Source organism: Brassica napus, chromosome C4 (assembly GCF_020379485.1).
Source record: "Brassica napus cultivar Da-Ae chromosome C4, Da-Ae, whole genome shotgun sequence".
Taxonomy (NCBI): domain Eukaryota; kingdom Viridiplantae; phylum Streptophyta; class Magnoliopsida; order Brassicales; family Brassicaceae; genus Brassica; species Brassica napus.
Window position 1 is genome coordinate 46,965,644 of NC_063447.1, and position 116,632 is coordinate 47,082,275.

Below are 116,632 nucleotides of genomic sequence, written 5' to 3' on the forward strand. Positions count from 1 at the left end.
TTGTTATTTTGGCCTTATGAATTGTTTATTTTTTTCTAGATGTCGATTTCTCTTTGACAATCACTTGTAACTTACGATTCTTATATACCTAAAAATGATATTCAAAGTTTATACGAACAAATGTTATTTTGAAATAATGATTCTATGGGTTTGATCAATGTTATATATTAGAAATGAAACAATATAATAGATCTCCAGCTGCACAAGTCTTCTCGTGATAAATTTGCATTTTCCAGTATTAAATAATTGCATACTGAGATTTGCATATTTTCTTGGAGTATGAAGTTAGACAAATATATTGGCGATAACATTATTTTATTTTTAATAAGATGGTAGTATTGAACACGGCATCGACTCACCGCCTATGGCCGACCAGATACGTACACTCTTCGAGTTTGTTATGCAATTCCTCGACCTTGGGGATGTGATGACTGTAACACCCCTATCAGATTTACGTCAAAAGTTTGATTAGTTTTCCGTTTAATAATCAAATAAGAACATATACGACCAACAAAATTCTTTTCACCCGATCAAAAATGTTACTACCACGTACCGAAACATTTGATCCGAGGATCCTACATCGACTCCAAAATCCCAAATCTAAAAATGGTTTTCCTACCGGTTCCAAGTTAAGGTTTCGTAATCCAAATTTGAAACTATTTGTTGGTTCATCCTAGACTAGACTAATAATACATGGAACCCAAACATTTCACTTTTTTTTGTGCACCAAACATTTTCATTAAGATAGAGAGAAGACCCAAAAATAGTTTGCCCCAATTAAGAATTACATGAAATTCTGAAAAGAAGAGATAGAAGGTAGCTGGGCCAAGGCTCTTTTAGCCAGCCGGTCTGACTTTCGGTTTTGATCACGAGAAATGTGGATGAAGACGATAGATGAGAAAGCAGAGGAGATCTGATGAATATCCGTGATGATACCCAAACATTTTACAAACTTGTATTATCATATAATACTTATTAGGTTCAAACCAAATCAATCATATATAAGGTGCACTACTTTTAAACTTAATACTTATACAATTCAAACTTATTTGTAAGAGGCATAAACACAACACTAGCATTACTGCTCCTTCGTAACCTAAGATACTCTTATAGTTTCCCGCAAAACTAATTAACAACTAATTTGCCGAGTGAGTCGAAATTCTCTAACAATTAAATTATCTCCCAATATGCATCAATCATCATGCAATCAATTTATCCATCATGCACACAGTGGAAAAAAACATTCAAGTAATTTAAGCCTCCAGACTTTCCACTTCCAAAACATCCACCCTTCACAGGTTGTTATCTTTATGATCGCCGAGGCGTTCCTCTTTCCATAAATAATCACAGGTTGTAATAAAGAGGTGTACAAGACAAATTTGTAACATAATCACCATGTTTTAGCAGCAAATATAACATGGAGTTTATTTTCCCAATACTTTAAAATATTATATATATATATACTAGTGGTTGGCCCGTCCGTATGACGGGTGAGTTTACACTAAAACTATAATATGATTGGTTTATGTAATTTAGCCAAAATATCTTAAATGTAGTGTAACCGCTAATAATCTGAAAATTAAAATGAACTAATTGGATACATATGCGTCTTCCCTTCTTCATGTTTCAAGCATGTTGCAGATTTGAGATCCTGGTAGTAGAATCATTGAGTAATATGCGACAAACGACTATTATTCTCAGTGGCGGAGCCAGCCATAAGATTCACCAAGGACAATATAAAGTTCAACCTTAAAATCATGGGGGCATTAAAAGAAATTTAACACTTAATCATAAAATTTTCAAAAAATGAATGCAAATAATCTTTTTCTCAATAATTCATATGGGGCAGCTGCCCCCTTTCCTACCTCATCTGCCACTGATTATCCTTGAGTCTTCTTCCACTGAAGATAAAGAGACTTTGTTGCGTCCGGAGTATTTCACAGAACCGCATAATCTAATTTTCAGTATCACTAATCTCCTGCCAAGGCTGGGTTCTTGGTCTATTGATTATGTCACAGCTCCCTGGAACACTTTAGCTTCGTCGGTGGTAGAAAGTGTCATCCTCTGTCACCACACTTGTTCATGCATCTATTTTTAATAAAGACTTGGAGTGCTCTGACTTGGTTGAGCTTGAAAATAAAATAAAAAACTAATGCAACGGACATGTCCATATGTCTTTGCAAGTTCAGCTCCCCTTGTTCTTCTAAATTACTCATTGTGTTACTTCTTTCCAAAGGATCCAGCTTCCTTCTGTTGTGCATCATCGCTTCTGTTCCTACAAAGAAAACACTTTAATTAGTTGTGTTGTTTTATATGATGTTATCGTGTGTAGCATCTTAATGTTCTCCTTCTTTATTTTATTGTAATGAACATTTTTAGTTTATGACACTGGTATGTAGTAGCAGGAAATGGTTTACTGATTTCTGGTTCTGTGGTGATGAGAGAATATGTGTAAAGTAGGACAATTCAAGGTGTGGCGTGTATATAAAGGAAGTAAATTAGTAATTTGTTTTAAGAAAGCTTGTATTTATGTATTTGTGTCCTATACGTATTATGTTATTTATTTATTTTTATAAAAAATCATTTTTCATTTGTTCAATAGTTTTTGTGATGTTGAATGCGTGAAATCACATTCGCCGGTAGGTAGGTGTGGCCCGAACGTATCTACGGAAAATGATATTTATTGTTCACTAATCTTCTCCAGGTTATTCTCTTATACTTGTTGTTTATTATTCATTTAAGAAATTATATGTTTTCAATATTAAAATGTTTTTCATGATTGTAATTATTTTAGATTTTTTAAATGTTTGTTTTATTTTACTATAATGGAATTTTTTTCACATTTTATTTTCTTTTCAAATATATTTATAAAAATTTATTGGTACTTTTATTTTTTATACATTTTAATAATTACTAATTTAAAGAATGAAAAAATAGATGTAAAGAAGATTATTTTAAATTTGGTAGACATAATGAAAACATAATGTTTATTGTTACTACTTTGGGCAAATATATGAATAAGTGCATTATATATTACTATCTTTGAAAACAATAAACCATACTTAAATAACTTATTAGAATTTTCAAAATAAGTGTTATGATTAATTTTAAAATATATATTATTTTATTTTAACTCCCTTATATAAAATTAATTTATTGTATATTTTATGAAATTATTGCATTTTATTAATTAATACTTTTTATTTATTATATTTTATTATTTATCCAAAATTTATTATTTATATATAGAGATAACTTGTTAAAACAAATTTTTACACTGTCTCCACTTTCTGTATCTTTTTTTTTTCATCCTGCTAGACATTACTAATAAACTCAATATAATCTTCTTGAGCGTCGTAAACCCAAAGAATGAACTATCTTTTAACACCACACAAATATTTTAAAAATATATAGCTATAGAAATATTAGAATTGGCAAGTATGAGAAATCAGTTATGTACATGAAATACAACCTTTTTTAGAATTTGCAAAGAGTGTTCAAACTTGATGTAGCAATCGAACAAACATATATAAAATGGTAGGAAAGGCCACCTGTCTGTTGATTGTACGTGCATGAAATAATTGGTTGACTCAGAAGAGAAATGTAAATAGACTTGCCTTTATTTTATTGTTGTCATACAGTGTCCATTTAATATACAGATTCATTAATTATGTTAATCTATATTCTTGTTATTTTCAGAAGAAGATAAAACTTGGAACTTCCATATTGGTATTAGGATTGGTGGGGGAGATGTTTTGCCACTTGATGTGGCATCGGGTCAGCTGAAATAGAGAGTTGACGACTTGTAATCTCGGTGAGTAGCCCCCTTGTCTTCTTCTTGGCTATTCATTTGTTTAGACTATATCAGTAAAGTAACTGATCTACCTGTAAGCTTGGTGTTCTATTATTCGATTATCAGAAAGAAGCTGTTCTTTTGCGATTCCCCTTTTCATCAAGTGTTAGAAAGATTTCAAAAAGAAGAGCACCGCAGTAGATGTATTAAGCTGTCTGAGAGTAAAAATGTTTTCATATACACCTTTTAATTTCTTTACAAAAACAATATATGACCTTGAGAAATTTGGCTTGATATACATAAACTCACTGTACAGATAAATTGAATAAATTGATGAAGTAAGAAGATGGCATAAATAGTTATTACCGAGGATTATAACTTCTTGCTACATATCGTCATTTCTCTGTGGTAATTTGAACAATAAGACCAAAAAGACCTGTAAAATCATCTAAACACCGTACCTACAAGATATAGAAAATATCATGTAGTTCCACGAAACAAAAGAAGTATAACAGAAGCTTTCTACGACTATAAGAAGCTAATAAACACAGTTTATAAATGCAGATGATCTTTTTATTACTTGACACGATGCCAAGAAGTAGTCAGCTAAATGTGTCTTTGTGGATAGTTGGCATGAAACTGGCAAGCGGTTATATGTTTTAGCAATTCCAAAAGTAGGTGTCTTTTATTTATGGTATGGATCAAATGTTGAAGAGAGATGCAAAAGTTTGCGACTGAAGATTCTTCGCTTAAACAACTGGAGGGCTCATTGCCTATAATAGTTTCTGCATAATTGCAAGGCATATTGAAGCCAGGTTCTGTGATTGCATATGGCCTGCAGGTGAAACTATCATTCCATAAAATGGTGTTACAGTTTTGCAAGAACCTGGTGCTAAACACCTCTAAGAATGACTTCCTTCTCCTCATCACCCAATCAGTTTCCAAGTCCAAGAAGAGAAAAAGTGTGTAGCAACACTTAGCGTACTGAAAGCATACAATAAACATAAATAATCACCATCATTTTCAAGTAAACAAAGCCACAAAAACATTAGAGAGTAGCCATAAAAGGTTTCAAAAAGGTTGAGTCTCTTTCGATTTGGTGTATGTAAAACGTAAGTATCTTGCTATCAAACTCTGTTACAGAGTCAGTTTCGCAATATTAATATTTTAACAATCAAAATGAGAAAAGATATCATGGATATAATGAAACTTAAGGCTCTTCTTTTGATTAGATACTGATGATCATCACAACAAATCAGTCCAATCTGTAACAGAAAAATGATGTTAATATTAAATCGAATCGGATTAAAAAAATTAAGTGAACTAAAATAAGCTTACCAAAAGTTTTTGAGTCAAAGATTCAATGCGAAAGTTATAAGAAGACCAAGGCACGTTCATCGTAATGATTCGTTGTCTCTTCGCTGGCGACAACTCAGTTGTCTGGAACTCAACTGCCGATCTAAACAGAGATCCGCAACTCTGCTTAAAATCGATATCCTTTTAACTCTATAATCCTCTCATGAACCTGACTGATCCTAATTTTACTCTATCTCCTCCTGTCCTCTTCAACGCCATGAGATCACTGTTTCCTCTCGACTCTTTTATGAATGATTTCTCTGTTAAGGCGTTCACATGACTCTTCAACTTCTTCTCTTTATCATGCGGTAATTATCCTGAAATAAAATTTCTATAATTATTGTTCTTTCTCGAGATTTGTAACCGATGACGTTTTGTTTCTTCTAGTCGGCAGCAGGAGAGTTATCTGGCTAGACAGCAGAAGGTAAAAGAAGAGTGTTTCAGAAGCTATATGGGCTTTTCGAAAATAATAATTAAACCCAATAGGCCATCATAGAGAAATTTATAAGCGAACGAAATGTTGCGTTTCGTTCTAAAAAGGAAGAGAACGAAGTCCGCTTTTTTGTTCACGAAAGGCTGACGACAGGTGGCATGATTTGCCCCTTCTTCCTTGATGACGTGGATGCAGGAGGAGAGAGGCAATCCAACTTTATTACTATAGACTAGTGGTTAGTCCGCCCTACGGGCGGGAATAAATATTAAAGATTATTATATATAAAAATATTTTAAATTTTATGAAGCATTATAAAAACTATTCTAAATAAAAATCAATACTATAAACTAACAAACAGTAATAAACAGAGTTCTAAGATCATATTGTTTTTTAAATAAACATTTTTGGTTTGAATTAAAAATAACAGTAACATTTATTATTTTGTATACAGAATACAAAAATAACAAAAGTGATTCAGAAAAATGTAATGGTATAGATTTCTTTCTTTTTATTTTTACTTTGACATATATAATAAAAGAAAATGTGAAGTTTCAATTAATAAAATTTATTGTTTCAAGAATTTTCAAGTTTAAATATTTCTACACAAATTAGGTTTTTTATATAATAAATTAATCCACCTCCAAACGAAATCAATAAAAATATAATAGAGTTTAATAAAATAATTAAACCTAATTTTTAAATACTATATAAATAGTTTCAATAATATCAAAAATATTGATTAGTATTTTCTAATTTAACAGCAAATCATGTTTTATGATATATATTAGCGCATAATTAGTTTTTGAATGAAATTTCAATTAATCTTAGTGTTTTACTGATGATGTTTTGTTAATTATTATAGCTTTTGGTGAACTCTATAATATCAAAATTATTTGTTGAAATTTTTTCTCATGATATTTAAAATATTTTTTAATTAGTATTTTATAAACTAATAAAAATGATACTTCGAAGTATGAGCCAAACTGTTAAATTATTTGAACTCTATTTAATAACACATCTTTTTTTACTTTAGTTACGTACCACTTCGTATCAAATAATTTAATCAAAATTTTATTATGAGCCAAACTGTAACTAAACAGAAAAAAACTTTAATATAATGTAACCATTAATAATCTGGAAATCAATAACCAAACCGCATATAAATGTTCACTGAAATTTGCTTTATTTTTATCAATATTGAATCAATTATGTAACTTGTTTTGGTTGTACTGAATGAAAGCCTATAATTCTCATCTCATCAAACATTCCCTTCTAAGTTTTTACATAGTTAAAATATATAACTGAAATGGATACTGAAAATAAAATAGTAAAATATAGTTGATAATAAATAAAAATTCAAACAGGTAAGAATTATAAACAAATGTCAAATATTAACTAAATAAAAATATATGATCTAATTAGATAACAAATTATATTTATTATATTCAATTTAAAATAAAATTTCAAATGTTTATAAAATTAAAATATATTTTAATTTAAAATAATTTTAATGTAAACTCACTTGCCCGCGCTACGCTCGGGTCGATTGTAAATTTTGATTGGGTCGTGTTTGAAATTTTTTTATTGATGTTTTGTTATTCCGCGTGGTTTTTGTTTCTAGATTGCCTTCTCCGTTGGTGTTTGTGTGTTGGTATACTTTTAGTAATAGTGTGTGCTTCATATTTGATGTAACAGTCTTAAATATTGCTAGTTATAGTGATAGATTTACATATTATGGCAAGATTGATTAGTGGAATGAATATTTGTAAAAGAAGTAGAGTGAGCCACAATGGATTTGGCTGAGGACTATTTTTAAACTCTCAATTAGGTATGGGGAAGAGTTTGAAGTAAAAAAAAAAAGAGTTCAGAGTGAGCCAAACACTTGCTATGATTTATTTGTAGTTATATTTATATTGTCAAGTAACCTCAGATGCCCACCACTTGATGTTTCACTTCTGTTAATTTGATTTAGTTTACTAAAAAGCAGACAGCCTTCTGATGGATATATAATATTTTAGTCACTTAAATATATAAGCGCTGATGGAGTGTGTTACTGAATCCATGGTTGGCTTAAAGGGTAAATACTTCGAAATATTCTTATATTAGTAGTGCAAAGAACAAAACCAACATACGCAATAGTTTGAAAATGAAAAAACGCAAAGCATTATTTGATTGAAAAAAAGACAGCAACATGATAAAATAAAGCTTCCATATTCATCTATTCCGTACGGACCTTCTTAGAAGCATGCTCAATTTGAGCTTTGGATTCTGGGATATGAAGCCATCCACTTCAGGGAGGTTCCCCAGTGCAGAGTCTGTAAGTCTCGGTGTCTCCTTCGCATTGTTGTTACCTAGATTTGCAGAAGCTGAGGAAAGTGAGCTGACTCCATGCATATTGTCTTTGGGCCCATCACCTCCTCCCTGCTAAAGAGATTAGGAAACGCTTAATCAGTCAGCGCATTAGTGTATATTCCAATTACGAAAAATTTGGGGCCTGTTGACGCTAAGGTCTCATGCTTTGATGTAAAATTAAACCCATACAACTTCAGCTGAAAAGTGTAAGCATTCCCGATTATATCAGTGATTAAAGGTGGGAATTCGTTATCGTGCTGCTAAGAAAAACCTCCACCCTGAACATGGGAAATAATGCTTTGCAAAAAATTACCACCAGAATAGATTGAAATTTGTTAACTTATAGGAGGATTAGTTGTAATCAAACCATGACCTGCCCAACTTCAGAAGAGCGGACGTTAGTCAGCTTGATCATCTCGGAATCAAAAGCTACGAAGACAGCCTCTTCGGTTTCATCTGAAATGGTCAACTCAACACGGTACCTGACAAAATTACAATGAGACATGGCATAGTAAGAGTTACGTTCACTATCCAGGCTGGTGTAGAGTATGGTCATTGTTTGTAACTGTAGTGAAAACCAGCCTGTTATAGAAGAACTCAGGGCATTATAGACACTAATTTTGGGTTTATAGACAATAAGACAATACCTTCTCAAAGTCTGCCTGAGTTGTTTTTCAAGCTCTCTAGCTTCCTCAGGGATCTAACCAAACAAAACATCCATTCTTAATTAACTCAAATAGATAGAAAAACACATTTTCTGATAAGAGAAAGAGGAAAATATAGAACATTTAGTCTCCCATGTTGGGTATGTTCTATGGATAAGCGTTGACTGTTTGAGAAGAACAAATAAACAGATTCGAAGTTGTAAGCTTTGTATTAGTCATAAATAAGAAAAGATGATGGTTCCGAAGTTACCTTCTGAAGGCGGACCTCGGCGGTGATGGAGCAGCAATCAACCTTCAAATCGGCATGAAGAGTGTAAGGATTCGGCATTGATAGAATTGTTGCTTAATAATGATTGACCTTGGGATTTCGTTGCATTGCGTCTGTCCATTGCAGAGAAGGAACATTTGTATAGTAATACTTTGAACGGTTAGCTTGGCTGATGATAAGGCTGAGTTAATGTGAAAGAGTAGGAGGAGTGGAAGGGACGATGTTAATGCTTGGATAAATGTATCTTCTAACCAAAATCTGAAGACGTTACAGAGGCGTTGGTCAGGGTTTGAGATCCCAAGAGTCACGGCGATAGAACGCTTGTGTTAAGGAAGAGAAAAAAAACTCTATTATCTATTGGGCCTAGATTGATAAGAGAATATGTCCCAGTTTTGAAAGAAAGTAAAAACGAAACCCTATGATATGTTGGACTTATTAAAATAAGAGAATTATGGTCCAGTAAAATAATTCATCGTTTCATCATCGAAACAAAGAGAAAGAGACAAGCCCCATATGCTCTTTGATGATGTGGTTCTCTAAGGAGAGAGACAAGCCAACTTTATTAATATAGAAGATGTATATATATATATATATATTCAAATAGAAGTAACATAATAGATTAAAATGAATTAAATATTTTTGGAAAATACTTGAGCGGAGAGGCGTAGCCTATGACAATCTCTAATATTAATAAAAAGTTTGAAATTTCTTTCAAGATAATACAATTTTAAGATAATACAAGTGAGCTGACAAAAAAAAAAGATAATAACAGTGAAACCAGGCATAAAATTTATATAGAAATCGTCAATATAACAATTTTCACAATATATGATATAATTGGAAACTAGTGTAAAAAGGTAGTGGCTGTTGGTTTTCTGTGTTCAGTTTATTTTTGTGTTCAGTTTTATACCATACTAGTGGTATTCCGGCGCTATGCGCCGGATTTGTATGTTTTATTCTTTAATGAGTTCAAAATTGTTTTTTAATTCATTTAATAGTGGTTAGTGTATGTAATGTAAGTGATTTTTACCGATCGATTCAATAAAAATAAAATAAATAATTGATAGTTGCACCAAAATAATTATAGTTGAACTTAAAACATAAAGTAAAGTTGATGTTCCGAAAAGAAAAATGTATATGCATGTGTTTGTTTTGTTTTGTGATTATCTTGTTCGAAAGGAGATAATTAAAATAGTAACAATCCTTGCGCGCATGCTATATCAATGTCATGTCATGGATGTGGCAATCTGTTAGTGGATTCATTGTAGACGTATTGGCTACGCTTAGGCGGTTGTCTATGCATGCCAAACTATGTAGTAATATAAATATGTTGTTTGTATTTTTCATTAGCGCCAAAAACACAAAGAAGGTTAGGGTGCACATAAAAATATATACGTCAATATCTTAAAGGTATATAAGTCTGCTTCAAAGAAAGTTATTGTTTTCTTTCGTTACAATGACATTATATATGTTCCTTAAATTTATTATCGACTGTGTTTTTAATATATGAAAATGTCAATTTGTGTAGAAAATAATTAATAAGTCCGGTATAAGCAGGGGTTTTATTATGATTATACGGTGATGGTTGGTATATATTACTGTCTAATGTGTGTTTGGTCGTTGGGTCGTTGTACCAAAGTTGTTGCTTTGTATAGGTGGTATCCTGAACGTTGAGGATGGTCCGCATGTCTGTTCTTCTAGTCCGGCTTCTTGTTTCGAATTCATTTTGTAATTTTATGTTTGTGGGTTATGGGACAATGTAGTGCGGTTGTTTCAGGTCGTTTGTAGGCCTTTAATCAATTTGGTTGTTCGTAGTTTTGGGTGTGTGCGGCCGGAGTTACGGCCTTTATGGCGATGTTTTGGTGATTTTGTTGAGTGATGATGATAAGTCACTGTTAATAGTCGGTTTTGATATGAGCTCGTTATTTTATTAATGACCAGAAACGTTAAGATTTTTGTTTTGATTATATAGTATGTATGAATCATTATTTTTGTGATTCCTATTTTTTATATCTTATTATCTTTTTCGATTAAATTTGTTTGATGCTAGAGTATTCAACTTCAGTCTTGCTTAGCTAATTCTTTAATGGTTTTAATGGAAATATGTACTATTTTTATTTTGGCTGCGTATAACTTTTTATTTTGTTTAGATTATTTAGTTTCATTTATATGTTTATGTTTTTTTATTGTGTATCATTTAAATTGTGCAAATATATACTTTCGTGTCAGGATTTTTTATAGGATTCTTGTCATAACTTTTTTTTTGTTTTACAAATTTATTTGAATACAATGCATTTATATAAAGTTCTTTCTCTTTAATCGAAAGGAAAAGGTTCTTGGTTACCACTGGATTTTATTTGGCAAGTTACTAACCAACTGCTTGGGAGAATCTTTTACCTTGTTCTATGTCCTATTTTTCTTGGGATAATGTTACTGATCATGGTGTCTGTTTGTTACTTATGGAGTCGATAAATTCTTGCGATTTGTGTAAATGTGTCTTGCATCTGGAGTAATTATTTATTTTCCCTTAAAACTTTTCCAAGGAATTAGTTCACGGATGAAGTAGCGTATATGTAGTAGCATTGTCTATTTTCTAGATGGCCCTTCACTAAATCATGTAACTCACGTATTTCATTTTTAAAAAACGATGTATGTCTTCAGGAAAAAAGAAGTAATGATGTTAATTAAGTAGTGGATCTATTTGGCAACTACTAAACCAGTGCTCGTGTATCATTGACATTGTGCTCTGCCTCCATTGTTTTAATGGATCATGTTTGATTTACTACATCTGTAATCATTTGCAGATGGTTACTTGTGATGTGAGTATCTCATGAGAATTTTCAGTCATCTTTCCTTATTGGTTTTATTATACATAGTGAACTCTGTTTGATTGGACATGAACACATCAACCTAAAATGTTAAATGTACAAAAGTGATATTTTCAAGTAGTTTTGTGATATTCCATTACCCAATAACAACAATCTATTGTTACTGATGAAACAAACTTGTATTATTATTATTTTTTGATCAAAAACATACTTGTATTGGTCGTGGAACTGTAGTACTAATAAAACATAAGGCAAGATATTGCCATAAACAGGAAGCTGAGAAGATGTCGTATTAGCGTTGTTATTTGATAAGAACTCTATAGCCATTATTTACTGGTACACTCCAAGTTACTGTAACTGTACAACTAAGAGAGAATAATAAAGTTCCGATCCAGTAGTAGTTAAAAAGACTATCAATTATTCATATATAGAACCGTTATGAGACTCTTCAACCAGTGACAAAAAAAGACACTTCAACTTTCAAATTGCAATAGGAATGGTGAATGAGTGAACTGATCCTCCCACCTCGAACCAGGCTCGTAAGCATATATATATGTAACTTCATGAGTTACTTGCGGGTTTCATGGATTCAGAAATGTTCAACAGTTAAACACATCATTTATCAAGCATAGACACTCAGGAAAAGGTCAAACCTCCCAAAATTTTGGAGAAAAGACCAATGATTAGATTGAGTAGGATGAGCAGTTAAAACCAAGTCAACAGTGAGGTTCTTGAGATCATCGAAGACCTCTTCAAGAAGCTTTTTAAGCAGCAAGAGCCTCTTGCGAGTCTCTTCAATGTCGGATTATGTTGTTGCAGGGCCTCATCTGCGAAAATATCAATCAAACATTAAAGATACGTAGAGAACAGAGGAAGTTAAGATTTTGCAAGTTACTTTACCTGGAAAATCTGGAGACAGTTTTTGACATTGTGGAATGAAATTCTGAGAGATTCTTAAACAGTTGAATAGAAATACGAAATAGAAATCTAACCCATGATGCAGAGCACAAAACCTCATAGTCTAAAGGGAAAAAGGAGAAAGTGCAGATCTGTCAATCTTGTTACTACATAGTCAAGGTAAAAAGAGGAGTATGATAAATGTCTACCACTAAATCGATTGGGGGGACAGTATGCCACTAAAGCACTTCTTATTTCACGGCTCACAATCACAAATTTAGAGTAGCTGGCAGCAGTTGAAGTCTGCATTGATATCACAAACTTCAGATTTAAAAGGCTAAATTGGTATATACAATATCATACTGAAACAAAAATACTTTATGATACCAAATGTTTCATGCTCAAATAACATCAATAACAAAAAAAAAAAAAACAGAGACACCAGCGGAGGCACACATATACATAAATTCGTAAAGATGAGATAGCTACCAGTCTGGCAAGGGAAGGAATTTCTATAAGAATTGTCTTCATGGCTTGCGTATCAAGTAACATTTGAGAGATTCTTAAACAGTTGAATAGAAATACGAAATAGAAATCTATTCAGTTTGGTAGTAATCTGTACCTAACATCAACGTATCCTGCCAAAAGAAAACATAAACACAAAACTCCGTTTGATCAGAACAATAATCTGATTGTTTTGTTAATCAAAATGAAGAGATCTGAAGATCCACCTGAAGCTCAACTCCATAGTCTAAACGTGGCCAATCTCCAAGGATGGAGCGTTGGACGCTGAATTATCGCAGTCGCAGGAAACATCCGTGTGAGATAACTATTGTGGTTCCTCAATTGTGTTATTTAAATATTTGACACAGACTCCAACATCCAAATAATTGCTTTTGGAAATTGTTTGCGTTGTACTCCACATCAAAGAAATGAGAGACATTTACAGGGGAAGCTCGAACCAGTCACGGTGGAAAACGAAGAGGTATTTTGTTTGATTAACATGGGTGGAGTGGATTAATTGAGGAAAACTCAGAGTAAAGAAAGGATTTATGGATCAGGAGGCGTTACAGAACTCAGATCGACGGTTTGGTTTCGTCAATTACATCGGCGAGGTCGCTTCTGGAAGAAGAAGTCGACGACCAACCCTAAGCACGGGTTTCTAGGGCCAAACGTTGGGCCAAACCAATTTAATTAACTAAAATCTCAGCTTTCTATAAAACCTAAAACTCAGACGAAAAGAAGAAAAAAAAACGCGGGGGACTGGTTGAGCGACACGTGTCGACAATTGCCCTTCTCTCCATGCTGACGTGGTGCAAGGAGAAGGGACAAAAGCCTACTTTATTGGTATAGATATGAAGATATCTCAACTTAAACAAAAACAATTTGGTTCGGTTCAGTTTCTTACCAAATCGAAACCAAAATAAAATTTGGGTTCGTTCCACAATTTCAGTTTTCGGGTTTGGGTTTTGCCGTTTATCAAGGTTAAGCTCACATTAATTTGGTTTATGTTATGATTTGGGCACTGATTGTCAACCTGCAGAATGATAAAATTGCATTTAAAACGAGATTTTGTGAGTATTTTTATCTACCAACAAAATTTGGACAAAAAAAGAAACGCAAAAATATTTGGCTGACAAAAATACAAAAGATATTTCATTAAATGGAGAAGTGAGTATCTAGTAAATTATTTGTGGAATCAATATTTTAAAATCTTAAATAAATCCTAATGATTTTTAAATGATAAATTTTTATGCAATAAACAAGATTACACTATAATCTGATTTTTTAATATTAAAATATTATAAATGTCTTGGTAAATAAGCTAAATAATTATAATAAGAAGTAGAGTGGTTTTAATAACTTTATTTTATTTCCATTTTTTATAATAATTAGTTTAATTTTAAGATTTGTTATTTATGATAAGTTAAATAGTATATACAATATTTTGATCTATATGCTTTGTATTCCGCCTTAGAATAATCTATCCGATCTTCCAAGAAAATCCAATGTTTTGAAAACGAGAGCGTACATTGACTCGACATTGTAGATGGGTCAATGGTAGGATCGGTTCAACCGGGTTTTAAATCCTAATCTAATTTTAAATTAAGTAACTATATATGTATATGTATAACTACAAAATTATTTTTATAGAACTTTTATCATTGTTAAAATCTAAAAATGGTATGAAAATAAAATGAAAACTTCAAAAATAATATAAAATATAATGAAAATTAATTAATTTAGATAGATATTAAAGAAAAAAAATGATTTTTATGATTCTTTAAAAATTGGAATTTTTTTGTTTCTCAACTTCAATTTGAGAAAATCATATTTTAACCGGTTCACCGGTTTATCGAGTTTGATCGGTTTTTAACCGGATTTGCCGATTTAACTCAAATATGTTTTTTTATTACAACCCAGAATTGGTTAGAAAAGTGAGTCACAGTCCGACTGGCTGATTCGGTCTGGTTTTTAAAACACTGAGAAAATCGTATAATCATTATGCAGATTTTAATATTTTGCACAGATTAATTATTTTTAGGAAGTATCTTTGGTTGGGCTTAGTTGAATTGGATATCAGTTTTATTAGAAAATCACCTTTAAACGTCCTTGCATGTACCATGTAAATTAGACAGTAGCAGTTAACATCTCATGTTTTCATCTATTAATAACACTAGGTTCTCTCTCCGTGCGATGCGCAGAAAAGTGTATTGATAATCGAATTTTGATTATAAGTTTCAATATTTTTTTTGAAATTGAAGCATTGTATGTTCCAAAATGTCTGTAAAATTGGTGAGTATCAAGTTTACCCAATTGTTTAAAAGCTAAAAGAGTAGCTAAGTAGGGTGGAAAAGCAATGGTCTACACCATGTGAACTCGTCTGAGAGAGGAAAAGTAGTAAATAATCAGGTTTATTAAAAATGGTATCTTATTTTTAATAGATATATGCCACCAAGTAATCAGTAACATTAGGCTAGGACGATGAAACACAATTATCTAATAAAATATGAAGAACCAAGTTTGAAATTTTAGAGTTTTGTAAAAAATATAATTATGTATATAACATATATTCTTTTATTTTAAAAGATCGGAATCTCATCTTGAATAAATTCACGAAAATAAAAAAGTACTTGAATAACCTATTTAAAATATAAAACCTAAAATAGTTTAAAATGTAAATAAATCTAGGTATCAAGTTCCGTGAGAAAGAGAATAATAATCCGAATGATGCATGAATTATAATCACTCCGTGTTGCATGCTTTTGCATGATCTCTTATTCGCCTTTTGAAATGCTTTATGTAATCAATTGATTTGTTGAAGTAGAAATTTGTTGCTGGTGATGAACGGAGTAGTAGTTTGCCTGGAAAATATTGGAAATTATTGTTATGTTGATAAAACAAAATTTAAATTTGTATTATTTTTTGATGTTTTCATAAAATTATTTACCTTGGAAAACATTCGGCTGAATGTTTCCGGTGAGCCGACCTTCTAATAGTTGTCCCTGAGGGTGAACAAATTTTGTTGTGCCGAACCAATTAAGTAAATAGTGAGTAGGTTAAATAAAATATGGTGGATTGGAAAATACACATATATATATATATATATATATATATATATTAAAGTTTAAAAAAGGCTTACGTGGTGGTCGTAGCAGGAAACCGATGGAAGTCTGAGTATTATCTGTTTGGTGTTTTCTGATGTCCCAAACATTTCTTATACATACCGTGATAGGACGCACTGAAATCTCTTCCTGAAGTTGGTAGATTCTTTGAGGAATGTGTTGCATGGAAGGTGTCACTGTAAACATGCGATTTTAATTAAGGGCATATGTTATTTAGAACTTTACAAATAAAACTATAAATTGTAGTAAGATACATGAATTTCCAACTATAATTATTACACCCATGGATGTATTTTCAAAATTAACAGTTTGGTTCATATGGAATATATAATAGCCGGACAGTTAAAATATGTTTTTCTTCACAGATTAATGCTACCAAAACAAACGTATAATTAATATTACTGAAATGTTTTTTATTTTTTCATATATATGTAATTGTCTATGATATTTTATAATTACAGAAAATATATAAATAATATTGTACAGATATGATCTAGATATCAGAAAGAAATTAATTCTTTTTTTTAATAAAAAATTTAGATTAGTATATTGATTTTTTTTTTGTTTAAAAAAATATTAAGTGTGTATAATAACATGTGATTTCAAATATAATAACTTTTATACGAAATGGAATGATAATATATTGTCATATCTTTATACTACTTTATTTAAGGGACAAATATTATACGTAGACAATAACAAATATTCTTGATATCTTTGAAATCTTCTTTTTTGAAAACAGATTTTCCAGCATAAGCCATTTTAGGTAACAAAAATATACTTTGTAATTCGATTTTAATTTTACTTTTATTTTAAAGTATAAAATATATTACAATTAATGATACTATAATCCTACGCTATTCTAAATTGTGGCTCACCAAATTGTATAAAAAAAAAACCATTTATAATTTTTATGTTTGAATAATATCTCAAAATAAAATTACAATAAACGAATGAAAGCATGTCAAATCGAGTAGATAATTTACTAAAGATTTTTAACAATTATATTAGATTCCAAAATATCATAAGCTTCCGGTCGATAACTTTTCGATCTTGAATATAATTGTTGGAATATCAGAAAATATTATGGTTTTATGGCATATACCAACCTTCCATCCAATTTCGTAATCTTAGCATCCCTTTAAATATAGTATTAATCCAATTTCATAATGAAAACACAATACACTGCTTAGTGTATAGTATTAATCTAATTTTGATATTTTTATGTGATACACGTTTTTATTTATACCTATTAATATATGTACTTCTATATACAGGCAATCTAAATTAATGTTAATGAGATACGGGATTTCAAATATGGTAACGCTTAGTTTTAATTTAAAAACGTAAGTATAAAAGATGGTACAGATATATATAAAGGTAGTATGTGCTTGAAGCAAGACTACACCATGTGAACTTCCGACCGACAAAAACGTGACCACGTGGGGGTTTGACTGAACTTCGATTTGTTACCAAAGAAAAACGTTAAAGTAGAAGATTATTACGAAATATGTTATATAATGCTTGTGCAATTGCTTAAAATGGGAGGGAAAAAATTGTTTAAGAAAGTAGGGACCGCAAACAAATAATTGTATAGTTATATTTCCTCTCTTTGGATCTCTCCCCGTCTTCGTATATTAGGAGAGATCTCTCCCAGTCTTCGTATATTATCTGAGTCATTTTACAATGTAAATATGATCTAAATAAACTAATAACGACAATAATGTGTAGAATAATTAGCTAGGAAATGGTAATATGTTTGCCGAAATTGATACACTAAGTTTATCTATATAACCCGTAACCATATATTTTATTTAATAATGATTATAATAAAGCAAAGGTTCTTTTCCTGCAAAACCAACACGTATCTAAAATATTTCCACAAATTTTTTTTGTGTGTTTCTATAAATCTTATAATTAGATAATAATTAAGGTCATTGATTTTTTATAATTAAATAAATATTGATAATAACATAAAAATGTTGAATACATGATATTAGATTAATGTTTAGTTTTGAAAGTATATTTTAACAATAGGAAAAAGTAAAAAAGCATCATCTTTATTAAAAATGGTATTTTAGTTTAAATAGATAAACGCCACCAAGTTTGGCATCAATAAACTTTTTTTATTTTTCAGAGAAGTTTGGCATCATAGATTACTTTCTCTACATATCGGCAACTTATGTTTCTGCGAAGCCACTGGTCAATGCATGCGAAATGGAAACTATGGCCACAAGTAAGGGTGCAAAGATTGTTGTGTTAGTTATAATTTCCGAAGCATACAATACATATGTCGTTTTCCTCTTCCGTAGTTGGAGGTCTATTAGTATCCTCTAAATCAGCAATGATCAGATCAACGTCTAGTTTTGATGTTGCATTTGGGTTGTAATCTTTGATAGTTAGAGTAACTTGAAGATCATTAGCCAAGGTATTGATGTTGGCTCTAGCTTCATTTGTCACGTATTGTTTGGTTTCTTCAATAAGGTATGTTGAACTGGGAAGGTGAATGACGTGATACGTTAACATATCTTCCATGATTTCAGATATGGTGTCACTAAAATTACCTTGGTTGTCGATCATTGATAGAAATTGAAAATCAATCACGGATTGTGTTGTATTGGGTCTGAGGATGTAGATCTGGAGGGTTTGCTTTGAAATCCGATGAGATATAAGTGGTATATTACTCATTGTTGAGGTATTTGTTGGGGCTGAAGACCTCTGTGTAAATGTGGTAAATATAGTGAGTTTTAATAGATGTTTTTATTGTCTTTTAACGTTGGTTTAAATGATCATTTATTCATGAATGTTAATTTTTGAGAGTTATCTGTTTCTGTTGAATTGACTTTTTTCCTAACGTGTTACAGTTTCGTTGAGGGTTCAGCATCATTGGACGTTTTCTAAGTATTAGTTATATAGTGGGTTTAGGTGTAATGGGCTTTATAGTGATGGTGATGTTAGTATACTTTAAGCTTTAACATTGTCGGAAATTTCAAAGCAGACTAAAAATAATTAACCTATGTTTAAATTAACTAATAATATATATACATCAAAATATATGTAGCATTAGTTGTGGTATCATTACCCACGTGAGGTGACTTGTCAAGGGAAGCTACTATAAAACACTATGAATTGTCATAAGGTACATATATTTCCCAATATATTAATTACGTACAGTGCCATATCTCAATATTAACATATGGACAACATATATAATAGTATGACAATTAGATTTTGTTTAGTTTAGTTCTTTTATTATCAAAACCTACATTTGAAAGCTTTAAAAATCTTAGGACCTTACGAACCAGCGACAACCGAATATTGGAAAAGTGTGTGAAAATAAGATGTTGTCATGTAATTAACTGCTAAATTCAAGATATTAATATCTTTTATGAATTCTCTTATTGATGTTATATAGATTTTCTCACAGATTAATGGAGCGGGCACAATATATTTTACTATCACTTAAGAGGTGACTATATTGTCTGCCAAGTTATTCTAATAGTGTAAATAAAACCGAGTAATTAAAAAATGCTATATATAAATTATTGAATCAAATACTAAGATAACAATATTCAAAGAAATCTTAGGTGAATAAATAAGCAAATTCCATATATAAATATTATTTTCTGATGAGAGTAAAATTTTGAGATTGTTTTTCTTAGGTGGATAACCAACTATAAAACAAAAAATATGGTGTCAACTACCAAAGCATAAAACATTGTTGGTGTTAAAGTAATGTTTGAATTATCAAATTTCTAAAGAATCACTCAAAACAACAACATATTAAATATTCCTATAGGATAATACGTAAGTAGGGATTTGTTTTACCTGCAGTTTGCGAAAAGGGTAGAGGAGGTGGGTTCTCCATTTCTTTTGTAGTTTAGCGTTAAAGTTTGGTAGACACTTTCGATGGAGATTTCATGATCGGTTCTGAAATTGTGAAATAGAAACGTTTTAGAAATTTGACGGAATAAAACTGTACACAAACAACAGAGAAGACGAACCTGAGAGGTGAAGCACACAAACAACGGAGAAGGCGAACCTGAGACGTGAAGCAGAGGAAACCTTTACTCTGCGTTTGAGGCGGCTAGGAAGAATGTATAGGTTTACGGAATGACAGTGTAAATTTTCTAAGAATGATTTAAATGTGTAAGAGTGTATGCGGAAGGAAATCAGGGTTTAAGATATGCGATTATTTTCTTACGTTGAAATATCATTTACTTGATTGATTTTCACTTGATATATTGGTCCTACATTTTGGCGTTGAACATGTTCATGAAAGCTGGAGTAATTATATTGCTTAATGAAAGTTGGTTGCTGAAATATTCTATCATCAATTTTTTTTTGTGTGTTTTTGGAAGTGGTGGTGACTAACTTCCCTCCTACTCATGCATTAAGGATCACGTCCACATATGAAAATGATAACATGTTGACACACAGAAATGATTGACCTGTTTCTTATAAGTGTAGATTTCAAAACAACTAAAGAAACAGAGTAATCCTTAAGAAGCAGAATAAGCGTTCAGAGTAGATTAAAAACTTTAAAAAAACCGAAAGAAATTATGAGTCAATAATAAACTGGAAAGAAACACTTCAAAATCAATCCCTTGCAAGCTATGAGACGCCACACGGAATCTCTAATTCCCACCCTTAAGGCGTTTAGCGTTCCCCATCTCATCAATGCCACAAGTTCTCTTCATCCCCTCTGCCGAATCCACACTGACTTTGGAAGCTTCACACACGTTGGCTCCAGTCTCAAATGTTTCCTCCGAAGATTCTGTTGCTGCTGGAGTCTCCATAGGGAGAATCTTGCTCACAGTTAAAGATCGAGACTTCCCTTCTAAGTTGTGCTTTGTAACTTTCACACAAAAGTTATGTTTTTGACCGATGGTGCTGATTAAAGCTTCCGGCACATGCACCTCTTGGGTAACTCCTTGGTTTCCATTAGCCTGACAGTCAAGTTCAACAACGTCAGTTCGCAACATTTGATGGTACCGAATGATGAAAGTTACCTCAAAATAGTTGCTGACCAATTCTGATGCATGCTTCCCAGTCAACTCATAACCAGCATCACCAAGCAGTACAAAAACAGCTTGTTCACTGTTGTCATAGACAGATATCTGTGCACGGTACCTGTAATGAAAAAAATCAGAAGCTAATACCATTCAAAGCGTTACTGAGTACAGAGTGTAGAGTAAATACTGTGCTACTCCAGCTATGTTGACTTTCCCACATTTCGAACACATCAACGAAGTTGGGCCTTTCGTAGCCTTAGTATGGCAGCCACTGCATGAAATGTAATACCAGGTTGAGCCATGGACTACATCATCAATCGTAGCCGTGCACTCAAAAAAAGCCTCATGCACCACAAAGCTACATGAGCCTCAAATCTTTGGATCAATGACTAAGAATTATTTAGACCAAGTTGTACCTTAGAAGCCCCCTGCTTGATGTAGGAGAATATTTCTCCCAGTGTCTCACGTTTAGTAACCACTTCTGCATCAACCCGCTCAACACTCTGTGGATTAGAGCTCAACCTGAGACAGAGCAGTAAGCATTGATCAAGTCAGTCATTGATATTGCGTTATGTAGCGGAAGAGTACATGTAAAATCATTAAATATTTACCAGTCGAAGTAGTTGATCGTAGGTTGGACGTCGTAGTCCATAAAAACACGTGAGGAGGACATTGAAGTCAGTGCAAGAGTACCTGTTGTATTTAGAAAACCCATTTAAACAACGCAAAGAGTAGATATGTAACTGTAAGAAAGCTTTACTAAAGATAGAAAGCGCACCTCCGAGACTCTTTGTGTTAACGGTCGTGACCAATAACACGGTGGGGGTGTTCTCGTATGATTTGAATTTTTTCAGAAGTCTCTTGCAGCCTGGTCCCAAAGGTAGAGCTTCATCACAGGTCCACTTCAAAATATCGTCACTGAATGATTAATAGAAGTAGAGAGAAGGTGTGTATAAGAAATAAGAAAAACTTACTCGTGTGACTGCACATGAACCAGGACATGCCTCGCCCTTGCTATCTCCACTTCGTCCAGGACCGGGGTCTCGATGATACTCTGTCCATTAACCAGCTTCATGTGTCCAACAACATCTACCCATTGTACATCAAGTGTGTAAGTAAGAAGAGTAAGAAATAAGTAATCTACTATTTCATGACCACACAAAACCGAAACACACAGTACTGAAGCAGCTAACAGATCCTAATCATACTATGCTACGATAGAATTCTTAAAAAAAAAAAAAACAATCCAAGACCCGAGTGTAATAAAATATGCTTCCTAATGTTACAAACAGAATTAGAGAATTTAATTTGTCACGTTCTATTTAATTTTTCAAAGACTGACAAAGACAACGGTTTCAGAGAATGCTTCTCACAAATCTAACACACATTTTAAGCAAAATTCGAGATTTATATGTCTGAGCAGCAAGAAATACAAATACCACATCAAGCACTGCAACAAAGAGATGGTGTGGGGGATAACAGAGATTACCGTAGAGGTCTCCTTTGCGATCGCAGTTAGCTTGAAAATCCTCAAAGGAATGAAATCGGAATCTGTCTTCATCAAAAGGGGTGGGACTGTCTTCAAGAACGGACAGTTCAGAGTTCCATGAGAGCGACACCGTCACGGCATGATCAGAAACCCGATACACCGATTTGTTGCTTGATCCATAGAAATTGTTTAGTCTGTAAACCGATCCAGGCTTCATTTTAGGCAAGTATTTCTCAATACGCCCTGGCGAAATGAAGCATTGGATTACAGTGCCATGCGAGAAAAACACTAACAATCAAATCGTTGTTTTTAATTTAGTAGATACATAAACAAAATTGGAGATTTCACATATCAACGATCAGTTTTCTTCCTATTTTACTAAATATAAGCGAGATCTAAATAACGATCTAAATAACAACGAATCTAAATAAATATGTTTGGTGAAATCAAGTACCTGTTCGTCGATTAGAAGCATCTTAAGGCCAATAAGCGTTTTCTTTACAGGGTTCCAAGCCTCCCAGAAATGAATCAAGCGGAAACGCAGCTGGGTTTCGTGAGGACCAAGTGAGACATCGCCGAAGAACATCACCTTTTCATCATAATCGGAGGTGATAGGGGATTTTCCATGCGGTTTCATCGCGAATTGAGGTTAGAGAATTTTAGGGTTTGGTTTGCGATCTGGAGAGTAAATCAGTATATAAAGTAGCAGGGGAAGAGTAAACGGAATCGAAATCAAAATCATAAATAAGAGATTGATGGATCGAGAAGTAATGGAGTATTGATTGTGAAGATGAGAATGGAGAGAACTGAAACGATAGAGAAGAACCCGTAAGACGAAGAGATAGAGGAGAGAGGCGTAGTTCGTCGCGTTATCCGTCTCGGGATATTTTTTTTTAATTGAACCGGATAGCTCAGCCCATTGCTAACCGATGAAGCCCATGAGAACAGATCAGAGCCCATACGAAATCATCAGTTCACAGAGCAGATCCTACGTGTATTAATGAAATGTTTTCATTGGCCAAATATAATTGTCGACGTGGACATCCTATAATCCCTTTATATTTGGCTTTTAGTATAGGATAGATGTACAATATATTTTAACATTTAACTAAGTAGATATTGCTGCCTGAAATGAACTACTCTCCATATAATTCCAGTTAGGCCTGGGCAAAATAACCGGAACCGAAGAACCGAACCGGAACCGAACCGAAATACCCGAAACCGGAACCGGACCAAGACCCTCAAATACCCGAACGGTTCCTATATTTTTATATCTGAAATAACCGAACCGAACCGGAACCGAGAACCGAACGGGTACCCGAATATATAAAAATATTAATTATATATACATATAACATCATTAAATATATATTTTAAATTTTAAATTCTATTAAAAGTATCTGAAAATAGTTGAGGATAACTAAATTATTATAAAGTATCCAAACTACCCGAAAGTATCCGGATAGTTTTATCCGAAATATCCAAAGTAATCCAAAATATTCAAATTTTTTATGTAAATCATCTTAATTATTTGATATTTTACCCTAAATAACCGATATTTTATCCAAATTATCCAAACTACCCGAACTATCCGAACCCGAACCGGATCCAAATGAGAACCGAACTTTTTCCGGATATTTTCCGGTTCCTACATTTACTATCCGAACCGAACCGAACCAAAAATAGGTCAAGTACTAAATGGATCCTCTAGCCCCTATCCGAACTACCCAAAACCCGAAATACCCGAACCGAACCGAACCGATACCCGAAATGCCCATGCCTAATTCCAGTCACTAAGAAAACAGATAAATGGAAACTTACGATGTGCATGGCATTTTTTTTTTGTTGCTAAAACGTTAATATCATATAATATGAAAAAAGAATCTTACAAAGTTGTAATCCTAAAGACAACACTTCCTATGCAAAAAAAGGAAAAACAAAGAAGTATTACAGGGAGTTTTACAGATTTCTAAAACAGAACTTACTCAAACTTAAGCCAAGAAGACAAGACAGTGTTGTATTTTCTCCTTCCTCTCCTTCCTAAGAAAATATTTCGCACCTCTCGATCAATAATCTTGAAGACCGTGTTCGGAGAGATAAGAAATTAGTTATGGAGGATATTATTTCTCTGACGCCAGATATGGTAGAGAGTTGACTGGGTAACAATTTTCTGCATGGCATTTTTCATCTAAATTTCTAACGTGCGATATGTGTTCATGCAATATTTTCTGGTGACACTCGCGAAGTCTTGAACTCTCGAGACCAGAGACACTCGCCAACTCTAGAAGATATACTCGGACCGGTTTCCCAGCGAACATGAACCAAATGTCATTTTTTCTTCACTCTTAACATCCGAACAATAAAATAGCGTATGAAACTTCTAGAAAATTAAATGTTTTGGTAAAAGATATGATTTTGAAAATGATGAGTTCCAAACGATAAACATCCAATTGTGGTGATATACATTTTTAAGGGGTGCGTCTTCTACTTCGCATCGGTTATTGATTTTTAATTGAGAAATTTATACTGAGTGGTATATTTTGTTTTTCCAATTATGTTATAAGTCATATTAAATGGTAGTATTTTTGTGGTCTGCTTTAGGCGCCACACGAGTTCGGATAGACATTGCACGTACACATGAGTACTTTTAGTTTTCTTCAAATTGTCTTTATAAAACGGAAATGTGAGTAATAATTAAGTGTGCGTTAATATCTACAAAAGATTTGATAATTTATGTTACAAAATAAAATTTAGATAGTTGTTCAAAGAAAAAAAGGAAGATAAAGTAGAAATATAAGTTAGTAGGATAATATTGAGTTATTGAAAAATCTAACAATTAATTTGATGAATAAAGAAAAAAAGTCAATTGGCTGAAAAGCTATAAAGAAATGAAAAATTAACTATATACCTAACACAGTAGAAAATATGGCATGATTATAACTTATAAGTAGAGGGTATGCAAAATTACCTTTGAAGCCATTTGTTAGATTGCTCAGAGATTGAGTTTTTTTACGATTTAAGCTGTCACATTAGTTTTAGAAAATATTGTGAGATTTGATAAAGATATTTTTCTGGACGATGACAAAAAACATAAAAAAAATTTTCATTTTTTCTCTCTCGTCCTCATTGTCTTTCTTTCTTCATATGTTTCCTCTCTTTCTCTTCTATTTTTCTAATGAATCTTAACAGAAATGAAGAAGATTCTTGATGAAACTTGATGAACTCTTTCAAAATCATGCATTTGATTCGTTTTTTGTATATTTAAAGCATAGTCCCATGGTTTAACCATCATTGTGAAGAAAAGAGCCTCAGTTGCTCGGTTAAGCATATTTTTGTCACATTGGTAATCACCAACAAGTGTCTTCGCAAAAATATTCTGTCTTTTTTTTTCCTTTTACATGCTGAGGAAGTTCTAGATCTAATGGACCGTTGACATCTGCCATCTCCAACCCCGATTGGATTTGGACCACCTTTGACATGAATCCACAATATTTTATTAAGATAAGAATCTGGAAAAAACATCATCATCGCATTTGATTTGCTTCTAGAAAAAAATACGAACAGATCTAAACTAAATTAATGTTTACCGGTTTAAAGAATGGAATTCCGATAACCAAAAGGATAATCTTCTGCTTCTGCACAATTAGGATGCCTTTGGTTCGATCTTTGTTGTCGTTGTTTATTAAACATGTGTTTCAAAATAAAACCTTCTATGCAAATATAGAAATAGAAAAATTATCATCAATATGCGTGAGAAAAAAAAATGAACATATATTTATATATATATACACACGTTAAATATCTATGACAGCGGCTAAATGTGGGTTGAGTGTAAATAGTATTTTGTAAAAATTTATAACTTGAATTTTGTAAAAATTAGTTGAAGATCTTTTTTATAACTTGAATTTTGTAAAAATTAAAAAAACTCATCCTATATGGCACTTGCTTATGTATGTCTTCTAAATTCTATTTCAAAGAATTATATTCTCTAACAAAATAATATTTCGCAGGCTATAGTTAGTCGCATATATCAAATCTTTATTGTTTTGCATGATTTTCTTAAATAAAACCTACAAAATTACCTAATGTGATTAAAATATATATAGCAATTAATGATTTTAAACAATAAAGATTTGATAACAATATGTATACTTTTTATCATTTTTTTTATATTTCTTTCTAATTAAAATAAATTACATAATTACATTAATCATATAATAAAAATCTAGATTTTTTTGGATATGTTGTATTTTGAAATTTTCAAAACGAGTATAAATTAATAAAACTGTTAAAAGTCTCACATAAACTTTTATGATCAATGTTTAATTTTTTTTCTTTATTAAGATACAATAATTATAAGACCATATGAAGAAATAATTATATTTAAATAGATTTTTATGTTAATATATATATATATATATATATTTCATATGGTTTAAATTAAACTATACATCGTATGAAAATGTATACTTATATTTTGATATTTGCATTGAACATATATTGAAAAGTTAATATTTTAATTTTGAAATATTCATTGTTTTTTAAATGATTATAAATTATTGAAATTATCCCACATTAAAAATAAAATCTGTTGGTGTAAACTTTTGTTACACAAATATGTAAATCATAAAATCATATGAGTAGAAATTTCATTTAATAAATATTCATATTAAAAGTGTACTCTATATATATATATATATATGTTAATATCATTAATTTAATTATATATCATATACGATTGATAAGATTGATTGTTTTGATTTTTTTCACCTACTCGAGGGCTGATACAGGGAGACCCTCTCTCCCCATATCTCTTCATTCTGTGTACGTACGGAGGTGCTGTCCGGGCTTTGTAACCAAGCGCAAGAGAGGGGGGCTTTAGCTGGTGTTAAAGTCGCACGGTCCTGTCCACCGATAAACCACCTCCTATTCGCGGATGACACCATGTTTTTCTGCCGTTCTGACCGTGCCAGCTGCGAAGCCCTAGTGTCGATTTTGCAGAGATACGAGCTGGCCTCCGGCCAATGTATCAACCGCAATAAATCGGCAATTACCTTCTCTTCCAAGATGCTGTCGGGCAGAAAGCATAATGTTAAATCAGCCCTTGGTATAGGACAAGAAGGAGGCATAGGAAAGTACATCGGTCTACCTGAGCACTTCGGGAGAAGAAAGCGCGACATTTTTGCCTCCTTGGTGGATCGTATCAAACAAAAATCTCATGGCTGGACGACTAGGTTTCTGTTGGGAGCTGGGAAGCTAGTTCTGCTGAAATCAGTGCTGGCAGCAATGCCTTCTTACGTCATGTCCTGCTTCAAATTGCCTCAGTCTCTTTGTAAACAAATTCAAGCGGTTTTAACCCGGTTCTGGTGGGATCAGAAACCGGAACAAATACGGCTCTGCTGGATCGCGCGGGACAGACTCACGCTTCCGAAATCTGTTGGTGGCCTCGGGTTTAGAGACATCAAACTGTTCAGGCCTTACTAGCCAAACTAACCTGGAGATTGCTAAAGAACCCAGACTCCTTGCTTGGGCAGACATTACTCGGGAAGTATTGCCGTAACGAGAGTCTTTTGGAATGTTCTTCTGGTGGAGCTATGTTGCATGGCTGGCGAGGAATTTTAGCGGGACAGGAAGTCTTAAAGCTAGGTGTTGGATGGGCCATAGGTGATGGCAGGAACGTCAACCTCTGGACAGAGAACTGGCTTTCAACCAGTGGTGCTCTACGCCCTATAGGCCCGCCGACCTTTGAGGAAAAAGACATGACTGTAAGAGATCTCCTCCAGGCTATTACTGCAGAATGGAATGTCCCAGAGATCCGGTCTCATTTACCGCAGTATGAAACATCTATCAGACTCATCCAACCCAGTTCGCTCAATATGGAAGACACGATGGTGTGGTTACCAGAGAAGACTGGTTGTTACTCCACTAAGTCTGGCTATGCTATGGCAAAGCTTGCGAAAGGGAACAAAACATAACAAGCGGGGAATGGTTCTTTTAACTGGAAGGCGTGTGTCTGGAATGTTGAGACCTCCCCGAAGCTTAAAGTTTTCTTGTGGAAACTGGCCAACAGAGCCATACCAGTGGGAGAAGCCCTGGCCAGAAGGGGTATTGCGGCTACAACAACTTGCAAGAAGTGTGGCGCTAATGAGAGAAAGATCCACACCTTTTTTCAATGTCCTTTTGCAAAAAAGGTTTGGGATCTCCTCCCCGCTATGCACAAACCTAGTGAAGCAACCCCGACGATCCTGAGCTTGATCGAGAATAGCAAGAGGATGATCACTCTCCCGCCAGCAGGGGTTAGTAAACCTTTATTCCCTTGGCTGCTATGGAACCTTTGGGCCTGCAGGAATCAGCTCATTTTCGAAGACAAAAAGTATACCGAAACATAGGTCCTCAATAAGGCAATCAGAGATGCCAAAGAATGGGGCCTCGCTCAAGTTATATCACCACCAAAGCCTCCTGCTCCCCCGCTGGCTACTGCTCAAAACTATAGCTCCTCTGCTACTCTTTGTTATACAGATGGAGCGTGGGATGCGACCTCAAAAACCGGTGGTATGGGGTGGTGGTTCAAAGATCACATGGGGCTGATGATGGTACAAGGCGCTAATGCAAAGCGATATGTCGGTTCTGCCTTGATGGTAGAGGCTCTATCTCTTAAAATGACGTTGGAATTTGCAACTGGCTTAGGTATCCAAGACCTAAGATGTTTTTCAGACTCTCGCAGTCTTGTGTCACTGCTTACGACGAACTCTTCTGTCGTTGAGCTTCAAGGGATCCTCCACGACATATGCGTGTTGAGTAGTTCTCTTACTTTACTTCTATCTCTTTTCATCACATTCCTCGTTTGGAGAATGGTGTAGCTGATGGGCTAGCTAAGTCTGCTCTTGTTTTATGTATGAACTCCCCCCCTTAGTGGAGTATGAACCATTTGCTTTAATTTAATGAATGAATGTTTGACCAAAAAAAAATGATTGATTATTTTGATTTATTTACTCTAAAATGATTGCGAATAAACAAGAGTGATAGTTTGATTTATCTGCACACGCCAATTATTTAGTTATTTATTACATAATAATAGTTGATTTCTTAGTTATTTAATATATATTCTTATTATTTTATTATTTCATAATATGCAGAAACAAATAAAATAAATAATAAATATAAAATATTTATTCTGCAAAAAGTGCAGATCTTAACCTAAGTATGTATCTTTTTAATTATTTTAAGTCATAAGCATTTTCTAAATCTCAGGCCCAAACAAACAAACAAAATGAGAATAAACTTCAAAATCAATATTTATATCGAACAATAACCAAAATGAAAAAGAGAAAAATATTGAAGGTATATAGGATTGGCACGTGAACGTAAACTCCTCATAACCATAATTAATTTTTAAATTACTAATTTAATGATATAAAACCGAGCTGACATAGTTTCGTGGTAATCAAATAGACCCGAGATTTTTCGACCTAAACGTTGGGTTCTTATGCGGTAAGTGATTTTTTGACCTAAAATTTTATTAAAATAGGATCAGCTCATCAGTAAACAAATTATGCAATTAACAAAAAGTTGAAAAAAATTGTTTAAAAACCAAAATATTAATTCAATCAAGAATATAAATTTATTTTTCCGTATAATAATTTTTAGATAAATTTAGCTTGCGCAAGGCGCATGTCTTATCCTAGTCTATCTTATTAAAGTAGAAATACTTTTAAGAATTGTTTGGAAACAAGGATAACAATAAAAAAAGAATATAATGTTGTTAGAAAACATGTATTTATATTAAGAAAAAAATTGTAATAGACTTATGTTATTAAGAAAAACTGGAAGTCCATTATATTATATTACAAAGTAATGGGCTTATGTTACTTGACATACATATTTTAAATCAAAATAATAATTTAAAATTGATTTATATCAAAAATTCATTCAAAAATATACATATATTCAAAAATTGAATTTTACTAAAATATTTTCCAATAAAAATTATAAAAAAAATGTTTTCAATACATATAAGAAAAATACAATATAAAGCCTAATTTCAAACACCAACTTAAATTATTGGTTTATATTTCACAATAAAATTTTAAAATATAATATAATTATTTATATGATGGTACATATAAAATACTATTAATTATATTATTATTTATATGATGGTACATATAAAATAAGACTAATTATATGATGACACATATACTTCCTCCGTTTCAAAATGTTACATATTTTAGATTTTTCACACATTTTAAGAAAATATATTACATTTGTATAATTTTTTTGTGATTATCTTTTTCCCATAATTTTAAGCCAATAAAATTTCAATAAGTACAATTAAGTTTTTTGAAGTTTGCAATTAGTTAATAAAATATGCATTGAAAATGAAAAAAATAGATTTTTTTGAAACAATTTTTTTCTCTAGAATATGTAACTTTATGAAACGGAGGGAGTCTGAAATATAATTGTGACTAGGAGTGGGCGTTCGGATACCAATTCATGTTCAGTTCGGGTCTCTTTGGGTTTCGGATTTTCGGGATCAAAGATTTCAACATTCGGATATTTCTAAATTTTGGTTCGTGGTTCGGATCTTTGCGGGTTCGGTTTGGATTGAAATAACATATTTAAATTATTTTTATAATTTTAAAATTCACTATATAGTTTAAATTTCTCAAAATCTATAAACAAAATAATATATTTCATATAAATTTGAATAACATATGTCACAATACCTAAACTTAACATATAAATTGGTTTGGTTTAAATAGTTGGATAGAGAATCAATAATTCTTTTAAATATTTTTGGTGTTTTGAATATACTTTAATTATTTTAGATATTTACTTTTGACTATTTGTATATATTTTCAAGTATTTAAACCAATTTAAAAGTATCATATATATTATGATGTTTTTATATACATTAAATCTAAAAAAAAAAAAAATTATATAAGTATATAAATCTATTTCATATACATTTGGATACCCGAAATATTTTGGTTTGGATCGGATTAGGTTTCAGTTCTCTAAATAGTAAAATTTTGAATAATTCAGATATTTGATCAATTCCGGTTTGGGTTTGGTACTATTTTTTCGGATCGGGATTGGTTAGATTCTTCAGATTTGAGTTTTTTTCAATCCTAAATAGTGAAATGAAAAATAAATGGCAACATATTTTGAAAAATACATACGTCCGCCTGCGCGAATCAAAATCTAGTATTTATTATCGTTATATATTGTTATATACAAAACTAGTGAATGGGACAGTGGTATAGACTTAGAGTACGATAGGGATTGAATAATATTAGAATGTGCACAAACGTATAAATAATAGTTATAGGTAGTTATCTAAATACACAACAATCTTTGTATATGAGATGCAAATACTGTAAAGAAAAGGCATTCAACTAATTTTGGTTTTCTGTCGGACCGAAATTGTCATTAATTATTTCAGCATAAAAAAAAAAACCTAAAGAAAACCACCGTCTAGCAATTTTGTAACCTTGGTCGTTCTGGGGAAGCTTGAGAGAGGAAACAATGGATATGCAGGGAGATATCGAGAGATTGATGTTCTTCGAACATGCTCGGAAAGCAGCAGAAGCTACTTACATCAAAAACCCTTTAGATGGCGATGTTCGTATTCTCTCTAATCTTTTAGATTCGTTTTCTGATTGGCTCTAAAGAAAATCGATAAAGTTTCCACCTTTTTTTATGAATTTCTGCAGAACTTGTTGAGATGGGGAGGAGCTTTATTAGAACTTTCCCAGTTTCAGAACCCCACAGCCTCAAAGCAAATGCTTCTAGGTGGAGATTCAGATTAAATTATTAGCTTTCTTTTTTTTTAGAATGAATGATAAATTAATTTTGGTTTGTGTAGATGCCATATCGAAGCTGGAAGAGGCCTTGTTAATCGATCCGAAGAAGCACGCTGCGCTTTGGTGCATTGGGAATGTTCACACTTCATATGGCTTTATGATTCCTGATGAAATCGTCGCTGCGGATCACTTTCAGAAAGCTTCTCACTACTTTGAACAAGCTCTTGACGAGGTAATAATACTATCATCATCTTTGTTGTGTGTTCTGTAATGTGAGAATTTTTTTTTAATTGTTTCCAGCAACCCGAGAACGAGCTCTACCGCAAATCTTTGGAGCTGACTTCTAAGGTACAATAATAAGTAGATGGTGTTGATGTTCCTCTAGTAATAGGAGTTTTTGCTAGTGATTTGGACTCTCGATAGGTTTTTTTTTTTGCTAAATGTATTCTCAATAGTTGCTATGAAACTTTGGTTTTTCTTCGTTTGACCAACACACTTGCAGGCTCCAGAGCTGCATAAAGCGGCTCATAGCCATGGTTCAGGCCCACAAGCGTTAGGCGGTGTAGCTGGACCATCATCCACTGCCTCAACTTCAAAGGTCCTTTCTTTTTACTCAAAAATGCAAATTGGTGGTTTTGATGAAATTTAACTAACGTTTGTGTTTTTTCTTTCTCGCAGAATGTGAAGAAAAAGAAGAGCAGTGATCTCAAGTATGATGTAATGGGATGGGTCATCTTAGCCGCTGGAATTGCTACATGGATCAGTTTTGCTAAATCTCAGATGCCTCCACCGAGGCAGTAAATTCCACACACACGCGAGAGTCTAAAGATCAGAAACGGTTTTTTACTTCTAATAATCATTTTCGAACGAGAGAGAGAGTTTTGCATTGTATAACAACTCTGAAAACAGTCGCATGCTTTAGAATGAATCAGTGAAGACCATAGTTAAGTCACCTATGATTTTCCACCGTTTAGCCTGAATTGCTTGTGGTGCGATCATTAGGTTAACTCCATTTGCCTTAGGTTTTGATTTTAAGCCGTTGCTCTGCTCTTTAAAGCTATGTTCTGTTTTGCCTTCATGTTCTCAGACCTTTATTTCCTGTCATTAAAAATAGATGACAAAACTATTCCCAGGGTTACTAAAACTTAATTAAAGAAAAAAGATCAATTCACCATTTTATTGGTAACTAAAAAGTACATCAGTCTTCGTAAATTGACTACCATATAGGCCATGTTCGTTTGTTTAGCAGTTGTGTCGTGCTTGTGTAATCATTATCCTATCCTCGTTGACAGCTCGCTCACTTTATTGTGAATATGATCATGGACTAATCTTGGTCTCACACGACCTTTAACTAATGTAATATCAGCAATTCGACGTCAAGCACCACCATTCGACGAATCTGTCTGAGCATTTGCAGAAATCTGAAGACATGGAGACGGAGATTCTAAGGTCAACGGAGATCTCAGAGACATTGTTGTTCCCTCCAACTAATCATGACGAAGATGTTATACCTCATTGGAAGGATCAGATCACGACTCGAGGCTTGATCGCTAGCGCCTTGTTAGGGATCTTGTTCAGCATCATTACCCATAAGCTTCACCTCACTGTCGGAATCATTCCTTCGCTAAATGTAGCTGCTGGTCTTCTCGGTTTCTTCTTCGTCAAGTCATGGACTGGTTTCTTGTCGAAACTAGGGTTTTCAGTTAAACCCTTTACCAAGCAAGAGAACACCGTTATTCAGACTTGCGTTGTCGCTTGCTACGGCCTCGCTTATAGCGGTAAATTGAGACTGATATCTCCTTTCACACCTAAGCTGTTCTAAGATATGTCCTTGTTCCAGTCTTGTTGTCTAGTGTTTTTTAGCTTCTTCTGATTTTTACATGTTAATTATGTCTAGATTGCTCTGTGCTGATGAAAAGGTCTTTTATATTCTTTTTCACCTCTTTGCCGGGAACAAAATTAATAAAAATAGTCCCTCCCAACGAGAGAACTGAACCGAGTGACAAAGTGCCTACTAGACACTCCTTTACCACTAGACCAACAACCCGTTGGTTTCTATATTCATTATAATCTATTCAAATGTTGATCTTGTGGATAACTGTTGATTATTTGTGTGTGATTTTAATAATGAGCTTTAAAATTTGATGTCTATGCGACTGTTTACTGATTGCTACTATATAAGGATTATATGGATTGGTCCTCTGATAGAGTTTCTAACTCTTTAACTGTGTTTCAGGAGGATTTGGTTCGTATTTGATAGCTATGGATGAGAGGACATACAAGCTCATTGGTGCTGATCGTCCGGGAAACAATCCTGATGATGTTATAAATCCCTGATTATGGTGAATGATTGTATTCTTATTTGCTGTCAGCTTCCTCGGTCTCTTCAGTCTCGTTCCACTTCGCAAGGTATCGTCTCACAGTCACTACTCATTAATTAAGAAAAAACGCTTTCGTAGATGTTTGTGGTTTCTTGATCCTTATTCATAAGTGTTATCTCAGGTGATGATTTTGGACTACAAGCTTACATATCCCAGTGGAACCGCTACAGCAATGCTGATTAACAGTTTTCACGACAACTCTGGAGCCGAGCTTGCAGGGTAATTTTCAGAAATATCTTCTTCAATCTCACCAATACCAGTCCTGGCAAAGCCAAATGACTTAGCCTCAATCCCCCAAATTTTTTGAAAAAAATTACATCACCTACCCTACCAAATTTGTATTAAAAAAACTTCATTGAAATTTTTACTACATCACCTACCCTACCAAAATCTCGGGAGCAACCCTGAATCTCACTTCCTGTTTTTTTTGCTCTAATGTTTATCTCTAATATTATTGTTTAATTACTTCAGAAACCAAGTTAAATGTCTTGGGAAGTATCTCAGCATTAGCTTTGTTTGGAGTTGCTTCAAGTGGTTCTTTAGTGGTATTGGAGATGCATGTGGGTTTGATAACCTTCCCACACTTGGTTTGACCCTATTCAAGAACACGTAAGTTTGTCTGTTAACACAACACAAGATTAGCAAGTGTTGTAACAAGTTACATGACTTTGCAGGTTTTACTTTGATTTTAGTCCTACTTTTATTGGATGTGGTCTGATATGTCCCCATTTAGTGAACTGCTCTGTTCTTCTGGGCGCTATCATTTCTTGGGGTTTCCTCTGGCCGTTCATATCACGCCATGCTGGAGACTGGTATCCATCTGACCTTGAGACCAACGATTTCAAAGGTCTCTACGGATATAAGGTGACAATAATTAGTTTTTCATACGTAATTTCTTTACCCATGCTTTTTTTTTCATGTCATTACCACATTTATAGGTCTTTATCCCCATTGCTATCATCCTTGGTGACGGTCTCTACAACATCATCAAGATCACTATTGTCACTATGAAGGAACTCTGCAACAAACAACAACATCTACCTGTCTTTACCGACATTTTAGGTGTGAATTGAAGGACATGATTCTGACTCATCTATCGCATTTTTTAAGTAATAGTCTTTCTCAAACGTATTCTTAAGAGTTTCTTGATTCAGATGAGAGTGGTGAGCGCTCGGAATCACTGCTGGAGAAGAAGAAAAGAGATGAAGTGTTTCTCAAGGACCAGATACCCCTAGGTTTTGCGGTTTCTGGTTATGCGTGTCTAGCAGCCATTTCGACCGCAACCATCCCATTGATATTCCCACCATTGAAATGGTACTTTGTCCTCTGTTCATACTTGGTTGCACCGGGTCTAGCCTTTTGCAATTCTTATGGAGCAGGGCTCACGGATATGAGCCTGCCTTCGACCTACGGAAAGATTGGTCTTTTTACCATAGCTTCGATTGTAGGAAACAATAGTGGTGGTGGTGGTGGAGTCATTGCCGGTTTATCAGCATGTGGTGTTATGATGGCAATCGTCTCAACCGCAGCGGATCTCATGCAAGACTTTAAAACAGGTTACCTCACGTCATCATCTGCGAAATCCATGTTTGTAACTCAGCTTTTGGGTACAGCAATGGGTTGCGTGATCGCTCCTCTCACGTTTTGGATGTTTTGGACTGCTTTTGAGGTCGGAGATCCTGATGGTCTTTACAAAGCGCCTTACGTTGTTATCTACCGGGAAATGGCTATTCTTGGGATAGAAGGGTTTGCGAAACTGCCTAAACACTGTTTGGCTCTTTGTTGCGGTTTCTTCGTCGCTGCTCTCGTTGTGAATCTTGTCAGAGACATCACACCGCCTAAGATCTCTAAGTTTACACCACTTCCCATGGCTATGGCTGCTCCATTCTACATAGGAGCTTACTTTGCCATCGACATGTTCGTTGGGACCGTGGTTTTGTTCATATGGGAACGAGTAGATAAGAAAGACGCAGATGATTACTCTGGTGCAGTAGCTTCCGGACTGATATGTGCTGATGGAATATGGACAATACCGTCTGCGGTTCTTTCCATCTTAAGAATCAATCCACCCATATGTATGTACTTTAGACCATCCTAGACATTACTGTCTTTGTGCATTAGGGGAAAGAATGTGTCAAGGCAAAACTTTTGAAGTTAATCTCCAGGAGATGTTTATAATGGATCTCATTCTTTTTTACTTGGAATTTTCATGATCGAAGGCTTTGCAAAACTGCCTACAGTAGATTATGGCAACAGTCCAAATACAAAATTTTATACTCCCCTGTTCCACAAAGAATATCGTTTTGATTTTTTTACAGTGAAGTAAAAGATTGAAATCCATTTATGCCTTTAATAATTATATTTTCTTAGCCAATATTTTGCAGATAAATAAAATTATTTATAAGTTTAAGCAATTTGCAATTAATATCTATATTATTAAAACTGAAGTACACTTTAGTACTGTTTGGAAACATCAATAGTAGTATAACTGAGAATTGTTTAAGAACGTGGATAGCAGTATTACATTAATTGTATTTCCATATTTCACTCGTATTAACAAATTTATTAATTATATTACCTTAACAATATTTTACATCGTTAATTATATTAACATAATAATAATAGTGTAGATTTTTATTTATTAGTTAATCAATATTAATTTTGTGTCAATTATAAAATCAAAAAAGTAAAATAACTGAGTTTTGCATTAGGTTAAACATTTGGTTAAGTTTGTTTTACTAAAACATTTTTTCTAATTTCAATCGGTGGAAAATTACGTAGCCAAAAACATGTTTCAAAAACATGTTTTGTGAATAAAATCATAACTTAAATCAAAATAATAAAACTGAATTACATTTATTGTCACTTAATTTTTCACTCAATATAATTGTCTTACTAAATAAAAAACTCTTTCTATTTCACTTAATTTAGCCAAACACATAGAAGGGGTCTTTTTTATTAGTTTATAAAATCAGTTAGACATGAACACTAGATATCCACTTAGGTACGAGTTGTTCCTTTCGGGTATCATTTTTTTTTGTTTTAAAATTACTCCCTCCTTGAATATTATAAAATTATGTGTGGGTTTTGAGTTGAGTCATTTTGAGTCTAGATGAGTTCGGTTCTGATGTATGACCCTAAAAATATCTAAATAACCAATGTATTTGAAACGTTTTGGATATTTGTACCAAAAATAACCATATTATTTGATTCGATCCAGGTCTTTTGAATACAATTAGTTATATTACGACATATCTAAAATATAAAACACTAATTATGAAAACAAATATTAATGTATAAAAATATAAGTATAGTTTTATTTTAGTAATTTCATTAATTATATTACTTTAACAATACATCACATCATTAATTATATTTACCGTAACAATACATCAAATCATTAATTATAATATACCACAAAAGTAATAGTGCATTTTTTTTAATTTATTAGTTAATCAGTATTAACTTTGTGCAATTATAAAAAACAAAAATGTAAGATAACCGAGTTTTGCATATGGTTAATAGTTTAGTTTAATCTACTAAAACTTTCTTTTGTCTTAGTTCCAATTGGTGAAAAATTACATAGCCAAACACATAATTCAAAGGCATAGTTTATGTGAACAAAATAATAATTTAAATCAAAATAATTAAAACATATTATATTTATTGTCACATAATGTTTCACTTCATATAAATATTTTACTAAATAAAAAATTCTTTCTATTTTTCTTATTTTTCCAAATATATAGAAAGAGTTTTCTTTTTAATTTATTTACAGAATCAGTCAGATATGGACATTCAGATACTCATTCAGGGACAAGTTGTTTCTTTCGGGATTATTTTTTTTTGGATTTTGAAATTAGGCGCCACTTGGATATTATAAATTTATGTATGAGGTTTGAGTTGGGTCCTCCCAGGTCTGAATGATTTTGATTCTGATGTGCAGAAACATAAAAATATCTAAATAACCAATGTATCTGAAACGGGTTCAGATATTTGTACCAACAATAATCTTATTACCCGATTCAGTCCGAATCTTTTCAATACAATTAGTTATACAACGACACATCTTAAATATATAACACTAAATATAAAATAACGAATAAAAATTTATAAAATCGTGAAAATTAACCTCCGCACAGGCGTGCGGGTCAATCTCTAGTTAATTTTAAAACAGATATAAATTGCATTGGAAGTTCAATGTAACACTCTTTGTGAACAAGAAAAAGTGTTAAAATCACACTGTTTGTAGAATTATTTTGGTTGGATTATTGATGATTTGATATCATCTCCACAACATGCAGCAACTTCAACTTTAGCTTCGTTGCCTTTTATGGCGGAAGACTTTGTTGTTCGTTCGGCCATAACTTTCATCCTCACTCGTGGGATCTATCCTCTCCGGGTGCTCTCAGAATCTCGACCTTTGATAAGAATGATCAACAGTAACAAGTGAATATGGAAATCTTTGGAGTTTTTCATGATTTCTACTTTCTATCTCTATCATTTAATCAAGTTTAAGTTATTTTTAGAGCTGAAAATGTTTTAGCTGACTCTGTTGCCAAATAAGCTTTATTTTCCATGACTACCGTTTAATTTTATTGAATGGTTTGCACAAAAAATAAGGAAGAAGAATGACAAACAAAAGTACATAAAATTCGGGCTAGTTGCAAAGGGCAGAGCCGATTACTAAGTGATTTGAATATACTTTGGGTTTAAAGGTGTAAAACTGCACCACAGTTAATACTAATAAAATCTCTACATATATCTATATATATGTTACGTTATTTTTAGGATCGCACTGCAGTTTAGTTGTTGCGCATATTGCCATTCGGACCCTTTATATATCCAATGTATACTTTTGGGTTTCAATCTATTTGAGTCTTTATATATGTTTGAATTTTGATTCAATGCGTACTTTCAGATTTTGCGATACTGAAAATATATTATCTATTTGACTTTTTTAGCCTGAGTTCAGTTTGATTTTATCTTGATTGGTTTAGGTAATTTGTTTGAAATTCAAATTTTTCCCTTATTATGTAACTACAAATTTTATTTTAGTGTTTTAGTAGTAAAGCCGATGACAAAGCAGTAGCATTAGGATATTAGAATTAGTATGATGTAGAAGTAGTGTACTCTCATAAATATATTTAATAAAATAATTGGTAGAGCCACAAATGATTCATATATAAATTATCATATAAATTAGTATATGATATTATATATGTTTATTTCTAAATAATATAGATATATATATATATATATATAATATTAATTTGTATATTTTTGTTATTGAAAATATACATTTAATTATAATTTAAGTGTGAAGTATTTTCGGCAAAAATTAACAATATTTTATTGGTAAATTTTAATTTTCAAAATATAATTTGTTTTTGGATATAAATGTAATATTTGATATTTTAAATAAAATAAATTAATAATATAAATTATTTTAAATTTTTTATATATTCTAAATGCAAATGTTCTACCGAAATTTTTTTATTAAAACATTGATCATAGAGCATATAGAAAGCATTTACGCATTCTAAATACTTTTATAATAATTCTTGATTGAAAAATAAGAAGCATAATGCTTTTGTAAATGTTTTGCTAATTTTAAGTTAACTCCGATGTAAAAGTTAACGAGTTAAATGGGTTTTCGATTATGTTCACCAAATATGAACTGAATAATCTAGTCATATGTATGTACTTTAGACCATCCTAGACATTAATGTCTTTGTGCACTAGGTGAAAGAATGTGTCAAGGCAAACCTTTTGAAGTTAACCTCCATGAGATGTTTATAAGTTGAATCTTTCTTTTTTATTTGGAGTTGCTTTTCATGATCGAAGGCTTTGCAAAACTGCCTAACAGTAAATTATGGCAACAGTCCAAATGCAAAATCTTATACTCCCTTTGTTTCACAAAGAATATATTTTTGAAATTTTCACATAAATGAAGAAAATGATCGAAGTCTATTTATGTTTCTAATAATTATATTAGTTTAACTATTTCTTTTAGATAAATGAAATTATTTATAATTTTAAGCATTTTGCAATTAATACCAATCTTAAAAATATACAAATTGCATTAGAAGTTTAAAATGATATTGTGAATAAAAAAAAATGTCAAAATGGCACTGTTTGTAAAATAGTTTGGGTTAGATTATTGATGATCTGATATCATGTTCACAACATGCAGCAACTTCAACTTTCGCATCGTCGCCCCTTATGGCGGAAGCATTGGCTTTTCGTTCTGCCATAACCTCCCCCCTTGTGGGATGGACTCTCTCTAGGTGCTAGCAGATATATATACCTTTTATCTATATCATTTAAGTCTACCAAGTTTAAGTTATTCTTAGAATGTTAATGTTTTAACTGACAGTGTTGCCAAATCAGCTTTGTTTTTTATGACTCCGGTTTAATTATAGTGAATATGGTTTGCACAAAAAAAATAGGGAAGAAGAAGCATAATGTTTTGTAAATGTTTTGTCAATCAAGATTTAAGTTAACTCCGATGTAAAAGTAAGCGAGTTAGATGTGTTCTCGATTATGTTCACCAAATATGAACTCTTTGTCTCAATGCAGATCGAATAAATATTTATATCTTGAATACTTCTTGAAGAAATCCGAATATGATTTAATATATAAAATTTATTTTCTAAAAATATATTACAAAAAAGTTTATACATACCTTTAAGAAAAAAAATATTTTATTTTGATAGAAATGAAAATACAGAAAATATTTGTATGAGAAAAAGACAAAAATAGCACTAAATCAAGTTTTTGTTCCCAAACTAGTACTCAAGGTCAAAAGTCACAAAAATAGCACTAATGTTTTATCAAAAGTCACAAACTTAGGGTTTAGAGTTAAAGGGTGGGGTTTAGGATTTAGAGTTTAGGGTTTAGAGTTCAGAGTTTAGGGTTTAGGGTTTAAAATTTAGGATTTAGGGTTTAGGGTTTAGGGTTTAGGGTTTAGAATTTAGGGTTTAGGGTTTAGAGTTTAGGGTTTAGGGTTTATGGTTTAGGGTTTAGGGTTTAAGGTTTAGGGTTTAGAGTTGAGAAATGAGGTTTTGGGGATAAGATTTCAAATTTTGAAAAATAAAAAAATTAAAATTTTCAAAGGATAAACTTAAAAAGATGCTATTTTGGTCATTTTAGTTTTGGAGTGTTATTTTTGTGATATTTTGGAGATTTGTCATATTTGTATCGGTAAAATTGATTAGATATTGAATTACTAATAATTGTTTGTTTGTTATATATTGCAATTTTTTTCTTGGTTTCCCTCCCATATTATTCTCCAGTCACTACACAAATTACATTTTTTATTTTCTTTTAAAAAATTGGGAGGGAAGGGAAAGAGGGGAGAGAGGCGGAGAAGAAGCGTCTGGGACACACTGAAATGGCGAACGACAATAATCTCTCGAGCTTGGTTCACAAACTCCGTGAACGCGTCGCAGCATCGTCGGCTAATAACCTTGGCCACGCCTACGGAGAAGAGGATGCTCTAGAGATTCGATTTCGGGCCGTCATCCCTAATCTTCTGAACGCATACGTCGTCCCTTCTCTGGGTACCAAATCACCACAATCTCTTTCTCTATTTTCCCCTCTGGATGAATTTAATTACGTTAAACCTCAGATGTGGATGATTGATTTTGCCAGGGAGCAGGAGGGAAGTGACAGCTGTGCTGAAGCTTGTTGGTCACACAGCGAGGAATCTTCCAGGAGTTTTCTATCACGGTGACCCTGCTGCTGTTTTCCCTGTGATTGCTCATATTTTGCCCTTTTTCGCTGAACCAGAATTTGTGTAAGTTTGATTCCCCACTGGTTCCTAAACCGAGTTCCGGTTTAATGTTTTTCTCTTGTTAACCAATTGCAGTCCTGGGCATGTAGTGATACTCGACACTGTTGGATCTCTCTTAATGCTGCTGCGTTCCAACTCAAGGAAGGCCTACCGTATGTTCTTCCAGGACGCTTTGCAGACCATTCAAGGTGCAAAGACCAACTGATTCTGTGAATGTTAATATAATACGAGTTCTTCTACTTAACATGCCTTTTTTCTATGTGTCCACCAGATATGCAACCTATTGCATCACTTCATTCGGATGCATCTCACATTCCGTTTAGGTGTTTCTCTATGTCCTTTTCCGGAGTTTGGGGTGATTCCTGTCATCTCTGTGATCTGCCTGTTGCTAATAAGCCAGCAGAGGGGGATGGTCTTGTGTTGAGCTTATTGGGACCCAAACGGTGGGAGCCTTTTGCTACTTGTGTTATTAAACTCATCTGTAAATGCCTCACTGAGGGGACACTCTACGTTGAGGGTCTCATCCATACATCATTTTTAAAGGCTGCTTGTTCTTTGGTATGCTCTGGTGGTGCTGATCTGCAGATGGTGAGTTGATATTTGCTCATTAGCTTGGTGATTTTTTTTTCTGATTTGTTAGTGTTACTGTGATGATTTTTGGGTATACTAATCTGATATCTGTTTTGATATGGAAGGCATGCTTTGAACTTGCTTCTCTCGTTGGATCTATCCTTAGTTTCAACATGCTCCCTCATTTGGGTTTGATACAGTCAATCATACTCCTTTTAAGTGCAGATGAAGAAGGACTTCCTGTGTACAGGTGTGTTCCCGAACTTGTCAAGATTCTGACATGATTGTGAATTATTTTTAAATTTTTTTGGATCTTTTCTGTTTACCTTCCTCACATATTCCTATGAAACTTCGGATAAATGACCTTCATTTTAAGACTTCAAATTCTGGGTTTGTGTTACAGGAATGCGGTTTATGATTCTACCCTTGGACGTTGCCTTGCGACAGTATATTCCAGTTGTTCTGATGTTACTGTCAAACTAACTGCAGAAAGTATAGTATTGGTCTTTCCTCATGTATTACAGAGAACAAAGAGTGAGGAGCTTAAGGTATATTTGGATCTTATACACATGTCTCAATCTTCTATGAATTTCTGATGAGTTATTTTTATTTTATTTTTGGTGCTGCACTTTCAACAACTTTTTGGTAAATCATGCCTGGGTATTTATGTATGCAGGCTTCCCTGTGCAGTGCATATGTGCGGATTGTGAAATCTTGTCCTCCTTATGTTTGGAAGCTACATTGCCTTCTAGAGTTGCTTCATCTTTCAGAACCTTGTTTTCAATTGATAGAATGTTTTCAAGCAGTTCTTGTAGTTCTTGGGCCTGATTTTTATACAGCCAAATGTGGTAGTCATACAACAGCAGCAAGTGATAGACCTGTTCAGGGTATTAACGCTGGGCAAAAAAGGCATATGGAGGATGGAAGTACCCACAAAAGGAAGCGCCAGAAAGTTGGTGTTGATACTCAACAAGGGGTTTACTTTGCTCCTGAAATTACTGATGAGACTGATGGAAAGGATGCTGCCAATCTGCATAGGATGCTTATTTCAGCTGTAGAATCTTTAAAGCCTCCACCTGCTGGACCTAGTCTATTACGGCCTGAAATTTCGATAGTGGCACTTAGCATTCTCACCAATGCATTTTGTTTATGTCCCTGGACCAGAATGACTTATAGCTTGTTTCGCCAGATGTATGCCTGGATACCCTGGATAGCTGAGCAGGTAACGAGAAACTCCCCAATCCCTTTTCTTATATTAAAGTTTTCAAATGATTTTTTTTTTAAAAATGATTCGTATGTAGGTTGAGAACAAAAACCCTATCATCTTCGACATCTCTCTTTACTTGGAAGGAATATACAATATGCTACTCGTTCTTGGTAACGTTCCTTGTCCACGAAGTCTGACATTCCCTTTTGCTTTATACAAGTTTTGGATCCAGCATTTCTTGATGTTTTCTCCGTTCAGCAGATTTGGATTTACAACATGAATATACAAGTAAAGAGAATGATTTGGATGCGATACAAGTCTTGCTGAAGCTTCCTTGGAAGCACTCTCTACTTTTTAAGAGGCCTAGTTCTCTAGGAAAGGCTAAGTGCTTATCTGTGGGGATATGGACGAAGCTTGGAATACAATCCGGGAGTGGTTTTGATATATTCAGTATGGCTCTTTCAGATGATTCTGAACAAGTGCGAGCTGTTGCTGTTATCTCCATGCCACTTAAAGTTCTTTTCACTGGTCTTGATGCCCTTCCTCATATATTCCGAAGGCTGGAGTAAGTTGATAATTTTACTAATCAAAACCTTTTTTATTGACGAGACACAGTAATTGCACCTATCAAAGCAACTAAAAGAATCATTGAAATGAGTTTGAAAAATGACATTATAATGAATCTAAAGTTCATATTGCTCTTTTTGCTCAGGGTTCTTTTAAAACGTAACTTAACTGTTCTTTTGTCTTACATTCGTAGGCATTTGTTGAAAGAAGAGGATTTGATGGTTAAGAAAACCATTCCTCAGTCTCTTGGCTTCTTATCGTGCCTATATGGATCAAGTACTACTGGCCCAGAGAAAACTGCATGCCATTTATTCCTACATGAAGATCTAAAGAAAGATGAGACTCTGAACTGTCTACTTCAAGGGTTCCAGTGTTCGAAGTGTGATAAACTTATCGAAAGCAAAGATGAGAAGCATTTCAGAATCATAGAGACTCCGGAGATGGGAAATTTAGAAATGGGTCATCATTGTGATTACTCTGATCTTCAATCCTTATATTTTAACCTTCTATATGATGACTCTTCTGAAGAGACTCAACTAGCCTGTGTAGAAGTAATACAAAGAGTTCTTGGTCACACAACCCCAGATATTCTGGTCAGAACAAGGTCTCAATGGATAAGATGCCTTCAATATCTGCTACTTCATGTAAATACAGATGTAAGGGAAGCATTCTGTGCGCAGATTGGTATCTTTGTACAGCAACCTATTGTGAGCTGTTTGTTTCTTGATGAGGATGCTATGGAAAAAAGTTGCGAAAGGAATTTTTTTGATTTGATTGAGAATTCTCTAGCAACAGCGAAAGATCTGCTTGTCATTCAGACTCTCTTGGAAACGGCAGCTGAAGTTATGGTAGCTGTTGATATTACCAGTGAGCTTTTCTTGTTTTCTCTTTTCCTGCTGATTGATCAGCTTGATCATCCAAACTTGATCGTCCGAATAAATGCGTCAAGGTTAATAAATCGGTCATGCTACATCCATGTGAAAGGGGGATTTGCGATGCTACTTTCCAGAGCTGCACATATTCAAACTAAATTGTTTGATAATCTATCTGCCAGGCTGACCATCCGTCCAAATGTAGTAAGAGAATTTGCAGAGGCTGTTTTGGGTGTTGAAACTGAAGAACTAGTGAAGAAAATGGTCCCTGTTGTTCTTCCTAAGCTCTTGGTATATTGGCAGGACAATGCTCAAGCAGCAAAGACCTTGAACGAACTGGCCAAGTTATTAGACACAGATGTGGTACCTCTAATAGTAAATTGGCTACCCAGAGTTCTTGCTTTTGCTCTGAATCAAGAAGAAGAGAAGAATCTCCTCTCAGTTTTGCAGTTGTATCATTCACAGATTGGTTCTGACAACAAAGAAATTTTTTCTGCTGCACTACCTGCACTCTTAGATGAGCTCGTGTGCTTTTTGGACATTGCTGATACACCCGAGACAGATAGACGGTATGTTGTCCTTCTTCTTTTGATGCATGGTTACGGCTCTATCGTGTGCTCATTAATGTTGACATATTAACCGGACTAGATAGAGGTTGTTTAAAGTCGTGAGAGGAAACTTCAATCATCATTTTAAACAAATAACTGAACGTCCTGGTGTTTGTTTGTTCTTATGACATACTGTTTGATTTCAGAATTTTCCTTATGCAGGCTACAGAGACTGCCTGAGGCAATAAAGAAAATCTCAAAAGTCTTAACAAATGCTGAAGATCTTCCAGGATTCTTACAAAACCATTTTGTTGGACTCCTTAACAGTATTGACAGAAAAATGCTTCATGCCGATGATATTTTCCTTCAGAAACAAGCATTGAAGCGTATTAAGCTGCTCATTGAGATGATGGGTCATTATCTCAGCACATATGTGCCGAAGCTTATGGTTCTCCTTATGCATGCCATTGACAAAGATGCACTTCAGAGCGAGGGTCTCTTTGTCTTGCATTTTTTCACAAAAAAATTGGCTGCCGTCTCGCCGTCTAGCATAAAACATGTGATTTCTCAGGTTTTTGCGGCGCTTATACCCTTCTTGGAAAGAGAGAAGGAAGGTCCCCATGTATGTCTAGACGAAGTGGTGAAAATTCTTGAAGAACTTGTTTTGAAGAATAGAGATATACTAAAGCAGCACATCTGTGAGTTCCCACTCTTACCTAGCATACCTTCTTTAGCAGGACTGAACAATGCTATTCAAGAAGCACGTGGATTAATGAGCCTGAAGGATCAGTTACGGGAAATTGTAAATGGTATGAAACATGAGAACCTGAATGTTAGATACATGGTGGCATGTGAGCTAAGCAAATTGTTATATCAAAGAAATGAAGATGTTGCTGCACTGATTTCCGATGAACTTATGTCAGACATGGAGATCTTGAGCTCTTTGATCACATCGTTACTACAGGGATGTTCAGAAGAATCAAGAACTACAGTGGGTCAGAGGTTGAAGTTAGTCTGTGCAGATTGTCTTGGAGCTGTAGGTGCTGTTGACCCCGCCAAAGTGAGAGTTGCTTCGTGCAACCGTTTTAAAATCCAGTGCTCAGATGATGATCTTATCTTTGAGCTCATCGACAAACACTTGACAAGAGCTTTTAGAGCTGCACAGGATACAATCATACAAGACTCTGCTGCTCTTGCTATACAGGAATTACTAAAGATTGCTGGTTGTGAGCCATCATTAGCTGGGAATGTTGTTGTCCTTACGCCTCAGGAACCTGTGCAAGTCAGTGTATCTGGTTCAATAAAGTATGGACGTAGCAGTGAAGTGAATGAAAGGGGACAAAAACTATGGGGCCGGTTCTCAAACTATGTTAAAGAACTAATAGCTCCCTGCCTGACTTCAAGGTTTCAGCTTCCAAATGTGTCTGACCCTGGATCAGCTGGACCAATTTATCGGCCTTCTATGTCATTCAGAAGATGGCTATCCTACTGGATAAAGAAATTGACAGCACATGCAAATGGATCCCGTGTAAGCATATTTGCTGCTTGCCGGGGCATAGTGCGTCACGATATGCAGACAGCTACTTATCTCTTACCATATTTAGTTTTGGATGTTGTTTGCCATGGGACCGAGGCAGCACGGCTTAGCATTTCGGAAGAGATCCTTTCTGTTCTTGATGCTGCTACATCAGAAAATAGTGGGGCAAACAATTTTGGTGTTGGTCAGAGTGAAGTTTGTGTTCAATCTGTTTTCACGCTTCTTGACAACCTTGGGCAATGGGTTGATGATGTGAAGCAGGGAGTAGCACTCTCATTGTCTGTACAGTCATCAGGCGGTAGACAAGTAGCATCCAAATCAAAAGACCAGGTTTCAACTTCAACAACAGAACAGGATCAACTTCTTGTACAGTGTAAATATGTGTTGGAGCTTTTGCTTGCTATTCCCAAGGTGACCCTTGCTAGGGCATCATTCAGGTGTCAAGCATATGCTAGGTCGTTGATGTACCTTGAATCCCATGTACGTGAAAAGTCGGGTTCCTTGAATCCGGCAGCTGAGAAGACAGGCTTCTTTGAAAATGCTGATGTTTCTTCTCTGATGGGAATATACAGCTGTCTTGACGAGCCTGATGGTCTTTCTGGCTTTGCAAGTTTAAGCAAATCGTTAAGTTTGCAAGACCAATTGTTGATAGATAAGAAATCTGGTAACTGGGCAGAAGTTTTTACTGCATGTGAACAAGCCCTTCAGATGGAACCAACATCAGTTCAAAGACACTCAGATGTTCTTAATTGCTTACTTAACATGTGCCACCATCAGACAATGGTCACTCATGTTGACGGACTAATTTCCAGAGTACCTGAGTACAAGAAAACGTGGTGTACGCAAGGTGTACAAGCTGCATGGAGACTCGGAAAATGGGACTTGATGGATGAGTATCTTGGTGGAGCAGATGAAGAAGGTCTACTCTTCAGTAGTTCAGACAGTAATGCCTCTTTTGACAGAGATGTTGCAAAGATTCTCCAAGCAATGATGAAGAAGGATCAATATTCCGTAGCTGAGAGAATAGCAATTTCCAAACAAGCTCTCATTGCTCCTCTAGCTGCTGCAGGCATGGACTCCTATACACGAGCTTATCCTTTTGCTGTCAAACTTCACTTGCTAAGAGAGCTAGAGGACTTCCAGGCGCTTCTTAATGGGGAATCATATCTGGAGAAATCATTTAGTACAAGTGATCCAGTGTTTTCAAAAGTAGTTGATAACTGGGAGAACCGGCTCAGGTTCACTCAATCATCATTGTGGACAAGGGAAACCCTTTTAGCTTTCCGAAGGCTTGTCTTTGGTGCCTCTGGGCTTGGTGCTCAAGTTGGGAACTGTTGGCTTCAATATGCAAAGCTTTGCCGTTTGGCTGGGCACTATGAGACAGCTCACAGGGCAATTTTGGAAGCTCAGGCTTCTGGTGCACCTAATGTTCACATGGAAAAGGCAAAACTTCTTTGGATAACTAGGCGTTCGGACAGTGCCATTATAGAGCTACAACAATCTCTCCTGAATATGCCTGAGGGAGTTGTTGACTCCACTGTAATTTCTTCTATCAATAGCTTATTGATGGCTCCCCCAAATCCAGAGCCAGCAGTTCGTAACACACAATCTTTCAGTGACAAAAAGGATGTTGCGAAGACGCTTCTTCTGTATACCAAATGGATCCACCACAGCGGGCAAAAACAAAAGAAAGATGTTTTAAATCTTTACACCCAAGTGAAGGACTTGCAGCCCTGGGAAAAGGGATATTTCCACCTGGCTAAGTATTATGATGAACTATATGTTGATGCAAGAAAGTGTCAACAAGAGAGCATTGTATTGAGCTCTGCAGGCAGCAAAAAAGGTTCAGTCTCGTCGAACTCGGGCACTGAGAAAGCAGGGTGGGAGTACCTATTTAAGGGAATGTATTTCTATGCTAAGGGACTTCACAGTGGGCACAAGAATCTCTTTCAAGCACTTCCGAGGTTGTTAACACTATGGTTTGACTTTGGTACTATCTATCAAATGAGTGGTTCAGCAGGAAATAAGGAAATGAAAAGTACTCATATGAAGGTAGTACTGACTGTGTACTCTCTATTTTATATAGCTCTTCGATATTTAATACTTCTCCTATTTCATAAGTTAACAATATTTTTGATTGTTCTGGCAGATAATGAGTTTAATGAGGGGCTGCTTAAAGGATCTGCCAACCTATCAATGGTTAACTGTGTTGCCTCAGTTGGTATCTAGAATCTGTCACCAGAACGGGGAAACAGTGCAAATGGTTAAAAATATAATCACCTCTGTTCTACACCAATTTCCTCAGCAAGGGCTCTGGATTATGGCTGCTGTTTCGAAATCAGCTGTTCCTGCTAGGAGGGAAGCAGCTGCAGAAATTCTACAAGGTGCACGGAAAGGTTTCAACCAAAGTGACAGAGGGCACAATATGTTCATTCAGTTTGCTAGCTTGACTGATCATTTCATTAAACTGTGCTTCCATGGGGGACAACCAAGATCCAAGATTATTAATATAGCGACTGAGTTCAGTGCCTTGAAAAGAATGATGCCGCTGGACATCATCATGCCAATTCAACAATCTCTTACAATTACCCTACCAGCATTCGATACGAAGAATAATGAACGACACTCTGCCAGTGTCTTTTCTGGTTCGGATCTACCAACTATATCTGGTATAACTGATGAAGCCGAGATACTTTCATCCCTTCAGCGCCCAAAGAAGGTATGCTTTTCCCTTTTTCACGGATTGAAAATGTGATTCTCTGGTTCCATGATTCTCTGCACTGCTCTCTGCTCGTCTCCTTTTATGTCTGCTAATAACATAAGATACATTTTTATCTTCGAGAATCAGTCCCAACAAATTGTATTTTGTATATTCAGATTATTCTGCTGGGAAATGATGGTATTGAGTATCCGTTCCTCTGCAAGCCCAAGGATGATCTAAGGAAAGATGCTCGGATGATGGAATTTACTGCGATGATAAACAGGTTACTATCCAAATATCCCGAGAGCAGGCGAAGGAAGCTATATATCCGCACATTTGCAGTAGTTCCGCTGACTGAGGACTGTGGTATGGTGGAGTGGGTTCCACATACACGTGGACTCCGCCATATTTTACAGGATATATACATGTCCTGTGGGAGGTTTGATCGGCAGAAAACAAATCCTCAAATTAAAAGAATATATGATCAGTGTGCTGCTAAAAAGGAGTGTGAGATGCTCAAGACCAAGATCCTCCCTATGTTCCCTCCACTTTTCCATAAATGGTTCTTGACAACGTTTTCTGAACCAGCTGCTTGGTTTAGGTCGCGTGTAGCTTATGCTCACACCACAGCAGTTTGGTCCATGGTTGGGCATGTTGTTGGACTTGGGGACCGTCATGGAGAAAATATACTCTTTGATTCTACTTCAGGTGACTGTGTTCATGTAGACTTCAGTTGCTTATTTGACAAAGGCCTGCAACTGGAGAAGCCTGAGTTGGTGCCATTCAGATTGACCCAGGCAAGCTCTCGTTTGTATGTGTGTTCTATTTTGATACTTTTGCCCCCTTGGTTATATAATAATAATGACCATGTAAAATGTTGGTTTGCCAAACGACAGAACATGATAGATGGTTTGGGCATCACTGGATATGAGGGCATCTTCATGAAGGTATGTGAAATCACTCTCACAGTGTTGAGGACACATAGGGAGACACTGATGAGCATCCTGGAGACCTTCATCCACGATCCTCTTGTGGAGTGGACAAAATCACACAAATCAAGCGGTGTAGAAGTTCAGAACCCACATGCACAGGTTTGCATAATAGTCTGATGCTTCTCGTACATGTCATTCACTGCTATTCATACCTTTTGTCTTCTAATTGAACGTGTGATAAACTTGGCAATAACAGCGGGCCATAAGCAGCATTGAAGCCCGGCTGCGCGGGGTGGTTATTGGTGTTCCCCTACCAGTAGAAGGGCAAGCTCGCCGGTTAATTTCTGATGCAGTTTCACTTGAGAATCTTGGGAAGATGTATATCTGGTGGATGCCCTGGTTCTGATTTAAACCTATCAAATATTGCATGGTGCCACTTAATTTTAACATGGAAATAATAAATATCCTATGAAATGCCTTATTTGTGCCTCTTAATCACAGCACAGAACAATAGATTTAAGTTGATTGTTCATGAGTCGCCTATGGCAACATGGGTGGCTACAAATATTGCCAAAAGTAATTTATCTACATACAAATCTTACCCCGACGCTCCTTCTTTAGTCCCAAGCCAACCATCGATGAACTGGTCAAAGCATTTTCTTCGCTGGAGATGGTGCAATCGCCAGAGTTTCTTGCATGGTTCACCTGGATCAATGTCTCCTCTATGAGAGTTTGGGAGGCACATCGTCCGTGTCATCGGATCCTCCAATAAGCGCAATCCCATCTCCAATCATTGCAAATCGCTCATCTATTATCATTCTCTTCAAACAGATCAAAATCACTCTTCACATTAGTCTTCTTACTTCTTGTAGATACAAAATTGAAAATATATCCCATCACACTCGAATAAAAAATACAACCTTGCGCAATCTTAATATCATCATTGGTTGTAAATATATAGAAAATGAAATTTCGATAACTGTCACTTGAAGCTTGATTTCTGACTTGATTCTCGTATGTCAAACCTTAGATATGTGTGCCTCATCCTGGAGACACTTGAATCAATCTACTAAACCAGAAGAAAAAACCAAGACCACTTGGTCTACTTGAGGCTTCCAGATCAGTTTTGTGCCACTGAAGTTGGAATTGACATAGCTTACTTTTCTATATTGGTTCTCCTGATTGAAAAAATAACATTTGTCAAATCATACACCCTTGCTTTTGATTAATATTTGTTATTTCTTCCAGGTTGTTTTTTCGAGTACATATATATACTGAAACATGATTTTTTTTGTTTTCTGATTATGATATTTTTATAGAGTAATAAGATGAACAAAGAAAAAGGTGTTACAAAAAAAAAAGATGAACAAAGAAAAAAAATATATTGAGAACAAAGAGAATAAATGTATTGGGAAAAAGAGTGATTAAACTGCTGAACACAATCGAGACTGATTTGCTGAACACAATCGAGACTGATTAAGATAATTGTTTTTAAAGCCTTCTCGTCAGACTGCATCATTGCCATTACTCTGCCACTTAAACCACTGCCGTTTTCACCCTGCCATAGCTTGCCATTTTGGGTGCATGCTTTGCTGCAAACCTTATGAGCATGCTACAGAACAAACTGGCGCCTTGAACCATGCTATATATATGTTCCAGGATCTGTTAACTAGTCTATACATGTTGTAGCTGTATTGATTATTACATGGCCATGGCCCATGGGAAGCGAAGGAAGAAGTAAATGCTAGTTTTGTTTCTTAACTGTGTTTAGTAGGAAAAGAACGATCACGAGAGTCGTTATTTTCCTTTTGTCTCAGTTTTTTAATCTTTAAAACTTAGCTCTTTGATTTGGATGCACAAATAGAAACTTCAAGGAATCAATCAACCTGAGCTGTTGTTGTTTAGTTAGGGTGTTCTCTACAGAATACATATATAAACAGAGTGGGGGAAGACGTACATATACCAATGTCAAAGAAGTTCTACCCATAAGCATAGAGACACCACAAGAACTGAGACAATACTATGAATTCAAGCAAGAAACGGGACCACATCAATGTAGAGGCTGCTCTCTGAAAGCTGTGTGTTGGTGACCAATACAAGTAGGGGCCTAGCGTAAGAGTCTATGAAAGTCAGAGACCATCATTGCTTTATAAACTCCGATTTTCATTTGGATCATCTGAAAGAGAATCAAACCAAGAAACAAAAAGCTTTTGGCCATTTCTAACATTTCTAAAAGAAAAGAAGCTATTTTGATTTCCAAATTGTTATGTTTATTGGGAAAATGCTCATTTCATAAACTATTTTGGGATTCACTCAATACAACAAGCATCAATATATCTCTGAAATTTCTCATCCAACACAAAAAAAAAAAAGAACTTAGAACAGATGATGAAATGTTTGCGGAGAGCAAATTCATCCGACGATCTTTCTCTGCCTGAGGAATCTAGCGATCGGAGGAGTCAACGCCATGGTGATCGGCACCCTTATCGGAAACAGGGCCTTATTGCACAGAACCGCCAAAGCTAGGGCTCCGCCTGCTGATTTCGCCAGCTGACGGCTCTGTTCCTCCGCCGAAGCTTTCTCATCGGACGAGAACCAAGGGATTTGGTACTTGTCCAGGAGCGACTCCACATCCACGTTGTTCTTGATGGCGATGTAGAATCCGCTGATCGAGACGCCGGAGACGGAGAAATGGACCCCCAGCGCTACTTTCCCGTACTTCTTCACTATCTCCTTGAGCCGACTCGCCATCGATGATCACCGAGAGAACTAAACCGAGCAGCAAGTCTTCGATTTAGGGTTTATCTCTCAAACCCCCTCCCCTCCTCCTGTGGGCCATTTTGGTCTAATCTCTTTGGTTTGTTGTCACTTCTTTTGGCCCATTTCAAAGCCCGTTTATAATTTTAAAAAATACTAATATAAGAAATGTGTTATGAAATATTTTATGGATGTCCATGTAAGCCCATAAGTCCATGTTCTAGAGGTTTTAAACTCTAGTATTGTATTCCTATACAGTAGAATTTCTATAAATTAATAATGTTGGGATTTTGAAATTTTATTAATTTATAGAGATATTAATTTACAAAAGTTTTTTTATTTAGATTTTTTATTTTAAGATATATTTATTATAAGATAAGAAAAATATTTGATTTTAGCTTATAGACATTAATTTTTATTTTTTGAAATTTGACATTTATATTATTTTGTGTATATAATATATATTATATAGAACTTAAATGTGGTTATAGATATAATATTACTAAATCTTCTTAAAAATATATTAAGTGCTAAGAAAATATAGAAGTAATTTCATTATAAATATAAAACAAACAATATAATAATAGGTTTTTACTTATATAAATATGTATACATATAAATTATTAATTTATAATTTTAATGGGACCATATATTTACATAGAATTTTCTAAAAAAATATTATCTTATTGTGTCAAATTTTGAACCGGCCCAAGTTGCGACCCGCGAAATTTATTAATTTATAGGGATTATTAATTTATCGTGTAATAATTTATAGAGGTTCTACTGTATATAGGTATCGTTGTCTACGGACTAATAATAAGATTAACTAATTCTCTTTTTCTATTGATTCACAACACGTTATCAGCACGAAATTTTAGGTGTATCAATATCCAAATTCACGATCTAACCCTAGCCGCCTAAAAAAAACCCTAACCACTGAGCAAAACAAAACTCTCTAGCTAATGAGTGCAATTAAAAACCCTAATCCACATATCGATGAAAAACAAAAGAGTCGAGAGTCGTAGTTGATTTACGAACAATCTCTTCGACACGTCCATTCCAACAGACGAGTCAACGTTCCTATTGTCGAGTCAAAGGAAAGCCCCACCTTTCCAACTCAGATAAGTTCTCATGAGTCATGACTTATAAATCTGACGATTACTTTTATTGATTTGTTCCATATGCCATCAATTGTTTAATAAACATGCTTCGTATTGGGAAAAATCATATTCTGTCTTTGTTCAGTTTGTTTAGACTTTAGTATTCATGTATTCATGTTTAGTAGAATTATAAGATTGATCAAAAAAAAAAAAATCCGTAAACATTATTACTTTACTATCTCACGATATTATTGTATACTATTGTTTTGATTGCATGTTCTAAAGCGTTGGATTTGGTATTATCTTATGCCGGTTTAATCACTTATAGGTTTTAGTCTTATCACATCAAAAATTTACGAAAGATGTTTGTTAGACGTGCTTGACTTATAATTTTGTTTCATCGCCATATATATTAAGGCGTGCTATAGTGCTTCATAATATTAATCGCGAATCGTTGGTTTGTTTGGTGTAGTATGATATTAATTAATTGTTGATTTAATATAAAGCACATGGAGTGACATGTTTATTAACTATTAATACTCTGATCACACGTATAGTTGGTTTGGTTTGATGATAGTTAATTTAATGTTTCAAAAGATATTTATGACTGTCAATTTGAAACCCTTTTAGTATTGAAAAAGGAATCATAAGAATATCGTTTGTATTAATCAATTCTTAACAAACACATGATTTATTTATTATATCATTGGTTTCAATGTAATATTTATATTTGATATATATGAATTTGAAACTAATTTTGTTTATCCAATGTTGATTAATGCCATGTTTTCATGAGCAAAGTTCTGAATATTTCAGGCTATGTATATATATATTCTTATAAAAGAGATTTTATATCAAAAGTTTTTCCACACCATCTCCATATCAAAGCTCGAGTCTCTGATGCACTTCCCATTCAGATAAGTATACCATTTACATATCAACTGTCAAATATTTAATAATCAAAACCCATTTTTAGTATTGATTTTAACAATACTCTGTTTTGAGAATCGAATATATGATGCTACCTCTTAAAAATCCATAGTATGTTTTAATATATGTATATTCTGGTTGGTAAAAGTATAGTACGTGGTTGACTTGGTTTATTGGTTTATTTTTATTTTTTTTAAACTGGTTAGTATTTACTATTTAGTAACTTCGTAGTCTTTAAATTTTAAATGGTTTTTTGCAAAATTGACTCAAAACTCAAAGTCAAACTTAAAACTAACCCATGATTTTTTGGATTTTTCTTTTGTCATATTCACCCTACAAGTTCATATTATTCACGAAAATGCCGTTAGTTTTTTTTTTTCGAAAATGACATTTTTACTCTCTCAACTTCGTCATCTTCAAGTATTTACAAGATTGTCATTACAATCAATACACCAACCACCATGAACAACCAATTTGAAGCTCTTAATGCACCTCAAATCGATTTGCACTCTCTCTTTCTCACTTGTTATGAACAAAAAACAACATCTCTTTCACTTTGCCTACATATTAATCCAAAAAACTCAAGCTTTTGATTCATTTTTTTTATGGTTGATAGAGCCATTCAAGCATACTATTCTTGGTAGGTTACTTTCGTTTGAGGTTTTGGGTGGTTGGAGAAGACTCTGTGTGTTAAGGAAGTCATCTCACTTGTTTAAGATATGAAATTGAATTTTTTTCCAGATCTGTTCGCGTAGAAGACTTACCCGTAAGTAGTCTGGCTGTAGAAGACTTACGGGTAAGTCTTCTGGTCAAACGGACGACTTACTTGTAAGTCGTTATCTTTGTTTGTTAAAAAAAAAAATCTAGAGAATACCCTAGACGACTTATCAGTAAGTCGTCTCCGGGAAAACAAAAATTTCAATATTTTATTGAAGCTAGACGCCTTATATGTAAGTCGTCTCAGGTTACTTTTGCAATTGGAAAATAAAACTTAAATATTTAACATTTCCCAGACGACTTACGCGGAAGTCGTCAAGTAAGACGACTTACTTGAAAGTCGTCCGACTTACTTGAAAGTCATCCGACTTACTTGAAAGTCGTCCGACTTACTTGAAAGTCGTCCGACTTACTTGAAAGTCGTCCAGGATAAACAAAGTCGTTCAGATTTATTTCCTAGATTCTGGTCAAACCTTGCTTATCTCAGACGACTTTCTCGTAAGTCGTCTACCTGGACGACTTTCAAGTAAGTTGTCTGGGTAAAGTTAAATATTTAAGTTTCTTTTTCGAATTGCAAACTAACCTGAGAAGACTTACAAATAAGTCGTCTAGCTTTAATAAAATATTGATATTTTTGTTTACCCAGAGACGACTTACTGGTAAGTCGTCTAGAAAAAGTCAAATATCTTACACAATTCGGTCAAATGCAAAACAAACCCGTTTTATCCTAGACGACTTACTGGTAAGTCGTCTAGAGTTTTTTTTTTAACAAACAAAGCTGGAAAACTTACTTGTAAGTCGTCCTATTTAAAATTCAATTGCAAAAATGACCTGTTTGGACGACTTACTGGTAAGTCTTCCAGACGACTTACTGGTATGTCGTCTGCGTCAATGTTTAGTAAACTTTCATTTTCTCTATGTTTACTAATGTGTTTTATTTTGAATTTTTGTAGATGATGCGTCAGTTACATGCAGTGTATGGAGAATGGTTGTTGAAAGATTGCTGTTGGGATTTTGTGGTTGATAATGTCAAAGGAGCGAAAATCATTTTTTGGGGGGAAGGTTCGACACATGCTGAACTTCTTGCAATGGCTCAAAAAGATTATAACCTGGACATGAGCACATAATCTGTGGAGATAACCTACTCATTACCAGCAGAAATGATGCTGGATCCAGACACCCCTCCTATTCATGTTACAAGTGATAGACAAGTTCGAAACTTGCTCGAGATAACCAAAATGCATGGAGTACGGCTTTGTGTATCAAGCCGTAGCAAGGTGGAAACGGTTTCAGAGTTCAGGGAAGAAGATGATGAAGCTGATGAAGCTGATGAGTGTTTTGAAGATGATGATGATGATTTGGTTGAAAATGAAAATCATGATGGGGAGGAGGATGATGGGGAGGACGACGATGGGGAGGACGACGATGGGGAGGAGGATGATGGGGAGGAGGATGCTGATATCTCTATTGTTGCTGAAGTGGACGAGAATGGTGAAGAATACAGTGTTTATGGAAATGTTGAAGATGAGGATGAGGAAGATGATGATATGTGTTTTGAAGATTTCAAAAAGATTGAAGGAGGAAGATCGAATGGTAACAGTATCTATGTCAACCAGATTTTTGTTAGCAAGGATGCACTACTTTCAGAGCTGCGGTTGACAGCAGTGAGGTTTAGGTTCTCCTTCAGAATATACAAGTCAACAAAAACTCTCCTTGTGACAACATGTCCGGTTAGTGATTGTCAATGGAAGATCAGAGCGAGTGTGAAACATGGGACAAACACGTTTTGGGTAACAAAGTATGTGGAAAAACATACATGCTCAGTGGGAGATCGACTCGCTCAGCGGAGACACTGTACTCCGAAGTATGTTGGTAGGCTTTTCATTGATCGTGTTGGAATCATTGATGGGTTGAATCCGCAGCATATCACTGATGCAATGAAGAACATGTTTGGCATGACACTTGATTACACCACTTCATACATAGAACTTTTATATGCACAAACATTGGTGAGAGGATCAGCAGAAGATGGGTATTCGCGTCTTCCATCATATCTCGAGCAAATCTCCTTAGCAAATCCCGATTCTATCAAGGCTATAGAACTTGATTCTATCAATAGATTTAAGTATCTATTTCTCTCATTTGGAGCTTCTATCAAAGGTTTTAAGTATCAGAGAAGGGTCATTATGGTGGATGGGACTCACCTAAGTGGGAAGTATGGAGGTGTTATGTTAGTTGCAGTCGCACAAGATGGGAATTTTCAGATATTTCCATTGGCTTTTGGGATCGTAGATGCTGAAGATGAACCTTCTTAGGAATGATTTTTCACAAAATTGGCTAGTTGTGTATCTGATGAGCAGCCTCTGGTGATAGTCTCCGACTGGCACACGGCCATTAAAAGTGAGTGTGATAAGGTGTTTCCTTGGGCAACCCGAGGAATATGTTATTATCACCTTCAAGATAACATTGTCAAAAAGTATAAAGGGAAATATCTCTTGTACTTGGTGAAATGTGCTGCTTATGCTCATATGGTTTCAGATTTTGACCGGTACATGGCTGAGATACGGAGTGCAAACCTGGACCTTGCAACGTATTTGGAGAATGCCGACGTCAGCCTATGGTCCAGGGTTTATTGTCTGGAGGACATGTACATCATAAAGACAAGCAACATCGCTGAATCTATTAATTCCGCTCTGAAGCGAGCTAGAGGATTTCCGGTTCAGTTCCTGTTGGAGTTCATATGGGAGAAGCTAGGAAAGTGGTTTTGGAAAATGAGAGAAGATGCTTTGAGTCTCCCAACTCAACATAGTCGAGGTGTTGAATACTTGCTTGATGTTCGATCGGAGATAGCGGATACGATGACGGTACAACCAATTGATGGATGGCGATTCTTTGTGAAAGGTGGAAAAATGGACTGTGTGGTTGATTTGGAACATGGAAAGTGTGATTGTGGTGTCTATGCAGCGGAGAAAATATCTTGCTCTCATGCTATAGCTGCTGGAACATCTGATGGTTTGCATCCACACTTGTATGTCTAGTGTACTCAAAGGATTTTCTATTTACAGGATACTCAGAGAATATATATCCTTGAGTTAGACAACAAGTTGAGGAACGCACATGCTTTCCTCCGGATGTAAAGCGAGGTCCAGGAAGACAGAAGAAATCAAGATGACAATCTTGGTTGGAGCTATCCAGGATGAGAGGACGCAAACCCCAGAAGCAACACAGGGTTTATAGATGCTCAAAATGCAAGGAAACTGGCCATACGAAACCACAATGTAAGAAATGATGTGGACGACCTTCAAGTAAGTCGTCCAGAAAGTCGTCCAGTTAGTCGTCCAGGGTCTTTTCTTCCAGAAGACCTTCAAGTTAGTCGTCCAGTGTTTAGTCTTCCAGAAGACCTTCAAGTAAGTCGCCCAGAAGACCTTAAAGTTAGTCGTCCACGGTTTTTTCTTCCAGAAGACCTTCAAGTTAGTCGTCCAGGGTTTTTTCTTCCAGAAGACCTTCAAGTTAGTCGTCGAGTGTTTAGTCTTCCAGAAGATCTTCAATTAAGTCGTCCAGAAGGTCTTCTAGTTAGTTGTCCAGGGTTTATTCTTTCAGAAGACCTTCAAGTTAGTCGTCCGGTGTTTAGTCTTCTAGAAGACCTTCAAGTAAGTCGTCCAAACGGTCGTCCAGTTAGTCGTCCAGTGTTTAGTCTATGTATTAAAAAATTTGTGTTATGAACTTATCTGTGTCAACTTCTTTGTCAAATTGCACTATCAAACAAATTTAAGAATGTCTTGTCCTTTATATTATCTGAAAGGTTACAAAAGGTCACTGCACATAAGACTTTCCAGACTACTTATAGTTAAGTCGTCCAACATTCCAGACGACTTAACTGTAAATCTTCTGCGTAGAAGATAGGTTACAAAATAGGGATCAAGTTCAAATACACACATCAGCCTAATCTATCATACAAAATAATCTAGCGTAGCCTATTTATAACCCCTCATACGCACCCAGGTTGGCATCATTGTCCTTGTTTACGAACTCATGCGCGTCAGGAAGCTATTGAAATATATCCACCGCCATCTTATCCCTCATAGTCTTCCCGTTGGGCTTAGCAAAGTCTTTTTTACTAAACTCTATCCCAAGAGCATGACATTCAATGTACTTTAGAGCGTACACACCACAATCACCACCTCGGGCCGGAGGTATATTGGTCGGTCTCTCATATGTGAATGGCTCCACACTGTATTGGGCACGTTGTTCGTCTGAGGAAGCGCACTCAACAAGCAAATAAGGGACCATGTAGAGAAAAGGCTAAATTACCACATCGAGTTCTTCTGGGGAGATGCTGGAACAAATGTTGTCAAAGACGACTATGTGCCTCTTAGAGATCGATATCCACATAGCAATCCAATGAGTGTTGGTGTAGTTCACTGGCGCATAGATATCATCAATATCCCTCCCCCAAACCTTGTTCGATTGGCAAAATGATGGTATAGTGCCTGCATAATAATTTCACGCCCCACCAGGGAGTCTTCTTCCTAAACCGTTCTGATCGGGCTCCAAGTCCTTAAAATCCTTGAAGTTGAATCTACATTGCTGAGCAAAGAGATGATCAAGGAAGCACATTCTCTTGCTCCTGAAATGTTGTGGGTTAGCATCCTACCTCTTCCTCAACACTTTAATCCAAGCATCAATATGCTGCATATAAAATAGGGTACAAGTCAGAAGATATCAGACGACTTACCAGACGGCTTATTGGTAAATCGTCTACAAAGAAGACTTATCAGTAAGTCATCTAAGTCATAGCAGAAGACTTACATAGTCTTCCAGCCACTCTAAGGAGGTCCGGAGGATTTGATACCACCAAGTTCTACTTGTACGTGGTTTTTTATCGAGAGGTATTCTATATGACTGCAAACACAAAATTTTGAAAAGCAATCAGTTTTTGTATACTAAAGCAAGCAATTATGGGAAAAGCAAACACTTACGGACAAGTTTTCAACCAATCAGCGAGCTCCTTCAACTTCTTCTTGTCAATTGGTGCAAAAGGATTATAGCCTGGATAAAGCTTTTTGTTTGGAATGATCACTTTGGCCGTGCTGTTTTCCGTATAAAGAGATTGCTGTGAGGCAACAAGTTTCCTTGTTCGATCACTCTTTGCACGACAAAGTGCCAAAGCAGCATCCCTCTTTTCCAGATATCTAGCATCCTTCTTCTGTAAATCCGAAACAGTGGATTGATTTTTGTCCAATAGAACAAGGCTCGGTTCTGGAGCTTTATCTTTCGAGGAACTAGCATATGCGGGCACATCTGGACCTTTATCCTCCGGCAAGCTCTTCCTTCTCGCGTTCGTCCCATTAACACTTTCACTCTGCAATATACAAGATGGGTTTATACAATAATAACCAAAGATCCATTTCAAACAATAATAACCAATGACTTTGTCCAAAGATCCATTTCATACATTATAAACAAAGCACGCATGTTCTGACATACAAGAAACAACGCAAATGCAACTTTTCAGTTCTTATTCATAAGACTTTGTCGAGTCAATCTCTTGTTGAGAGAGGATTCGTTACTAACCCCAGGTTCGAGCATCGGTTTAGGTGGAGGGGTAGTGTTTTGAGCTGATGTCCCTTTCCGTTTTGTGGTGATACCAACCTTCTTCTCCACAGCTTCCACCCTTTCCGACAGATACTTGATCTCCTTAAGGCACGTCCCAAACTCTTCCCTCATGGCATCAACTATGTCTTTGAACATGGTTTTAATATCCTCTTTGGTCAACCCACCAACAGTCGTAGTCACCTCTGAACGAGCCACTGTATGAACCTCTTCACTAGCCTCTGCAGCTGCCTCTTCACTAGCCTCTTTACGAGCTTTCTTCCGAGGTCTTGGATTGTCTTCCTTCACTACCTTTTTCTTTGCTGGACTCACAACCGACGGCTTTGTATTGACCCAAGTACCGGTGACTTCCCAGCAATCCATGGTCCACTTCCACGGTTTCTTCACAAACATGAGTTTAATTATGTTCTCCGCGGGCGTGTCCTCAACATCAAACTCCCGTTTTGGAAACATTTCACCAATGTCCTTCTGAACAAAGTTGATCACCCTAGTCTGCAGTAAATAGAAGATATGAACTTAGATATTTGACAGATTAAGAAAGATGGAAAGAAAAGACTTCGCAGACGACTTATAATTAAGTCGTCTGGAAAGTCTTCCAGCTGGACGACTTAGTATACGACTTATAATTAAGTCGTCTGGAAAGTCTTCTAGCTGGAAGACTTAGTAGAAGACTTATAATTAAGTAGTCTGGATAGTCTTCCCAGACGACTTAATTATAAGTCTTCTACTAAGTCATCCAACTGGAAGACTTTCCATACGAATTAGTTATAAGTCTTCTACTAAGTCGTCCAGTTGGAAGACTTATCAAACGACTTAATTATAAGTTTTCTGCGAAGTCGTCCAGATTGAAGTAAATATCTGATTGAGGATAGCCTCTTTAAACTGTTTGCGTCCTTTGCGACCCTTGTAAGCCAGAATTGGTGGAGACGAATTGTTTGGGAGAGAATTACCATAATTAGCACCCAATTCCGGCAGCTGTGTACACCCAGACCTGGAGAGCTTGCGCAAACCCATTAATAGTGTAACAACCCGAAATATCTCTGCCCTTCACAGAGTCCATCAGCACCTTAAACGCGACTCTCCCCTATGGATAATTCTCAAACCGTTCTAGCTCCATCACTAGCTTTGCCAGACTAACCCGTGTAGGGGTTGAATACTTTCTCCCTTCAATGTATCCAGTGAAGATGGCAAGGTACGCGAGCCGCTTGCGATCATCCCGAGACCACCCTTCGCATCTCTCAAATGCTGCTATTATCTCTTGAGTAGATGGCCCAACTTCGACATGAACTCCCAACATCTCCCAGAAAGAAGTCAACTCCTTTGTAACAACACAGTGAGGTCTCTCAAGGTCCTCGATGTACTCGCAGTTTAGACCAGTGAGATTTTCAAACTCTAACAGTGAAAACCTCACAGGTTTTGGACCAACGAGACTCCACAGCTCATACTTCTTCTTTATGTCCAGCTGGAAACCGAGCATGTAGTGAACCAGCCTTGATGCCCAATCAAATCCCAGCTCTTGGAACTTGATGAAAACTCCCAACTTCGACTCCTTCAGCTCTTCATATTCGTCATCATGAAGAGCTTTCTTTAAAGCAGTATGCAACGTCCAACAAGTATGATACGAAATGCTATGCACTGCCGGGGGCTCTTCCCCTAATGTATGTATCCTACGGGGGAGTTCTGGTATATCCATTTTTTTTTGCCTGCAAAACAAACAAAGACAATCATCTCAAAACAATCAAAGACTTATAATTGAGTCAACCATCTTAAAACAATCAAAGACTTATAATTAAGTGGTCTGGCAAGTTTTCCAGCTGAAAGACTTATAATTAAGTCGTCTGGAAAGTCTTCCAGCTGAAAGACTTTCCAGACGACTTAATTATAAGTCTTCCAAGACTTCCAGTAGAACATTTTAAAGCTGATCTGAAAATTCGGAGAAGATATAGTCGCCTTCGACATAGCGGTTATATATCTGCAAAAATAGACATGAAAAAAAGAACGAGTGTATAAATTGATAGAGACAAGGTTTTATGTTCATCTTTTCCTCAATCACTCACTCGACAGTAAGAGATATAACTTACCGACGGCGGAGTTCAACGAGACGCCTCTGAGAGAATGTGCGCTAGGGTTTCCTCTCATATCTTAAATAGAGGAAGCGGCTGTGAGAACGGTGGTGAGAACGAAGGTGATAACGGCAGAGAGATAACTGGCGGTGAGAACGGTGGATTAGAGAGAATCGACGGAAATCGCCTTCGAAATCGCCTTTGAGAGAAACGGCGTTAGGGTTTTCTGAATTTCGCGAAACAGTGAATAAAAAAAATACCTTATATATGTCCGATAAATAATCAGGTTAGGTTTAAAAGTACATTGAAAAATTAAAGGTTCGGTCCGGTTTGGACGACTTACTAGTAAATTGTCTGTTGAATACTGTACATCAGACGACTTATTAGTAAGTCGTCCCAGACCCTAAATTTAACCCCTAAATTAAATTGACTAAATTAACTAACTAACCACGTTATAAAGCCGTAGTTATACTCAAATAGTGTTTACTACACACATAAATAAACACACTTAGGTAAATTTTAAAGTTTTCAAAAAGACATTTATGCATTCCAAAATCTAACCCTAAAAACATATACAATACTACAACATATGTTGGCAACACCTAAACCAAAGAATATCATGACTCACTACATTCACTCATCTATGTTGAAAACAATTAACTTTTGTTATATCTTAATTTATATCTCTTAAAACATATGTTAATTACATGATTTTAATTTTTCACTTATCAAAATATTTTTTACAAATTTTTTAAATTTTTTCTAAGTAGAACTAGTCCAGACGACTTTCTAGTAAGTCTGACTTATGGGGGTTAGAAACGTAAAAAAAATTCGGTTTTTTGTTTGTTCACAAGGGGCTGGTTGTAATTTCAATAGTCTTTTAGGTTAACTTTACATTTGATTCAAATTTGGGTTTACTTTTGCATTTGAAATCAAGCTGTGAGTCATATTTGACTATTTTTCCAATTTTTAATAGTAAATGTTGATGGTTACTAACAAAAATGCCATATTTCTATAAGCAAACTTTTGATTATTTAAAAGACAGATTTTACAGTTCTCTCTCTCGTATCCTTCACAGAGGAGAAGGGATGAGGTCTATAATTTTGGTTTTGTTAGATCAGACTTCCCTTCGGTTTGCCGATATATATATTCCGATAGCGGATAATATATTCCGATAGCGGATAATAAATTTCCGGAGGCGGATTTTGTTGTGTTTTTTGTTTCTCAAATCAAACCGATAGTGTTCTTCACTCTTCATCATTTATCATCGAGTTTTGGTTTGATTATCTCTATCCTTTGACTTGGTTACATCTAAATTCCGATTGGCTGTTGATTAGATGTCTTATTTCGCTGATCACTTTGATTTCCTTTCTAAGAGAATCAGTCTCTACTTCATCGATTAGCCATATATGGCATCTTGTAGTTGTAGAGCATCTCTGATTGAAAGGTAATTGAGTTTGATGGTCTCGTTAAGTCACTCTGAAGCGGATTCAGTAGATGTTGGCGTTCTAGTAACGGTCCGACGAAGAGTCCTCCTTCAATTCGACTTAAGCTTCCTCGGTGTCTCATACGGTGGATTAAGGCCTCTCTGCTCAACTTGCCACGGCCTAAAGTGAAAGGTAATCAGGATTAGAAGTGAGGTTCATCAGAGTCTGACGTCGAAATGGGTGTTATTGGTGACTTAGCCGGTGGTGCGATGTCGGATTTCTTTCTACACGGAGGCGCGTGATGGCGCGTTCGAAGTTACAAGATCGAGACCTCATGCATTTGCGTGGGTTGACACGTGGTTCGGAACGTTCAACATCTGGACGCGTGGCCTCTTATGTATAATTTGGGGAAGATAGGTTCAGATCACAGGTTTTGGTTTGGGCCTTTGAGTTAATTTTAATATCGATCTTGTAATTTAGTAGATAGTGGACCTAAACTTCTGATTCATCTTGTAAGCCTATTGGGCATTTCATTTCAAGGAAATGAATATGTTGACAAAAAAAAAAGACTGATTTTACAAGAAGTATGTTTCCAACACCATCACCATGGCAGATCTCCAATCGTCGGTTCACTTCCCCTTGAGATAAGTATTATTTAATAGATTCATAATCTATATGTCATCTGTTTTTTATTTGAATTCTTAGTTTAAGACTATTAGTATCGAGATGACTAATCGTTTTTTTTTTTTTAACAGCAAACATTTACAGACTCATGTAGATTCTCTAAACCAAGGTGGTAAATCTGCATTCATGTGCACGACGAAAGACGATTGTTGCCGAGCACTACGTGCCAAGCTATCCGCCCTTTTGTTCTCCGTCCTAGGAACATGAACGATTTCTGAGCTGACAAAACTTTGTCGCAGAAGCTTGATATCTTCCAGGTAGCTTTCAAATGCTGGCCGTTCCTCTGGTTCCGAAACCATCTTCACCAGTTGAGAACAATCCGTTGCAAATGTAACCAGACACTGCCTTAAATTTCGCATACATTCCATTGCCCAAATTAATGCTTCCATCTCTGAATGAAGAGGTGAGAGGGATGCCCTTACATTTTGTGCCCCCAATAAGCTATCAAACCCTGGTAACGTACTAAGCCATCCTTGTCCTGAAAATAGATCTTTATCTTTCCAAGAACCGTCCGTGAAGCACCATCTTCCTATAGTCCCTACATCAGGCCTTACCTGTACTTCTTGTACCAACCTATGATTATAAATAACCTGTGCCTCAGCCCACAGTGTTGATTCAACTTCTGCCAGTCGCAGCGTGTCTCTTGGATCAGTGTCAAGGTTACTGAACACTTTGTTGTTACGACCCTCCCAAATATACCATAATATCCATGCAAACTGATGATCCTCCATTTTTTGATTAATTCTCCAAAATAGATGGTCCATATTAGAAAAAAGAGAACCAATTGGAAAGATGTTTGGATTTGATGGAATCTTGGATAGTGCCCACACTTGACGTGCTGGAGTACATTCAAAAAACACATGCTTTATTGATTCCTCCGGATCCCCGCACCTGGCACAGCAGGTGTCTCCTTGTATCCCTCGTGCTTTTAGATTTTTCGTTACCGCTATACAGCCAGACAACAACTGCCATAAAAAGTGCTTTAGCTTTGGAGGGCACCTCACCTTCCAACAAAATGCTTTGAGGATATCCACATAGGGCCATAAAAATCAGATGGTCTCTCCTTGTCAGGATAAATCCTTTCTACCTGATACCCTGATTGTACCGTATATTTTCCATTCTTGGTGAAATGCCATCCATTCCTATCTGTCAACTGATTTCTACTCAACGGTATACTCTCAATTATTTTTGCATCTTGTGGATCCACCAAGTTCCTAATTGCCTGTACATTCCATGTGCGGGATTCTGGATTAATGAGAGAATCCACTGTGAGGTCCGGGTAATTATTATGCAGGTTTTTGTTAGCTGGTCTCGGGCGAGTGGATGGGAGCCAAGGATCATTCCATACTGAAAAAGATGACCCTGTTCCAACCCTTTTAATTAGTCCTTTACAAACCAGAGATCTAGCAGAAATAATACTCCTCCAGCCATATGACGGGGAATATAAGCGAATCGGTTCCAGGGGTGAAGAAATCCTGTAATACTGTCCTTTGAAAAATCGAGAAAAAAAGAGAATTTGGCTTCTCGATCAGCCGCCACAACTGCTTCCCAAGCATTGCCGTATTAAAATCAGTCAAATCCTTAAAACCCAACCCACCATTGTCTTTATGGGCACACACTTTATCCCATGATTTTCAATGCATACCTCTTGTACTGCCTCCTGGACTCCACCAAAATTGGGCAACTGCACCTGTGAGCTTCTTCACTGTAGCTTTCGGCAACCGGTACACAGACATCACATGGTTTGGCAAAGCCGTAATCACTGATTTAATAATCACCTCCTTTCCACCCTTGGTAAAAAATCGAAAGGTCCATCCATTAACCCTACTATTCAGCCGTTCTTGTACGAAGCCAAAATAATATAGAATTATTATTTATTAGTGATTGAGAAAAATAATATAGAATTATTATTTATTTTCTAATATAATAAAATATTAATGATAATTCATATCTTTGTATAACTTGATATATATATATATATATATTTATTATTATAATGTAATTACCATTCTGTATGAGAGTTTTAAGTTGACTTGATTTTAAAAGATTCATAAGTTTTAGAGACTAATTCAAAGAAATGTATAATCATTGAATGTGATTACTAAAATTCATTATGCATTTTGCATCTAAAGATTTGCATCTAAAAATTTGCATCTAAAGATTACAAGACCTGAAGTCTGTAACTATATATTGTCTAATTGAGACTGAGAAAAACAATGAACTATAGATGTAAATATGAAAAAGATCAAAGTCAAGACCCAAAAGTTTCTTTTTATGACTCGTACTCTCACTTGAACTTGAGAAAATAAAGATGGTAATAAAGAGAGATATGATTCAATTATCTAAAGATGAAAGAAAATTATTGTGAGTACAATACATGGTAATAAAACCTTATAGAATCTTTAATAAGAGGATATATATGAATGCTCCAGAAGAGTACATAATTTTATTTTATTTAAAATGCAATTTAAAAATCTTATTGCATTATATTCTTATAAGTCTCAAAGATCAAAAAGATCTAAGATATAACACATGACCTTAAGTTGGGTATGTTGTTGATTTTTAGTTGAGATTCAATTCGAGATTGACAAAAATATAGTGTAATCATCTCGATGGGGAGAATTAGAGAATCTCACATCTCTACTAAGTGGAGCATCCATAAGTACGTGTACATTTAATAATGTTGAGACACTAAGTAAAGGGAAATGTTGAATACCTTCAATCAAAAGTATTACCCAACGCTTATTGTATTATACTACACAATGATTAGAAAATGGAGATAAATGTAATAGTAAACCAAAAGTTTACTGAAAGTGTAATGTTTGGCGAACCGGTTATGCCATTCCGGTTTAGTAATGATGCGAAAGATAATTATATGCATATTCGTTGAAGAACCAGAAGATTCTTACGAATGATCTGCTATATGCTGCTTGCTTACAAGGAAATATAAGAATATGGTTTTCACCAGTCAAATAGATTTAGAACCTATTTAAACAAAGACATGTTTGTGGGCTTGATCAACCACTGGTGGACTGATTATCCATCATATGTTAATGCATCGACAAGAATATCGTATGTATCCTTGTCATAAATCTCAACCAGATGTTTGCGAGACTAATTGGTAAAACTGGTGGATTCAAAAGCCTTTGATGATTATTTTATGCATGTGGATATACATAATGAACATATTGTAGCTAATGTTCATACGTGAGATGCAGCAGCAATGATTCGCGTAATGCCAAAGAGTAATTAAAAACTCTCTCTATTAAATTGGTTTTGAGTCGGGAACCAAATATCCCTATCTAGAAAATTTGCACAAGTTGTAATTGCTCCACCATACAACTAAAAGATGAGACCTCAAAGGAGGTTATGAATATGTTGGATATGATCTCCATTGATGATAAAATCTAGAAGCTTTTATAAGATTTATGGAAAGACTCAAAGTTAGTCTATCCAACAATAGAGGGAGAAAATAAACAGCTGGAGAATGAATAAGTTAAAATGAATTATCATTGATCCTCGGACTAAAGAGCGTAAATAGAAGTCCAAAATGAATGTATGGAGATAATTCTATTACAAAGATTAGCATATGAGTTGTCAAACTCATTTACTGACCATAAGAAAGTGATTAAGTCACAAGTACCAGCTGTAAATACTCCAATTAAAATGAATGTCCCAGAAGGACAATATCAAACTGCTAGTGAGTCTAAAGAGCGCTTGCAGCGTGAAAGACCTATCGGTTCCAAATATAATAATCCTCTAAAAAGAAAAGGAGCATGAATGAGAATGGCAGAATCGAGGAATGAAATATTAAGGATCTCGAGAAGAGAAAGAAAACATGACAAGAAAGATATTCAGGTACCTGATAATAAAGAAATCTCAAATAGCTATGTCATGTTTGAACAATTTGGAACCATATCAAATCGACGTCGTGAATATGCATGCAATTTAGTAGTTGATGAGAATGAGGATCATGAACCATCTATTGAAAAGTGTACACACACAAAGAAATGATTGGCCAATATGGAAAAAAACAATAGATGCAGGATTAGATATCTTCGAAAGAGAAGAGTATTTGGACAAGTAGTCCATACACCTGAAGTGTAAAACCAGTGGCACATAAATAGGTCTTTATGTGAAATAGATGTGATGATGAAATCATAAGATGTGATGTCGTAACAAGGATTGTGACAGACCTATAATTGATTATAAAGAAACACATCATCATGTGGTGGAAGCATCAACTTTCAAGTTTCTTTAGTCTGGCAACAAAGAAAAAGAACTGAGAACCACTGGAACAATGAAATTTATGTGAAAGATTCAAAAGAATATCAACTGTAAAAAGCAGTAAACCCCATAAGGATTTGGACTGCTAGAAGCAGTAAGTGCTAGTTCTCGAGAACTTGAAGTACCATGATATTGAAAATTTACTAATCTCTTTCATGATTGAAAGATGTAATTTCGTATGACAAGAGTGATAGTCATACTTGTAACTTTCACAAGAAGCAAAATAATTACTCGTATGTATAAATATGCATAATGTGAAGGTTTAGAAGATTTTCTATAAAACGAAATTTGGACAAGGAGTCCAAATAGACCAAAATATGATCTTTTGTGTGAAAATAATACTATGGATAAGAAGTCCAATGGTCTAAGAGATTATCTGACAATCAAACGAGTTTATTACTAAAGATATGCTTATAGATGATGCTTCCAGGGGGAGAAATATGATGATGTTCGTAGTTGTGCTCTTTTTCCTTATCATGATTTTTGTCCCATTGGGTTTTCCATGTCAAGGTTTTAACGAGGCAACAAAGAACACATAAATGATAGATACACGTAAATGGTGACCTTCGATTTCTAGGAATCATCTCATCATGTTCTTCTTGATGTAATTAGGTCAACCAACTATGCAGTTTGTTGGGCTTTGAGCGAACAAAACTCATCGATTGGACTTCTTCTACTCGGGAATCTTTTTCAACACCGTTACAGAAATCAACCTGATTCATGCATCTTCATTAACACCAATCCTCACATGATCTCCATTCAATAAATCTCACATTCATTCCTTTGTGAATTCTCCTCCACTATAAATATCAAAATTTTCTTCTAAAAAAATCATTCGTTCATTCTTCTCAATAAAAACACAAGAAGAGAAGTTCGAAGCAGCAAAAAAGAGTAATATGTGAGCTAAATTCGTCAATCGCCGATGGGTCGGACATGCAGCTTGGTTACACGGCGAAGCCTCCGGTACAAACAGTTATCGTTTAAGGATATGCACAGCTAAACCTGGAAATTCCAGCATATCTAAAGGGAACGCCTCACCGTTATCTCTCGATGATTGACTGGAGCACATTCATCAACCAACATTCATCAACCAAAAGAAAGTAATCGCTGGTGACTTAATAGTTTTCCTCCGCTTCGATTTCGGCAACCACTGCGTCTGGACTAGCGCGGTTATCTCGGATCCAATAACAAAAACAACCCTTATTCTGGATTCATCCGCGACCATGAGACAACACCATCGAAGCTAATGAAGATGAAACGAAGTGCAACAGAAGTGAGCGCACCAGGGAGAAGAGTTAGGGTGGAGGCAGTGGCTGAAGCAATGGCGCTAGCAGCATGAAGACAAGTGATCTTCAAGGAGAAAGATAGGTAAAGCTTCTAACTTTCACATCTATGCTCTTTGGTTTCTGCATAATCGATCATTTATTTATGATTCTCTGAAAGTTGATTGAGGATAATGATGATTATGATGGTGATGACCTTCTCTTTCCTTGAATCAAGTGAGTTCCTTTTATATTTCTTGATTATAAAAGTCTTAAGACTTTGATCCAATCTTTATGGGTGAGCTTACTTCAAGTGTACGAAATAGGTGCATGAAGCTTTCCTCGATGACGAGAATGCTTGGGACTGTTAATGATATAGGAGTAAACCGTTCGCAAACTCTACCATTCGGAACGTTACAAGGAGAATGTATGTTATCCCAAACTTTGGTAAGAAAATGTAATATTACTCTTCTAGCTCGCTCTGATTTATTCATTTTATGGGATATTACTATAGAAAAATTCTAACTTATGTTATATATATAGATACTTCCACATAAGTCTAAGGTGAAAACCGCCAATGAGATCTTCAGTATTGGAATATCTAGGTAATGTTCTTCATCTTGGATTCGTGGTCCTCATCGTAGATTAACATTCAGCTTTTATCACATGGTCTGCTTTAAAAGTGTTAAACTTTAGTGCAAAAATGCAAAGCCTATGTAAAGTTGAATGATAACTTACAAAAAATTTATGGTGAGAACTATGAAAAGAGTCAAACCAGCTGATGAAGTAAGAGGCTTCTTCCGTTTTTGAACTGTTAAATTTCTTTATGCCCTATGTTTCTTTCCACATGATACTAAGTGATTCTATACCTACCAGCAGGAACAAAAAGAAACTAAAACCGTCGACTTAACTTTAACCTTTGAAAATCACCGAAAGTTTTGATAATTCCCTTACATGATAATGTTTTCTATAGATACAAGAAGACAAGCGCTAGGATCACAAACAATAAACTCAAAACCTAATTAGTAAGTGATTCTCCATTTCTCTGCTTTCTAACTTTTAAGCATATACAAACTTCACTAAAAACTATTAATTAATTGTCAATTCACTATGATTTGTGCAGCTAATCCAAGCCACATTTTCCTACCTGTACAAATAGGCAGACGAGTCAAAACCAGCTTTTGGTTTTTGGGTCAAGACGGCTGGGAGGCATAGCAGAGAGGAACAAAAGAAACAATTCTTCACCTAGAAAATAGACAACATCCAAGGTAATATAAAAATCTTGCTTTGTGGTGTGATTCTTTTTGGTATGGCAATATAAAAGCTAACATATTTTTTGATTGTTTTGTTCCATTTAATTATGTAATATATATATATATTACGATATATATATATATATATATATATATATATATATATATATATATATATATATATATATATATATATATATATTACGATGTTGTCGTTTTTACTATGTTAAAACTGAGAAAAGGATATTTGATGAGATATGAGATATGAGTTACATGCTTTCATTGAATACAATCAAGTGCATCTACAATAAAAAAAAGTTACGTAATAGTTACTTCTTCAAGCTTTAGTTGACGAAGAGAGAAATGAATTTCATGGAACATTTATATGCAGTTTGGTTCATCTTAATTTCTATAATTTGTGTAATTTACACTACATTTAAGTTTTTTTTTTGTTTAGTTACGGTATGGTTCACTCTAATTTCTTCAACTAAATGATATGATACGGAGTGATATATAACTAAAGTAAAAACATGCTGAAGTTTCATATTTTATTAATTTATAAAATAATAATTTAAGAAAACAATCTAAAATAGAATGAAAAAAATTCAAACAAAGAATTTTGTTTTAAACAAAGTTCAACAAAATATATAATAATTTACAAAAAAAATAATCAGTTAAACACTAAAAATTAATTAAAATTTCATTCAAAATATAATTATGATCTAAATAAACAGATATTCTAAAACATCATTTTCTGTAAAATAAGAAAACATTAATTAATAATTATGATATTAATAAAACTATTTATATAGCATTTTAAAAAAAATTACATTTATTAAATTTATTAAATTTTATTATATTTAATTAATTTAGCTTGGAGGTGAATAAAACTATTGTCATCAAAAAACTAATTAGCGTAAAGCAGTACTAAAACTTGAAGCTTCTTGAAATAATAAAGTATTATATATTCCTACTTTAGTTTCCTTTTATTATGGCAGAGTGATATATATATATATATATATATATATATATATATCATTAAATTTTTGAAATTATATTTACTAATTTTGTATTATCTATACAATAGAGAATAGTGAATGCTAATGTTATTTTTAGCTCAAAACAAAAAAAAATATTTATTAATAATAACAATATTATCTGAAAATTATATTTATTATCTGTTTGTTAATAGTATTCCTTTCAGATTAGAATAAATATTTACAAAGCTAAAATATATGTTTATATAAAATAGTTTTCCATATGTTTCCGCCCGCGGACAGGCCCTTGTTGTTTTTTTTTTTTTTTTTTTTTTTTTGTCGACGCCCATCTTTTAAGATCAATTGGTAGTCCGGCTTGAGTCGTTCCGAAGAGACGCTCTATCCGGGTGAGTCTGATCTATATGGGAAAAAAGAACACCGGTACAACTTGCCTCCTTGGCGAGAGAATCTGCACGAGAATTCCTAGTCCTCGGTATATGGCTGATGTTGAACTCCAAGAAACCGGCTCGTTGAAATCGGAAGGAAGCTAACTCAGAGGCAAAGGCCGGCCAGTCAGTAGGGTTAGCAATCATATCTACCATGTCGGAACAGTCCGTCTCGATATGAATCACGGTGTACTGTAATTCTCGCAAACAGGACATCGCCCATATGAGTCCTTCCATCTCTGCATGGAGGCTTGATAGGCTTTTCCTGCAACCTTGTAGTCCAAATCTTTCGACTCCCATTTGATCTTTGTAGAACCACCCTAAGCCACTAACCGTGCTATTATCGATCCATGATGCATCGATTTGGCAGGTCGGACGTTGGGGGTCGACAGGAAGAGTCGAAACCAGCGACGGAGTAAGATGTTGCTCCTCTTCTTCTCCCTCCTCTAGTAAATTAGCTTTTCTCCAACATTCTGCTTCAAGGGAAGCTAGCTGAAGGGTATCCAAAGGGGAGATATCCTTACCATTGAAAATTTTATCATTGCGAGCCTTCCAAATGTGCCATAAGATCCATGGGAAAGTCTCAATAAGTGGTTCCATAGAGGCCACGTTTCTCTTCTTCCAAAAAAGGAAGTTCATGTTTTGATAAACAGAGGTACTCGGGAAGTAACCCGGAAGGGACGGATAGTCCGATAAAGCCCACACCTGGAGGGCTGGGGGGCATTCAAAGAGGAGGTGGTTAATGGTTTCCTCAGGGTCACCACATCTAGGACAGCTCCTATCGGTGCCCAAGTGTCTATAGGCGAGTCTCTCAGTTGTCGCTATACATCCTGTCAAAGCTTGCCACATAAAGTGTTTCATCTTCCCAGGAGCGGGGATACTCCACACATGGCTCTGTAAACCAGTAATATTCGGTTGTACAATATGAGCTTCATCATCACCCAATTTCGCCTTTTGTAAACGGTGATATCCTGATTTTACTGAATAAGCGCCCGATTTTGTAAAGTTCCACGCGTACCCATCCATCGACCACGTATTACTTGGTCGTAGTTTGAGTATTAACAGGATATCCTCAGGATGAAAGTATTCTAGTAACATGTTAGTATCCCAATCCCTTGTATCACGCCTAATGAATGAGTGGACAAGGAGTTTTGGGTGTCTATGAGTAATTCGATCAGACGGTCTCGGTGGGCGAGCCTCAATGTCCGGGACCCAAGGCTCGGACCAAACACATGTGTTTTGTCCTGTCCGAATAGTCTTTCGTAGGCCCGATTTTAGGAGTGGTTTTGCTGCCATAATACTACGCCAGCCATATGAGGGTGAGTAGACCTTCCGATCTTCCAAAGGGCATGATCGATTGTAATACCGTCCTCTCAAGACTCGGGCAAGCAGTGAGTTTGGAAACTGAATCAATCTCCAAAGTTGTTTTGCTAATAAGGCAATATTAAAGTCATGTAAATCCAAGAAGCCAAGTCCACCTTGATCATGTGGAACGCATATCTTGTCCCATGCAATCCAGTGTAACCCTCGGTTGTTTTGGCTCGAGCTCCACCAAAAATTTGAGATAGCACTCTTTAGTTTTTCCACAATGCCTTGTGGAAGCAAGTAGCACGACATACTGTATGTCGGCACAGATTGCGCCACAGATTTTATTTGAACCTCTTTACCCCCTTTCGAGAGTAATCTAGCCGACCACGAGGTGACACATCCGTTGAGACGGTCTTGTACGTAAGAGAAAACTTTCATCTTCGAGCCACAAATTTCCTCAGGGAGACCAAGATATTTGCCCATCCCACCTTCAGTAGTAATCCCAAGAATGGTCTTTATATCCTGTTTTATGTTTTGGCCGACCTTATTTCCAAAAATGATGGAAGATTTAGTTGCATTTAGTTGTTGTCCCGAGGCCTTTCCATATGAGTCCAAGATGTCTAAAATTTCCTTGCACTGTCTCACTTCTGCTTTACAGAAAAAAAGGCTGTCGTCCGCAAAGAGAAGGTGAGATATCCGGGGGCTGGCCCGAGCGACACGTAGTCCTAAGATGCGCTGCTCATCCTCCGCTCCTTTAAGGAGGGAGATCAGAGCTTCAGTGCACAAAATGAAAAGGAATGGGGATAATGGATCCCCCTGCCTCAAACCTCTCGTGGGTATAATTCTACCCCTGGGTTCTCCATTAATGATCACTTGATAGGAAATTGATGTAACACAAAACATAAGGAGATCAACCATCTTCTCTGCAAACCCCAAGCGTAGCATCAAAGTTCGGATAAAACTCCATTCCACCCTGTCGTATGCTTTGCTCATGTCCGTCTTAATGGCCATAAATTCTTCTCTAGCTCTAGTGTTTGTCCGAAGGGCGTGGAAGTTCTCTTGCGCAAGTAGAATATTATCTGTGATCAACCGTCGTGCCACAAAGGCAGATTGAGTCTCTGAAATCAGCTCAGGGAGAACTCTCTTGAGTCTTTTAGATAGCAGTTTCGAGATGATCTTGTAACTGACGTTACATAGGCTAATAGGTCTGAATTCCGTCATTTCTCTCGGTCTTTCCTTCTTTGGGATCAAACAAATATTGGTCTGATTCAGTCTCGGGTCAAAATTCCCATCAATAAAGAAGTCTTTCACTAATCTGATGATATCTTTTTGCATAACATGCCAAAACCTCTGGAAAAGTCTGCTCGTCATACCATCTGGGCCTGGGGCTTTATCCGGGTTAATATCAAATAAAGCTTTTTTGATTTCCTGCTCCGTCGGTTCAGCTGTAAGAGTGTCATTTGTGGTTGCTGATACTTTATTTTTTATAAAGCGCAAAGAAGCATCCATATCTGTAGGTATAGAGGTAGAGAAGAGATCTTGGAAATACTCGACAGCCACCTTTTCTATTCCGCCATCGCTCTCTACCATCCTGCCCTCTTTATCCTTGATACAAATGACCCGATTCCTAGCTCGTCTTTGTTTGGTGATCCCATGGTGAAATTTTGTGTTTCTATCACCTGCTCGATGCCATTGTGTTCTACTTTTTTGTTGCCAGTATTCGTCCTCTTCTCTGAAAGCGGTGATAAGTTGACGGCGTAAATCTTCTAACTCCTCAAGGATAGTATGGTCATCTTCCTGGGCTATATCAATCTTACTTTTCAGCTCTTCAATAAGTCTTGCTGAGTTTGTCGGATTATTCTTTCGCCAAGAAATTATGTTTCGTCATAGTTTGATAAATAGAGGAATAAAAGGAATCAATGATTTATTTACATTGGTGTAAAACTAGTCCGGTCTTTTATTGGATGACGACCACTTACACTGCATGGTACCTAACCAGTGCATCCATTCTCCATGGCCAGGTACATTAATTACTGAATGATTTATTTCATTTGTTTCCTAATATAATATTTGTTAGATATATTAGTTTGTGATGTTGTGGCTCAAAGGGGACTCAAAACACAACAAATTTGTCTTCTTTCTTGTGTTTTTCGGCCCTTCTGTTTTAAGACCGAACACGTTATACATTGGTGTCAAACCATCTACATCCCTACTCTATAATTTACTCCAAAAATGGAGTGGGAAATGAAATATAAACAACAAGAGAGTAGTGATGGGAATGCCCTCAGACATGGTTAAATCAATGCAGAGATTTATACATCGTAAATTGCCTCTATATATTAACGAGTGAGTTTGAGATTTGATAATAATAACACTGGTGGAATAATAATACGATAACATCATAATAAGAGTCATGGCGTTCTCTGATATTAGAGGGATCATCTCCACTTGCAGTTATTTAGTATCCTTTTGTGTATCTAAGTGATCGAATGTTTTGTTTAATGAGATATGAAAAAAATTGAAGTAATTTGTTTCTTTAAGTCTTTGGGATCCAACATAATAATAAGGGATCCAACATAATAATAAGTAGGAGTGAAGGATTTGGGACCAAGCAAGATGGTGTTATACTTCACATGCTGCCAGTGCCCTCAGCCAGTGATGGCTTCGACTCCTATGTTCAGCCAACCTAACGTCAACCTCGCTGGTGGCCTTTGAATCTAAAGCAACAATAAATCAATAGAGCAACTTATCATTGTGAAGAGTCCATCAGCGAAAGTTGTCGTTTCTCACAAACACCACAAAATTTTCGGGGACTTTTTCGTAAAAAGCTTACTATTAAAATTAATTTTTTGAGATTTGGGTTCCTTTGTTTAGATCTCAGTAGCAAAGCGACCAGTGTTTTAGGAGAAAATCTTTATCCAAATCTTTTCATCAAGATCAAACAATCATTTTATAGGTTATAGTAGGGATGTTAACATGGGTAATTACTCACGGGTTTAACCAAATCCACTAATAATGGATTGGGTTTTTACCCATCCAAGATAAATTAAGTCAACTATGGGTATAAATTTTAAAGTTCATATTTATCTTGGGTAAATACAAAAGCGTAATGGTGTACCTATGAGTTTTTAATTATATATACAGATTTTCGCAATTTAATTAAATTATACTCCTTCTGTTTTTATATGTAAGTAGTTTTAGTTAAAAATGATGATATTAAGAAAATTGTTACTTTTGAAAAAATAACATTTAATACATAAAATTAACCAATAATAAAAAGGCATGGATTATTAGATTGGTCACAACATACGTAATAAATGTAAAAGCTGCTTTGGACTGTGTAAAAACTGCTTTGGATTGTGTAAACATTTTATATTATGAAACAAACTTATTTTGCTAAAACTAATTACATATAAAAACAGAGGGAGTACAAAATTTGCAAAAAAGTTTTTTTCGTCAGAACCAAAAAATGAATTTTTCCGTCAAAATCGTAAAATAAATTTTCTCACAGAAACCAAAAAAGAGTTTTTCCGCCGAAACCGAAAAAACAAGTTTTTCTCGCGAAACCACAAAATCGAGTTTTCCCGCCTAAACCATAAAACTAAGTTTTCCGCCAAAACTGGAAAACCGAGTTTTCCCGCCAAAACCGCAAAACTGAATTTCCCCGCAAAAACTGTATAATCGAGTTTTTCCGCTAAAAACGAAAAATCGAGTTTTCCGACTGCAAACCGCAAAATCGAGTTTTCCCGCCAAAACCGCAAAAAGTGTTTTCCCGCAAATACCGTAAAACACAATTTTCCTGCCGAAACGATTTTTTCCGCCGAAACGATTTTTTCCGCCGAAACCGAAAAACCGAGTTTTCCCGCCAAAACCGAAAAACCGACTTTTTCCGTCAAAATAATAACCGTTATAGTCTTGGGCCTCTTGGCAGATTAAAAAATATTTCTCCGTTCGCAGAACAACTTTTAGACTTGAATCGTGAACAAACTTTTAACCGGAAAAAAACAATGGAACGCTTGGAGTAAACAGCAAGAACAATGATAAAACATGCAAACATGAAACACAAGTACCATCATAACGACAAAGTCCTAATACATAACGATAGAGGATAGATAAATATTTTTTAGATAGCAGGCGGCGAGATGACTGATTTACCCTTCTACAAGCCGCTTTTAACTTTTTATTTAGCGACCGCCGCTTGTGCAGTCCCTCGCGAAATGACCCGACTCTCCACAGCTGTAGCAGCTCCCTCCGCCTCTTCCACCGCCGAACCTACCGCCGCCACCTCCTCCGTATCCACCACCGCCACCTTGGGAGCAGTCTCTCGCCATGTGACCTTGTTCTCCGCACTTGTAACAAGCCCCATCACCACCACCGCCTCCACGGCCCCCATAACCTCCTCCTCCTCCGTAACCTCCACCACCACCATAACCTCCTCCTCCTCCATAACCGTCACCACCACCACTGCTGTATCCTCTTCCGCCACCACCACGTCCCCCTCCTCTTCCGCCACCACCGAAGCCACCGCGACCTCCTGATGAACCGCCGCTGTTTCCAAGAACGGGAGCGCCGTCGGGTCCAGAGACTTCGATGGCCTTGGTACGTCCGCTGTTGTCGACCTCAACCTCGAACTCGACGGCTTCCTCCGGAGCAAGGCTACGATAACCCTCAGATCTGATGGAGGACTGGTGAACGAAGAGATCTTCACCACCGTCGTCGGGTGTGATGAAGCCGAACCCCTTCTGGGTGTCGAACCACTTCACGGAGCCTTTGAGTCTCCCTCCACTGTTGTTTCCATCGCCGCCAGACATTCTTATCGAATCTACGAAATAACAGATCAGATCTCTCTCTGTTTTAACACTCTCTACTTTGGCTTGAGGCAGACGCTGTTTATATCTGCAGCAGATGTGTGTGCAAAGGGTATCACCGCCACGTCTGCATTTTATTATTCCCAAAAAAAATTATTCTGGAATTACTTTCTTTTCATTTTATAATCTTTTCGTATTCCCCATTACTGACGTACGTATTTCCATTTTCGATTCGTTTTTATGTTTTTTTTTAAATCTGCACAATGAAACTCTTGACTTTTTCAAACAGAACAAGAAAAACAATTAAAATTTTAGAAACTACGCCAAAATACAAACAAATGAGAGGAAATTTAAATAGAAACAAATTTGTGTATAGTAACAAATCAATTAAAATGGATATGGGCCAATCTAATGTCCAGACTGTATTATTTTTTCCGTTTTGGGAAACTAAAGCAAGCGCTGGCCCAGCTTCGATCTGGACGGTTGGGGATGCTTTGCAAGATGGCTCTAAGCCGTCAGATTCAGATCTCTTAATTGATTATACTGTAGTACTATATTTTAATAAGAAAATAGATCGAAATCGTTCAAAGCTTATCTTCTTCTCCCGAAGAGATCTAACGGAGTGAAAGATATTATGGGGAGAAGAGCAAAATATTTAATATTTCGCTTTTAGGTTCAGTCAACACTAAAGTTGACGGACGTAAGAAGATATTTTGACTAGCCCCACAATTTTGGGAACGTAAACTGCGTGATTTCTTTTATTTTTATTTTTTCTCGTACAAGTAAATTTAATTTTTTTACAGATTCTCCCCATAGTTTTCTATTGTTTTCAGTCAAAGGCAGTGGTCAAAAGTCTAACGTCTTTTTGTCCATTTGACATGACGATGGGACATGTCAATGCCTCCTTTTACCATGTAAAGGTGGTGATCTTACTCTTAATTGGACAATAAGTAAAGTTGTTGGTCTTGTAATCAATTTGTGAATTAGATTCAATCAATTTGTGAATTAGATTCAAGTGATGCGTTAAGAGTAGGGTTGAGTATTCGGGAGACCAATCAGATTTTGGTTCAGGTTTAATCGGTTTTCGGTTTTTAAGTTTATAAATTTCAGCTTGTTTGGGATATCATAAAAGTTTGATTCATATTTGGTTGGAATGCACTCGAGTTCGGTTAGAATCAAGTAACATTTCTAAAAAACCGGTTAAATCCAATATAATTTGAGTTTCAGGTCTTAATCGAGTTTTCAACTCCAAAATTTGTTATATATTCTCTCGGTTTCACTTTAGTTCTCGCTTTAATTTTTTGCACATATATTTAGAAAACATTTAATTTTGCATATTTCCAAAACACTTAACCATATTTTAATCAATATAAAAATAAAATAAAAAATATATCTATTAAATTTTGCACTGAAAATATAAAACGATACTTAAAATAAAATAAAAATTTTACTCTAAAATGACAAATGATATGAAACGGAGGGAGTACTTAGTTAGGCCCGAAAACCAAACAAAGATCTAATGAAACAAAGACCAAAAATTAAAATTTTGAAATTTTGAAATTTTGAAATTCTCTTCTCATGATTCTTTTAGATTCCATTGTAATATTTGATAAGTGAAATTAGAGATTGAAGAAATTAGAGAACAAAATTCAAAATTATGTGCTAACACATCATATCTGAAAAACCAGAAGTGAAAACATATTGAACCCGATAAACTCGACTATACGGAAGAAGGAAAAACATCAAATACAAAAATATATTAAACTAAGTATTTAAATTAATTAGTTATGTAATAAATACTTATTTTAGGTATTCAACGAAATCTTAGAGTATTTTAAGTACTTATTCGGGATTGAGTTCGGGTTGGTATGAGTATGTTTATGGAATTTTGAAATTTTCAGGGTTTTTGGGATATCCATTCGGGTTCGAGTTTGGTTCAGATAAAACTCATAACCTAAAATACCATAAAACAAGTCTCATTCAACATTTATGCTAGATTCAAATTAGTTCATTTTCATTTTTACCGGACCGAGTTCGGTTTGAATTTTTGAATTTGGTTTATTTAAGAGATCAAATAGTCTATTATTTCTTTTTAGAAGTTTTGATTTACAACTGATTTTTATCTTTTTGGAGTACTATTTATTTTTAATTTAGTACTAATAATTATACTATTTGTTTAACAATTCAATGAATAACATTTTATATCGTATTTTAGTATTTATCGTTACATTTTTCTCTGTAAATATTTCAATATAAATACTTTATTAATACAGTAGTTTCAAATAGTCTTCATATACATTTGGTATGCTCACCTTAGGGTTTTGGGTTTTGAATTTTACCCAAATCAAATTTAACATAAATATCTGACTGGATTTTGTTTCATGGTATTTTGGATTTTGGGTTTTCACCCAAACGGATATAAAAAATAAAAGCTATGTAAAACAAAACACACCAAATTGCCCTTATGAATAAATACCAAAATACTTAAAATTTTCCAATTTGTACATAAATAAGTACTTGTCACGTGAATAATCAACTCAAAACTCACTTTTGATTTGGTCAAATATTTAATTATTTTTATGTACTTGAAGTTTGGCTATGAAAATTGTATTTTGATTTGGTCAAATATTTTATATTTAATCAACTCAAAACTCACTTCTATATTTGAAGTTTGGCGATGAAAAATATTGTTTGAGAATTTTAACAATGTTACTTTATTTTTAAAGTTTAAATAATATTTCTTATGTTTATAGAGTTTTTAGTTGCTACTTTTAACTTGTTTATGTTTCTCTTCTCTTAACAACCACTTCTGAATCATGTCAAAATAATTTGTTAGCACAAACTGTTTAATCTTTGACAAATTTATGAACTAAAGTGCATATTTTCGAGTCACTGACAAGTATTTAAAATAACTGAAACTCGAATTAAAAAGGGTTCAACGAAGTTTTCTATGTCTTATTATATCTGAGCGGGACCCGAAAAAACCTGAAATTAACTTTTAAAATATCCAAATAAAGCTAACTTTCATATATGCCTCTAAAGAACCGAAATACGACTGAACACGAACCAAATCCGACTAGACACCCATACACTAATACCTATATAAATTGATATCTAAATTACTATAATATAAATCACAAATGTGGATAGTATAATAGTATAATGATTTTAACACAATATTCTATTTCTTTTTATACATACATATAGATTATAAAATGATTTAAAACTTATAAATAATTGACATTAGAATATTTACTAATTATTATTAGTTAACTATTTATAAATATTTACTTATAAATTAGAATGATTAATGAATTATAAATTATAATGAGTAATATATTATAGTATAAAATTTTATAAAATAAAATAAAATAAATTTATTATTTTAAATCAAAATATTTATATAATATATTATATATATTTAGTATATTGTGATAATTGTAAATATTTAGGTTGTCTAACTAATAATTCAAGTGTTAGATTAAGTGATTTATGATTATGCATTAAGGAGTGTTAGTGGTTATATAAGTTGAAATAAACTCTATTAGATTTCAAATAGGTTAGATTTTTTTTTAAATTCATTTACAATCTAAGATATATGATTTATTTAGATATTTTAAATCTTTGTCAAAGCATTTATAAATTTAACATAATATCATTTGATTTCTATAACATAATTATAGTTCATTTTAAGAGGATTATAATATGAATTTTAATTCCAAACTCAAAAATTATAAAATATAAAATAAAATTAATTCACACAAAAGTTATTTTTATATGTATCATTCGTATATTATTCTCTTGAATCTCATCTAACGTTGTATGTAGGTGAAAAAAAAAACAATAGACCTTATTTTATTTACTATTATGAAAAATGAAAAAGATGATCTAAGCATTGTGAAGTAGCTGACAAAAAAAAAGCATTGTGAAGTGCCGGAAGAAAAAAAAAATCTGAATGTGATAATGTAATGCAAAGAAAATATGGATTTGGTCAAATGATGAAAGCTATTCCCTAGGTTTTGATAAAATGAAAAATACATGATTAACCAACGATGAAAATGCTTGATGCTAACTTTATAAACACAATAGGAGACGCTGAATTTATAACAAAAATTGTTCATATATTTTCTAGGTACAGATAGATCTTGTCTGAAGTGAATTTTTTTTGCCACTAGATGAGTGCTGTTTCATCACGTCATATGTTTTCATGAGTTTTGGCTTAAATAGAAGTTGTCTATAAAATCACGAGGTAATAGGTTAGATTTTGACTCATATATTTTACACATAGAATGCTATCGTTTTTTGAAGATTTATAATAGTATTGAACATATTTTTGGGAAATCTGTTTTTTAAAGCAAAAAAATGGTAACTATGTCTCTTTACACTAATTTATACTATTTTATGTCCTATTAGACTAATTTTTTTCAAAATAGCAGTAATGCCCTTAAAATTGTAATTTTTTTAAAAAGATATATATTGAGTTCGACAAGAGGGATCGATCGATCCCACTTTACAAGTTATAGTGGATCGATCGATCCCGATCATTATTCAGAACAAAAAAAAAGCGAAATATATACTGATCGACCTGGTCCATTTCACTCGATCGGCGAAGGTCGATTTACACAGATCGACATATCTGTAAGAATAGATCGATCGATCCCGTGCCGAGGAAAGAATCCCAAATCGATTTTTTTGGTTTTGTATGATTATATCCGGATTGATTCCCACTTGATTTGAACCGACCAAGCATGATTTCAACTCTTTAAACTCGATTTCTCTGGGATGAAAGTGAATATTCTCAAATATTCTCAAATATTTGAATTTCTAAAAATAGGAATTTGAATTTCTAAAAATAGGACACGCCACTTCAAGAATGTTTCATCGACAACAACCAGTAGCACCCCTTTGAATTTGAATTTCTAAAAATAGGATATTTCTCTTTGGGATGAAAGTGAATATTCTCAAATCGATTTGTCGCTTTTTTGTTCCTTTTTCGTTTTTTTTTAAATCAATTTTTTTTTTAAAATATAAAAGTGAATATTCTCAAATATTTTGTTTCCATATTTTTAGGAACTGATTTCTTATCCGTAGAATACAACTAATATGTAGAAATCAGTTTCTACAGTTTTTTAGAATTATAGTAATGTTTAGAATTTGATTTCTACATGTTTTAGATTTATAGTAAATCTGTAGAAGTCGGTTTCTACATGTTTTAGAATTAGATTAATGTATAGATTTTGATTTCTAAGAATTTTAGAATGGTAGGTTAAGCGCGGAATGTGTATTTTACATATTTGTAGAATACTCCTATTTACGTAGATCACGTATTCTAAACATTGTAGATTCAATGAAAAAAATAGATTTCGTTTTCTACTTCGTAGAATGTCATTTCTACTTTTTTTAGAACATAATCTGAAATTTATAATTTTAACTTTTTTATAACTGGAAAATATACCATTAAGTTCATATAGGTATTTTAACAAATGTTACTATTTTTCCAAATTTTTTTTGTTCGTAAAACTATTTATTAAAATTGTTTTCATAAATATTAAAAAGTATTATAAAAAAATATGACACAAAATATAGATTAATCTAAAGGGACATAGTTAGTATCTTTTGATCTAAAAAACAGTTTTCCCTATATTTTTTTGGTCGAAATATTGGTTAGGAAAGAAAAAGAACCCACAATTGTTATACAAAGGCCCACTCTAGGCAAACCAATAGAGGAATGAAAAGCCCAGTCGAAGTAGAGGAGATTGGTTCTCTTTCTTTCACTTCCAAACCTGCTTGGTTTTGTTGCTTGCCGCCTCTGGATACGATTCTTTTTGTTAATCAATCTGATTCCAAGTCCAAAAAAACAGAGCTTTTCAATTTCCCATGTCGATGCGGCGGAAGGGGAAGAAGAGAGCAAGGTCTGAGACCCCTGGTTCCACCGCCCATCCCAAGAACAAATACTCCGACAACCCTCCCGATTTCGCCTCGCTGGCCTCTCTCTACCCTTCTTTCAAGCCCTTCGTTTTCTTCTCCGGAGGCTCTCGACCCCGCATCGACTGGACCGACTACAACGCCACACGAGAGCTCACTCGCGTCCTCCTCCTCCACGACCACGCCCTCAGCTGGTGGATTCCTGACGGACAGCTCTGCCCAACTGTCCCCAACAGATCCAACTACATCCACTGGATCAACGACCTCCTCTCCTCCCAGATCCTTCCAAGCTCCTCCTGTGGCAACAACAAAGTAAAGGGCTTTGACATTGGTACTGGCGCCAATTGCATTTATCCTCTCCTCGGTGCTTCCCTTTTCGGTTGGAGTTTTGTCGGCTCGGATATTACTGATGTAGCTCTAGAGTGGGCTGAGAAGAACGTTCAAAGCAATCCCCACGTTTCAGACCTCATCGAGATCAGACGCTCTCACATCCTTCCATCCGAGGAAGATGACATCAAGGTACTCCTCGGCGTTGTCAAGGAATCTGAGACGTTTGACTTCTGTATGTGCAATCCTCCCTTTTTCGAAACCATGGAGGAAGCTGGGCTTAACCCTAAAACCTCATGCGGTGGAACTCATGAGGAGATGGTTTGTAACGGTGGGGAGCAAGCTTTTGTCACCCGTATTATACAAGATAGCGCTGTCCTCAGGCAAAGATTCAGGTGGTACACTTCAATGCTTGGGAAGAAGGCTAACCTCAAGCTCTTGATACCAAAGCTTTGGGAAGTAGGGGTTACTGTTGTTAAGACCACTGAGTTTGTGCAAGGCCAAACTTCGCGTTGGGGCCTCGCCTGGTCCTTCGTTCCCCCAGCTACTAGGAAGATTATAGCACCTACTCCTGTATCCAAAAACACCCTTCTTTCTTTTATGCTTGAGGTAATATCCATCTTTTTTAACTTGTTTTTGCTTCATAAAGTATATAAAGAGCGTTGTGAATTTTGGTAGGGCATTAAACGGCAGTACAGCGCTGCGGATGTGCTGCAGTCAGTTGAAGAGTTCTTCAAGAGCTCTGGTGCCTCCTCCAAATTAAACTCGAATACCTTTTCTGTTGACGTACGTTTTGTCTTTGGCATCTGATCTTTTGTTTTCTGCAATATCTCAAGCTCAACAGAGTTCTCCCTTGTATTGTTGTTATGCAGATTGTTGCGTCCAGTGACCAGTGCAACACAATCACCAATAGGGATGATGTGGATAGTGTGAGAAGTCATGGATCGCTGGATGGCTCCAGTTTGCAAGTCCCTCAAGATGACCTATCTTTCCGCATCTTGGTTTGTTTGGAGATTTGATTTTAGTATTACTGCCTTTGCTTTTTTCAATTGGTTTTTGATGGAGAAATGTATGTCTGGTGCAGGTGTTCCAGCAGATGCCAGGAACGTTGCTTATAAAAGGATCATTGCAGCATAAAGATAGTCCTTTCTCAGGTTAGTCGGATTTGCTGGCAAACCGTTCACTTTTTTTGGTTCATGAATCTCACCAAAATTATCAAATGCCAGAACTTTCGCTGCGTGAATACAACTGAATAGGTCATGTAATTATGCATTTGCAGGGTTGTTCTCTGTGGTTTTTGGTTCCTTGGAAGAAAGTATGAAGTCCAAATTTTGTCGGTAACCAGTTACAGAGTACTCTACTCACTTTAAGAATGGTATCTGGTAAAAACTGTATGTCACATATGTAACATGTTCTTACATACCAATGGATAATTGATATGTAATTTTAAGATACGTAATCTACTAATCTATTTTGTTAGATCATAGAAGTTCCTTTTGTGGAATTTACAATGGATAGCAATGATTTATTCACTTGTACGTAAATAAACACATCTGACATTGATTGCTCAAATCCAAATATCACATTATGATATATGTAAATTCACATATATCTAATAGTACATTTGTTAACATAAGAGTGCAATTATTTCTTGACGTGGAGACGGACGTAGCATAACATTTTAGGAGATTGGAATTGGAGCTCCGTTCCATTCTTTGAGACATTCAAACAGAGGATCTATGAGTTTTCCCTTAGAGATGGCTTTAAAAACTTCGTCAAAATCTTCTCCTGGTGTCCGGACACTCCCTCCGGTTAGTAGCCTCGTCTCTAGCTCCTCCCGTACAAACCGGGACAACGGATACGATCTACACTCTTTGATTCGGTTGGCCACAACAAAGTTACCATTTTCGTACTCGGTCCACACTCTTTCAACTTCGTTAGGTAGAAGAGATTTCAGCTCTGTTTCGAACGTTCCTATTTTTCGAAAACCCGAATCCGTCTCATGCTCCGGTTCAGCTAAAGCATGGTCGAAAAGAACGCTTCTCAGCTTCTGCATTAGAGGGTTAGCGAGGCTACTTAGGTCATAAACATAGGAAAAGACATATTCGCGGTCGATAACTCCGAGGATGTTCTGTTCGATGAACGGTTTGCTGAGAGTGAATGCGTGTTTTTCCGCGGTTTGGTTCACAACCGCTTTAATCGTTTCCTTGAGATTGTCTTCAAGATGTCTTAGATCATAGGCTTGGCATAAAGCTACTAAGTAAGTAGCTGACATAAGCTTGAGGATATTCACAGCTTCGGCAGTTTTGTGGCTGGAGATCAAACCAAGAGAGTTAACATCTTGATTATGTTGTTCAGTGCTTTGGACATGGTTTGTCACAGGGTTAGCCAAGAACTGAAGCTCGGAATAATAAGCAGCCATGGGGACTTCCGCGCCTTTAAACCCGTAGTCAAGGCTAGGGTTTCTCCCACCGGATAGATTCGAAGGTAGACCGTTGTTGTAGAAATCATTGACGAGTTCCGTGAACTGCGCAAACATTAGTTTCCCGATGGAACCAATGGCTAGACGAGCGTTGTCCATGGCGACACCTATTGGTGTCCCTTGGAAATTCCCACCGTGGATAGCTTTATTTCGCGACACATCGATTAAGGGGTTATCGTTGACAGAGTTTATCTCTCGTTCGATCATTTTCGTCGCGGCTCGGATCACCTCAATCTGAGGTCCAAGCCACTGTGGCGATGTTCGCAGAGCGTAGCTGTTAATTCCAAACGAAAAGCTATTAGCTATCCCAATTTATTCTCAAAAGGAAAACCAAACACACATATATACTTGAGAATCAAGAAACTACTTGCTTGAGAGGCAAGAAACTACTTGCTTGAGAGGCAAGAAACTACTTGCTTGAGAGGCAAGAAACTTACCGATCTTGTTTAGGTTTTTGGAGCGGATCAATCTCGTGGAGACGTATAGCTTCTTTGACAAAAGAGCTTCCGTCTAAGATATGTTCCGTGATTGCCGCGGCTTCCATCTGACCAGGATGGTGCTTGAGTTTATGCACAAGATGATCGGAAAACTCGGGTTTCCCATGCATAACCTCGGCAAACATGGCAGAAGCAACTTCCGAGAACACTGCCAAAACGTTGGCCTCGTATAGCACTATTGAGGCCATAGCAGACCCAACCGCGGTGCCGTTCACGAGCGCAAGCCCTTCTTTAGGCCGGAGCTCAAAAGGAGAAGATATTCCAGCTAGCTTGAAGGCCTCTAAGGCGGCAAGGATCTCACCGGATGGACCCACGGATCGGGAGTTGGGCCGTCCGGTGAGGAGAACGGCGATGTACGATAGAGGAACGAGGTCACCAGAGGCGGTGATGGTGCCTCGGAGAGGGAGGCGCGGTGTGATTTTGTGGTTGAGGAACTTTGTGATGGCTTCAAGGATTTCGAAGCGTATACCGGAGTAGCCTTGGAGGAGTGTGTTGACACGGATGAGCATCGCCGCTCTTGTTTCCGGACGGGGAAGAATGTTCGACAAGTCGTCATCTTCGTCGCCTGTAGCGAATATTCCGGCGTTCAAGTACCTGTTTTTTTTTGGTAACCGTTATTGATTTGTCTGTGCATGACATATCATATCAACTACGGGTTTTTCTGGGCTAATCCCGGATTTTTCCATATCTATTCTATTAAAACAGCAGTATGACCGATTGATAAAAGTAGGATCCAACTAATTTTAAGAAACTGATTATTTTATAACTGCATCAATAATATTCATTTTTATTTAAAACAACTTACCGTAACTCCTTATATAACTCATAAGAATCAAACGAAAATGGTGGGACCACTTTTCTCAACTATATTGATTAACCGACGTGTAAGATGTGAATAATTATATTTTTTTTGTTGTTTCCAAATGTGGTTATACCTATTCATATTACCTCAATTATAACCATCTTATATATTATGCATAATGTAATACCCTTTATAATCTCTAATATAAACGTTTAATATTTGACCTAACATCAGTTAATATAATACGTTCAAAAATATACAAATATTTAAATGTTTTTAAAATCTATTCTATTAAATTATGAACATAATCTATTAATAAAGGTTTAATCCAACTATTATTTTCTCCATATAACCTACTTAAAAAATAAATTAAATATTTGATAACTGCATTTTAAATAAAGCAAAATAAACAAATTATACAACACATTCCATCCCAAAATTCTCGGTACCCACATATATATCACCGACAATTTTGTTTTTTGAAAAAATATATCACTGACAGTCTGACAATTATATAGATATATATATTAACAAATATTCTTTCTTTTTGGGTTTATATCAAACATGAATTGTATATTACTATATATATATATATATATATAATAACAAATATCCTTCTTTTTTGGATTTATATCAAATGTGAATTGTTAACCTATATAATCTTAGATTAAAATTAACTTTGATATATTTTAAAAAATCATTTTTACACCACAATAACATAATTTACATCTCAGCCCAAGAAGTTATGATTTACTCATCGAGACATTAATTTATTCAAATTCTGAATGTTTTACACAATAGGTTTTAACGGGTTTAAACCTATATAATCTTAGATTAAAATGATGTTAAAATAGGTTTTAACGGGTTTTAAGTGAACTTTTAATAAAAATAAAAATTCGTTTAAACTCATTTATTTTAACAAATTGTAAATAGGTTATTTTGTTAAAAATTATTTATTAAATGTGATTTTACTAAAAATTAGTGAAGACTATAGTAACCATTTACGAAAATATATTTATCTGAATATATTAAATTCATGATTTTCGGTGCGGATTGGGTTTGATATTAGTTTTCGGATATAACATTTTAAGAATCTTTCGAGTATATATGTCATGTCTAATAGAACATGAGACTTTGATTTTCAGATCGATTCCAAATCGATTTTTTTGTATGATTATTCTTGACTAATTATGTTAGGTAATTACGAAAAAATATAATATGTCACAAATTTTTGGAATAAAACAAAAAAATAATTTCCGAAATGCATAAAGCACAAGTGTATAGTTATGCAACTTGACATACTTAGTATAGTTACCAACAATTAAATTAAATTAAATTAATATTAATTACAAAAAAAAAACAAAAATATAGAAATTAAAAATTTTAAAAAAATTTAAACAAAAATATAGAAATTAAGGGCGGGTCAATATCTAGTAATATTATTAAATTGAATTAAACTTGCGTTTTTTAGTACTGAGTAGGTTTTTTTCTGGTGAAATTGTATTGTAACTCTTTTTATATATACAGAGTAATGTATCTCTTGTAAAATGATGGTTATATCTGAAGTTATTGATTCAACTGTTATTATATAATTTTGGTAAGTGGTGCTACGCCGCTTGTATATCTGAATTATTAGTCTTTATCTTATTACTATATAAATTATTCTGTTGAACTTGTATTAATTTACATATTTCATTTTTTTTTGTATTTTAAGCAGTTTTTATGTTATACCAAATATCCTTCGATATTATAAAATATGTTTACAACTTATGAAATAAAAAATGAGTTGATAACTAACAAAGAACATTATCTTGAGCGATAGTCTCCAGAAAAACTCAATGATCGTTACAAAAAAAAAGAACACATAAAAGAAAAAGTGATCAGTGTACTATGTAAAAGCAATATGGCTACAACTGAGTTTTAATAATTTGTTTTAATATTTTTTTCATGTCTATTTTGATCTTATATATGGTATGATATAAGAAACATTAAATTGTAGCTCTGATAACATATATAGGTACTAGTAGGTAGTGACGAAGAGAATTGTAGTTTTCCTTGCAGTAGTAAACTTGAAATTAATCCCATAAACTATATTTGCGAAGTAATTTTGCCACATGTCCTCTCTACAATCAATTTCACAAAACAAATATGACATGACTAATGAAATTGATGACATGACTTCCAGAAAAATATGACATGGCTAATGAAATTGATGACATGACTTCCAGAAAAATATGACATGGATAATTTCATTTAATGTTGATTTATATTTTTGGCAAACTTATTATAATATGGTAATAATTCATATATTACATTTAATATTGATATTTCTTTTTGGTAAACTTTTTCAAAATATGGTAATAACTCATACATCATCTATAAAATAAATATATTCATATATAACATTTTAAATTTCAAAATATTATTATTTTTGTAGAATTATACAATTTGTATTACTAAAGTTACAATTTTTAAAAAATTAAAAAATATCTAATCGTAAGATCATTAGTTTTTTCTATACCTACAAAATTTATAAATATTGTTTATGCTAAATTTTTGATAATCATACAGTGTTTTATCATTTTTATTAGTTTTATACAAATTTATTTAATATATATAATATATATTAAATATTAGTAAGAAAATAGTAAAATCTATAATATTTATTAAAATTTATTTTTAAATATAAGTTAGATTAAAAAAAAATTCTTTACTGCACATGGTGCAGTTTAGTAGTTGTATTTATAATAAACTAAATAAGGATCAGTACCTTTATATATTGTTGGGATGATGCTTGTGACGATAAGAACATGAAATTTTCTATCTCTCTTGGCTTGTAAAGATCTAAAGTTTGCGGCTTGGTTGTAAGTAGCTTATATTATTTGATAATTTATTGGTCAATGGTGATCACAAAATCATATATTAATGTCTTTCCTCTCCTAAACTCTGAACTATTTACATTTCATGTCATAGATGTTATCAAATATACATTAGAACCTGTTTCTGAAGACATAAATAATAAACTGAGCAATGTAATTCTGATGAGGCAGAGTGATAAAACAGTAAACATGATTTTTAGCTGATAATCATGCAAAGTAGATAAAATGTTTCAAGGAAAAAAAACACTGAAAAACATAAAACTGAAAGGAAATCATAAGTCAATACTTAAACTGAAAAAAAGACTTAAACATCACTGAAGCATGCAATAAGTGAGAAGATGAATGGGAGCTCTACTTCTCACATCTTGGGCGCTTAGATTTCGCTGGCTCAGCACTTGCAGAGTTCCTCTTACTCTCCTCATCTGCAGAATCTCCACGCCTGGTCGAAGGTTCACACACTTCATTTCCAGTCTTCATTGTTTCCTCGGATGTTGCAGCAATGTTGCTTTCAACCGAGACTTCTGTGGGTGGTGGGGGTGTCTAGAGAGAGGATCTTGGTGACAGTTATAGCTCGGGTATTGCCTGAGAAGTTGTGCTCTATAACTTTCACACAAAACTTATGTGCCTGTCCGATGGTGCTGATTAGAGCTTCCGGGACATGCACCTCATGGTCAGCTCCTTCGTGTTCATTAGCTTTGCATTCAAGTACAATAGTGTGAGTTTAAATCATTTGAGAGTATAAAATGATGCTCAATTACCTCAAAGTAGCTGGTAACTAACTCGGATGCGTGCCTCCCAGTCAACTCACGACCAGCATCACCAAGTAGGACAAAAAAACTTGTTCACTGTTGTCATAAACAGAAATCTTTGCACGGTACCTGTTGTGAAAGAAACAGAAGCCAACGTCACAAATTTAATAATCAGAAACTAATATCAGCGAAAGAGTAATTGAATATTCAGGCGAGAGAACATACTGTGCAACACCAGTTGTGTTAACCTTCCCACATCTTGTGTTCGTACAAATCAATGAAGTTGCGCCTTTAGTAGCCTTAGCATGGCACTCACTGCATCCAATATAGTACCAAGCAGAGCCATGCACAACATCATCAATCGTAGCCGTGCACTCAAAAAAGGCATCATGCATCCGTGTATAAAATTTGATATAAATATCTAAGCGTTTCAAAAGGAGTAAGAAATATTTAGCTTTATTTGTACCTTTGCAGATTCCTGAGTCATGTAGGAGAATATTTCTGCTATAGTCAGTGCCTCACGTTTAGTGACCACCTCTGCACTAACCTGCTTAGCAATCTCTGGGTTAGAGCCAAGCCTGATACAAAACATAAAGCACTGTTTCAGTCAATCACTGCAATAGGTGTAAGTGTGCGCTTCACTTGAACTTGTGAAAAGTAGATGTTGAAGACTTGGATACATACCAGGTGAAGTAATCTTTGGTTGGTTGGACGTCATAGTCCATGAAGAGCCGTGTGGAGGACATAGAGATCAGGGCAAGGGTACCTGTCCAATAATGGAAGAAACATTTAAAATGAATGAGTGAAAATATGCATAAAAATGACAGTGTGAAAATATATAAGTTGTACAAATGCTCTGCTTCTATGGACTAACTCGGCATGCTATATATGATTAATAAGGCTGTAAAAATATATAATCTATGTCACACATGATAAATTATCAACCAATGACAAATAACAAAACGTTTTTGGAATGGTTAATAACTTAGTATCCCATAAGCGAACAATGGCAAACTTTTTCGAAAACGTGTCACTATTATCAATGAAAACATGAGTCTAGAGATAGAAATGGTAACCTCCGAGACGTTTGGTGTTAACAGTCGTGACCAAAAGCACTGTGGGAGTGTTTTCATAGGAATTGAACATCTTGCAGAAGTTTGTTGCAGCATGGTCCCAAAGGTAGAACTTCATCACAGGCCCGCTGCAAAAAAATAAGCTCTTACGGATTTAGGAACTACCGAGAGATGGTGACTTGAAACTAAAAAAATACACTTACTCATGTGATTGCACATGAACCATAATGCGCCGAGAGGTTGCTATCTCCACTTCGTCAAGGATGGGACGCTCAATAAGGGTATGTCCATTGACCAGCTTCATGTGGCCAACAACATCTATTACAATGTCCAAGAAGAGTGTAAGTTAGATGGTTAATAAAAATTCTTGGAATGTAACATGTAACTTAACAAACCGAATTAAAACTTAACAAACCGAATTAAAATAATTTTCACAATTCACAATTCACTTCAAAGGATGTTCAAAACAAACCAAAAACTCTAAGAGCTTGAACTAAAACTCCTGGTATGAACTTACTAACTTTACTACAATCCGAATGATTGAAAACAACTCATCGGCATGTGCCTCTTGTAACAATAACTTCAGAGGACGTTCAAAAGAAACCAAAAACTCCAAAAACTTGAACTAAAAACTTAAGCCAAAAGAAAATCTAGATTTCATTATCTAAGCAGGACGACAGACCAATGTAATTGAGAGATGATTTTTAAAATTAGGGAGCTTACCACAGCGGTCACCTTTGAAATCACAGTTAGCTTCAAAATCTTCATATGAATGAAACCTGAAACGGTCTTCATCAAATGAGATGGGAACCTCGTGAAGAACCGACATCTCAGAGTTCCATGTGAAAGACACGGTTGCGATATGATCAGCAACCCGATACACCGGTTTGTTTTTCGATCCGTAGAAATTGTCGAGTTGGTAAACTGATCCTTGTTTCATATCAGGCAAGTATTTTTTAATACGCCCCGATGGGATGAAACCTTGAATAACAGTCCCCTGTTGTCAAAAAAGAATAACAAATCACGTAAGAAGATTGAAAACTCAGAACCCTACTTTAACTAATTATCCAATCTTATAAAATTCTCCAGAAAGACTCATCAAAACCCTAGTTCACTCTCCGAAGTTAAAACAAACGTTTAACATTCTCAGAAAATATAAATCTCACGGTATCTCAAATCCCTAGTTCACTCTCCGAAGCTAAAACAAACGTTTAAAATTCTCAGTAAAAATAGATCTCAAGGTATCGAAACTATTTTTTGGAGAATCGACTCACCTGCTCGTCGATGAGGAGCATTTTGAGACCAATAAGCGTTTTCTTGATCGGGTTCCGAGCCTCCCAGAAATGAATGAGTCGGAAGCGCAACTGAGCTGCATGCGGACCTAGAGAGACATCTTTGAATAACATGACTTTTTCATCAGAGTCGGAGGAGACATAAGACTTTCCATTTCGTTTCATCGCCATGGATTAAGCTTGGAGTGGTTCTAGGGTTTTGGTTTGATTGAAACGAAGATCAGTATATAAAGAAGTAGGAAAAGAGGGAGGTGAAACGAAATCATAAAGAACTTATTGATTGATTGAAACGAAAAATTGATGGCGTAGAAGTGGCTCGATTAATTCTTCTTCTTTGCTCTTCGATCTGCGAAGACGAAGTGGTAGGGTTGAGGAACAAAAGAAGACGTCGAGGAATGACTCCGATATAGCCCAAATGGCACGCGTGTCGGATGAACGGTGAAGCCCAAATGGCACGAACGGCCCGCTTATCGGGTGAAGCCCACACGGTATATTGCTCCCGAGGCCGTCTGACGTGTCTAAAAACTTGTCCCTGATTGGTCCGAATTACTGATCCTACGTGGCACGCTCCCTGCTCACCATATCCGGCTTTTAGTATTGTAGATAAGCGACAATTCAAAAAACTAATTAAAATAATAATGTACACAAATTTAAATAAAACTTAAAATACATAAATTATGTAATTATAATGTCTATTAAATAAAGTTTTAGAAACAAAATAATTTTGCGTTTTTAAACATTGTCAAAATATATTATCTTTATATATAAAAAGGCTTTAGATTACTCCCTAGTTCGGATGCCACGTCATCAATTCGTGAGCGCGACACCTGTCCTCATTAAACAAAACGCAGCGCTCCAATGTGTCTCCGTACAGGCTTTTTTTTTTTTGTTTTCGGCTAAGGTGGGCTTTGGTCCGTTTGTTGTGGCCTGTGGATCAGATCAGAAAGCATACCCCGCTAAACCTAATTCTCGCCTTTGTTCATGCGAGTCTGATTTCGGCGGCGAGAATGACGATCGATAGTTCTCGCTCTGTCTGTAACGGAAATCGACTTTAATGGCATTAATACAGACGCAGTACGAGCCCTTCGATGGTTGGCCTCACCCTAACGCATTCAGAGAAGATCAACTCTGTCAGCGACGATCTGTACCAATAGATCGGAGAAGTTGAGAATCCATATAAGAAGGCAATCTTTGTAATTGGCCAAACCTTGGCTCCTTTTGTTGAAGACAACCGCATCCCCTGTTTCGGCTTTGGCCGCTGTGAGTTTGTTTCCCTATAAAAATCTTATCTTCGATCTTTACTACTCACTATGTTTTCTTCCATCATTATTCAGCAACGAACCATGACGAGAAAGTCTTCAGCTTCCACTGTGACAGGTAAAGTTTAAAGCTTTTTAAAAGAAAGAAAAAACAGATTATGAATGCTTAATGAGAAGGCCACATTCTGAATGTGAAGGTGACGAGATGTTTGGCTATGACCTAGGAAGAACTCAGTCAACAAGAGAAATCAACTATGGAAGCCATTGTTGACGAGAGGTAAAAGAACGTGCAATATTTTCTTCTTAAATTCAGCAACTTTGTTTTTCCACAAGCTAATTTTCTGGAGTTCCTTTAACATTGCAGCTCATATGCTATGTCGATTGTTATAGTCAGTGTTGGAGACGTCCCATGGGCAGACATGAAGAAGTTCGATGACATGATCCCTAAGCGTGAATTCAATAACTTTCAGGTATCATCTCATTTCCTATTTTAGTTCCATTTGTATACTCTGTGTTCGATCTTGATCTTCTCTGCAAAGTTTGTTAATTTCACAAAGATCAAGAAGAGAGATTCATCAGAGTTAGGCAAAGAAACAGCATTTGCTCTTGCTGCTCTAATGGAGATTACGCTTTAGTATCAAGTAACAACTGAACTCGGCTTACTCGGGTATTCCCATATTTGTCTCTTTGATATCCTTCATCAGATAGAACATAGCTATGGCCTTTCCGTTTTTTCTTTTGTCTTAATTACTTATTATGTTCTTATCTATAACCGAAATCAGGGGCTAAGAAAATAAATCTGTGGCCTCCTCTATTCCTTATACACCTCCAATTCGTACCGAGCTACCCTCGATTGTATCAGACTCAGACGAACATACTCGGGTCCTAAAACTGCACATTTTTGTAAGATCAGTAGCAATGGAGCATTTTTTGTTGGTATTTTGAGTTTATTTTGTTGATGAATAGACATGTGGAATGATCTTAAAGTTTTTCCAGAATCCAGATTAGATTTCTCCTGTTTGTCATGGGATCTGTAATTGCGGTTTGTGCCGGAATCATAAAGGATGGATTCCATCTGTCCCGGTTTACAGAATGGTGTGCTACAATAATCTTATCTACCATATTACTATATTAACGTGGTCAGTCAAAATAGAAATCGATCAAATTTGTTTGGGCAGACTTTAATCTAGCCTGAGAACAAAGTTTTTTTTCTCACTCATCTTCTTCTGTTTTCCGCAGCTACCTGCAAACATTCTGTTCATTCTTGGGAAAAAGTTTTATGTGATAAGGTTTGTTCAGTTCCATGGTCCACAGTTGTAGAAGAAGAGCGGTATATGCGTCTATATGTTAGAGTGGTCGAGTGGGATGATTCAGTATGAGAAACGCATTCAAGAACGCTAAATTGTTGTATTGGGCAGAGATAAATGGAACTTCATGTGACTTATATTTTCCTGATGTCTACGTTGGTGATGTTAATTGGAATGCTGAAGTTGACACTGGAGAACTCATTGGATTATGACCAGCATTGTCATGGATGGAGTCAGTTTCAAAACAAGAACTTGGGTCGTAATAAAAAGAACAACAGTTTCAAAAACAAGAACTTGGGTTCATGAGAAAAATATTGACAACAGTAGCTACAACTACGAAAAGGTTGGGAATTTGAACAGTGAGGATCATCAATGAAAATGGAGAAAGAGAGGAGCTGTGCAATGTGGAGGAGATTGGGTGGAGGATTGTCGATGTGGAAATGCGACTTAAGAAATCCCCACAAATTTTAACTATTTTTTTTTGTTACCCATGATGAATAAAATTCAATTGTTTTTGGTCAAAAATGGACTGATTGTTTGCTTCAAACTGTTCATCAAACAAATTACAAAAATCTCACTTTAAGAGTTAAGTAGGCCAATACTTAAAACTAAAATAAAAGGAGCACTTAGGTCTAAACAAATAAAAGCTAACTATAAATAACCCAAAACTTAAAAAACTTAAAATATATTTAGCATACAAAATTAAGTCACTATTATAAACAAGTAAATCTACTCAATAGAAAAGGAAAAATATACAGTTCCAAAACCTTAGTAGACTCAAATCACAACCGTTAAGTTCAAACTCATACCCCATTAAGATATCATTCGAATGATAAAGGAACGTCAGTTGTCATAGTTGGAGGTCATTTAGCAAAATTACGTATATATATATATATATATATGCTGAAAAAGATTGTTACAAAAGTACAAGGAAAATGTAAATAACGAGACATGTACTCTGCAATCAATTGGTGCAGAAAAGAGTAAATTTTAGAAAACATCTGAATCTCGCATGTGTCCATCAGTCTTTAATCATTCACTAATTTAGTAACCAACCCATATCATTCTCTTCCTATTATCAACACTCTACTAGACAATAAGAAAATTAATAAATACATATCCACAACTACATAAAAATAAAATATGTAGTTATAGAGTCGAATAACAGACACACGATATAAAATAATGTAGGAGAATGAATAAATCAACAATTCCACACCATTGAAATAAAAACAGAATCAATTCTATAAACAAAAATAGTTAAAATAATGATTCATATTAATATAAAACAAAACATTTTAAATAAAACCAATCTTAGACAAAAATCAAAAATATTAGACAATCTAAATTATTTTCAAACAGTCCACATTGTGTTGACATTTCAAAAAAAAAAGATATGGTTTAGTTTATAACTTTGGATGTGACTAACATGCCCCAGATGGTGATATAATTGAATGTGTTCCTATCACAAAGCTACCATCCTGAGGGACTCTATGGTGGCAACAAAGTGCCTTCTACGAAGTGAGGAAGAGAAGTACATACATATCCCTAAGTAATGGCATTGATATGGTTAATGTTCTGAAGGAACCATTCTCATGATGAGGACTAAGGAAGATGATGTCTAGAGAGCAAGTTCAGTCAAAAGATATGGCAAGAAAAAACATAGAAGTTTCCTAAATCTGCGGAGCCTGACCTCATCAACCAAAGTAGTCACCAGGTGAGTCAAAGTTTCTTTTTGTTGTTGTTGGTTTTTTGATCCGAGTTGTGGTGTTTGTTTTAGTTTCGTGACCTGTAGGGTTTCATAGCTTATGTGGAAGGGGATAAGTACTAGACGGTTTCATAGCTTATGTGGAAGGGGATAAGTACTAAAGCTGTCAATTCTTACAGTCCAACCAATCACTCAAGTCCTATTTCTGTATTCAAACATAGATTTATTGGGGGTGATTGGTTGGACTGTAGGAATTGACAGCTTTAATTTTCATTTACAGCCTTAAATACTACCAATCATGTTTTTATTTTTTGTAGCTATTTTTTATTTAATTTAATATTTTTTAATTAATAATCTATGTGTCACTTTGATTGGTCCTAAAGAGTGAGGTGAATTTAAAGGTTCACTCTAGGGGGTGAAACTAAGTTCTGTCCGTTTAGGCGATTGGAAGTGGAGCTCCGTTCCAATCTTTCAGACATTCAAACAGGGGAGGGGGTCTGTGAGTATTTCAGCTTTATTTCTAACTCTCAGAGTTTTCTAAAACCTGTATATGTTTCATGTTCTTGTTCTGGTTCAGCTAAAGCGTGGAAAAAACGAACGTGTCTCAGCTTCTGCATTAGAGGCTTATATTAGTGTCAGTGCTGGTCCTAGGAGGTGAGGTCCAAGACTAGAACCAACAAAGAAAATTGGCCACGTTCTGAAAAAGTAAATAAAAGAAAATGTGCATTATTACGATTCGAGCTGAGTTAAAGCAGGGGAAGATTATACTACTAGCTAGACCAAAGGAAAGTTTTGATGTGTAGCCGAAATGGTTTTTATAAACAAAACTGCTGGAAGCCTATGCTTCTTTGACTTGCCCTAAGGGCTAGCTCTGACTAGAGTTCCACATCGGGTATGGTAAAAATCTTTAGATAATATATAAGTGTTATGACAATTTTTTACTCTTAGATGGGTTTTTTTGTGTGAGTTAAACTTATTAATATGATATCAGAGCTAAATTTGGCCGTGCATATATTTTTTTCACCTAAACAGTTTTCTATCTATATAGCATGTAAAAATATTCTATTTTACCGTTTCTCATCCACATCTTTAGGGAGCCTATTAAAATCTCACATCGGTCAAAAAAAAGATCTTAATACAGTATATAAGTGCCGTGACAATTCTCCCCTTTGAGTTAGTTTTTGGGTTAGAGTTATTAATACGCTAATGAGGCTGTTTGGGTCACATAGGAAAAGACGTATTCCCAATGGATAACTTGGAGGAGGTTTTGTTTGAGGAACGGTTCATCGACAGAAAGTACGCGTTTGGTGGTTTGGTTCACAGCCGCCTTAAATGTTTTCTTGATATTTGATTCACAGGCTTGGCAGAAAGCTACCAAATAAGTAGTTGACAGAAGTGTGAGGATATTCACAGCTTCTGCAGTGTAGCGGCTAAATATTAGTCCAAGAGAGTTAACAGCTTGTTGGTATTGATAAGGTGAACATTACATGATGTCTAAGATTATATATGCTAAGATACAATGGTCTAACTCAAGAAAAAAGAAACCAATCAAAGGAAATTAAAAACTAGTCGTTAAAGAGAATAATAGGATTTTGACCAAAATAGGGGAACTTGATGATTTGTTTGAATTTGGAAAGCTTGGTCATGAAATCATGATATCTTGGGACGTCCATGTTCAGCATAAAGAGAATCAGAAGGCTGTGGTCGAAGTGATATAGTTGTTGGTCTTCAAATCTTGCAAATGTGAATGCTTTCAAAAACGGCAAGTTTACAAATGTGAAGATCCTTTTAATCCCACAGTTGTTGGTTCATGGTAGGATGATGTCTGACCCTCCTTGATGTTTAGATGTGTCTTCTAAATTCTTAGATGTCTCTCCTGGTCGCCATGATCTGGTTTGGAATTGTTTGAACTCATGAACTTCCAAATAAGGCAAGTTGAGAGATGATTTGACCGGTTTTGGGAAATGGCTCATAACTTGAAATTCCCATGGAGATTTCTTCTGGTTGTGGGCTTGTTGGAATGCTAAAAGACTCATATTGTGGTTCACATTTGGTTTTGGGGAAGGAAATTTCATGGTTGGGCTGGACTGGAATTTACTTCAGTGGGATGATACTCGCAATCGGATGGACTGGAGAATCTCCGGTTTGTAAATTGCATAACTATTGGCTTGTGGCATTGTTAGGTTGCAATAAATTTGATCCAGACATACAAGTATTGGTCGCTTGTCTTATTTTGTCTCATTTCTTGGCTCACCTGCCATCTCCATCTTTTGTAATAAATCAGCCAATACGAATCAAACTGCCTGCAGAAACGAAAATCTATTCCATTCTGATTCTTTTATTAAACAATAAATCTGGAGGAAGACAAAAAAAAGAAAGAACATTGTAGTTGTTAGCTCTGCTAGACTTACAAACTTTTGAAGCTAAAATCAAATCATCACAACACGTATAACTCCCCTGCTTTTGCAGGCTTTAACAGTGTACAATCCTCCCTTCTTGTTAGAGAGGATCATGTTCTTGAAGCCTCTTCTTCTTCCATTAGTGCAGCCAGATTGTGCAGAATGGAGTAGATCTCTTTTTTACGAGGATGATGCCACCCGTCTGAGACTCTGAAAGTTTCAACTTTCTCCCCGATTCCAATCCAACTACCAGCTTTCTCTTTGTTCACCCTTCTCTTCTTCATAATCCCTCTCAACTTCTCTACTGATTCCCAGTTTCCCTGATCTGCGTGAATGCTCGACAGTAATACGTATGGCGCAGACGACTCAGGGTCCAGTCTGATCAGCTCTTCCGCCGCTTTCTTTCCCAATTCCACATTTCCATGGATCCTGGATACCCCAAGGATCGCATTCCAGATATGCTCGTCCGGTTTAAAAGGCATTTTCTCCATCCTGCTCATCAACTCTTTAAAACAACCGGCACGACCTAGGAGATCTATCAGACAAGCGTAATGTTCTTGGTCGGGAACGATCCTGTAATCAACAGTCATTGAATCAAACCACCTGACTCCTTCCTCTACCAGACCTGAGTGACTGCAGGCACTGAGAATCACAACCAGAGTCGTCCGGTTCGGGCGGACTCCGATCTTGATCATTCCATCAAGCATGCGCAAGGCCTTGTGGCCAAGCCCGTGATGCGCTAATGCAGAGATCATCGTGTTCCACAGGACACAGTCTTGTTTGTCGCCGTAACGATCGAAAACCCGCTCGCTGGCTTCTAAACTCCCTGATTTGGAGTACATATCGATCAAAGAACTGACAACAATCGCATTGGGTACAACATTCGTACGGATCATGTAGCCATGAATTTGCTTCCCGTGTCTAAGAGACGCAGATGCACAGAGACAGCTGCTGAAAGTAAACTGCTCAGGTTTAACCCTCAAAGCAATCATTTTTCTGAACAGGGCGAGCGCGTGGTCCCCTGAGCCTTGTCTAACATATCCAGCAATTAATGCTGTCCAAGAAACTGGGATTTTCTCAGGCATTTTCGTGAATAACTCCTTAGCTGATTCCATATCACCTAATTTGGCATATCCAGAGATGAGAGTAGTCCAGATATAATTATCCTTGACTGCCATCTCATCGAAACGTCTTCGAGCGCTCTCCATCTGACCACATTTAGCATAAGCATCGATGATAGAACACGAAAGCACCACATTTGAGATAAACCCAGCGACAAGAACCTGCCCGTGAGCTTGCCGGCTGAGCCCGAGCTCTCTCGATTTCACACAAGCAGTCAAAACCCCCGCGAAGCTGAACTCGTTGAATTTGATCCCAGATCTCCTCAGCTCTCTATAAAACCACAGAGCTTCGTTTAGATTCCCACTCTGAGCGTAACCAATGACCATCGTGTTCCACGAGACGACATCCCTCTCGGGCATACCATCGAACACCACCCGCGCACGAGTCAACATCCCTGATTTGACGTACCCGGAGATCATATTGTTCCACGAGTACAAGCTTCTGAAATGCATTTTGTCGAACACTTTACGGGCGTCGACGGGTTTACCGCATTTCATGTACATTGCGATCAGATGATTGGATAAAAGCGTGTTGGGCGTCTTGAATCCGGTGATCTTCAAGTGGCGATGAATCCATTTGCCTTGTTTCAAGGACCTCGTGTCTCCGCAGCGCTGGAGGAGAGAGGCAAGGACTTGGAAGGGTAAGCGAATCCCTTGTTTCGTCAGGGACTCGAGACGAGACACCGCTTGAGAGAGCTCTTCTTTGGCGGCGTGGCTGCTGAGAAACGATCGCGCGACACAGATGGGCCGTTTCTTAGGGTTACTGATGGGCATTGGAGGGAGAAACCACCATGGGAGGAGGAGACTTGACTCCTTGAATGTCCACCGGCGAAGACAAGTCTGAGAGGTTTAACGGCGGCGAGGTTCGCCGGTACGAAATCATATGACAAATGTTTCGGCCGTCGGATCGGATTAGAAAACCGGATCTGGTTTTGGGGTATTGGACCATAGAAACAAAGACCATCTTTTTTCACTTTTGGGCTTCTTTATAGCCCACGGGCCTCTGATTTTAAGGTATCTTGTATTTTGAAGGAAATGTACATCCTTTCCTGGTCAAGACAAAACTAGGTTGAGAAATGTTCAGTACTGAAAATGTTGTATAGCCGAGTTTAACGAAACAAAGCCTTTCTAGTGCACATCGGTAACGTTGTAGCCAGCTACTAAATCGGAATTTGGCCAGATTTGGTAAAAAAAGAGATAAACTCGATTGTGGGTTATTTCGAAAGTGTTTTATTGTTCAATTGGTGTTACAAAATGTATGAACAAGAGGAAAAACTAACCGGCACTCTTCAGAGCTGATCAAATAAATACAAGTTGGTAAGAAATATTAAAGAGCAAAATCCTAATTTTTCTGTTTTTCTTTGTTCAAATTCAGATCTCTTTTTTTGGTTTCTCTTGTCCTATTTTTATGTGTAACTCTTCTTTTCTTTTCGCCCTAAGTCGGTTTGACATAATGGGCTGGACTATGCTTTATGGGCCGAACGACTGGTCCGAGCATTCGGGCTATCGAGCTTTGCTCGTGGCGCTGAGTAAAGTCAAACTACCTAACCGATTACAAGTGTCAAGCTGATGGTGCCGAATAACGCTGAGTTGAACCAACTTAATGAGCATAATTCTTTATTTGAAGGACTTTGTAAAGGGATGTAATCTATTTCCAACACCATCCATGGCATCACCGGTCTTGGGATCGAACCAAGCAATCCTATATAAGAGAAACTATAGTCATTTTGTTGAATTAGATGGGTTTCCAAAACATACTCATTCAGCTTAACAAGCTATTCAATTATGTATATCTCTATTCTTTCTGGAAATTGATAGTGTACCAATCTTCAAATTTTTATCCAAAACAAAAGCTTTTCATCTCCGTTTATAATTCTTTTTCTGCGTGCGTCTACAAATTTTTTATTGATAAAGTAAAAGAAGAATTCAGATTTCATTTTATAATAAAAAACATATGACATCTTTTATGGAAACGAATTATTACTACTTTTATTACAATAAGTGTTTCAAAGGGCCTTGTGTGTTTAAATGAATTGGGTCTGAATATACAAGAGCAACAAAATCTGAAATTGGTTGGCTTTGGAAATGAAATCCATTGTTACTCCTTTCCATATGCAGTATATGAATCTTTTAGCTTTCCTAGTCACAGTAAGATGATCAACTCTCTTGGGTTATAAATAAAAAAGGAAAAGGAGATAAAATTGTTAATTCAGATCTAACCTTAACCTATTGGCTATTGTTTCTTCTTTCCATTCAAATAATTGAGGAAACCATTTATCCTAGAAAAATGAAGATACATATACTGGGACAAAAGTCCATACAAGAAGAACAATAACCTGGGTTGTGCGTGTACAAAGGCATCTCCAACCCAACACAATTTTTTCCTCCAAAATAGAGTAAAAGTAAGCATGGAGTAAAAAGTACTCCAACCCTACTCCATTTCCTACTCCATAATGAAATTATCTTTTTTTTTTTTGTTCATTACTCCATTATAGAATGGAAAATGAATTAGGATTAGAGCATTTTTAATTCGTACAAAAATGGAGTTTTACATTGGAGATGCTCTAACAAGAGATAAAGAATGGGTGGAGTTTCAATTAGACAAAAAAAATTCTGTACAAAGAAGATACCATAAAAACAATACAAAACTAACATACATCATATTTCATTCCACGAGGCTTTTTCTTGCCACATTTCAAATCTATTTTGGAAGTCCGGAGATTGCCACCTTCTTTCTAGTATTCAGGGCTGTACAGGGTTATCAGGTGTTCTTCGTTCCTGCTCTTTCTTGACTCATACCATCTTACTGTTTCTGAAGATCCAAATATCAAATCTGCATTGCCACCACAAAAATCAAATATAATGGATGATATCCAAAAAACCAAGACTTTATTTTTGTTATGTTACCAGAAGAAGCTTGCTGTTCCTCTTCCTTGGTCCCATGAAGTATCATTGTGCCTGTGAGCACAGTGATGAATCCGCATATCTCAGAGGCTATACTGGCTGCATCTTGCCCAGACCAGTCCTGTAAAAAGGCCATGTTTACAAAACGTACATTTCAACACACAATTGCCGATGGAAACCCTATATAGTTAAAATGTACCTTGAACATAATGGCACTAGCAACGATTGTGAGAGTTGTGAACATCACATAGTACACGGGAGAGACAATTGCTGCATTGAATGTATCCAACGCCTGCCAAAAGGAATACATATTAGAACGAATCATAGGCCAAAAAGTTTCAACAAGTCAGCACGGGAGCTTACCTTGTTGAGATAAATTAATTGTGTAACGACACAGGTTGCTGCAACCATGAAAAAAATCCATGTCTGTGGGTAACCGATCTGGTTTACTCCTTCCATTGTTAACTTTATCGCAATTCCAATGGCCTTTATGCTCATAACCTGTTTAAAACATCATCATCAGAGACACCAACGGCAAGAAAAGAGAAATACAGCTCAAAATTAGTTAGAGCTAAGATGAAGCAAGCTTACAGTGAGAGCACCCATTAATGAACAGATTCCAATATAAACCAGAATGTTGGTTTGGCCGCAGATAGGTTCAAAGTGCAGAATCAAAGCAAGGACAATCGACATGGTTATGGCTACGTAAACTAGAAAAGCTGGCTGAGTTGCCAGATTCCATATTTCTTGGACGGAGTTAGGAGTCTGCTCCTTAGGAGCGTGAATGACGATAACAACGGAGCCGACGATGCAAGAAACACATCCAAGAACCCCCATTTTCTTAAGCTTTTCTTTTAACAAGAAATGCGCCAAAACAGCACTGATGATTATACTTAAAGCACCAAGAGGAGTGACAAGTACAGCTGGTGCATAGATGTAGGCCACAAAGTTTGCAGCTTCTCCAACAATCACTAAAACAATTTTTGAAGGAATCTTGTTTAGACTATGTGATCTAAAATCAGGGTAGGCCCTGATATTTTGGAGGCCAGAGGTCAATGTTTCATTCGACTTTGTCCAGGACCCGGCCCTGTCTAAAATATATTAATATAAATAAGACGAGAAAGACTCACTAGTGACCATGCCCGCCCACCAAAGAGGCTCAAGTAAGTATGTATAACCTCCATACCCTGCGAAGCATCAAGTGAATCACAATTACATATGATTCCTTTCATTCTAGATAGGCAAGTTTGTTTGTTATCAAGTGAAGACCTGCACGGGTCCCGTTGGCAGCAGCACGCTTGAGACCTTTCTTCTTAACGATGAAGCTGGAGCCAATGAAAACACTAGACGCCACTGCTAGTATCAACCCCTTCCCATTGTCCGACTCCATTTTTTTTTTTTTTTCCCAAATCGGAAGAGGATTCTAGTTCCGTTTCAGGATCAATCGCGGATTGGTGTTGGTAATAAAGAGAGAATGGATGACGAAAGATGCAACGCGGCCGTCTCACACGACTTGTGCGATTTGCTTGATGAATTTCAAAATGGAGAAGAGAGAAGAAGAGTCTTGGGCTTCTATTCAACTTTCACACGTTTTACTCTTTGATTTGTCTACACACCTCGCCATCTTCGCTTCTTCGGTTTATTTCGGTTTAGGATAATTTTACCAATTTCAACCGAGTAAATTGATTGGTGCGGTTTGGTCTGATTGTCGAATTCAATTTGATTTCTTAAATATGTAACAGTAATTTTTGTTTAGTTTCGATTTTATTTTTTAAAAGATCGCTAAGTTTGATGATTTTTAGTTATATTGAAAGTTTCAAACCAAACTGAGTGTCGGTTGAAAACAATATGTTCACTGATCGGTTTTGTGCTGTGAACCGATTTGGCTAAACATCGGTTCGATTGGCCGACTCGTTTTGGTTTTATACCCATGACTTACTTCTCTTTCTATTTTTTCTTTATTGTATGAATAAGCACATGTGCATCATAAAGGCTTGCAGCATTAGCCGCCGGGACTTTGTGAATTGATTTATTAGTATAACTACTTTCTACTTAGCCAGCTAATCTGATGACTCTGTAGTGGACTAGTAGTGAGAGTATTAAAATGCCGAAATAAAACTTTACATATTACAGAGCCGACTCTACAACATTTGTTACTCTTTCGCCATCACCCATTTCAAATTTTATTTTTGTTGAACTTCAAGTCAATTATCTTAGGCAGAGTTACAAAATTACGAATGGAACCAATAAGCCCACCATAACTTCCTTTTTTGTCGGCCTTAATATTAAAAGCTACTAATGAGCCAACAATTACAGACGAAAATTGAGATTAGCGTCAGTGAAATCCCAAGAAAAAGATGAAAATGCTTGTGCACCAAGCCTCGGAATCGGGTATTTGGATTTTCTTGTATTTAAGTTTAGGGGTTCGTACCCATGGGATAATTTTACGGATTCAGATACTTAGATTACGAATTAGGATTTACCCCGAATAACTGATAAATCGTAGACGTAAAGTCTTTGGACTGATACAACGAATACAATTCATCCCAAACTCATTTCTCATCAAACAAGTCAAAACTATTCCCACTCCCGTCAGGCACCCAACTATTATTTTCGTTAGTGTTATTGTTCTCTCCAGACCCAACATCAAGATTCTTAAGCCAAATGAATCTCTTATATTGATTCGAAAATCGTGACTTTTGGTTTTAGCCATAGTTCTGTAAGCGAGGTAGAGAAACTTGAAGACTAAACACAAATCCGCCAAGAAAAAAACCCAAGAATCCAAGTGATGGCTCAAAATCGAGCTTTAGACGCTTGAATCTCTTGGTTATTTAGATGGTTGTGATGTCTTGCATTTTGACCTCTTTATGGCATTCATTTTCATCACATTTAGGTTAATTTAGAACTTCCCAGTAAAAATGTTATACTTTGGCCAAAATGAACATATATGTATATACAAAAGGTTTACTTTCCAATAAAATGTTATTGCATCACGTTTACATAAAAGCTCTTATTTTATTTCATAAGCTTTTGCTCGATGGTCGATACAAAGGATATACTGCGGTTAAAATGGTCGGCTAAAATGGAAGCTTCATACACGTCTCCCAGATTAATCCTACCACATTCTACATTATTAACAATTTGTTGCGATAAAAGAATAAATGGAATTGATACTCTCGTACATCAAAGATCTTTAACAGAAAAGACACAAAGAGATATTACATATTTTATTTAAACATAGAGAAAAAAATACAGAGCTTGTTTGGCTGGAACGTAAAAATAGAAACATGGAACATCTACGTAGAATTTAACAAAGCAACATGCAAAGGAATATTATTTTTTTGGCATCATTCACTTCAAGGATGAGAAGGGAAAGGAGGCCATTTCCCAAACTTAGGGTGTGGGATGTATTTAGGTGGGAAAGGCGGAAGCTTCGGAAGTGGTGGACACGGTTTCTTTGGAATCACCACTGGTGGCTTGTAGATTGGTTTGTATATGGGCACCGGCGGCTTGTAGATTGGCACCTTAACTTTAGGCGGACACGGCTTCTTTGGAATCACCACCGGTGGTTTGTAGATGGGCACCGGAGGCTTGTAGATCGGTTTGTAATGCACCGGAGCTTTTGGCGGACACGGCTTCTTTGGAATCACCACCGGTGGCTTGTAGATATGCACTGGGGGCTTGTAGATCGGCTTGGGAAGTGGCGGACATGGTTTCTTTGGGATCACCACTGGCGGCTTGTAGATAGGTACTGGCGGCTTGTAGATGGGCACTGAAGGTTTGTGTGCGATCTTTGGTGGGCACGGCTTCTTGGGGATCACCACCGGTGGCTTGTAAATTGGGAGGAATGGTGGAAGCTTTATCTTTGGGGGACAAGGCTTTTTGATCTTAGGAAATGGAGGAACTTTAAGCGGTGGGGGCAAAGGGAACTTGGGCATATCCCACAAGAACTTTGAGAAGCAAAGTTCCGGTGAGAATTTAAGATTTTGTTTGATCCCCAACACGTGTTTTTCTCCATCCTTCGATAAAATCACGATCTTAGAGGCCTCGAGGCCGTCGTGTGCTGGACAAGGGTTCCCGGAAGCGCTGTGAAGCTGAGCATAGCAAGCTTCTTTTAGGTTTCCATCTTCTCCAACCATGTCATCATGTGGAATATTGAGAGTAAACTTTCCTGTCTCGTCAACTTCTCCGCTTCCTCTTGTAACAAAGTGATCTTTTGTCTCGGCCGCCTTGCATTCTATGGTTACTCGGAGTCCTATTCACAAGTTCAGTCCAACAAAAAAACGTAAGCTGAAGGGTTAAATATTCTAAATGCAACGAAAGTTCAGATTTGAATAATAATTAAGAAGAAAACCATATTCATTATCAAAAAGATGTGTTATATTGACTTTTTTTTCATTTTCATGAATAATCAAACAATTATATATGTGGACCGAGAAGAAACATTTATCGAGCGGAATAACAGTAGCATGCACCATGTACAAAGCATACATAACATTGCGTCATAGTCAGCAATCATTTGTCTATAGAGAGAGATGTAATACAATACCCAAGTATGAGTGGGGGCTCTTGATCTTCTTGTTACTTTCGGCGAAGCCGACGACATCGACGTCACGGCCGAGAGAACGAACGGCGGAACAAAGAACAATCACAAAGAGGAGGCAGAAAGCACCTCCCCCGCGTCCCGATAGTATCCTCATGATCGGACTCGTATTGAAGAAGATATATGTTATTATCGGAGGAGATAATATGTAGATGATATGAATCTGTGAGATCGTCTCTTGTCTATTTATAGGTCTTTAGGAGTTAGAGCTAATATTTTCTGAACATGGCACTGAACTCCATGATTTATTAATTAAGTTTTTTTTTTTTCTGCAAAGTTACGAGTCAAATAAATACTTGGTGTGTATACCGTAGCCACGTGAGTGTACGAGTTTTTCTCTTTATCATCTTTATAATTTGATTCGTACTCAGTTTAGGTATTTTATTGACTAAAAGTCCACTGATCATACATAAGTACGAGAGTATAAAGGTGTCTACGTACCACCAAACCCGAGTTAAATCCGATCACATGAGAGGATTGTATAATTTTCAACAAAAAAATAACAGATAGGGAGATTCACGCGTGTCAACACTCAACACATTCCTTTTTATACTCATCGCCTTAATATGTGAAGAAATTAAAATGATAAAGTTATATAGTTTGTGGTGATTTAAGATAAATTAAGTTTGAGCACCAGGTGTTAGGCAAAGGCAATAATCTAACCCATTTACGAATTTTAAACCGATGGTACTATGAATAACTCGCTAACTATAACTAGATCCATAACTTGTTGATTATCCAAAAAACGAATTTCTAACTAATATCTATTGGTATAGTAAATATATGAAAAAGTGTAATTGAATATATATAGTAGAATTTGAGATGTAATAATGTGAATAAATGTAGTACACCTCAAATGCTTAAATGGAAAAGTCATGTATTTACCACTATGGCTAAAAGGCCGCCGGCATGTAGAGCGCATGATCTAAGTAACAACGGTAACAAATCTTATGAAAAAAAAAAACATATATAGTTTTAAACTGGTTAGAGATGATTTTTTGTAATCAATTAATAATATATGGTTATTGGTTAGAAGGTAGAAATGAACAACATTACTTTCTTATTGTCTTTTGGAGCTGACAAGTCCCCTCATCAGCCACTATTCCTTCTAACAGAAAAAGCCAGCTCAACTGCATTGCCTGTTATTCTTCTCCCACCTACATATTCTCCCAACTACTTCATACAAGTTGTGTATATATACACCATATTTATTATATAGCTTCACACTATTTGTTATCCTGTAATCATTCGAAACCCAAATGGATAATCTGTTTCACTATTGTCCGTCAAATTCGGGAAGCATATCTTCTGTTCCAAGTGAAGCTAATTTTTATCTAACTCGTAAAGTACTACTATATACTATGTAAACAAACCTTTTTTGGTAAATGTGCCCCATGGTCCATAGCTTCAACATAACGAGCGACTATAGCCTTATAATGTTTGGCGGATTGACAATTTTCTAACTAATATGAATTAAAGAATATAACAAACGTTTAATAAATAGCATATTTTTGTAGATGGTGTGTCTAATCAATCTTCTCCTAAAGGGTACCATAAATAGTTCATTACTTTTCCAGCGATCCACAATTCAATCACTAAATCTTTACTAAATAGCTTATTTTTATAAGTTTACATTTATAATGTTTGGTAGTGACATAAAAAAGAGTTTGTGACAGCAATATTCTCTCAACCAGGCCGCATCAATGGGTCGTTCATGCAGCATTCCCACAATAATGTTGTTTATATATAAACCGGGCTAATCATGTGAGGTGTCTACTATATGTTTTTACAGCATATCAAAATGTCGACTGCATTCGTCTTTTTTTCCATGGTGTATAATCTTCAAAAATCATGTAGAGACAATCATAATTCCTGTTCGTTTGGTTGCCGCAGGTTTCGGCGTCAGCGGCGGCGGTAGCGTCAATGAGGACAGTTGTTGTTCGTTTCGCAGACGCTGACGCCGCCGCTGCTGCTACCGCATACTATATCGCGACCGCAGATTTTATTGGCGTCAGCCGCAGGACGCGGCGTCGGACGCAGTTTCCTGCGTCAACGAAACGAACAAGAGTTGACGCAGAATGTTGACGCTGCCGCTGCCGCCGGTACCTGCGGCAACCAAACGAACAGCCCTATAGTATGTGATTTGTTATTGAGCTATAAATAATTTTCCTCCTTTACGTGAATCAGCAAAAGTTTCCAGCCTTTATTCTTGACGTTTCATTTTCCAAAAGCAGTAAACAGCATCACCATTATCTAGAATTGACAAATATATTCAGATATGATGAGTTAGATTCACAAAGTTGTGTTCGGTGCAAATATTGCTTATAAGTGAGGATGAGAAGGTGATTTGCGGTATACATTTTGACTCAGGTCAGACTTGGGAATTGATTCGAGTCTCTAGTCCGGAGGTTGACTGGAGTAAAGGGCTTTGGTTCAAGTTTGCTACTCCAAAATTTTCGTTTATTGCTTGGTCTGCTGCTCACAATAGACTGACTGTCAACGGGTGACAGAACTCTGCTCTGGAATTGATAGAGTGCGGAAGCTGTGTAAGTCAAAGATCAAGGGTTTGATCTCAAACTCGGTAACTTGTAAACGAAGGAAGCCTCGAAAACAATAGATGGGGCGCGAGTTCCTTTTGCAAAGCTCTTTAAAACCTATAAACTTATAACTCTTATTAATCAAACCGTATCTTACAATTTAGAAAGCATATCGATATATAACACCGAGGAAGATCCTAATCCTGAAGGGATTAGTGTAATCATTTTCCTAATAGAAAACATTATAGCTATTAAAAAAGGAAAAAGCCAAAACTAAGAAGATAGAAAATTCCTATTCGACAGAGGCGTTGTGATCCTTTGTGATCACAAGTGATGCTGCATCAGGAATCCACAGGCCAATGCAACCTGCATCCTCTGCAACAGTAGCATTGAAAGAGATCACTTATTTTTTCAGTGTTCTTACACTGAGTTGATCTGGGTTAACCTCACAAGAAACCTGTTACAACATAACTATTCAAATGAATGGAGCCTGAGTCTACAGAGATTAACAGACTCTAGTTTGGATGGCACAAAGCAGTTCTTAGTTCGTCTGGTCTTCCAAGCATCAGTTTACATGATATGGCGAGAGAGAAATGGAAGACGGCACGGCCAACCGTCTCATGAGCCGACTCTCATGATTGCTTACATTGATAAGCACATACGCAACCGCATTGATTCGGTAAGGGGAAGAATCAAAGCAAAATATACTCATGCCATGAGGATATGGTTTGCTTCCCGATAGATGGACTACATGGAGGAAATTTCAGTGTTATAAATAGTTTCTATTTCACAAAAACAAAGTCACACCAGTTGTAAATAAGTTTTTTTTATCTGAATAAATTTAACATTCATTCAAAAAAAGAAAGAAAGTGATTTGCGGTATAGACTGCATAGATATGCTGAAAGGCTATATCTGCGGCTTCTTATGCAGCTTTCTTGATCATAGCAATTGTTGCCAAATTTGCTTGTAAATAAGATTTCTTTTATAGTAGGAGATTATCCTTGCCATACTCTTCAATTCTCATTAGGTAACAATTTTTTTTTAGGTTGAAATCAGTATCTTGCAAGAGCACTATGCAATCAAAAATATTCCAATGAAAAAAATTAAAGAGAACATTATAATTGTCTTGGTTGTTTAAGCTTAATATACAATCTTTTCAGAATAGTAAGAATGCCAAGGATCAAATACATCATACATGGACATATGCAAAAATGACGACTTAGTAGTTAGAGACTAAACGTGTATTAAAATGTTGAATTTCGACAATAAAGTATGATCCATATCAATTTCTTGTAAGATGACAACATTTAGTTAGATTCTTTTGATACATATTTCAGTGTTTTTAGCGAGATTATAAGAATCTTGTAAGTTAGGTTCGCGGCTACGGCTCTCTTTGTTTTTTGTTTTTGCTAGAAATGTAAATAATGAACAAATGATACAAGTTGTCAACTTGGATCTTATCCTACTTATGAAGCTCAATGGTTGCTAAATGCC

At 35.6% G+C, this 116,632-nt stretch overlaps 11 protein-coding genes, 2 long non-coding RNA genes and 1 pseudogene across 27 annotated transcripts; 5 read left to right on the forward strand and 9 right to left on the reverse strand.

The window, feature by feature from the left end:
* Window positions 1-7,664: 7,664 nt before the first annotated feature.
* LOC106420668 lies at window positions 7,665-9,878 on the reverse strand. 8 transcript variants are annotated; one of them, XR_007322806.1, is made up of 5 exons: window positions 8,850-9,878; window positions 8,582-8,634; window positions 8,302-8,416; window positions 8,124-8,212; window positions 7,665-8,003 (listed from the first exon to the last, which is right to left on the reverse strand). XR_007322806.1 is itself a non-coding variant. In XM_048756254.1 (4 exons), exons 1-4 carry the CDS (start codon window positions 8,925-8,927, stop codon window positions 8,195-8,197), a joined length of 264 nt encoding a protein of 87 aa, XP_048612211.1. In that variant the 5' UTR covers window positions 8,928-9,876; the 3' UTR covers window positions 7,665-8,194. The 8 variants fall into 8 exon arrangements, 5 of the variants coding, with proteins under 5 accessions (XP_048612211.1, XP_048612212.1, XP_048612210.1 ...); XR_007322805.1 differs by having other exon boundaries at window positions 7,665-8,006; window positions 8,850-9,877; XR_007322807.1 differs by having other exon boundaries at window positions 7,665-8,006; window positions 8,308-8,416; window positions 8,850-9,874.
* Window positions 9,879-12,199: 2,321 nt separating this feature from the next.
* On the reverse strand, window positions 12,200-13,858 carry LOC125586306. Of its 3 annotated transcripts, XR_007322810.1 has the most exons (4): window positions 13,324-13,858; window positions 13,215-13,230; window positions 12,596-12,895; window positions 12,200-12,522 (listed from the first exon to the last, which is right to left on the reverse strand). It is a non-coding gene; the product is annotated as an uncharacterized LOC125586306 (long non-coding RNA). The 3 variants fall into 3 exon arrangements; XR_007322808.1 differs by having other exon boundaries at window positions 12,200-12,895; XR_007322809.1 differs by lacking the exons at window positions 13,215-13,230; window positions 13,324-13,858 and adding an exon at window positions 13,082-13,197 and having other exon boundaries at window positions 12,200-12,895.
* A 5,678-nt stretch (window positions 13,859-19,536) lies between these two features.
* Window positions 19,537-23,801, reverse strand: LOC106420623. Of its 2 annotated transcripts, XM_013861479.3 has the most exons (9): window positions 23,177-23,801; window positions 22,723-22,965; window positions 22,208-22,322; window positions 22,012-22,135; window positions 21,845-21,926; window positions 21,650-21,755; window positions 21,421-21,504; window positions 21,231-21,351; window positions 19,537-21,167 (listed from the first exon to the last, which is right to left on the reverse strand). In XM_013861479.3, exons 6-9 carry the CDS (start codon window positions 21,718-21,720, stop codon window positions 20,856-20,858), a joined length of 588 nt encoding a protein of 195 aa, XP_013716933.2. In that variant the 5' UTR covers window positions 21,721-21,755; window positions 21,845-21,926; window positions 22,012-22,135; window positions 22,208-22,322; window positions 22,723-22,965; window positions 23,177-23,801; the 3' UTR covers window positions 19,537-20,855. The 2 variants fall into 2 exon arrangements, with proteins under 2 accessions (XP_013716933.2, XP_048612213.1); XM_048756256.1 differs by having other exon boundaries at window positions 19,537-21,351.
* Window positions 23,802-32,111: 8,310 nt separating this feature from the next.
* LOC106420576 (mitochondrial import receptor subunit TOM20-4) lies at window positions 32,112-33,606 on the forward strand. The gene is made up of 6 exons (XM_013861437.3): window positions 32,112-32,346; window positions 32,439-32,517; window positions 32,591-32,760; window positions 32,829-32,876; window positions 33,031-33,126; window positions 33,207-33,606. The coding sequence occupies exons 1-6, from the start codon at window positions 32,251-32,253 to the stop codon at window positions 33,327-33,329; spliced, it is 612 nt and encodes a 203-aa protein (XP_013716891.1). The 5' UTR covers window positions 32,112-32,250; the 3' UTR covers window positions 33,330-33,606.
* A 233-nt stretch (window positions 33,607-33,839) lies between these two features.
* Window positions 33,840-37,196, forward strand: LOC106420575 (annotated as a pseudogene).
* A 5,002-nt stretch (window positions 37,197-42,198) lies between these two features.
* Window positions 42,199-52,131, forward strand: LOC111199749 (serine/threonine-protein kinase ATR). The gene is made up of 15 exons (XM_048756257.1): window positions 42,199-42,474; window positions 42,566-42,710; window positions 42,783-42,895; window positions 42,979-43,295; window positions 43,403-43,527; window positions 43,681-43,825; window positions 43,954-44,499; window positions 44,579-44,654; window positions 44,746-45,049; window positions 45,245-46,492; window positions 46,694-50,060; window positions 50,158-50,727; window positions 50,886-51,506; window positions 51,606-51,800; window positions 51,898-52,131. The coding sequence occupies exons 1-15, from the start codon at window positions 42,306-42,308 to the stop codon at window positions 52,045-52,047; spliced, it is 8,091 nt and encodes a 2,696-aa protein (XP_048612214.1). The 5' UTR covers window positions 42,199-42,305; the 3' UTR covers window positions 52,048-52,131.
* A 1,757-nt stretch (window positions 52,132-53,888) lies between these two features.
* BNAC04G33810D lies at window positions 53,889-54,478 on the reverse strand. Its single transcript, XM_013861513.3, has one exon. The coding sequence runs from the start codon at window positions 54,390-54,392 to the stop codon at window positions 54,054-54,056; it is 339 nt and encodes a 112-aa protein (XP_013716967.2). The 5' UTR covers window positions 54,393-54,478; the 3' UTR covers window positions 53,889-54,053.
* Window positions 54,479-80,436: 25,958 nt separating this feature from the next.
* On the reverse strand, window positions 80,437-81,481 carry LOC106420806 (cold shock domain-containing protein 4). The gene has a single exon (XM_013861657.3). It carries the CDS (start codon window positions 81,274-81,276, stop codon window positions 80,650-80,652), a length of 627 nt encoding a protein of 208 aa, XP_013717111.1. The 5' UTR covers window positions 81,277-81,481; the 3' UTR covers window positions 80,437-80,649.
* Window positions 81,482-87,041: 5,560 nt separating this feature from the next.
* LOC106420607 (RNA N6-adenosine-methyltransferase mettl16) lies at window positions 87,042-89,009 on the forward strand. The gene is made up of 5 exons (XM_013861466.3): window positions 87,042-88,134; window positions 88,204-88,311; window positions 88,398-88,526; window positions 88,610-88,679; window positions 88,805-89,009. The coding sequence occupies exons 1-5, from the start codon at window positions 87,151-87,153 to the stop codon at window positions 88,864-88,866; spliced, it is 1,353 nt and encodes a 450-aa protein (XP_013716920.2). The 5' UTR covers window positions 87,042-87,150; the 3' UTR covers window positions 88,867-89,009.
* Window positions 89,010-89,170: 161 nt separating this feature from the next.
* Window positions 89,171-97,470, reverse strand: LOC106420625 (phenylalanine ammonia-lyase G4-like). Its single transcript, XM_048755937.1, has 11 exons — window positions 97,282-97,470; window positions 96,731-97,004; window positions 96,211-96,325; window positions 96,011-96,135; window positions 95,619-95,700; window positions 95,401-95,512; window positions 95,160-95,308; window positions 94,994-95,063; window positions 94,541-94,725; window positions 90,445-91,098; window positions 89,171-90,281 (listed from the first exon to the last, which is right to left on the reverse strand). Exons 1-11 carry the CDS (start codon window positions 97,468-97,470, stop codon window positions 89,207-89,209), a joined length of 3,030 nt encoding a protein of 1,009 aa, XP_048611894.1. The 3' UTR covers window positions 89,171-89,206.
* A 710-nt stretch (window positions 97,471-98,180) lies between these two features.
* Window positions 98,181-100,450, forward strand: LOC106420563. Of its 5 annotated transcripts, none has more exons than XR_007322811.1 (8): window positions 98,210-98,559; window positions 98,634-98,676; window positions 98,756-98,835; window positions 98,923-99,028; window positions 99,098-99,225; window positions 99,341-99,461; window positions 99,555-99,697; window positions 99,798-100,450. It is a non-coding gene; the product is annotated as an uncharacterized LOC106420563 (long non-coding RNA). The 5 variants fall into 5 exon arrangements; XR_007322812.1 differs by having other exon boundaries at window positions 99,116-99,225; XR_001283998.3 differs by having other exon boundaries at window positions 98,181-98,559; window positions 98,923-99,225.
* Window positions 100,451-103,873: 3,423 nt separating this feature from the next.
* On the reverse strand, window positions 103,874-106,154 carry LOC106420596 (pentatricopeptide repeat-containing protein At2g21090). The gene has a single exon (XM_013861455.3). The coding sequence runs from the start codon at window positions 105,865-105,867 to the stop codon at window positions 104,083-104,085; it is 1,785 nt and encodes a 594-aa protein (XP_013716909.1). The 5' UTR covers window positions 105,868-106,154; the 3' UTR covers window positions 103,874-104,082.
* A 1,514-nt stretch (window positions 106,155-107,668) lies between these two features.
* On the reverse strand, window positions 107,669-109,574 carry LOC125586309 (probable magnesium transporter NIPA6). Its single transcript, XM_048756260.1, has 7 exons — window positions 109,267-109,574; window positions 109,128-109,184; window positions 108,589-108,968; window positions 108,361-108,498; window positions 108,197-108,289; window positions 108,001-108,118; window positions 107,669-107,926 (listed from the first exon to the last, which is right to left on the reverse strand). The coding sequence occupies exons 1-7, from the start codon at window positions 109,385-109,387 to the stop codon at window positions 107,829-107,831; spliced, it is 1,005 nt and encodes a 334-aa protein (XP_048612217.1). The 5' UTR covers window positions 109,388-109,574; the 3' UTR covers window positions 107,669-107,828.
* Window positions 109,575-111,201: 1,627 nt separating this feature from the next.
* On the reverse strand, window positions 111,202-112,857 carry LOC125586308 (proline-rich protein 2-like). The gene is made up of 2 exons (XM_048756258.1): window positions 112,547-112,857; window positions 111,202-112,252 (listed from the first exon to the last, which is right to left on the reverse strand). The coding sequence occupies exons 1-2, from the start codon at window positions 112,695-112,697 to the stop codon at window positions 111,354-111,356; spliced, it is 1,050 nt and encodes a 349-aa protein (XP_048612215.1). The 5' UTR covers window positions 112,698-112,857; the 3' UTR covers window positions 111,202-111,353.
* Window positions 112,858-116,632: the final 3,775 nt, after the last annotated feature.

What these genes read in the sequence shown, in the direction of transcription:
- LOC106420668 (XM_013861517.3), bottom strand. Translation starts at nt 8,927, where the DNA reads ATGCCGAATCCTTACACTCTTCATGCCGATTTGAAGGTTGATTGCTGC. An exon ending in CCGAGGTCCGCCTTCAGAAG is followed by an intron (nt 8,635 to 8,849) that starts GTAACTTCGGAA and finishes TTGTTTGGTTAG; the next exon opens with ATCCCTGAGGAAGCTAGAGA. An exon ending in CTCAGGCAGACTTTGAGAAG is followed by an intron (nt 8,417 to 8,581) that starts GTATTGTCTTAT and finishes TAATTTTGTCAG; the next exon opens with GTACCGTGTTGAGTTGACCA.
- LOC106420623 (XM_048756256.1), bottom strand. Translation starts at nt 21,720, where the DNA reads ATGCAGAAGTGGTTACTAAACGTGAGACACTGGGAGAAATATTCTCCT. An exon ending in TCAAGCAGGGGGCTTCTAAG is followed by an intron (nt 21,505 to 21,649) that starts GTACAACTTGGT and finishes CATTTCATGCAG; the next exon opens with TGGCTGCCATACTAAGGCTA. An exon ending in AACATAGCTGGAGTAGCACA is followed by an intron (nt 21,352 to 21,420) that starts GTATTTACTCTA and finishes TTTTCATTACAG; the next exon opens with GTACCGTGCACAGATATCTG.
- LOC106420576 (XM_013861437.3), top strand. Translation starts at nt 32,251, where the DNA reads ATGGATATGCAGGGAGATATCGAGAGATTGATGTTCTTCGAACATGCT. An exon ending in TTGAACAAGCTCTTGACGAG is followed by an intron (nt 32,761 to 32,828) that starts GTAATAATACTA and finishes AATTGTTTCCAG; the next exon opens with CAACCCGAGAACGAGCTCTA. An exon ending in CTTTGGAGCTGACTTCTAAG is followed by an intron (nt 32,877 to 33,030) that starts GTACAATAATAA and finishes ACACACTTGCAG; the next exon opens with GCTCCAGAGCTGCATAAAGC.
- LOC111199749 (XM_048756257.1), top strand. Translation starts at nt 42,306, where the DNA reads ATGGCGAACGACAATAATCTCTCGAGCTTGGTTCACAAACTCCGTGAA. An exon ending in GTGGTGCTGATCTGCAGATG is followed by an intron (nt 43,296 to 43,402) that starts GTGAGTTGATAT and finishes TTGATATGGAAG; the next exon opens with GCATGCTTTGAACTTGCTTC. An exon ending in CCCTTCAGCGCCCAAAGAAG is followed by an intron (nt 50,728 to 50,885) that starts GTATGCTTTTCC and finishes TTGTATATTCAG; the next exon opens with ATTATTCTGCTGGGAAATGA.
- BNAC04G33810D (XM_013861513.3), bottom strand. Translation starts at nt 54,392, where the DNA reads ATGGCGAGTCGGCTCAAGGAGATAGTGAAGAAGTACGGGAAAGTAGCG.
- LOC106420806 (XM_013861657.3), bottom strand. Translation starts at nt 81,276, where the DNA reads ATGTCTGGCGGCGATGGAAACAACAGTGGAGGGAGACTCAAAGGCTCC.
- LOC106420607 (XM_013861466.3), top strand. Translation starts at nt 87,151, where the DNA reads ATGTCGATGCGGCGGAAGGGGAAGAAGAGAGCAAGGTCTGAGACCCCT. An exon ending in ACCTATCTTTCCGCATCTTG is followed by an intron (nt 88,527 to 88,609) that starts GTTTGTTTGGAG and finishes TGTCTGGTGCAG; the next exon opens with GTGTTCCAGCAGATGCCAGG. An exon ending in TAAAGATAGTCCTTTCTCAG is followed by an intron (nt 88,680 to 88,804) that starts GTTAGTCGGATT and finishes ATGCATTTGCAG; the next exon opens with GGTTGTTCTCTGTGGTTTTT.
- LOC106420625 (XM_048755937.1), bottom strand. Translation starts at nt 97,470, where the DNA reads ATGGCGATGAAACGAAATGGAAAGTCTTATGTCTCCTCCGACTCTGAT. An exon ending in GTTCATGTGCAATCACATGA is followed by an intron (nt 96,136 to 96,210) that starts GTAAGTGTATTT and finishes ATTTTTTTGCAG; the next exon opens with CGGGCCTGTGATGAAGTTCT. An exon ending in ACCAAAGATTACTTCACCTG is followed by an intron (nt 95,513 to 95,618) that starts GTATGTATCCAA and finishes GTTTTGTATCAG; the next exon opens with GCTTGGCTCTAACCCAGAGA.
- LOC106420596 (XM_013861455.3), bottom strand. Translation starts at nt 105,867, where the DNA reads ATGCCCATCAGTAACCCTAAGAAACGGCCCATCTGTGTCGCGCGATCG.
- LOC125586309 (XM_048756260.1), bottom strand. Translation starts at nt 109,387, where the DNA reads ATGGAGTCGGACAATGGGAAGGGGTTGATACTAGCAGTGGCGTCTAGT. An exon ending in CATTAATGGGTGCTCTCACT is followed by an intron (nt 108,499 to 108,588) that starts GTAAGCTTGCTT and finishes TGTTTTAAACAG; the next exon opens with GTTATGAGCATAAAGGCCAT. An exon ending in CTAGTGCCATTATGTTCAAG is followed by an intron (nt 108,119 to 108,196) that starts GTACATTTTAAC and finishes GCCTTTTTACAG; the next exon opens with GACTGGTCTGGGCAAGATGC.
- LOC125586308 (XM_048756258.1), bottom strand. Translation starts at nt 112,697, where the DNA reads ATGAGGATACTATCGGGACGCGGGGGAGGTGCTTTCTGCCTCCTCTTT. An exon ending in GAGCCCCCACTCATACTTGG is followed by an intron (nt 112,253 to 112,546) that starts GTATTGTATTAC and finishes ACTTGTGAATAG; the next exon opens with GACTCCGAGTAACCATAGAA.